The 142119-nt window shown below is 45.7% G+C and overlaps 3 protein-coding genes across 6 annotated transcripts in view; 1 reads left to right on the forward strand and 2 right to left on the reverse strand.

Moving 5' to 3' along the window:
• Window positions 1-12282: 12282 nt before the first annotated feature.
• On the forward strand, window positions 12283-107362 carry TRPC5 (transient receptor potential cation channel subfamily C member 5). Of its 3 annotated transcripts, none has more exons than XM_068205204.1 (11): window positions 12283-12537; window positions 41381-41779; window positions 56948-57469; window positions 71242-71578; window positions 74977-75116; window positions 79237-79559; window positions 85026-85221; window positions 100865-101071; window positions 101957-101998; window positions 103647-103736; window positions 105042-107362. In XM_068205204.1, exons 2-11 carry the CDS (start codon window positions 41402-41404, stop codon window positions 105774-105776), a joined length of 2970 nt encoding a protein of 989 aa, XP_068061305.1. In that variant the 5' UTR covers window positions 12283-12537; window positions 41381-41401; the 3' UTR covers window positions 105777-107362. The 3 variants fall into 3 exon arrangements, with proteins under 3 accessions (XP_068061305.1, XP_068061307.1, XP_068061306.1); XM_068205206.1 differs by lacking the exon at window positions 12283-12537 and adding an exon at window positions 14022-14045; XM_068205205.1 differs by lacking the exon at window positions 12283-12537 and adding an exon at window positions 31990-32233.
• Window positions 107363-118624: 11262 nt separating this feature from the next.
• On the reverse strand, window positions 118625-139623 carry LOC137482696 (UDP-N-acetylglucosamine transferase subunit ALG13-like). Its single transcript, XM_068205210.1, has 22 exons — window positions 139413-139623; window positions 139001-139084; window positions 138225-138275; window positions 137428-137474; window positions 136422-136494; window positions 135025-135106; window positions 134502-134682; window positions 133709-133784; window positions 132898-133006; window positions 131629-131693; window positions 130648-130748; window positions 129914-130041; window positions 128998-129232; window positions 128369-128540; window positions 126336-126465; window positions 126067-126102; window positions 125878-125933; window positions 124679-124850; window positions 123339-123461; window positions 120229-120269; window positions 119234-119417; window positions 118625-119127 (listed from the first exon to the last, which is right to left on the reverse strand). The coding sequence occupies exons 1-22, from the start codon at window positions 139551-139553 to the stop codon at window positions 118862-118864; spliced, it is 2553 nt and encodes an 850-aa protein (XP_068061311.1). The 5' UTR covers window positions 139554-139623; the 3' UTR covers window positions 118625-118861.
• Window positions 139624-140990: 1367 nt separating this feature from the next.
• The window catches only part of LOC137482701 (UDP-N-acetylglucosamine transferase subunit ALG13-like), a 2930-nt gene continuing 1801 nt past the window's right edge, over window positions 140991-142119 (reverse strand). For both annotated transcript variants that reach the window (XM_068205218.1, XM_068205219.1), the window contains one exon: window positions 140991-141463. In XM_068205218.1, coding sequence (XP_068061319.1) covers window positions 141352-141463 — 112 coding nt within the window. In that variant the 3' untranslated portion in view covers window positions 140991-141351. The remainder of the gene's footprint in view (window positions 141464-142119) is intronic.

Here is a 142119-nt window from a genome sequence, read left to right on the forward strand (position 1 = left end):
CTAGATTTCAAGTCTCATTGATAAAGACTCTAATCTCCGTCGTGTCTTTATTATATTTTTCCATTTTCTGCTGAGTAGGAAAATGGCATTGGGTACCATCTGTCAGCATGATCACAGTGCAATTTGCAGAGGTTCCAGGCCAGCGTGGTACTAGTGGCAGCTCACTCCTCTCCAGACTTGGGCTCTTATGGAACCAATATAGCCCCATTAAACAGTTCCTTCCCAAACAGAAACTCGTTTGTGCAGCATGCTAACGATAATAATGCAAATGAATCTGTCATCTTTTGTAGCTACTATCCCTAACCACCCTGTTCATGAATATATGGTAATTAAGCTATTGCTGCAAATGTAACTGTGTCAGCACTACTAAATTAAGGGCTGTACTGTAAATAAAAATGGGGTCATAAAAAGGAAAGAAGGCAGTAAAATATAATGGGTAGAAATACTAAGAGCAAAGTAGCATAGGCTTTGCACAAGCAAAGGAAATTACTTTAAAGGCTCCTACTAAAGGACCTGTTTGGATAACATGGTTTGAAATTGCAGATAGATGCTGATTCCTTAAAAAAAATAGTTCTTTTTTGTCCTAAAATGCAATTTTAAATCCCATGACACATGCAGGTTTGTAATTAAATCAATAAAGGATCATTAGTGTATTACCCCTCTACTGTGCCTCCATCCCTGAGCTCATTAATAACTGTGTAAGGTGTGACAACATGAATGGATGGACTCCTTTTGGAAAAGTTTGCCACGGGAAAGTAAGAGGTTCCTATTCCCAAAGAATAATTTGTAGTCTGGACTATGCAAAGTGGTGAGTTTTTTTACTTGGTAAACTCAGTCCCCAGTGCAACCAGTTTTAAAAGCCGAGCAGAATTATTCCCAGAATCATCTTTCCATTAAAGTGGAAAGAAAATGGATATTTGTAGCAGAAACAATTTTGTTACACAAATGTAAGTAATGAGAAACACCACTGAAATCAATATTTTGCTTAGGTTCAATGCATAAATTATATCAGAGTCTGGCTGTAGGTGAGAACTGCAGGGGCACACCAAGCTTGCTGGTGGGACCTGGACAACCACGATGCTGCTTCAGTATGAGAGACTTGAGGGTTGAAGAGATGAAAAGACAAAATCCTGAATTAAAATAGATGTCCTTGCTGAGGGGGAGAGAGAAAAGATGGGAATGATTCAGTTTGGGGAGGTGAAACAGATTCAGAGAAAGAAGGATGGACACTCATGAGGCACTTATTGCATATTCTGCATTTGCAGACTTCTCCTGAGTCCTGATTTTTGTGGCACATAAATCCCAAGAGCACAATGCTCAAAACTGCAGGACACTGCACACAAAGAAAGCCACAGCCTGTAATTAGCCTGGGAGATGCAAAGAGGATAAACAGCCCTGAAGATGGCACACAGGGAGATTTATCTGTAAAAGTGAGAGTTTTCTCCACCAAGTCAGATAGAAGAAGTTTATCTTTCTCTGAGGGATCTAATCCCTTCTGCTCCGGCACAGAAGCTGATTGCCAGCAGAGATTGGAAGATTTTCTCCAGGATGTTTATTCCCCTTGCATCCACAATGTGGTTTTCTGCCTTTTTTTTTCTCTAGCTCATCCAGAACAGAGCCCTGAAAAAGATAGGGCACAGGATTTGATGTCCCCAATATGCAAATCCTAATTGAATACAGATGAGTGTAGGCTGCATCTATTTGCAGCACAAAAAAAAAAAAAAAAAAAAAAAATTAAGTTGGGACAGGCACAGTGTAGAGCTATGTGGTGCCACAGCATTTTCAGATACTGTCTGGGAAGTTCTGGCTGAACTCTCCAATCCACATCACCTGGCAGCCATCTCCCTCAGCAGATTCCCTTCAAAAATACCTCTGCTTTGACAGTGCTGAGCATCTGAAGCCAACTGGATTTTGCAGTGACGCCCCTATTTCTAAAGCACTGGGCACAGACCATCCAGTACAGAAGGAATCCCCTTTCCTTCCTTCCTGGCATTTCAAGCAGTTTGCACCCCAAATCCCCACTCCTGTCCCGCCTCTGGTGTCTCCCCCGGGTTCACCCTGGGGCTGTGGATGGGGAATATGATGCTGGGGAAAACAAACACTCTGCAGCTCTGCAGCTCTAGCTGAGAGCAAACCCTTCTTGTTGCCCTCTCAGATGTGCCTTTGGCAGCATTTGCTTTTGCCCAGCTGGCATAGAGTGAAAGCAATGACTTTGCCACTACATTTCCACTTCTGTCTAGAGATTTCAGTGTTTTTCTTGAAATGCAGGGTGGCTTGGAGCTTCTGGGGAAAGGAAGTCTGTGAACCAAGGACTAAACATGGCAAAAATAATATGAGGCAGTGATGGAATGTAAAATAGTTCCAGTCACTTAATACAAAGTAACCATGCCCAGCTCCAGAGTAATTATAGATAGAATCACAGAATCATGGAATGGTTTGGGTTGGAAGAGACCTTAAAGCTCATCCAGTGCCACCCCTGCCATGGGCAGGGACACCTTCCACTGCCCCAGGCTTCTCCAAGCCCCATCCAGCCTGGCCTTGGACACTTCCAGGGATCCAGGGGCAGCCACAGCTTCTCTGGGAAATCTCTGCCAGTGCCTTACCACCCTCACAGTTAAAAAATTTATTTCTAATACCCAAATTTTTCTTTTAAAAATAATTAATATTTGCACACTAAAGAAAAGGCCTAGTTTGAAGACACATATCCAGGGCAAGAGAGCATAAAGGCAACACTTCAAAGGGATTTGTCCTAAAGGCTAAAATTAGAGGTGAATTGTGGGAAGCTAGGAATTAAACTCTTTTGGTCTCATACAAATACCCTCACATTCCTGAGTGCTCCTGGCTGCCAGGCCCTGTGCAGTTCCCTGGCACTGTGTGCCATTACACCCTGCTCTTCCCAGGAGATTTATTGCCAGGTCAAGGTCTTTGCTTCCTTTTCTGACAATTCCTGCGTGTACCAAACCCACGTGTGTGTCTGTGGGGGAATTGCTGGGACAGTTCTGAGCACTCCCACTGGGTGCAGGCATCCCTGGAGGGATCAGTGTGTGCCGCAGAGCTCCAGGCAGGGACCACGGGCACAGGAGCAGGTACATCGCCCTCCGTGTGTGCGCAGAGGGGCACTCCCCCAGGAGGAGCAAACGGCAGAAATGAGCAGGGGGCTATTAAGGAGTGACTGCTGCTCGAGGTCACCTGTCCCCTCCTGGCTCCTGCAGTGATGCAATCCCCTCTGACTGCCCCCCTGAACTGTTACGCTAGCTCAGTCTTGGGGACGGCCGAGGAGCAGAGCTTCAGAAGCCAGGAGAGAGAGACTCAGTTTCCATGTGTTTATTTTCAGGGGAGAAGGAGGAAAAAGAGACCGAACAATGGCGGAGTGGGTTTTTATCTGGGTTCTGGGGGGTTGGGGCCATCTGGCCTCTGGCCAATAGGTTCCCTTTAGGGTTTAAGGGTCATTCCAACATTCCTATCTGTGGGGGTCTGCTGCATGTGGCAAGCACATTTTTCTCTCTCTCAAGATTTTTATAAAGGTGCACAGAGAGAAGTGAAAGAGAAAACAATTTCTATTTCTGCTCCTTGTTTTTCTCTTGTGGAATATGTTTGGAGATTGTTTACCTAGAGCGAATGCCTGGTTGGATCACGGTGGATTGTTTGGGCCTGATGGCAGATCAGATCCACCTGTGTCTGGACTCTGGAGAACAGGGTCACGAGTTGTGAGGAGTTAGTTAGATAGGATAGTTAGAGAGAGTAGCATGTAGTTTTTAGTATCCTCTTTTATATAGTATATTAATGTATCATAGCATAATTATAATAAAGAATTCATTCAGCCTTCTGAAATAAGTCAGACACATCATTCTTCCCATTGGGTTCGCCGACATCTACAACAGCTGCAGGGTGATACCATTCCTTAAAGAACTGCAACACTGCAGGAGCCAGCACTTGTGAGATGCTGCAGCTCAGTGTCAGCCCTGCCAGGAAACACCCAGCTTGCTGTGGGCAGCCAAGCAGCCCGGGGTGTGTCTGTCTGCAGGAGGGAGGCAGAGATGTGGGTGCTCTGTTAGCAAAAGGGAAAAAGGACCTGACAAGGAAAGGGAGACAAACCCACTGGGCAACAGGGCTGGAGCAGCAGGAGCAGGGGGAAAAAAAGTACAGACACTGCTGAGAAAGTGGTGGTGACAAAATCAGTTTTCTGCTGACAGAATGGGGCTGGAGACCATCAAGAGAAGGGCAACAGAGCTGGGGAAGGGTCTGGAGAGTCAGTCCTATGAGGAGCAGCTGAGGGAGCTGGAAAGGGGCTCAGCCTGGAGAAAAGGAGGCTCAGGTGGGACCTTGTGGCTCTGCACAACTCCTGACAGGAGGGGACAGCTGGCAGGGGAGCTCAGGCTCTGCTCCCAATTAACAAGCAACAGGACCAGAGGAAACGGCCTAAAGTTGCATCAGGAGGGGTTTAGATTGGATATTATTATTGCCTTTCTCCAGGCAGAACTGACAGAAGCAGAGGACACAGTCTCAAGCTGTGCCAAGGGAAATATAGGCTGGATATTAGGAAAAAGTTTTTACAGGAAGGGAGATAAAGTTCTGGAATGGCTGCCCGGGGAGGTGGTGGAGTCACCATCCCCAGGTGTGTTTAAACGAGCCTGGATGTGGCACTGGGTGCCAGGGTTCAGTTGAGGTGTGGGGCTGGCTTGGACTCGATGATCTTTAAGGCTTCTTCCAACCTCCTCATTCTGTGAATTATGAAAAATTCCTTCATCAAAAGGATGGTCAAGCATTGGATCAGGCTGACCAGAGAAGTGCTGGAATCACCATCCCTGGAAGAGTTCATAAGGTGTGTGGATGTGGCACTAGGGGACATGGTTTAGTAGTGAACATGGTGCTGGTTTAATGATTGCACTTCTCCAACCTTGCTGATTCCATGACTCTGTGATCCATTGCAGGATGGAAAGAACATTGTCACAACAGGATTTAAACTACTTTTCCTGTTCAGTTCAGTGGGAGCAGCAGGTGTAAGTCCTGGAGCCTGATCTTCCCCTGACGTGAACGAGGCTCTGCCACTGTCATGAGCCAAGCTGTCCCTTCTGCCACCAGCAGAGCCTGGGGTGTTTGCTCAGTGGGTGTTCAGTGGAGCAAAAAAAGACAGAATCTAAAATAATGCTAATAATTCCAGAGAAACATTAAAACTACTGAAGAGGAGGTGTAGAAATCTCCTGCTCATGTCTGCACCACCAGCTGTAGCTCCAAACATCTTGTCAAGCTATATTTCATCAAGCTGCACCACTTCTTGCAAATCCAAGTGGAATGGCAGCCCTACAGGGATTACCCTCTGCCCAGTTAGCAGCAAAAAGGTTCTGAAAAGAACCCGAAAGTTGAGAAGAGGAAGATTTCCAGTTTCCTACTTTAATTTCCACGTTCAGATGACCTGAAGTCATCTAAGGCAGCGATGATAAAAAAAAGAAAGAAAAAAAAATCTATGGCATTTTCTTAAGGGATGGATTATTTTTAGCCATGGAGATTTAAAGTTCTCTCCAAGTTCCTGAACTTTCAGAACTTTTCTTCACTAAGCAGCTTGACAGCAAAGCAGGTTCTCTTTTTTCTCTTTTTCCCAAGTTTTCAACTGATCTAATTAAAATATGCAAAATCTGCCTTTCTGCACAATGAAGGAAAACACATTTTTTCCAGCAAGATAAAAGACATTTTTCCAGAGGCTTTATTTCTAAGGATAGCTGACTGCTTCCCTTTCCATTTTTAGGGCTCAGCAACTGTCCACTTTCTGGTAAAGAAATGGGAAATAAATAATTTTGTCCATTTTACTTGTTACTGTCCTTGAGATTGCTGGCACCAGACAGCTTTTGTGACACAAAATGGGTTGTCAGTGCCCCACTGGGCCTGATTTTGATTGACACCAGTGCCACCAGGCACTGCCACAGCTTGGTGTACATGGAAATCTGGTCCTTGATGGTTAATTGAGCTCAGGTGGCTTCAGAGGAATGAATTCCCAAATGGGATAGACATATATAGCCTTTGAAAATGGAACTTGGGTTGGTATGGTGTTTCAAAAATGACCTTATAATCACCTGCATTTGTGGGATTTTTGGGGGTCTTTTGCGTTGCTTTTTGAGTGAAGTTTCCCTGCTGCAGCTTTGCCCTGTTCCCCTGCTAACACCCCTCAGAAAGGAAGGCTGGAGAAGCCCCTCCTATGTTTTCTCTACACAATAACCAGAGGCTTTTGCTTTAATTTTTTTGTCTCACTCGAACAGTTTTCTGTCTGTAATCTGAACCTAATCTTGGCTGCTAAATGGACCCTCTCCTTGGGGTCAAGGCTGTTCCCTGGCAGTAAATTCAGGTCATCCCACTGGAACAGGGACAAATGGATGACACTTACAAAGACAACTGCACCCACTCAGCACATACACGTAGGGACAGCGCAGTGGAACCCCTGCAGAAGCACCCTTGAACACCAGCCCAAACCCTAAAACACAGCTGGACTGAACCTGAACAGGGAGAACATAATTTTGTGTTCTTGGACTGACACAAAACACGGGCAGGAGTTTTGAATAAATGATTTGCTGTGAATTATTTACTCAGCTCTGCTCAGAACCTCAGAGGACAGGGAGGGCAGCTCAGCATTTGCACCATAAAATATTGAGTGGATTCCAGTGCTGTTTGCAGGGGAAGAAGAGTTTGTCCCAATGCTGTGACAGATTTAGGTGGTGCCTCCCTGGCAGGGCTGCTGGTAGGCTCTGGAACTTTGAGCCAAGGAGCCTGGCATTGTCTGTGTCATGTTTTTGTGCCCCATTAAAGCTGTGGTTGCATTTCTCCTCATAGGTGGCTGCATCTCTGTCCCACACAAAGTGGTCCCTGTGCACAGGCTATAGCACGTAAACTCTTTCCTCAAGGAAAGCATGAGTGAGGTGCAGCAAATTCAGAGTGTGAGCATGTATTATTCATCTTTTAACAACATCACAGCAAAATTTAGGGGAATTTGGCAATGATTTTGATCACTAAAAGGGCAGAACATTGGTTTGATGTGTTTATAAGGCCAATGACAGGCTCTTCTTGAGCATCAAGACTTGGAGCATGAAGTGCAAGAAAGGCTCATTGTAACAGTTTTGGTGCTTACAAAGGAAAAAGAATTTAATGCTGTGATGTTGTGCCCATGCCAGAGCCGCAGGGGACAGAGCTGCCATGTGGGTGTGGTCCTGCCCATATGGATCTGGCTGTGGGAATGTCACAGTGTGACACGGGAGGCAGGATCAGTGGGACCTCTCTCCTGGCTAGCTCCTTTCAGAGGTCAGTTCCTCTCTCCTGGTCTAAGGAAAGTCCTGCATTCAGCTTCAGGTGCAGCAAGGGGAGAAGTGAACCCCAATATAACCTGGTGGGGTCAGTGGGAAAGGGATGGAGGAAAAGTTCCTTTGTCTGGCCATAGCAAGCTATCCTGGCCAGGGAAAAGGTGAAAGCTGGAATTCACTGGATTCAGTCTGTCTTTAAAGGAATTAGGAGCCTTGATCAGGAGCCTGACAGACTTGGACATCCATGAGACAAAGTGGCTGGGAAATGAGGAGGAGATGTGGGCTCAGAGCCCTGAGGTAGCTGCAGAGCTCAGCTGAGAGCTGGTCCCTGGACAAGGTGTCACCCAGTGCTGTGCTGGGAGGTGTTACATCCTGGGTTTGGCTTCAAATTATGGGGTTTTTTCTTTGTTAGTTTTCCGGTTCTCTGTACCCTCGTGCATCCCCCGGGTTTTCCCCTGGTGCGGTTTCCGTGCCCGTCTCCCCGTTCTCGCAGTCCCAGTCACCCCAAAGCCCCGTGTCTGCCCCTGCTGTGTTCCCATTGGTCGCTGTAGTACACGTCATCACCGCGATGTCTGTACCCATTGGGCGGGAGGGCTCCCCGTCCGCCCGGTCCCTCCCCTATTTCATCCCACTCCTCAGCATGATCGAGGCCATTTGCGTCCGTGCGAAGCTAGGAGCGGGCTGCAGCTTTTCCACCGCAGCTCTCGCAGCCAGTAAAGCATCCAGCTGCCACGCGGACGGATTTGGACGAATTCCCTGCCTCTTTGTTTCTTCCCTCGCGCCGACGGCGAAGCACGGCCAACAGCCCACCCCGGAGCGCGGCAGCAAAAGCGCCTGGGAACTGCGGCAAGCCCCGGCCCTGATGAAAAGCTGAGACGCCCAAGCCAGGTGCTCGAGAGCTGACTGGGGCTGAGAAAAGTAACGCGAAGCCGCGAGTGGCGCCCAACGTGGGGCCACGGCCAGCGCAAGGCTGCGGAGCAGGCAGAGAGTCACCACAGAGCACCTGGGAGCCGTGCAGAGGGAGCGCCGCCGACCAGCGAGCGCCGCTGCCGAGACGAGCGAGTGCGATCCGCGCGGAAAACCGCCGCTGCCACTGCAGGGTCGCGGTCCACAACGGAAAAGTGCTCTGTGCCGGACTGAAAATGGGAGCAAGAGTCCCCCCAAAGTAAGTCAGTGATGTCTTTGCCACCCACAGGAAAACATGCTGTGTTTTCCCACGTGGGACTGGAAGCGCAACCATTCACGGCTATGGAAAGCTAAAGAACGGACACTTCCTGGGAAAGAAGACCCTGGTAGCAGCTTTTATTTGTGAAGATTCTGGTTTGGTGACTCTGGGACACTCATGCTTCAACCTCCCAGTGACAGCACCAGGCTCTGAGGGGTGCGAGGGAACCATGAGTGGGTGGGTGGATGTGTGTGGGTGTGTGGGTGTTGGGGTTCAAGCCCAGCCAACAACAAAGTACAATGCAGACCATTCACTTGTACACATTCCACAAATGGGATGGGGTGGAAGATTGGAAAGAAGGTAAAACCAGTGGGTTGAACTAAAACCAGCTTAATAAGTGAAATAAAATACTATCATCATCATCATCATGCAACTGTAATGAAAAGGGAGGTGACAAAAGAGAGACAGGAATCAGCTCTAAGAAGGATGCACACACAATGCAGACATGGACCACTTGCTGACAGATGTCCAGCCTGTTCCCCAGCAGCGATCAGTGACCCTGGCCAGTTCCCCCAGGTCCTTTACTGGACAGGACACTGTGGTACCCCCTTGGCCAGTTCAGGTTGGCTGTCCTGGCTCCCTGTGCACCTGCCCACTGCACAGCCTTGGCTTGGGATGAGCCGTGCTCAGCCACAGCTACAACACTGGGGTGTGAGCATCATCACCATCCTCACACTGAACCAAACCCACGGCCCTGCACCACATCCTGGGGTGAGAATTCACTCCGTCCCCAGCCCAAACAGTGTGGGTGTGGGTGTGAAGGTGTGTTTGGAATGGGGGTGTGTGTGTGCATGTGTGTGAGGGGCAGATGTACCCACGTGAGGGTGTGAATGGAGGAGGGATGTGGCTGAATTCATGAGGTGTGGCTGGGCCCGCGCTTGAGTGGGGTGTGTATTGGGGGTTGTATGTGTGTGTGGGGTGTCTTGGGGTGTGTGTAGTGTGTGTTGGTTTGTGGGGTGTGTGTCTGTGAGGGGTGTGTGTCAGTGTGTGGGGTGTGTGTCAGTGTGTGCAGGGTGTGTGTCAGTGTGTGGCAAGTACATCAGTGTGTATGGTGTGTGTCAGTGTGTGGGGTATGTGTGTGTGCAGGGTGTGTGTCAGTGTGCAGGGTGTGTGTCAGTGTGCAGGGTGTGTGTCTGTGTGCAGGGTGTGTGTCTGTGTGCAGGGTGTGTGTCAGTGTGTGGGGTATGTGTCTGTGTGCAGGGTGTGTGTCAGTGTGTGGGGTATGTGTCTGTGTGCAGGGTGTGTGTCGGTGTGTGCAGGGTGTGTATCAGTGTGCAGGGTGTGTGTCTGTGCAGGGTATGTGTCTGTGTGCAGGGTGTGTGTCGGTGTGTGCAGGGTGTGTGTCTGTGTGCAGGGTGTGTATCAGTGTGCAGGGTGTGTGTCTGTGTGCAGGGTGTGTGTCAGTGTGTAGGGTGTGTGTCTGTGTGCAGGGTGTGTGTCAGTGTGCAGGGTGTGTGTCTGTGTGCAGGGTGTGTGTCTGTGAGGGGTGTGTGTCGGTGTGTGGGGTGTGTGTCTGTGTGCAGGGTGTGTGTCGGTGTGTGGGGTGTGTGTCTGTGTGCAGGGTGTGTGTCAGTGTGCAGGGTGTGTGTCTGTGTGCAGGGTGTGTGTCAGTGTGCAGGGTGTGTGTCTGTGTGCAGGGTGTGTGTCTGTGAGGGGTGTGTGTCGGTGTGTGGGGTGTGTGTCTGTGTGCAGGGTGTGTGTCGGTGTGTGGGGTGTGTGTCTGTGTGCAGGGTGTGTGTCAGTGTGCAGGGTGTGTGTCTGTGTGCAGGGTGTGTGTCAGTGTGCAGGGTGTGTGTCTGTGTGCAGGGTGTATGTCTGTGAGGGGTGTGTGTCGGTGTGTGGGGTGTGTGTCTGTGTGCAGGGTGTGTGTCAGTGTGTAGGGTGTGTGTCGGTGTGTGTAGGAGGTGTGCCAGTGTGTGGCAAGCACATCAGTGTGTATGGTGTGTGTCAGTGTGCAGGGTGTGTGTCAGTGTGCAGGGTGTGTGTCAGTGTGTAGGGTGTGTGTCTGTGTGCAGGGTGTGTGTCAGTGTGTAGGGTGTGTGTCGGGCGTGTGTCAGTATGTACAGTATGTGTCATTGTGTAGGTTGTGTGTCAGTGTGTGCGGTGTGTGTTGCTGTGTGCGGGGTGTGTGTTGGTGTGTGTCTGTGTAGGGTGTGTGTCTGTGTAGGGTGTGTGTCTGTGTAGGGTGTGTGTCTGTCGGGCTGTGTGTCTGTGTAGGGTGTGTGTCTGTCGGGCTGTGTGTCTGTCGGGCTGTGTGTCTGTGCAGGGTGTGTGTCTGTGTAGGGTGTGTGTCTGTGTAGGGTGTGTTTCTGTCGGGCTGTGTGTCTGTGCGGGCTGTGTGTCTGTCGGGCTGTGTGTCTGTGGGGCTGTGTCTGTGTAGGGTGTGTGTCTGTGCGGGCTGTGTGTCTGTCGGGCTGTGTGTCTGTCGGGCTGTGTGTCTGTGTAGGGTGTGTGTCTGTGTAGGGTGTGTGTCTGTGTAGGGTGTGTGTCTGTGCGGGCTGTGTGTCTGTCGGGCTGTGTGTCAGTGTGTAGGGTGTGTGTCTGTGCGGGCTGTGTGTCTGTCGGGCTGTGTGTCTGTCGGGCTGTGTGTCTGTGTAGGGTGTGTGTCTGTGTAGGGTGTGTGTCTGTGTAGGGTGTGTGTCTGTGCGGGCTGTGTGTCTGTCGGGCTGTGTGTCTGTGTAGGGTGTGTGTCTGTGTAGGGTGTGTGTCTGTGTAGGGTGTGTGTCTGTGCGGGCTGTGTGTCTGTGCAGGGTGTGTGTCTGTGGGGCTGTGTGTCTGTCGGGCTGTGTGTCTGTGTAGGGTGTGTGTCTGTGTAGGGTGTGTGTCTGTGCGGGCTGTGTGTCTGTCGGGCTGTGTGTCTGTGGGGCTGTGTCTGTGTAGGGTGTGTATCTGTGTAGGGTGTGTGTCTGTGCGGGCTGTGTGTCTGTCGGGCTGTGTGTCTGTGTAGGGTGTGTGTCTGTCGGGCTGTGTGTCTGTGGGGCTGTGTCTGTGTAGGGTGTGTGTCTGTGCGGGCTGTGTGTCTGTCGGGCTGTGTGTCTGTGTAGGGTGTGTGTCTGTGCGGGCTGTGTGTCTGTGCGGGGTGTGTGTCTGTGTAGGGTGTGTGTCTGTGTAGGGTGTGTGTCTGTGCGGGGTGTGTGTCTGTGTAGGGTGTGTGTCTGTCGGGCTGTGTGTCTGTGGGGCTGTGTCTGTGTAGGGTGTGTGTGCGGGCTGTGTGTCTGTGGGGCTGTGTCTGTGTAGGGTGTGTGTCTGTGTAGGGTGTGTGTCTGTGCGGGCTGTGTGTCTGTGGGGCTGTGTCTGTGTAGGGTGTGTGTCTGTCGGGCTGTGTGTCTGTGTAGGGTGTGTGTCTGTGTAGGGTGTGTGTCTGTGCGGGCTGTGTGTCTGTGTAGGGTGTGTGTCTGTGCAGGGTGTGTGTCTGTGTAGGGTGTGTGTCTGTCGGGCTGTGTGTCTGTACGGGCTGTGTGTCTGTGCGGGCTGTGTGTCTGTCGGGCTGTGTGTCTGTCGGGCTGTGTGTCTGTGGGGCTGTGTCTGTGTAGGGTGTGTGTCTGTGCGGGCTGTGTGTCTGTCGGGCTGTGTGTCTGTGGGGCTGTGTCTGTATAGGGTGTGTGTCTGTGCGGGCTGTGTGTCGCTGTGTGCGTGTGCGGGGCGGGTGTTTCCGCGCGAGGGGCGGCGTGTGCCCGTGAGCGGGTGCGGGGGGCGCGGCGTGTGCCCGGGCGCTCGGCTCGGCTCGGCTCCGCTCGGCTCGCCCGGGGCCCTGCTGCCGCCAAGGAACGGGAGCAGCACGGGGAGCTCCCGGCGGGGTTTCTGGGGAGGCGGCTCGCAGCCGTGCCCGCCGCCGCTGCCGGGGCGCGGAGCGCGATGCGGCGGCCGCCCTGCCCTGCCCGCCGGCGGCGCGGAGCCGCGGGGCCGCGGGCGGCGGCGTAGGGACCGGCCGGGCAGCGGGCGGGCGGAATGGGGGCGCCCGGCGGATCGCGGATGAGCCCCGGGCCCGCGGGAACCCCGGCGGGTACCGCCTGACGGAGCGGCGCGGAGGTGAGCGGGGACGGGGCGGCACCGGGCGGGCGGCACCGGGCACGGGGACGGCGCCGAGAGCTCCGCGGTCACTCTCGGAACTTGGAGCCCCGAGCCCTCGAGTGCCAGGCGCGGGTGGTCGGGGCCGCTGCGTGCCCGCATCCCCCGGAGCCACCGGCACCCGCCTGCCCCGGCGTGGAGCGCTGCTCCCGCTGAAGTTGCCGGCGGCGGGGCCGGGCGGGTTGCGGGACCAGGAAGGATGCGGGACCGGGAGGGATGCGGGGCCGGGAGGGATGCGGGACCGGGAGGGATGCGGGACCGGGAGGGATGCGGGACCGGGAGGGATGCGGGGCCGGGCGGGATGCGGGACCGGGAGGGATGCGGGACCGGGAGGGATGCGGGACCGGGAGGGATGCGGGACCGGGAGGGATGCGAAGCCGCGGCGGATGCGGGACTGGACGGGATGCGTGGCCGCGCTCCCCCACGGGAGTTGCCGGCAGCACCTGGGCTCGCATCCCGAAGGACGGTGCTGGATTTTGTCTGCCCTTGTCCTAAATGACAGCACGCACCGACCACCTGCATCCTCGCAGAGCGGGTTAAATGCCGGTTTAAGTTGTTATTCCTTCGGGCAGCCCTTGACCTGGCTGTGAGTCATCCGGGTGACCCACGTGCCCTCAGCATTGGAAAGGTGACACTGATAACGGAGGGGTGTTCTCTGCTCTGATGCTTGCAGAAGAAAATGCTTTTTTTATCGACCCTTCTTTGAACTATCAGGCATCTCACAGTTCATTGTATATCAAATTCTACAGGGAAAAAAAAGAGAAAAAAGAGCTGATTTTCAAGACTCTTGATAAGTTCATTTGTTTACTATGGAGCCGTGACTTCAGTGGTCTCTTTGGTATAAAAACATTCTGCTTGTGTGATATTTTTGGTGGCATTGACAACAGATTTGTTAGTCATGGTTATGAATATGGTAATGTGCGAGTCTCCCATTAAATTCTCCGTGCTCTAAGGTAACATGGTTGAACAGTCACCTACCAAGCCTCGCGTTCTCGAGCAGCATCGCTTTGAATTCCCAGTCTGTTTGATCACTTCTTCTTAACTTTTCCACTGTATTGTAAAAAATATTTGGTCCTTCTGCCGGTCAGATGTAAACCCTAAGTTTCGTGCCCGGTGCATCTCTGTGCAAGCGAGCTTATGTAATGCAGTGCCCAGTGCGGAATGCAAGAGGTGATCAAGGAGCACAGAATCTCTCGAGTATGAAAGGACCCATCGGGATCAAAGCTGGGAGGAAGGATTTTTGGGAAGAGCATTGTCTTTGTGGTCACGGTGTCTCAGTGTGTGTGCTTGTCCCCATGGGAGAGCTGAGCTGGGTTTTTCTGTTCTGAGGACATCCTGCCTGATCCTGGGCAATCTCTCAGGATTCCTCGGTGCTGATTGCCTTCTCCTTAATGATGTCGTGTGTCACTGCTTCCCAGGGCTCCGTGAAGCTGCTCAGAAGCCCTTGAGAACACTTTTCAGCCAGGCAGGTACTGTGTAAATGCAAATTACTGTATTGCTGCTTTAAAAATGCTTTTCAGAAGTTAAAACGGTATCTTTAGGCAGTTTTTTTTTGGAACTTGTAGCCAAATGCCTGTTCAGGGCGCTCCAAAACAGACTAAAGGAACTGGCATTTTGACTAATACTCCCTCCTAAAGAAATCTAGTGTTGTTTCTCGAGAAAAGGCAGAAAAGCACCCCCCATTTCGATGCTATCAGATGTGCCACTCTTTGTTCTGGCCATGAGTGTTCGCTCCCAGTTTTCTTGCATGCAACTTGGCAGTAATTATCAGCTGAAGAAATGCTTCAGCCCCAGACCCTTAGTGGATGAAGACATGAAGGTGCTTCCCCTGACCATGACACCCCTGGCCCACTGTGAGCCCACTGCTCTCTGTGGTGGGGCTTTGCTGTTCCATCTGGCTGTACTTTTATTCTCAGGTACAGCAGGGATCAATACACTGTCAGCTAGGGGCAAGACTTCCTAGGAAAGAACTATACCTCAGATACTGCTACAGAGTACATTTCTAGAATTAAAAGTAGAAAAAGGTCGAGGTGCTGGTTTTTGGTTTAGTTGTTTTCTTTTTTCTTGTAAAGCTGTGAAGAGGAACTAGATGGAAAAGGACTTGAGCTTGAGACAAACCTCTGATCAGTCTTGATATATCTTGCAAGTGCATAGAACATTAATAGAATTCCTTATTTTTATTACTGGGCTTCTGAGAGAATGATTTCTGTTTTATTGTGCATCACTTTCACTGTAGTGTATTGAAATCTCATTGGTTTTGTAATATGTTTTCTAAAAGGTGTTGTTACTTTTCATAACCCCCTTTCTGCCTTGGTAGAATCTCTGAATAGCTTCTAGGATTGCATTAAAGGTAATGCAAAGCTCAAAATTCTTTGATCAGCTTCCTTTCTGCAAAGATTTATTTCAGGCAACCTTAAAAAAATCCTTAGAATGTCAATTCTGAGGTCTTTTCATGTTGTGGATTTAATAGACAAGGTACTGTCAGCTGAGCTATGAGTCTTGCTAAGAATATGATTACGTTGTTTTTTGAGAGATGTAGTTCTTGAAAACATACCTTGGAGAAGAAAATTCACAATAGCTAACTGCAAATAATTTTTTTTCCTACAACAGATGGAAGAGCAGTCAAGGGTGGCTAAAATTAGTTTGAAACAGAATAGATTATTCCTACAAGTACAGTAGTATAATTTGTACAAAATGAGCCAAATCCTACTAATTGTTACACTGTAACTGGTGTAAATATAGAGTAATTTATTTGCCTGGATTTTCTTCTTCTTTAGGAAAAATGCAGAACACGGGGGATTGTGAGCCTGTTGGATTTTGACATGCTTGCAAAAGTCAGTTTTTCCTGAAACCCAGTGGCAGAATATGGCCCCCCACCCTCATCTTGACAACAGCATGAATATTCACTCCCTGAGACTCCAGTTCCAAATTTGCTGTAATATGATTGTGGGTAGAGGGTTGCTGAATGACTCAGATGAATGTAGCTCAGAGTAAACAAACATGTAAATCATTTCTGGCTAGAGACAGAGAAAGGAAAACATGAGAAGAGAAGAAAAAAGCCAACCTGCAGGATGAGACATTTATAAAGTCATGTTTAGCAAGGATCATCAAGTTCAGCACAGGGTGCAACCATCAAAAAAACTGGGATCTGGAGTTGCCACGGTGCTTTATCTCTGGAATTGAGAGGCACCTGTGTGGAGTGAGTGCCTAAATGCAGGTTTTGCACAGAGCAGAGTTCTGCAGTTGCTTGGGCTGACAGCCTGGTACAAAGGTGGGCAGGTTCATCTCAGCTCCTGCATCTGGCACTTTTCCGAGGGTGAGAGCTGGGAAACCAGTGTGCTGCCTGTCCCAGAGAGACAGGGTGCTGCCAGGGATGGATGATTGTCTCTACAATGTCCAGTTTGGGGGGAAAAAAAATAGCACAAGCTAGCAAATGATTCCTGAAAGTTTCTGAACAGGAAATCCTGGCGAGCAATGTGGAATTGGGTATGAATAACTGCAGAAGGGTCCAGACCCAGTGTGTGGTTCAGATTAAGAAGTACCAGAGCAGGTCAGTGGCTTTTAAACAACTGTGGGCTTCTTAGCTAGACAAGCACTAAATCAGAGCAAGGCAAAAGCTGCTCTCAGTTGATTTTCCTGCCAAGGGAGATGGCCAGTAAGCACAAATCGCTGCAACAGAGCATCTTGCCAGCCAGCTCCTCTTGGATGGCCAGGCCCAGTGCAGTTAGGACTCAAGGGAGGATGGAGCTGTCCCTGTGTGAGGGAGCTGCAGTGGCTGGAAAGCTGGGGCAGGGTTGTTATTCCTTTCAGCTCTCTGAGCGATTCCGCTTCAGTGTGTTTTCAGGGTAAGTTAGGTTAAGTTCCCTCTTGGGGAAGCAAGAAATGTGCTGGCATCCAGAGTTGAAATGAGGAGAGCTGGGGCTGGTCCCCTCCTGCTGCTGCATGAGGATCAGTTCCCTGCAGCTCTGCCTCCCTGCTGGATAACCTGCCTCATGTTCTGGCTGCTTTTATCATCATGGTAAAGAGGCAGCTGTGTTGTTGTGTGGAGTCCTTCAGCATAAAAGTTGTGCTCTTCCTGAGATTTGTTGCCTTGGAAAGCAGTGAGCAGTCCCTAGGTGAAGTGTGGCTGGAGGTATGGCATCCTTGCAGTGTTTTCTGTGAGGTGATGGCTGCCAAGGGGAGGAACTGGAGAGACAAGGAGTATTTCTCTCTGCCTATGAGTAGCAGGTAGACTTGGGTCCTCATTTTCTCCGTTTTTTATTTTCTTTAGAGCACATCAGATTTTATATGGTGTTGGTCACAGTGGCCATGATAGGAGACTTGACTTAGGCAGCAGGATGGTTTCTGCTGATGGGAATGATGGGTGTTTCTGTTAGCTCGTTAGGCACGTATTATTATTTATTCTCAGCTCAGTCTCTGGATTCAAGCCAGGAAGCTGCTTTGTCCTTATTCCCTTCTCTCCCTCTCTCTCCCTCTTCACGTGCAGTGAACATGTTCCAGTGAGAACTGAAGCAATTTCCTGGCCCCTCTCACGTGTCCTGCGTCCCTTTTTTCATCCTTAGAGAGCAATCTGATTCACTCTTTGGGAAAGACTGGCTTAAACACCTGAATAGAGTCAGATGGGTTCCCTATCATGTCTGCTAATTAAATTGTAATGCTCATTACCACAGGATACTGTGGAGGGCAAAAGCATAAGCAGGTTGAAAAACATGGGGCAAGTTCACAATGCACAGAGAGAGGACAGGAAGGATGAAGGTCTGGGTGTGACCTCCGGCTCCCTGGAATTTCCAGATGCAGGGACAGCTCAGAAAGGCACCCAGACTGCTGCCCATCACCAGAGATGGCATCCTGGGGTAGAAGGAGCATGGATTTAATCCATTCCTGTGTTCTCCCAGCTCTGACATGCACAGCTTGCTAAAACAGCAGTTCACTTTCTGCTCAGAAAAATAGAGTGGGAAGGATGGAGCCTATGGAATAGTGTTTATTGGGCATTTTGGTTCCAGAATGATAACCAGCGTAGAGATTTCAGCATGCTCTCACAGGTATTAATGGAATAACATAGGAAGCTGCAAGAATTTCATTGTGTGAAACCTTACTGACAAAAGCTGTGAGAGGATGAAGCCATTTGGGGCTCAGGGCTCTGGCTGGGACAACAAGATGAAATAATTCCTCTCTCTCATTCTCTCTTTGTGTCCTGTTCATTCTGGTTTGTGCTGCATTAGGAAATGGAGGTGCTGATCTCTTACTTAGCCTGGAGCTGCAGTTAATGGAAATCTCTGCATTATGTGTATTGGGGTATTTGAAAGTTTCCAAGTGGAAAGACCTCCAGGTTTATAAAATTGTCCTAACGCCCTAAAGTTGTTCATAATAGGAACAAGAGGAATAAGGATTGCTAGGATGGCAGTGCCTTGTCACCCACTTCTCCTGTGAGGTTGAGTCGGAGGCAGGGACGTGGTCAGTGACTGAATGGACAGGGAGCTGAGGGGGGTCCCTGAGGAGCTGCTGGGAAGGCTGATTCAAAGAGCAGCATCTGCTGCAAGAGAGGGATTTTCTAACTGAAAAGAAGAGGTTATGTGGACAAAGGAAGTAAGATGTGATCTATGGAAGAGGGCAGGAGAGCACAGAGAATGTTTGAACAAAAAGATGCAAAGTCCCTGCAGGGGCTATAGTGAAAAGCCTTTTCCCAGATCTTTCTGTCCTGTGTAATACCATCAGGGGCTCCTCATCTGGGAAGAGCAGACTGAACATCTGAAGAATCTTAAAAGTTTGCTTCTGCTGCAGTATCTTCAGCAAGAAAACAAAGATGAACTTTCCTCTCGGGAGAGTCCATGAGGGCCATTCTGGAGCTGACTGGGCCCAGTGGCTCCACAGGGGCTGCTGAAGGGACCAGGGCTGCCCAGACACAGCCCTGTGCTCCAGCAGCCTCCTGCCTCCTCGGCAGGGAGAGCAGCTGCTCTGAGGTGCTGGCTGATCCCCCATGGCCAGCGTGGATGCACAAGAGGAGAAGAGGGGCCATGTCCCTGTTCCAGACAGACCCTGCGTCCCTCCTCTGTGCCATGGATTGAAGGGGCACAAGCTGAACCCAGACCAGGGCAGGGAGATGCTCTGTAGCAGGGAAAAAGGCTCCAGGCTTCTCAAATTTAAGGTCTAAACAAGGTTTAAACTTCTGCCTTAAGGTGTGCAGCCTTGTTTAAGCCTGGAGCTCCGTGTTTCTGGGGAGTTAGGGCAAATGTTCTGACATTTGTCTGTGGGTTTCTGTGGATCTTGAGCTGATGCCAGGTTTGGAGTGGTACCCTCTCAGCTCTCCTGACCTCTTCCCCAGACACAGGATGCTGGGTGCCCAGGAGCTCAGTGCTGGGATCACCCTGGGAGCTGGGAGAGGTTTGTTGTGGTCCTGCAAAGCCGCGCCTGCGCACACCCGGAGCATCTCCGCTTCCACATTATCTCCTGCAGCTTTCCCTGCACCCTGTCTGTAACCTAATCAAACAGGCTGAGCAGCTGGTGAGTGGGAGCCTTGCCTGTCAAAGACAGGAGTATGAATATCAGCAGTCAACAAGCCATCACTTCAGCTCCTGGCACAAAATGGAATCGGGAAGGGTATGCACCCCTCCCAAAAATAAACCCATTGCTGTCCACAGGAGCCACATGAACCCCTGGCTGACTGAAATAGTTTGGGAAAAGACAGGATGAAAAGTGGCTTGGCTGAAAAGAAATGCAGGATGCTGCAGTGGATGAGAGGAAGAGAGCTGTTATAGAAGTGTTTTACATACAAGGGTTTCTGGACCATCTCCAGTCAAAAATCTGGAGATTGTAGCTGGCCATCTGCACTGGCCATGCACCTATGGAGTGGGTCAGGGAACACAAAGATGAGCAGATCTTTCTGGGTTGTCCTCTGATTTTGACAAAGATTTGAATGTACTCGTGAATGGAGCAAAACTTTAAAATAGGTGGATCGTCCTACAAAAATCTTACAGATTGCTGGTATGCCACTCCAGTCTTTAAACATAACAGTCAGCAAGCTCTCAAAGTTTTTAATTATTTATGCAAAGAGGAGCATCTAGAGAATCCAAGAGCCTGGTAGTTAAATCTCTCAGCAGAGAGCTGGGGAAAGACAAGGAAAGGCTGGGATTCAGGCCACCAACACTGGTCTTTCAGTAGGGAATAAAGATCAGATTTGTCAGAGTTATTAACTCTGCCTGGTCCCTGCTCAGGGACATTTCCAGTCCAAGGCTGAGTTAAATTCTCAGAATTTCCAGTTCTTGCCAGGCTGAAGGGAACTGTGGCTCTAATGAGCCTCTTCTCTCTCACCAGTCCTGGGGCTGGCTATGGGTTGAATTGGTGAAAACAGAAGGGCCCTTCTGTGAGCACAGGAGCAGCAGTGAGAAATTAAAAAATTCCCACTGACTTTAGCAAGATTTAGATCTGGGCATGAAGAACAGTGTTTTATTTCAGATGCTCTCACTGCCCTCTGAAGGTTTATTTTCATTCTTTCTTAGGGCACACTATGTGATAGCACCAAAATTCAGGGTGAAGTATTTGGGGTGTAATGAAAGAGTGATGTTGCTGCCATGACCTTCCCATACATTTTGGAATTAATCTTTCTCTCCTGCAAAAACCAACTAAACAAGGCTTCCTCTCCTGTGTCACTGACCTGTGCAGAGCAGGCCAGTTCAGGACTGTTCTGTGAGTTTGCTTTTTTAGCATCAGAGCATCTGATTTTGCTGCTTCTGCATACAGAGCTTCCCCTCAGTGACCAGAGGTGTGTGTGGAGCAGGAACACCTGACTTGTGCCAGTGACCTCTTCAGAAGCATCCTTCTGTCCCTCCCAGAATGAGGGCTGACTCAGCCCAGAAGTTTGGGCAGGAGTTCAGGCTCAGCCCTCTGGAAGCACGGAGTTACAGATGGGGGGTAAAAGCCATGTGGTGTTTTGTGCTGTGACAGGCTGAGGTGAAGGGAACTGAGGAGCTGCTGAGAGTCACAGAGGAGTGATTCCTGCAGTCCTACTGCAGAGCCCCTCTCAAAGTCCTTTAATCTGGTTATTCTGCTTGGCTGAAGTCCTTTAACTGCCAAACTTGGAGCACTGAGGCTGTGAGAGAATGCTGTGCCTGATCCAACATTTAAACCAGGATATAACCACAAACATCTGTCAAATCTCTGCTGTCATGTTATTCACAGCAACAACACTGTTACACAGGGGTTTTTTTGCTTGCTAATGGCCATTTCAAACCCTGATCCAGATTCTACAAATGGCTCTGGTGTTCCTGGGTGTTTGGCCAAACATGCTTTTGCCAGCTCATAGTCTCTAATTTTCCATAATGCCTGTAGGAGATTTTGGGCAGCCACAGGATGTGGTTCTGTTTGATCCAGACACTGATGCTTGAGCCTGAGAGCCTTTTCAAATGCCCTCTGGTCGTACTGGCAAGGTGAGAGCTGTTACACACATTAAGGTTGGGTTTTCCTCCCTTTCCAAGGGATCACCAGGCTTGAGTGGGAACAGCTGGGGCATGCAGAGAGAGCATCCACAGCACTGAGTCCTGCTCCAGAGCATGTTCCTGTGCTTAAATATTGAAGCATTGTGAAGAGAATGCAGGGTTGAAAAAAGAAATCAAATTAGGCTTTCAGTTCTTGTTTACCTCTGGAAAATCTGAAGTATGTTAATGGCATTATTACTGTGCCCATATTGCAGCTTAAATCGGATTTATGGATTGAGCCTGTTAGCGTGGAGTTAGGATAGATTAGCAGCATTTCCACCCATTTTACAGGCAAGGAAAGAGAAACACAGCAGCAAGATTGAGAAGTCCAAGCCAGGTTTCTTCCTTCCTTGAGGCTGTGCCACACAGAGCTGTCACTGAGTTCAGTTTATTAGCTCAGAAGCAAACGAACACTGTGCTGCTAAAAATGTGGATACATGAGGGGCACCATCCTGCTGGGTGGATTTTGTGATGGATGGATTCCCATTTTATTCATCTTTTATAATCTCAGTGCACAGAATATGCCTTCGTGAGTACTAAATGGGGAATCCAGTCATAAAGAATTGAGACTTCAGATATGAAAAGTGAAGAGTATGGGCAGTTCTTCAGTGGAAGTGAAGTCTTTTATAGGGAAGATCATTTATAAGTATCATGGTAAGTGATGCTGCTCAAAAGTACTGCTTTGTTTCCAAATTAACCAACACATAAGTAGACCTGCTCGTGCCTCATTTAAATTCTTTTTTTATCTTGGTTTGGAACCAGAGGACCAATCTAATGTTTTTAATCCAACACTCTTGTGTAATCCATGTGGATCAATTATCATTGTCAAGAGCTGCTGCTAAAGAGAATGTCCTGCACCTGAAAAATGAACTCTGGAAACAGCCTCCTCAGACTGCAGGATTTTCCTATCCCACATGGATCTCCCCAGTGCAGTGGAGATGCTGGAGACACAAGGGGTGTTTGAATACCAGGATTTTTAGTTGGAGAATCTCAGTTTTTGTAGCTGTTTGGAGCATGACTGCTGATGTGCTTGAATCCCTGTGAACTGATGGATGCTACAAAGTGATGGGTTGTTCCTGGTGGAAACCCAGTCATCTGCTGCCTTTAGACCAGCCAGGATGTAGCACTGCTGACAGTTCCTTTCATATCTGGGCAGATGAAAAGGCCTTATGGGGCAGAAAAGCACAGCTTTAGTTCAAAGGAAATATTAAAACCCAGCAGTGTGTGACTGTGGCAAGAGTGAATCCTGTTTGTGTTTGTTACAGCCCAGGAATGTTCCATGACCTGAGCATCTTCACCCTCCAGGGTAATGTCAAAACAGCCTTTGCAGAGCCCCCTCAATGTTTCCTGCTACCCCACACCCTAGTTCTGCACAGAGATGTACAAAGCACCCAGAGATGGTCCTGTTTTGGTCCATATTTGTGCTTCATTGGGTTCTAAACTTCACCTGAGGCAGCACACACCCAAGCCCAGCACAGCACTGCTGATACATGGATAGACACATACTCCTCATTGTTCTCTTTTCCTATTTTTTTGGGGTGCTGAGGAAGGCAGACAGAGCCCAAAAGTGAGAGTGACAATAGACTTAACTCAAAGCTTAGCAGGCTTTGGGGCTGAGAAGTGAAGAAGTTCAGTGGCAGCATGTGACAGACCACATTGGTGGGACATGAAATGGGCAGCAGTGCACAGAGATGCTTTGATGTGCTCCCAAAGCTTTGCAACACCTTCCCCGCTGAGCTGGAGGAGAGTTTTAGTTTGGAGAGTCTAGTCAATGGCATCACAAGTGCAAAGAAGCAGGAAGGAGTCCAGGATAGTGACTTCTCTTTTCAGTTTTAGCTGTGCAATTAGGAGTTATGTCACTGGAGTCTGCAAGACAAATGGATCTGCATAAGCAGAGTGAAATTCAGAGTGCACAAAATGCATTTGAAACAATTTGGCTCTGCTCTGGCTGAAGCAAAGTGAAGGAAGAGCATAGTAAATTAATAACTAACACTAGAAAAGAAAATAGGAAGGGAAGTTAAAAGAACGGATTGGTCTAAGTGCTCTTGTGCACCAAGATGACACATAAATATATACAGATTTAATTAGGAGAGGGTTATTTGAAATCTCAAAGCCAACTATCAGCCTCTCACTTTCTCACAATATTTTGTTACAGTCTACTATAAAAAAGGCAGTTAATTAAAACAGATTTATTCATCCGATCATGCAGGTGTTACAATGAGACAGTGTTTCCAGAACCTGGGTATTCTTGTTCAATTTAATGGAAAGTAATAATATCATGTAGGAGGTGTCTCTAACAGACAATATTCATCCCTCCTGCCTTCGGTGTGTTCAGTGCCTCTGCCCTGAGCCCAGCAGGCTGCAAACACTCCCTGAGATGTTGTCCTGCATTCCATGTGTGAGCAGGGAGCATTTCCCCGTGATTTGTTGCTTGCAGGGCTGCAGTTGCTGATGTTGCTGCTCAGGCTGTGCCGTGTGCCCTGATGCAGCTGATGCTAATCCATGAAGTGGAGTCACCTTGAGCTTGCATTTATCAGCTTCTGCAAGTGCAAACCTGCTGCTGCACTGCAACAGAGGTGTCACTGCTGCTCTGAACCAGCCAGCACAGATTTGGGAGCTGCATGGCTCCGTGCTCGGTGCTGTGGCTAACGCTGCACAAACCAGGGTGGACAGCTGGGGTTTTCCCCCAGGGAGGGGTGGGCTGTGTGTCTGTGTGTGTTTTAGTGTGTCACCTTTTCCAGGCTTTAAGAAGGACATTCTTGAGTTATGCTGAACACTTTGTGGCAGTTTCCCCCTCACTCTTGTGGCATTATGTGGTGCAGTGTTGGTGTGTGTTTGTGAGCAGAGCAGACTGTGGGATCTTTGGCACAAGTGCAGCATCCCTGGAGCTGTCGCTGCCCTTCGTTTTCTTCTGTGGAAAGTTGAAGTCCAGAAAGAAATTTGTGAAACATACAGGTAGCATTTGATTTTTCTTCCCACCTGAAATGTCAGCCAAGTGACATTTGTTGTCAGTCACAGTGTGACAGCCTGGATATCCTGCTAAGGGTTTGCAAGGGGCCTCAGGAGCTCTCCTGAAATACAGGGAATTCTTGGAGGAGTCCAGATTCTTTCACCCAGGCCCCTCACTCCTGTAGCTCCCCTGGAAGGTGATCCATGGTTTCTTGGCTAAGTCAGCAGGGGTTTGGCACTGGCAGGATGATTTGCTGAGCAGGTTTTTTGGCTTCAGAGAGCATCTCACAAGTGGAACACTGCTTCACCTGACCCAGCGCATTCAGAGTGAGTTTGAGTGCTGCTGTCATTAAAAGCACCACAGAAAACTCAAAGTACGAATAAAGGGAAACTGGCTAATAATCCTCATATTAAAAAAAAATCCCACCAAAACCAGTTTTGAGGTGCAGAATATACCCTTAGTAAAATATTTTGATTTTACTAAGGAAAATAAATCATCCTTGACTGAGCGAGGGTGGACTGCTCTGAGACACCTCAGGGATGCAATAAAATTGAGAGTACCAGGAGGAAAAATAAAGACTTGAGGTAGAGAAGCACCTGCAACTTGGAATCCCTCCAAATTTCACACTATGAATAAATGGCTCTTGGAGCCTCAAGGCTTGGCCTTGGGGATGGGACAAGGACTGCAGTGCCATCCTCCCATCATGGCAGGAGGGGGTGGGCAGGAGACAGGCAGGACTGAGGGGGCAAATACAGCAGTAACTGGTGCAGGGTGGGATGCACAGCAGTTGCCAGGGTCAGTCGGGTCAGCAGCAATCAGCACCTTTAATTATTTTAAGGTAAAGCTTGGAGCAAAAGCAGGACAGAGGGAAGAGCTGTAGTCACCATGATCTTATGGGTAGAGTCCATATGGCTTCTGGCCCTCCTTCTCTTCACCGTGGAATTCCAGGGGAAACCAGTGGGGAAAATAAGCAAAAGTTTCCATTCAAGTAACAGTTTACTAACAAACACAGAGTGCTTGGATTTGTCCATAGGTGTGCAGAATCTTTGCTTCTTTTTTTCAGGGTCAGGATTAAATTGTGAGATGCCATTTCTTGTTGGGACTCAGATGTTTATTAGTTCTTATCTATGTCACAGTCTCACCAACCCTGAGTTCTACAGCACTTCACTCTAACAAACGGAAAATGGAGCCCTGTCTCCCTCTCTACAAGGCCTTTTAAGGCTAAATTGTCCAATTAAGAAATGACACCTGAATTATTTTTACTTTTAACCCAATAACAAACCACCCATGGCCCACAATGTGGACTTTTTAATCTAATTACATAAAATCACCCAAACCCATGGAGAAGAAGATGAAGAAGAAGGACCAGCCTCTGCCCTAAAACATCAATTTTATCACTATATTCTAAACCCTTAAACTCTGTTTTCCACCATGTGATATGACACACTTCTACTCAAACTCCACCCCCACAATCCCAGTTTTGTCATTCCATTTTGGAAGCCTTCTCCATGGCCTCAGGTCAAATGCAGTGTTCTCTTGGGGGTCAGTGCCTGCCAGCACAGAAAGTCTGAAATTCTCAGGATTCCAGCACACAGGAATCCTGAGAGCCTTACTAGGCTGACATGGAAAGAGTTAATTGCAGGAGACTCTGAGTGTGTCTTCTAGGAGAAATTCCTCAGTGCACAAGGATTGAACTGAGACATTTAAGAGCTGCACCAGTTCTCTCTCCAGCTGGAGCACCCCCTCTTGCTGACAAAAGATGAGTTCCTTGCCCTGGGATCTGTGGGATGAGCAGTGGCAGCAGCATCCCTGGCTCACTGTGGGGAGAAAGAAAAAACTTGTGCTCACATAGATAGAGCCAAACAGGTGAACAGCTGACTTAGCACTACCTAAAATCAGAGCATGGCTGGTGTCTGTAGTTTTCCACGCTTGCCTGTGTGAACGCTGGGGAGAACGTGGCTGTTTGGCTCTGTTCTGCACAGCTTGGCTGCAGGGGCTGCCCAGGAGAGCAGTGTTTGTGCACCCCAGAGGTGCTGGCAGCTGGTAAAATCTATTCCTACGTGTTTCGATCAGAAATCGGGAAAGGTGGACCTGAGCTGCAGTTCTGGCAGTGTCTCAGTTTGAAAAGCCAGGTGTCTGCTAAGGAAGGCAGGAGCCACCCCTGAGATGGAAAATGTAAATCCCCTCTCTCCAAATTATTATAATTTTGAAATTAAAAGGCTTTCAGGCAAATATATGGGAGTAGGAATAACAGTTCTTTACTAGGAAAATTAAAAATACAAATGCAATAGTACAGACAAACAAACAAACAAACAAACCACTGCCAGAGTGAGAACAGGCCCTGGCAGCCTGTGGGTCAGGGGGGTGGCAGCAGTCCCATCCCATGGTGGCTCAGCCCTCCTGCAGTGCCAGCTGTGCTTCTGCTGGAGCAGGGATCCTGGACAAGGGTGGAGTTTTCCTCTGAAGCTCCAGGGCTGGTGTGGATGGGCCGGGGCTTCCTCTGGGAATGCAGTGGGGAAGAAAGCTGCTCCTCTGGCAATGCAGAGGGGAAGAAAGCTGCTCCTCTGGCAATGCAGTGGGGAAAGGCTGCTGTGGTGTCCCAAAAGTCAGATTGTATCCAGGTAGGAATGCTTGGCTCCTCCCCCTGGGTGGAGCATCTCCCCATGGGATGAGGGAATTTTCTCAGCCATGCAGGGACACTCACTGGCCATGAACAGGAGATAATTAATAATTAATGGCCCATGAACAGAAGAGATGTCCTGGAGGGAGGATTGGTTTTGGGAGAGATAAAGAAAACTGCCCAAGGAACAGCAGAGAACTGCCCCAGCTCTGACAGATGGGGCTAGAACACACACCCCCAGCCACATCTTTCAGCCTAAGACAGGGAGGAAAGAGTCAGACCTGGGCCAAAGGTAGGTGAAGAAAGCAAATAGAAAATTTGGCCTAATGCATTTAAGACAGAATTGAAAAGAGGTCATCACTGGCAGCAAGATCCAGCTAAGAAAACAGTGCAAGGGCTCCTCAGAGTGCTGGAGAGGATAGGAAAGTTGGTGCTGAATCTGGCTTCCCACTGGAGAGCTGAGCTGGCAAAGGTAATTAATGAGCAGGGAAATCTCAGAGAAATAGGCTGAAGAAGCTGAGGAAATTTAGACAGCCTGCAAGTACTGCAGCACTAAGCAAAAACCAGGTCCCTCATGGCACTTCAAAACACAGGATCCAGGGAATATAACTTCAGTGCATTGAGAAGAATTCAGCCTTAGTTCATCAGAGGAAAAAATAGTTTTGGTTTGGTTTTTTTTTCATGCATATGGAGGTAACTAGCTACTAAATACAAACCCATTGCTACAGTACAGTTACAGAAAGAAACCTGAAAAGTTAGGTTTTGAGGAAACTGTGAACCTGAACACTTTTGGTGAATCCAAATTAAGACCTGTATGTAATTAAGCTAGCAGGGATGCAGGGTAATCCTAAAGAGTCAAAGAATTAATTTTAGATTTGTGACAGAAGCAAGATCAGACTCAGTATTTTAATCAATCATGCAGCCTGTCTAGGAACAGCTCAGAATTAGAGAAAAGTCCCAATTTTCCCTTGTGATGATGCATGTAACATGTCTTCCATGGATATTATTTCTGCAGTAATTTTTGCTGTTCTTCTATGAAAGCTAGATTGTGGGTAATAAAATTTAATGGACAATGTTCAAGAATGCTAACAGCTAATTACATGAACAAGGAAATGTGTAAAACTAACCGTAGAGCTTGAAATTATGGAGCTGTACATGCTCATTATGCCAATGTCCATTGAAAGAGTAAGGGAAAAAATCCCCAGCTCTTCATTCATTATCACTGCCAGTTGCTTGTTATACAAGCCGGGTTTAGCTCTTTGTATGTGTTTTTTAATCAAACACTTTATATGCTTTTCTGTATCTGGAAAGAAAAGTGCTGACATTGAAGAGGAGAGCAGTGCAGTGAAATTTATTGAAAATAGGAAGAAGCAAAAAAAATGAATTCTAGGAACAGAAGAGGTTCCTGTCACAGCAACCAAGAGCAGGTTGTGCTTGCTTGCAGGCACCAGTGATGCCACACACCCTTGAACCAGATGAGAGGAGCAAACAAAAGTGCAGGTGTGAAAAGCTGCTTGCCCGGAAAGGCAGTGGAACAGTCCCCAGCCACTGGGATGTGACTGTGGGATGGATCAAATGCTGCTGCTGAGAGTCCCAGTGAGAGTCCTGATTACTTTTCAACCCCAGAGAAGCCCTCAGGCACCTCAGGGATGCCACCCACAGATTATTTTGCCACATGGGGTGTGCTTCCTAACAGACCCTGTTCTGGTGGAACACCGGGCTCTTCACATCGCTGGTGTGAGAAACCAAAGTCAGGGCAGAGCTGAGCACTGATCTCATTTCCTGCACATTAATTCTGCTTGTTTTGCCATGGACCTGATGATCTGTGGGGAGCTGGGCTGATGTGGTTCTGGCTGCTTTCCCCAGACCTGCTGGCAGCTATGGAGGAGTGGAGAAAGGCTCAGATGGCTGTGCAGCGGGATCTCAGCCTGACACTTCTGCCCCCAGTCAGTGTTGAGAGCTGGATACAGCTCTGGAAACAGCCCTGGGAAGGGAGGATTACGTTCTGAACACTGTGTTCACAGCAGGAGGTGGTTCAGAGTCCAGGAGTGGGGTCAGCCTGAGCAAGCAAAAGCTGGAAAAGTAACACACACCATGGAAACCATGTCTGAGTGATGTCTGACATCTGCAGTGGTCCCTCCAGCAGTTTGCAGAGTTCCTTAAATTCTCTGCCTGTTTCCTGTGTTTCAGTGAACACCTTGATCACAGCTCACTTCTTGCACAAGTTTTATTTATGTAGCTCCATTTAGGTGGGGCAAAATAGGTGGGGGTGTCTTCAGACACCACCCAGGCATGGAAGTAAAAAGGATAATAAGGATGCTAAAAAGGAAAGTAATGCAAACTGGTAACTTTCCATCTCCTCTGCTGTATAAGGATTGGAATTGTCACCAGCAGTGGTTGTGCCCCAGGATTAAACCCCTCACTGAGATAGATGGGACTGTTCAAACCCTTTGTTCCTTTCCAGGCTGTCTGCTATCTCCTGTAGCTGCCTAAACATCAGATACCTGAATTTTCAGACCCTTCAGAGCCATAGAGATTGGAAGATTCCAGATGAAGCAGCAAGAGGAAACCAAAAGAAAATGAGGATATGAAAGAACAGTGCTTGTCAGAAGAGACCAGCAGTGCATCATCACTGTACATCTGCTGCTCTAGTGCCTTGTTTGAGGGAAAACATCAGCAGGGAGGTCTCACTCTGCACTGCAGTCTTCCACAAGCGGTTCAGCTGTCAGTCAGTGGTTAAGGTGTGGAGTGGAATGAGGTTCTTTCCTGCCCTGGATATTCTCTCAAAAGTTGGAAGTGTCTCCTGCTTTGCTTTCCTTAGACAATGGGGGTGATGGTGCTTCCTATTTGTCAGGGCTCCCTAACCAGATGTGTCAGTGGGCAGGGATTTGCAGGAGGAGGGCCCTTTGAAAATAGTGTCTGTCTGGTGATATCCACTCTGTTTGCATTTCTGTCTGTAGCCACGCTTATGAATGTGCTTAAATAAAGTTCTCTAGTGTGCAGCATATTTTACAGCTGATTGTAAGCTCAGCGTGGCAGTAACAGAGGTGTCTTGCAGCAGAGAAGCTTCAGCAGGCCTTGCCTGTTAAGTAGGCAGGAAATGCATTTCTCCTCTGCCAAAAGTGCTGTTAAATTGGTGGCTGCTTTATTGGATTGAGTCAAAGGGATCCTCTGTCACTCCATGTGAACAAGGTGGATGATGTCTAGCTGGAATGATTTAATGGACTTACAAAACTGCCTCCATGGAGAACACCAGTGATGCTTCTGCACTGTGCTGGCTGAGTGATAACACCCTTTTAGCTTTATAAATAGCAGAGCAGGCAATCCCTGAAGTGTGTGGGCTTGAGTCAGTGCCCACAGTGCCACTGTCACCCTGACCTGCTACCAGGGCAGAGCACAGACACATCCCTTGCTGCAAGGATCATGCTGGGGTTTTTTCCAGCCACGAAGGGACTTGAGAGGAGGTGCAGCAGCCTGCAGAGAAGATCTGGCATCCCCAAATGCAGCTCCCAGGAAATGGTCATGGCCCCAAGCCTGACAGAGCTCAACAAGTGTTTGGACAGCGCTCTCAGGGATGCACAGGGTGGGATTTTTGGGGTGTCTGTGCAGGGCCAGGAGTTGGACTGGTTGATCCTTGTGGGTCCCTTCCAGCTCAGTATGTTCTGTGACTCTCTGTTTCTGTGATTCTTGTTCTGCCAAGTCCAAGGGCTCCAAGGCCCATTTCTCTCCTCTCTGTCCCACATCTCAAATCTGCAAATTTTGGCTTAAAGTTAGGAGATTTTTAAACCCAGAGAATTTGGGACACTTTCTGTCTGGTTTCTGCATCAATGAAGTTCATTCTGTGACTCACACTCTTTACTTCACACCCCAGAGGCTAGAAACTTTTTTTTTTTTTTCCCAGAAGAACACATTCTCATATAATTATTGAACTCCCAAAGCTGAGGGCTGAAAATAAACCCCAGCAAGTGTGGCTAGACTCCCAGGGAAGTGACAAGCATGGCATGATGACTGTAATCTAGACTAGTGGTGCAGACTGTGAGCAGTTAGGGGAGCACACAGCCCTGGGGAAGGCTGCTCTCCTGGGGTGAAACAGCTCCTTGATACGCTGCTGAGAGTGATGCTGCTCACATGGCCTGCTCCTTGCTGTGGTTTATCCTCAATCTTAATGCCACAACAGTTGCTTTCAGAGTCACTTCAGAGGCACTTTGCAGACAGTGCAGTGCTGCTCCCTTGGCAGAGATCAGTATCTTGTGAGCCATCTGTCCTGTAAGAAACAATGCTGCCTTGTCGGGGAGATGGTGAGAACGATATCCTACACGTTGTAGTCTGCGATTTAGCAGCTCCACGCAGACATTCAGGAAAGACTGGCAGCATAAAAAGCACAGCTTTTATCAGGAGTGCACAGATAGGAAGAAACCCCAGGCAGCCAGGGACGTTCTGCAGGCAGTCCTTGTTTGGGAAATGAAGCAATTAGTCAGCTTTCCTCTTTGCAGGTTCAGTGCTCACCATCCCTTTTATGTGCAGTAAATCACAATTTTGGTACGTGGCTGCCATGATCTGACCTTTGGTTTAGGTAGAAGCCAGGAAAGCATAAAGCAAGTGTGCAAAGCAATGTTCAGGGAGAGCAAAGGAGAATTTGGTGGAATTGTGGGTGCATGAATGTGGGAAATGGATCTGTAGAGAGTTCTCAGGGCCTGACAGAAGGCTCACACAGTGTGCATCTGTATGCAAACTTTGAGTGAAGAAATGCTGACTTAGAAATGCCATGGAATATGACAGGCATCGCTGAGAGAGAAATAGGGCTAGAAACCAGTTTCAAAGGATGGCTCTACAAATAAGACTGGATACTGTGGAGAAATAGAACTATGAAAGATGCATTGTAGTAGGATCCACGAGGAGTAATTTTAGATTTTTGGCTTTAAGGCATCTACAGCATGGTGTGGTAAAAAGCTGATAGGCCAAGAAACACTTACAGTGCATTGTAATTAGGAAATAGTTGGCTTCTGATTGTGATGGTGTGAATTGTAACATCTGTATTGTCTCACCCTTCACATGAGACTGAAAATGGAATAAAAGTTTTTAAAATCCTCTCAGTTGCCCCAGCTCTGGGTCAGGAAAAGGGAATTGTCTGACACATGAGGAGGGGAGCTCAGCTCCTGCCTTGCAGGGAGCGCACCTTGTCTCCTGCCTCATTCCTCTGCCAGAACTGTAACTCTCCTGCCCGGCAGAGGTACCTGAGGGATGCTCAGAGGACAGGAGGGGACAGGGCTCTGTGGCACCCCAGGAACTCCAGACACTGGTTGTGAGGATGGCTGGAAGGGAGCAGGGCAAGGAGCCTCTACAGAGCCTTGGAGGGGAGAGATCAACACCAAGAGAGAAAAAGAAAACTGGTGAAGACATCTGAGGTAATGACCACCTTGGGGATGATTCTCATTTAACTGCAAGCTCTCCCTCCCAGCAGAGGTCAGACTGAAAAGGAGAAAGTGAGGCTGTATCAGAAGAGACCTGGGAGGGAGGAAAAAGGAGAAAGGGAGGACAGGACATCTCCTCAAGAGACAAATTATTGCCTTGGACTGGTCTGTGAATCCAGCAGTTAAGACAGACCCCAGGGGCAAGGTATTTGTTAACTGTTTTCTTTTTAAGGTTTGCAAAACGTTAATATTTTAAGTAGTTTATTCTTCATTAGCGTAATTAAGAATACATAAGTCTAAACTCAGTGAAAACAGAATTAACAAATTAGCAGGTGCAGGAGTTTGGAAGCGAGGGGTTTGGAAAACAGAGCTTGTAAATGTCGGCATTAAGTAGAGCAGGGAAATCGTGCCAAGCTTTATTTATGGATTTGTGCATTTCCTTTGCCTAGGCCCACTCCTGCAGCCAAAGGAACGCAGCTCAATTTAAACATGAACCCCCTGCAGTTGCACTGTAGCTGAGCCTGAACCCCAGAGCATATAAAATAGAATTCTTCTGAAAAGAAACTGAGGAGCCTCACCTCAGATGTCTCTTGAAAGTTGAGGTGCCCCGAATCAACTGAACAGGGCAGCAAACTGTAAAATTAAATCCAGAAGAAAATGGGAGAAGATTTTAGAAAAGTATCTTGATGAAGGGAAATACGAAAAGAAAAAAGCAGTGACATTAAGGTGTACTGAAGACAAGGCCTTGGGGGGAAAAAAGCATCCTATGCCCATGTGAGAAGGTCCCCTTAGGAAGACCAAGAAATGATTTCCAAGATACTGTCCTGCAGATTTTTCAATGTGTGACAGAGTAGCCCTGTGGAATATTTAAAATAAGGTTTTTTCCCTGGTAATATAGGACATTTGTAGTTTTTATCATCACTTTCATCACTTACTGCACTCCAGATCACTCTGGCACTGGGCTTGTCTCAGCAGGCACCAAAGAACTGTTACACCTGTTAAGCTCTAGGTATAGAATATATATGTGTGTCTGTATTTATGGGGTATCCTGCCCAGTTACTACTTGTTGTCACAAGGATGAAACAAATAACTTCTGTTCTACTGCAGATTTCCAGCCCATACAACATGAGGATGAATGCTTACTGTCCTTTAAAAAGGACTTTTAGGCCTGTGGCTCAAAAGATCAGGGTGTTATTATTGATGGTAGCCAAAGAGCACAATGTAAGTATGGCAAAGATTAAGGAATAATATGATTATTCCTACAAATCTCCGACCCAAATCTCTGGCTTTATTGGAATGATCTGGAGGTTGAATGAGCAAGTTTTACACTGCAGTTGTTATTCAGGAACCTTTTAGGGCATTAATGGAAGCAAAAACCTGATTCTATGCATTCCTTCACTTAGAAGCAGTGTGTTACTCCTCTCCCAAGCTGCTTGGTGTCTGTGCAGCATTTTTGGTGTCTCTTGGATTTGCCTGCTTAGTACTGTTGAGAACAACATTTTTTCCACTTAAAATGAATGTATTTTTACTGCCTGCAGCCTTTCTGTGGGTCTTCAAAAACTGTCCAGTCTGCAGTTCTAGGCTCTTTCCTGAGCTGTCCTAATGAACTAGGATTTGGCTTTACTTCTTTATTTTATCTGCAGACTATTCTGGTTATTATCACTGTCAGGGGGAGCTCGCTCACACTTGCTTTCTATGAAGATTTCTCTTTTCTGGATGGCATTTCCACCTCCCCATGAAGCCGAGGCAGTTGTTTTGTCCAGGGACTGTGAAGGATGTGATGACCAGGGCTGTACTTGTGCAAAGCCATGACTGAGACAAACCGTGGCTGCCCTGCAATCATAATGCTCAGTCTCCAGCCTTCAAAAATCCATTCAGAGAGACCTTTTGCTTCTGGAAATGTTTCTCTTTCTCAGCTCTACAGCCATCTGGGTGGCTCAGACTGTGGGATTTGGTGGTGAGGTGTGCCTGAACTAGGCAGGATCCAACGTGGTGAGGAAACTGCATGGAAAGGGGACAGTGAGCTGCATTGTCTGCAGCTGCTGAAGGAGATGGAATCTCCCCACACCAAGCTGTGCTGTATTTAAATCAGTCACCTGCTCTTACTACTTCAGATATTTGGATTTTTCAGATATTTCTTCCTCTGTCTGGAAGCCCCTAAAAAGAATCTTATTTTCTCCTGTGAAGGTTTTAGAACAGGGAAATGTCTGGAAGCTTGTTCCCTTCCCACAAAGTGCAGGCACACAGTGACTGCCAGGCACCAGCACCCTCATGGGAGCAGGGTGAGCTCCTTGTCCACCCAGTGCTCTCTGTTTGGCACCATTTGTTCACACAGCTGTGAAAGTGGTGTGCTTGCTCTCCATGGGGCACAGATTCCTTGTCTTCCTGTCCCCAGTGTTTACAGATGCAATGAGTTTGGCTTTTAATCCCTCCCTATTTACCATGGTTTAGAATTTAACTCAGGAAAGAGAATTCACATGTTTTGCACTTTTTCATATCCAAAAGGTGCTGCAGGCGAACATAGTATTGTCTAAAAAAGCCCTTTTTTTTTGCAACTGGGAAACATTCATTTGAGAGTTGAGCACACGAATTTGCCTCTTCCTTCCAAGAATCTCCAGTCAGGTTTGAATGACAGAATTGGGAACAAACCCAAAATGGAGCCAGAGGTAGAGCACAGGAACCCTAGAGGCTCAGAGCAGGGGCTGCAGGTGATGGATGCTCCATGTGCTGCTGGGTCTGACTCTGTTTTTACACAGGTGCCAGTGAAAACAGCCCAGCAGAGCTTGTTCAGAAATGGGAACTGATAGCCACTGATAAATCCACTCATTGCCAGATGAGAAAAAGAGCCCACACTGTTGCTGTTGGTAGTTCAGGGCTTGCTGCCACTGCCTTTTCCCCTCTCTGGCCACTGTGCCATCATCTGGACTTTTCCCTCCCAGCTGAGTGCTTCACTTGCACTTCCAGCCAGTCTGAGGCAGGTCTGACAATCCTCACTGCTCTCCCTGACACGATGCTCCCAGATTATCTTGCTGATTGCAGAAATGATGAGCCAGAGTGGGAACAAGCGAAAAAAACCAAACCAAATCTCTTGTTCAATAGCTGCAGCAGGCAGAGATTACAAGCAGCAGGCACAGAAGCAGTGGACACAGAGCCTGGAGATGATAATGATGCCATGCTACATTAGTGCTGCATTAGCAGATAAGACAACAGGGCAGCGTGCTTGACAGTATTTCTCAGTTCAGTTGACATCTCTTTTTTGTGGAAAATGAATGCATAGCCCATCTCAAACAAGTAGGGGACAGAGCAGTGACGTCAGACAGACAAAATGAGCTTTCTGTTCTGCCTGCATTTGTAAAGATATGTACTATGAATATATTCCAGGGCTTATTTTTTTTAATCTTCTCACAATGGTACATTTTTATTTATTACCACCTGCGTGATGGCTGTGTGGAAAGAAGTGGGAGATTTGCAGACTGTAAATGCTTTATTATAATAGTAGCTAAAAGCAAGTTCTGCAGCCATTCCCTCACTAGGAAGTAATTCTAATCATTTTAGTAGCCCAGACTGATTTCTGTTGAGGTAATACTGAAATATTCCAAGGCTGGGTCAGTACTTCCCCCTCCTGCTGTATCCCAAAGAGGAGCTTTGCACTTGGCTCTACACCAGAGGCTTTTTCTGACATCCTTCCCAAAGTTGTGTCTTGCTTTGCAGCTCCTGCACCTCTGCTTCCTTCTCCCAGGTGCAGGGATAACTCCTCTGGCTGTGCTGCAGGGAAATCTGGTTTGCAGCTGTTTTTTATTGCAGAGCTGCTCTCCCCGTTCCCAGCCCGGCGTGGCTGAGGAGCTCAGCTCAAATTTTAGCATCGTTAACACCCCATCAATGGCCTGGCCGTGGGCCAGCGCTGGGTAAATGTCCTGCATCCCATCCCTGGGGTGGATCAAAACACACAGAACCTATCCCTGGACATGCAGGAGGCTTGAGTTAAGGGAGCCCTAAGCATTTGAGACTTCTGGTCAGGCCTGGCTCTCTGCAGCCCAAATTCTCCCTCCATTAATTACGCTCTGCCTGGCACAGGAGATGTAGAGGAGAGCATCCTACTGCAAAGGGAGCTTCTTGCTCATCTTTGGACAGAATGAGACAGGTGAATCCTCAGTGCATTTGCGAGTGGACACAGCTGAAGCTTCCAGCAAGGACCTTATGTATATATATGTACAAACACACACACACACACACACACATATATATATAGCACATACACACATATAAAAACACGTATATATATCCCCATATGCGGTTGCTCATGACTCATCAATTGATTATGCAGCGGAAGAGACTTCTACCAAAGAGTTGTTCTTTCCAAATCAAACATATATATCTTTGATAATTGTCACCCTCCCCAGGAAGTTAAGATTTGCAGTTGGGACTTGAGTCAAATTGTGGCATTTTGCGTTACTGGCCAAGAATTTTTTTTTGGCGTCTGTAAACTTTCTAATCTGAAGTTTGAGGTTGTCTTTCTGTATGAACACTTCTGGGTTAGGAGGGTCTGTGCTGTACCCCAGGGAATTGATGTGTTCTTAACCAGGCCTGGAGTGATGAGTGGAATCACTCCTAGGGAATTTTTCTCTGCGTCTTCTAAGGACACAGCTCCACTGTGAATCATGGATCTCTGCAGCCCAGCATTTTTATCACATATGCTATTAGTGCTCTTCCTTTCTCTCATGTTGGGCAGTGAAAGTGGATTACTCATCCCCAGTTTTATTAGCTGTTGCTTTCTCTTTTTTGTGTTGTACTGTGGCCCTACAAGTTTTGGACAGCACTTACTCCAGTCAGTGATACATTTTATATAACTTATGAGCTGGATATAAACTTTCTGAGATCATGGGGTTTTAGCTAAAAGGAATTTACACAGCCATAGAACAAGAAGGTCACTGCAATTTTATAATTTTAAAACACATCTGAGGTCCTACATTTATTCAGTCATGGCTCTCTTTGCATTTAAAGGCATCAGGAAAAATTTCTGCTTCTGGTGGTGAGAGACATCATGAGAGGCAGTGAGACTTAGGTTTGTAATCTGGTTCCCACTGAACTCCATGGAAAAAGCAATTTTCTGGAACAAGGGGGTATCTTTGCAGAAGGAAGGGAATTGCAGAACGTTACAAAGTCGGTTTTATTTCCTCATACTGTGCTCAGCCAGGCATTGTTAGTAAATAAGATCTAGAGCACTTAAAAGAAGGATCCAATCACAAATTCAATTGGTCCATTAACTACATGTAATATTATTTACCTAAGTGGCCCTTCTGGACTATTTCATAGCTCAGGTTTACAACCTTTTTTAAAAAGATCAATAGTACTGAGCAGGCAGTGTGTGAGCACGATGAAAGTCAGGCCATTTTCGCAGTTACGGGCCGTGATTTCCAGACCTGGAGTCCAGATTAGAATTGCAAAATGAGGAAAATGCTCTCCCGGAAACACTAAAGAGAAGAAAACAGCCTTGGCAAGAAGGATGGGGGGAGGCAGTGAAGCAAGTTGTGTTGCAAGGGATCAGTTCTTTGATGGGACTGATACAGCTGGAAAATGCAGGTGGCTTTTGCAGCACATAAACCCTTCTCAGGTCTGAGAGAGAAGGTGCAGTGGCATTTCAAGCCACACACGGAGTTTTGTTGGCGTGAGGGAACACCCAGCCGTGCTCTGAGCAGCCTGCCAGGTGGGGGGCTCTGCTGGCTGCTCTCAGGTGTGATACAGAGGCCCAGCAAGTGGGAAAGGTAACTCTTTGCTGTTGGTCTTGTGTCCAAGGTCTGTTTGATCAGTTCCTCAGGCTGTCAGATGCTCACATCAGCTGGCAGCTAAATTCAATACCCCCGAGTCTCTGCTGCCTCCGTTACAGAGGGAGCTCAGCCATCAGGAGCAATGGTGCTTTTCCACCTCTGAATCAGCTTCATCATGATGATCAAAGCAAATAAAATCCAGGAAGGTCCTGTTTTATAATGGGCTTAGTGATACATGGCTGTAAACTGGCTCTGGCTGCCTCCCCTTCAGTTCTACTCATCCCATTTCATCCAGGTCACTCTGACCCCCCTGAGACAGGGCTGTGTTGGAGTGTGTGGTGTGTGTAAAATGGGAGCAGAGGGATGCCTCAACTCCTAACAGACCCTAAAAACTTTTTGTAGTCTCATGGAACTCATGGAATTTTTAGTGGCAAAAGGCTGGAAACTTTCCTTCCCCAAACCAGCCAGCTGTTCCTACCAGCTATAGCTGCTTTACAGGGGCTAAAACTCTGATTTCTTGTGCCAGGCTGAAAAGGCTTGGAGATTTGGACTAATAATTCAGGGAGAAGGGCATATCTGCTGAAGAGAGGTGATAAAGTCCAGACTGAACGCTAAGTCCTCCTGCCTGTATCTCGAGTAGTTTGTTAGATTTATCTCGTTATGGTTCTGTTTCTCTTTACCTGTTTGTGGTGCAGGTATCACCACTGCATTAGCCAGTCACTGCATACTGTCTGAGGCATCTGCAGTCAAGCACAGGCTGGAAGAATTTTCCTTGCACCAAATAGTAACCCAAGTAGCAGAAAATGCCTCTCTGTGAAGAGAATTCATATGGAAAACACGTGTTTTCAGGCTCTCTGCACCGGTTCCAAAATTTTACTGTGACTGTGTTTCTATTTTTGCTACCTTTCAGGAATGTCACTGCTGCTTCTCTCTAGGAAGCACCTGTGCATTGCCTTCCCCTTCTCTTACCTGGATTGCATCAATATTTTTGTAATTTTGGACTGTTAAGCAGGAGACAGGACCAGTCTGGGAAACACAGGAGTGTAGGGCCTACCAGAATTGTCTGCTTCACCATGAGATGCTGCCCCTGGGAGCTCGGTGGTGCTGAGAGGTGACAGCTAGAGCAGGGGCCTTGTGCTCATTCATTCCACCCACAGGTTTGTTAATAATTTTGTTAAATAATTTTGATTGACAAAGACATGGGGTTTGGAGGGCCCGTCTGTAAATTGTGCTGGATCTCTGGCTGAGGGGCAGCTCAACAGATAAAGGTTTTGCTGAAATCTTCCATGAACTCCAGGCACACATTTTTATTATTTTCTTTTAATCCTGACTGCTATTATTTCCAAACCCAGTTAGCAGCATGTGTTTGTCAGGCTATGCAGGTGTAGGCATGAGAGGAATTCAGGAAGATCATTAATTTTGTGAGTCTTTCCTGTTTGGTTTTATTGCAGCTTCCTATATGCTTGAGGTATTAACATTATGAGCTTTCTTTGGACTGGGGTTCTACTGGGAGATGAGATCTCACTGCGGAGTTAAGATACTTGAAGCTTTCTTTTCTTTCTACAAAACTGTTGGGAAGGAAAGGGATCCAACGCTGGCATGATGTTTCATAAGGTGACATTTGTTATAACTCATTGCAAATGTTACTCACCATCTACAAAACGTCCAATTAAACTAAAGAGCAGTGAAAAATATCCAATTCCACTTTAGCAGCAGCACATGTTGCCAGAATTCCTCATGTTTTTTGGAGCCAACAGATTCCCCCAGGAGACCTTTACACGGTGACTACTGTCCTCTGGCACCAGTCCCACTGGTCGGTGTTCCCTGCTCCCATCAGCCAGACTGTCACACAAGGACAACATTTCCCTTCCCATTTGGGTTTCTCCTTACCTTCCCAAAGATCTCTTTGGTCCTTAGTTGTTACCAGACCTGTGCTGCATCCTTCTGCCTCCTGTCAGTGTTTCAGTGGGAATTAGCTGGATCCCAGAGGAATAACGTTTTCAAAAACAAAATTTGAAAATGACCTGTGATCCCTGCTGCTTTTCAAAATCAGACTAGTTGATTCTACATGCAATTTATTGAAACTTGAAGCTTCTGAGTCACTGAGATTCTTCCTCACTTCTAAAAGCTTTAGTGGCATAATGTTCCTGTAGAAAATCAGCAAATATATTTATGGTTTCTACTCAGTTTATGGGTCCTTTTGCCTCCAGTGCCTTTGAGTGTGTCTTGAGGTTGGACCACTGGATTCTGTGGTTCTGCCTGTGCAGAGAGATACGTGTGAGCACTGTGCCAGCATCTCTGGGTATGTAACAAACTTCTCTGGCACTTGGAGGAGAGCGGGATCTTGAGTGAGCACATTCCCCGAGGTGCCAAAGCGGCTGGTACAGATCCCTGGCTCCCCAGGAAGTTCTCAGATGCAGCTTTGCTGTCTGCTACAGCCACCCACTGTTCTGCAGTGTCAGCTGGGCTGGAGCTCAGATCCACCCACTCTGGAAAGGCAGAAATGCAGCCGGGCTCTGCGGCTGCCGCGGGTGGCACCTGCAGAGCCCCGGGTCTGCTCTGCAGCCACCACAGCCTCCTCCTCATCAACTTTTATCAGCACCTCCTTTTCCCCCAGCATAGGGCACTACAATGCACCAAAACTCCAGCTAATTTGCTGTAGGAAGCTGTTGAGCTTTGGGCAAGGAGATGGAATAAGTCACCCAATTAGTTATAGCTGCTGGTGGCCCCTGGTGCTGGCCTGGTGTCGTTTGTCAAAGCCAAGCATGGGTAGACAAGCCTGGTTCCTTTTTTCCTTACCTGTGAATACCCAGCCCGTGTTTCCTGTGACTCCAGTCACCTGCTGGGATCTTTGAGGCATGGGAAGGAACCTCAATTCATTCAGTTTGCTGCACTTTTTCCAAGGCAGGATTTACTTCTTGTTTTCCTAGACCACAAAACAACATCACTGCCTTTAGAGAGCAAGGGTGGGAGCTTTCTACATCAGCCTGTCTTTAGGTCCTATTTATAAATGAGAAGAGTGAGAAAAAATGTTTAAAAACATGTGAGCTTTTAAAATAAAACCGCGACCTAGTCGAAGAGTAAACACTAAGGAAGAATAAAAGACTGTTTTAAGAGACGGAAGCAGAGAAGCAACAGCAAAAATGTTCAAAATGAATCTATTACTGTAAAGAGGAGGGTGTAAATCAGCAGCTCCCATCACTGACAGTTCAGAGATGCTGAGGATCTGGCTTAGCAGTGGAAAAGGAGGAAATAAAAGGAACTTTGAGTGGGAAATAAAGCAAAGATGAGAAATCCACCTATTTGCATGTGATAATTACCCATAAACATCAAGATCATGCTTCTGACCAGAAAAAAGACATCAATGGCATAGTGTTTAAACAAGATAAAAAATTATACTGAGTTTCTGTCATTGTGAGTGGTGAGTGTCATTTACGCTTGGTGCCCTTTAAGGTGGGGTGGCTCAGGAGGCGTCAAGAACACAACATCTTAAAAAGGGACGGGGGGCTTTTCCTGTGATGGCCCTTTGGAAGTTTGTCCCCTGTGGGGCTGTGCTGTCACTGATGCGTGGTTCTCCTCCCTCACAGGTTGCCTGGTCACTATGAACCATGGCCCAGCTATACTACAAAAAGGTCAACTTCTCCCCGTACCGAGACCGGATCCCACTCCAGATCGTGCGAGCGGAGGCAGAGCTCTCGTCAGAAGAGAAAGCCTACCTCAGTGCTGTGGAGAAGGGGGACTATGCCAGCGTGAAACATGCCTTGCAGGAGGCAGAGATCTACTACAACATCAACATTAACTGTATGGATCCTCTGGGTCGCAGTGCCCTGCTAATAGCCATAGAGAATGAGAACCTGGAGATCATGGAGCTGCTGCTGAGCCACAGCGTCTACGTGGGGGATGCTCTGCTCTACGCCATACGGAAGGAGGTGGTGGGAGCTGTGGAGCTGCTGCTCAATTACAGGAAGCCCAGTGGTGAAAAACAGGTTGGTTGAGTGTTCCCCTTCAGTTTTGAGCTGTTATCCTGCATTAGGAAAATGCTGCTGCTCAAAGTCCTTGATGTTGGTGCATGGCTTTAAATGCCCAGAGCAGACCTGAGCAGCCCTGTTTGGGTGGTAATTCTCCAGCCTGAGCAAACATGTTCTGCCTGACTTAAAACACTCAGTTTTTTCTCTTTCACTCAGTGTTCTTTCCAGCCCCACAGTGTTTGTGGACACACTGATTTATAGGTTGATTTATAGATGAGCACTTTCTAAAGGAATTTGTGGCTCTCTGAAATTATATTACAATCTGTAAATATGAACTATTGCCACGCTGTTGTGCTGATATTAAGTGGAATTGCTTTTCATAAGTAAACCCTGAAAGCACACAAGCTTATTTACAACTGCAAGCAAGCAAGCAGTCTGCTGGGGTTCAGTCCTTTGCTGTAGTGCAGACAGATCATCTTGGTCTCCCTCTCCAGAGAGCTCCAGGGCAGAAATGCTGAGGCAGGACATAACTTACAGCAGTGACTTGTAGAATGATCCTTAGCTGCAAAGCCATCCCTGAGTTATGTAAGGATCTTGTAGAAAAACAACAAAGTCTGAATCCTGTTACTTCAAGTGTCACCTATTGTCACCAACTGGTTTTTTTCTGGTTTGCTTCTTTTCATTTGTAGGCACTACTGCCAATAGTAGAATAATAGAATAATTTATGTACATTGCTGACCACTGATAATTTTTGTGTATTCACTGCTTAGAAAGGAACATCCAAAACTTGGATAATCCTTATATATCAAGCCTCCTTTTGAAGGGAACACATCCCTCTGCATGTGAAAGATTAATACCAGTCAATCATGGAAGAAAATGTTTTCAATGCATAGGCCCCTTAGCACATAGTTTTTCAATAGTGATTTTATGTAGCCAAAGCAAACAATCAGGATCAACCCTGACAGAATTCAAGAGTGCTCAGCTTATTATTTAGAAATGGCAGCATTGTGCATACTTGTAGCAATGTGATTCTAATATGTGGTTTAAAAACTAGAGAGATAACGAAACTCCTCTATCTGACCTAAAAATTGAACCGTTACTACTGAGTTTTAGTCTGATAAAATATAAATAGCAAAATACAGACCATCTCTCAAGAATGAGCCATTTTTTCCTTGGTCTTCTAGAAATTTGAGCATCCTGCAGCTCATCAGGACAGAAAGCAGAACAGAAAAGTTTTTTTCAGCAGCATGAGGAATTGCCACTGATTATAGCAGGCTAATGACAAGTTTCTCCTGAAATGTCATGAAAAGCAAGTGATGGGATTCAGGTGGATTTCTGTAACATCCCTTGAATAGCAAAACTTGTGTCCACTCAAATCCCCAGCCCTGCTGGCTTAACTGGACAGAGACAGAGGTCCGTGAAATGAGGTTGATATATTACAGCTGAAATTCAGCTCCAGAGTCTCCAGTTCTCCGGTTCAGTGATCCATTTCATAGTAGGCTGTTCCATTTTTCGTTATCTCTGTGCCAGCTCTCCTTCTGTAGCTAGAATTGTATCTGCTGCTGGGTTTACAACTTGGAGGAGAGCATGTGTGGGGGAGAAAAGATGCAGTGCCAGTTTCAGCTTTATTTACAAGGTTTGTTACAAGAGCAGATTTCCTCAGTGTATTTTAAACTAGCACTGGCTTGGTGCAAGATTCTATGAACAGACTCAGATTAACTTCCCTGGCTGGGGTTCAGGTTCTTCTGGAGACTGCAGGAGGTGTTTGCTGGTAAAGGGCTGCAGGACTGGACTTGCCTTTCAGCCCTTGCATTGACTGCTCATGGAGTGATGGTGAGGAACATTTATTTTATGTGAAGTGATAGGACAAATTGGGCCAAAGTTGGTTATTTTGTCAAATCACAAAGCTATTACAGGAGGGGTTTCTAGCTCCTGATGCTAATTCCACAGCAGTATCAATATACATTCATTAATTGTCCTTGCTGGACCCTTTCTCAGAAGATCCTTTGGGAGCCCCACACCTAATTGCTTTCACAAAAAGCACCTGATAAAGCAGATTAGCACAGCTTTGTCCTCATCAGCTACTTAGATGTTCTAAAACATGTAGAAACGCTGCTTTTTTTGTTCCAGTAGTAACAAAAAAAAATCGCACCTCATAGGAAGGTTTCTTTCTGACTGTGAAATTTGTAAGATGGTATCACTGCACTTCTTATATATTAGGTTTCGTATAACCTATTAATTAAATGTACAGAGAGTTCAGTTTGCCTGCTCAAGCCTGTGTGCGGACAGCTTCTTGGCTCGTGTGTGGCAGCCTGTTTGCCGTCAGGGACTGGCTGTCTCTGCTGCACTCTGGGCAGAGGTGCAGGAGCAGCATCCTCTGATTGCTCCGTACTGAATGTTCATCCACCTCAGCATGGGCTCTGGGAGAACCTGTTGGTTCTCTTTTCCTGCTGCCTGCCTCTGAGCAGGCTATTTGCCCCTCTCCCCAAGCCTGGCGTCTCTCTGGCTGCTGGGCATGAAGAGCTGTTCCTATTTGCGTCTGTTCACGTCAGCCCGGTTAATTGTTGTCTTTGCATCTCAAAAGCAGCTGAGCAGCATCATTCAGCATAATCCATTTCATGGGTGTGTATCTTCAGCCTTATCACCGTGCCACAGTCCTGACAGCAGCTCTTACAGCTGCCTTGTTCCAGCCTCTTGCGGAGTTAGAGTGGCTGGATGTGGCCAGGAAAAGAGACACCCAAAGCACGGTAGAAAGCCGTGGCCTCTCGCAGGCTGGCCCTGCAAAGGCAGGTTCACTCAGCAGCCGCAGAGTCTCCAAGAGGAGAGCTCCAGATCCGGCTCTGAGAGCTGCCCGAGGGAAAGAGCTCTGCTTTTCCACCTGTACCATGACCTTTTCAGGGAGCAGAAGTTAAAAACCTTTGAAACACACGTAGTGACCTTTGCTGTGCTCCTTATGCAAGAGATTCGGGGTCTCGTTGATGATGTAAGGGCCGGGGGGGGGGATGGATGAAGGGGTTGGGCGGCGCAGAGGCTCGGATCCTGTTATTAAGTGAATTTTTATGAGTCATTATTCTGCAAACCTTTGCTAGACTGCTGTTTAAGCGCCATTTACTGCGAATGCCGTGACAATGGCAGGGGTAAGTCACAGCCAGTAACTATAACAACCCGCGCTGCAGCCGGGGCTCGGCGGAGGAGCAAATTGTTCTGTTTACATGGGGAGCCTGGAGAGCCACCTCGCTCCAGAGGATGCTGCAGAGCACAGCAGAGATGGCAGCGATGTGCTCGAGTAGATGTGTTTCTTTTTAGGTTTATCTCCAAGTGAGGTTTGTGGGCTATTTTAAGCTCTTAGCATTTCTCCTCAAATCCGTGCTGCCCAGTCCAGACAGCAAGGAATGGTGTGGCCAGCAGGAGCAGGGGTCATCCTTGCCCTGTACTCAGCACTGCTGAGGCCACACCTCGAGTGCCGTGTCCAGCCCTGGCCCCTCAGTTTGGGAAGGACGTTGAGATGCTCGAGGGCATCCAGAGGGGGCAACGAGGCTGGGGAGGGGCTGGGAACACAAACCCTGTGAGGAACACTGAGGGAGCTGGGGGTGTTCAGCCTGGAGAAAAGGAGACTCAGGGGTGGCCTCATCACTCTCCACAGCTCCTGAAAGGTGGCTGTGCTCAGGTGGGGTTGGGCTCTTTCTCCAGGCAGCACTGACAGAACCAGAGGACACAGTGTGAAGCTGCACCAAGGGAAATTTAGGCTGGATATCAGAAAAAAGTTTTTACAGAAAGGGAGATAAGTTCTGGAATGGCTGCCGGGGGAGGTGCTGGAGTCCCCATCCCTGGATGTGTTTAAACAAGCCTGGATGTGGCACTGGGTGCCAGTTGAGCTGTTGGGGCTGGGTTGGACTTGATGATCTTGGAGGTCTCTTCCAACCCAGTGATTCTGTGAATTCTGTGAACTTAGAGCCGTGGTTTTGGGTACTGAGCTGTGAGTCTGGTGGAGCTGGGGAGGAGGTTTCGCCAGTTACAGGTGGGATAATGCTAATGAACTTACAGCTGTTTTTAAAGATGTGGTTGGCTGTGGGAGATTTTGGGGTCAGTGAGGAAGTCATCATGGTGCAACCATGGAAAGAGCATAGAGATGTTCTGATGTGCTTCACTCCCAGCAGAGAGTAAAGCCCAGGCTTGAACGACCCATCCTCCTCTTCAGTAACAAAAGATCTTACCTAAATTTGTGATTTTTTTACAGGTTAACTTGTAATATCCAAGAGTTATATAATTTATTCCAATTACTCCTCAAAGCTTTTTATAAACCATAGCTCTCTTTGACCAGTCACACAGCTGGTCACTTAAACCATAGCATAGCTTGTTTTTTCTCAAACTCATGGCAGGCATTTGGAAATCAAGCAGCCTATTCATGAATATTAAGAGGAACAACAAAACAAACTAATATTCCTAGAACCTGGAGGGTGTGCTTTTCCTGCAGAGGATTGTAGTCAGCAAACATGCATTTTCCAGGAAATAAAAGTGAGCCTAAACTGGTGCTGTGATAGTTATTGTTTGATTTTCTGGGCAGTGCAGAGGCTGATGTTGTACTGCATAGTGGCAGAGGAGGAATATAGTTGTACTTGGCATGGCAACCCATCCTGTGTGATGAGTGTCATGTTATTTAAATAAGACAACAAACCACTGAATAACCAACTGAAAGAGCAGGGATAGGTTTGAAATAGCAAAAATTAGCACCTGCAGATGCAGTATCAACTTTGGGCCAGGCTTTTCTTTTTGGGGGTGGACATGTTAAAATGCAAAGTTGTCTGTGAATGGGACAGGTCCGTTAAATGCAGTGGCAAAACAAGGCACACAGCAAAAACAGAGATCTGGCTGGCATCCCGTGGGGTTGAAATTAACCGTGAACTTTAAATTATTGGCTTTTTTCTTAATTCAGAACTACTGTACGAGCAAGGGAACGTATATATGAAACCTGTTGAATGAATTCTCCTTCCCTATAAAATTTTCTGTCTCTCAAACTAATTGATCTTTTTGAGTTTTGCTGTTTTTTTTTTTTTTCCTAAAAGTGCTCTCAGATGTGTTTTTTTTACTATACAAACATCAATACAGTGGGTTATGTTTTCAGCCAAGCTGGAGGCTGCACCTAACCTTCGCCAGCAAGGAGCAGGAAATTTGTGTCTGAAAACTCCCATTTCCCCCCTTATTTGATTCACCCTCAATTTACCAGTAATAGCTGTATTTCCTGACACTTGGAAACCTGTTGAAATCAGTACAAATTTTCCAGATGAGGCGTTCAGGGGCCTATTTTTTCCGAGCTGCTTGTGTGAGTTGCGTGGACCTTCAGCCCCCTGAGGGTGCGTCACAGCTCTCAGATCTCGCCTGCCTCTCTGCCCTCCTGCCGGGGCTGTGCTTTGCAGCACACCAGACACGGTCTGTGCTGCCTGCTGAGCCCTCCTTCCTTCTTTAAGGAGCTGTAATCAGTCATCTGAATTAAGCACCTCCAGGGTGGCTGTTTTCTTCACAACAATCAGAGCTGACATCAGCTGTTTACATAAGGAGGGTACCAGCATCTCTCTGGTATCTGGCAAACTTAGCAATTTGCTCTCGTGGCAGATGGCTCCAAATTAAGCTGGTCCACAGATGGGGCTACAAGTGCAATTCCTCAATAATGAGAATAAAAAGAAAAAAGGATCTTATGGTTTATGGCTGCGGTTCGGTTTGTTCTGATGGTCCAAAGGCCTTCTGAATCAATGTGATCCATATGTATTCCAAAAGAAGGAGTTTGCAGGTGCAGCCTCTGGAAGAGTAGGGTGGTGAAGAGGAAACTATAGAGAATAAGAGGCAAGTTTTCAGTCTTAGTTGCTAATCATCAGATTGGTAGAAGATTGCTGTACTGGATAGTGTTAGTGAACCTAAAATTTGACCTCAAAAATCCTCTTTCAGGTGAGCTGATGAGTGAAAATCCACCTTAATCTTTGTTCAGATCCCACAGATGAGCAGTGTAGAGACAGCTTTTTTGTGAAACAGAAAATAAAGGTTGCATTAAACCATTTTATTCTTGCCCAAATCTAGTAACTTTCTTGAGACAACATGATTTAGCTTAATTTCCCTACTCACACAGGGTTTTTGTCCTGTGTGCAGAAGCTAGTGTAAAGTTTAGCCCTCACCAAGACAACCCTTGATTTTAGACTTGCTGGTACGAGCTCCTTGCCAGCCCTGTGCTACCACTGGTGGGACCATTTAAGTCAAAAGAAACAGTTCAGGTCTCAAAAATCTCACAATATAAAATCTAGATTACGCAGGCAATTGGGAAAAGGGGAGGCTTAGGAGTAGGCATCTGTATCAAGGGATTGTGTGGCAGTCCTGAACGGTGGCTGTGGAGCACTGGAACACAGAGGGGAACAGGCTGATGGGTGTGACTCAAACCAGTCATTTCCACATTAATAGGAGGGGTCCAAAGTGAAAAGGAAAGGCAGAACCTGGTTAGAAACACTCCTGAGCAAGAGGAGGTTCTGAAGAATAGAACCAGTTAAGAAGAATATGGCCACAACTTCTCAGAGTGGGAATATTTGAAAGGAACAATAAGGAAGAAGGATCATGTCTGAAAACAGAGAAGCAGCTTCAAAGCCTAATGGCTCCATTAGCACCCAAGCTTTTCATTATTTTTATTGATGCACTAATAATTCACAGTTATAGTTAACATGCCTTTGACACTGGCAGCTGCCTTCAAAATGAATTCCATCTAATTAAACTAAACAACAGAGAAATCAAAGATCACTTCAGCTAATGATTACACTTAATTGTGAATTTTTTTCCTCCCTCGTCATTGCCTTGGTCCCTAGATAATCTTAAATGTAGGTGAAGCAGAACAGAGTGAAATGTCTCCTGGACTCAGGAAGTAGCATCAAGACGAAGGCAGTGACAGATACCAGATTTCTGACAGTGGCAATAAGGCACTGGCTTCTTCTCCTGGGTCGACATAAAATCTGTTATTATTTCCTAGGATGCTGCTGGGGGACAAGCCAAGAACTGCATGACAGCGTGCACAAACATGCCATGCTTGTAATTGATCATATAGACAGGTGAGAAGTCAGGAATTATCCAAGATGCTTTCCAGAGAATTGTCTTTACTGACCTGCAGGAGTGTTCTTAGCACTTGCCTGCTCTGGTCACACTGTACAGTGAATTTTCAGTCAGGTGTGATAGCTTCTCAGGATTCAGCTAGGTGGATGAACTATTTATTATAGGGCAAAAAAAATCCTGTTTGTGCTGCTACACAAGTGAACTTCTGGGCTCTCTTTAGATCTGATGATTAAGGAGTTTAGTTTCAAAAAACCGTATTATCTACCCAGCATCCATGGATGTGCCTACTGTACCCATCTCCCTTTGCTCCTAAGCCCCCATTACAGCATCCCCTGACATCACCCAACACGTGCTTGCCTCTGGTCTGTCTGAAACCCCAAACCCAGAAGCTGGACATGGCTGTTTAGACTCCCTGATACAGATTTGTGGGAGACTCTTCCCGGTGCAATAGTTGTAACACATTTTTTCCAAGGGGAGCTTCTCTCTGTGGGAAAAGTGAATGTAACAAATTACAGGCTCCTGCAAAACAAAGCTCTGGGATCTATAAAGGTCTGTGAAGAACTGCAGGGCAGCTTAGCAGGAGTCCCTCAGCCTTACCTGGTTGTTGAATAGAGCTGTGCTGGGCTGGCAAAGTCACATTTATGGCTTGTTTATCCCTGTATGAGCAGTATTTTGCTATCCCATGGCAAAGTACAGCCTGTTGGGGCAGCAGTTTGGTGGCAGTGCTGGTGGAATATCAAAGAGGCATTGACTGGGAGCAATATTTCTTGTCTCTGAATTGCTGCAGCGAGAGAACACTGTGATCCAAGGTCTTTGCTCTGTCATTGCCTTGGGAGGATGCTGGAAAACTGCTGAGAGGCTCAGGGCCATGAGAATCGTTGGTGCTTAGTTCATGGCAGTGAGAGAGGGCTGGTGTGCTGCAGTGCCAGGCTCTGCAGCATCAGGGACACAGCATTACCTAGAGGCTTTCCACTTCCCATCACTGGCAATATCAGAGGAAGTCACTGTCTGAGTGGGAATAATGAAGATCACAACCACACAGATTATTTTTTCTTGTGCAAGCCCCTGCCACCTGTCTAGCTTGTCATTTCTTTGCTGTTGCAAACTCTGGGGTCTTTTCAGAAGCCACAGCATCTTCTTGGTTGGTAAAACAACAGTGCCAATGATGCCTTGTGCAGGCTGGCCTAGAGCAGAGGCTGGACAGAGTTAAAGTAGGGATTTATTAAAAGGATCTCCTCCATGGATCCACCTTGGGCAGCACAAGAGCCCAGCCAGGGCTGCACCCAAGATGAACCCAAATGGTCCCAAAATGCACGAGCGCTCCCGAGGGCTCTCACTGTGATCAGCTCTGCTCCATTGGCACATTGCAGTTCATTGTCCAGTTACAGCTTTAAGGTATGAAGTCCCATCCTGCTTGTTCTTCTCTCTTCATTCCACGTTGTTTGTGCTCGTGGGCCTGAGATTTGTCCAAGCATCATTTGTCCTTGGTCTTGTGTTCCTTCTCCAGCCCCAGCTGGAGAAGGAATTGTTTTGTCTCCCCACTCTGTGAAGAGAGCTCACCATCCCCTAATGTGAAGCTCAGAACTACACACTAAAGCAGCTCAGAATCTGAAAAACATAAAAGCTAAAACCTGAGGCATCACCAAAAGCACAGCTTAGTAGTCAAAATGGGGAATAAAGAACCTCCTGGTCTGTGAGCATCAGGGTGTGTTTTGTGCACCATCAGGCAGCGCTGGGCTGGCGCCAGATGCAGTAGCTCACTCCTCTCCCTGACACTGTCTCATGATCCAATCTGATTTAATTTTTTTTCTGAAGGAATGTGATTGAATATGAACGCAACCCAAGGAAAAAGTTCTCCCTCTTCAAGCCCTGTCAGCAACATATTACCTCACTTAATGAAACATCTCTCATCCACACAAGGTGATAAATTACAGGAAGAAGGGATGTTTTATGTACAAAGATGATATAAAAGGCTGTAGATAGCATGATTATTAACCTATATTAGCACATCTTGTCCTTGTTACCACTAAGAATAGAAAATACAGAGACCAAGAAAAATGAATCAAAAAGCTAGACAGCTCTCCCTCCCAGAATAAAGCCTGAAAAATATTAGAAAAATAGTAACCATATTAAAATAAAGATTGCCTTGAAGACAGAGCCTTCAAATTTCCAGATAACCATGGGCTGTCTTTATTTCAGTTGTGTTTGGGGTCAGTGGAAAGCTTATCATAAAATGAAAAAATATCTCAGATGCAGCAACATTCCAAGGTCCTTAGAGTAGTTAAGAAATTTATAGGACTGGATTAAGCAAGCTATATAATAAAATTTGTTTCAAAGCTTAAAAACAGCATTAAAAATAAAGAATAAACCCTAATAACTTTTACTCAGAACAGCTGCTTCTATCACAGAGTAACTCTTAAAATGGTAATGAAGAAGGGTGGAAAAAGCCCAAACAAGCAGCATTTTGTGTTTCCAAATGAGGGGGAAAATCCCCAACCATCAGGAATATGCCAGCTAGTCTGCCTGTCCAGTATTGAGGAGATCATTCGGTTCACTCCCATGTCAGTAATTCTGGAGTAACACCTGTGTTGGTGTCACAGTCTCAGAAAAAAGCTCCAGCAAGCAGCCAGGGAATCTCTGCATTTTGGGAAGATCCAGAATATTGCATTTTTGGTAGACCCATAACGTGCTGTGAGCCAGGTCCCCATGTCACTTGGGCCACTTCAGCAGCTTCATTATTGTCTGGATTTGTGACAGTCCTGAACTTTTGTGCCGTGTTTGTTCTACCTGGAGAAGTGTCCCCACTCAGTGAGCCCCAGACCATGCAGGTGTATGGTGGAGCCACGGTTCCCTGGAGATAACATCACAGAGAGTGTGATAAGTTAGGACTGCAACAGGCTTGTAAAAACATTCCTGCACAGAGGAGAAGCCGTGGCCAGGAGAGGCTGCAGCTCCTCGTGGCACAGCACCACTCTGAGCAGGGGTGGGCACTCCCAGCCCATCTCCATCCCTGCTGGAGTCAGTGGCTCTGAAGTGCATCGAGGCATGGGAACTGGGGGCAGAGTGAGCTCAGGTTGCACTCCAGCTCAGCACAAGAGGTTCAAACACGAGGTAACTCTTGTCAGCGTCCCTCTGTGACTCGCAGAGTCAGCTGCAGTGACGGCACTCTTCCTTCCTTCCATCATCTAGTGCCTCGTCTCATCTCCTGCACACACAGGGAGGGGAGAGGGCTCAGGAGAGAGACACACACAGAGACACACACACAGAGGGCTCTGGCTGCAGGAGCTTGCCACAGGCCATTAAAATGCATATTTGCAAAATCCTTTCCTCACAAAGGCTCCTCTCCCAGTCCCTCTTTTTTAAATCCCCAGCAGAAGTTGTTGTGTAGCATCAGCCACAAATGGTGACATCTTTTGACAGTCTTTCTGGCTGTGCTGCATTTCCTACACACATGGCTGAACACAAGCTCTGATGCAGTTCTGCCACTGTCAAGTGCACTAGGTTTCAGTTCAGCTCTGAGAACTAATCCCTTGGGCCTACCTCCATTTTTAAACACGTGGATAAGAAGCCACATTAAAACTGGAAGACTCTAGAGCGGGTCTATCCGTATTTTACTTCTGTTTACTGGTTGTAGAGAAGGATGTTTGGTTATACAGATATCACAGATCTACTTTTTCACATTCTTTCATGCACTACATTAATTAACAATTATTAGAAGTTCTATGATTCTATAGCATGCTTTTTTTAATTGAAAGGTATCTATTTTAGTGTTCATGTGCACCATCTGGTAACCTTGTATCAACATTTGGCTTGCTACAAGGCACTAAAATGTACCAATTTTCACTGTTTTGCAGTGTCAATGTGAGGAGCGGAGATTTTATTTGGCTTTACAGGCACATTTGTAAGTCACTGAGGAGATTTTAGGCCAGGAAGAGCCTTTTCTTCAGCTGGATATTCTGGGACAGCTGTGTTGGAACCAGTGGAACCCTTCAATAACAGCAGAGTTTGCCCATAAATACATCTACAACAATGTGTGCCATATGCCAAAGTTACAAAGATTGTGAATAACCAGTACAAAAGCCCTTAAACTACATGACTTTTTTAGGTGGCAGTTTCTGTTGTTCATTATATTTCATTAACCAAATTACATCATTTCAGTCAACGAATTGCTCTTGAGAGAAAAAAACTACAAATTCCCTATTAATATAAATGCTGGCATCACTCTGATACCAGACATCTCTCAAGGCATCTCTGGTTAAGATGGTGAGTTAGTGAAGCCCACGCCACTGTATCACCTAAAATAAATGCTGAAATTTGCACAGCCATGTACCACCTTCCCAGGTCCCACAAAAGGTTGCCTCCAGTGCCTAAAGGGAGCTTACAAGAAAGCTGTATTGTATTTGTAGCTTTCCAGTGAGGCTTGCACAAGTTTGTGTTGGCAATCAGAAAATCTTCTATAAAACACAGCTGAGTCAAAAAGTTATACAAGCTGAAAATAATGCGGATTAATGTATTTAGAGTTTATCATGGTTGTACTTACAACTTATTGCACTGATCCAGGGGAGATGATCGTTTATGAAATGCAGATGGCTTGAAAACAGGGCAATTCCAAATGTTACAGGTAAAAGCACTGTGAGTTATTTACAGACAAAATATTATTACCCATAAAAGGCAAAAGGTACATTTCCATTCATCTGTTAGTTTGGCTGAGGAGAAGGTTTTTGAGCTGAATTTTTTTAGTTTTCCCATTTATTGCAGCATGGTTCACTTTGCTGAGCAGTCTTGGAGCACTTGAGCTTTTATACAACTCTAAACCAGAGGAGCTGCTCCAGGGACAGATACCAAACTAGATTAAATTCAAAGTAAAACTCCTAAAAGACCTACAACAAGGCCACCAGATCTTCAGTGCCAGATTCTTTCTTTTTTTCCCCTTCTGTAGTTTAATTCCTCTTGCACTATACTCCTGACTAACAGCGGAGATTCCTGCTCTCTTTCTATCCAGAGCTCCTTTCCAGCAGTGCACTATTTTGCTGGCAAACTTACTTTTCCATTCAGAGGAGAGCTTAGCTGTACTGAACAGCGCTTTTATGTGAGCTAATCCTTCTCCTTTAGTGAATTAAGCTTGTTTCTTCACCCTCCTTTCCAAATAAAGGGGGTTTTTCACTCGCTGCAGCATCTTTCAGAGCAGCAGTGGTACAGGGGTAAGCAGGCCACCTTATGAGGATTAAATCTAGGCAGATGATAACAAGCATTCAGTCACTTGTTGGTAAGAGTAGCATTAATTTCCCAAATGAAAAGAACCAAGATGAAATGCAGACAAGGCGTTTGCTCCTGTGCAGGTGGTGGCATTAAGGTTCTGAAGCACTCGGGTTAGCAGCTGGTGTCAGGTGATGAGGTTAATGGAAAAGAATTTTGGTTTTCAGGTCATTTAATGAAAGTAACCCTGAAAGAGCTCAGCAGAGCTCTTGGGGTGGAATAAATTATTCCTCTTCTGCTTCCATCACTGCAGGTTAACCCAAGACACAGGAGAAGCTGATCTAAACACGAACTCAACTGGGCAGAGCATCACAGGAGGAACATCAGTAACATCAGTTGTAATCTCTGCTGCCCCTCCAGTGACAGAACACAGCCCTTAAGCAAAGGCTTTGCATAGCCACAGCTTTAAAATAGATAGTTTATGATGCAGGTTATCAAAAAACACTGTGTGAGAGACAACAAAAATATTTATCACAAGACAGGCAATTTTGGGACAATTCATGGCCTTTGAGTCAGGCAGACACAGAAAAGAGGCTGCAGCAGCCCTGGTCCCACTCTCCCTTTTCTGTGTTGTGCTGGTTTACTTTGCTGCTCAGAAATAACTCCAGCTCCTGTGACTGCAGACCCCGCCCTGATCTGCTCCTCAGGAGCCTCTGTGTCCATGCACCACCATTTCCTTCTTTATCCCTTAATTAAAGGTACTGTGAGCTGCCCAGGAGAACACACCTTCCCTACCACTGCTCCAGTCCTCACGAGGCAGTGCTCCCTTTTGGGGGTGAGGGCTTGTGATCCGAGCCAGAACAAGGGATGAGAGATCACTTCATTCCATCCCAAACCTTGGGAAAGCCATCCTGAGTGCCCCAGATCCGTATTTAGAAAGCCTCTGGAGCAGACAGGATTAGCACTGTCCCCACCTGTAACATCACTACCTTCTCCTCGAGTGCCCATTTCATATTCCGAGCAACATGAATTCCTCATCTGTGTAAAGCTGAAAATCCTTTTCGCAGCCCTGGGTACAATAACTTCCATAGAGAAAAACAAGATTTAACTTGACAGTAATAGAAGCGATAGAAAGGAAAAGTGTTCTTCCTTTGAGGCACAGGCTCTGAATACAGCAGCCAGTCACTGATTGAAAAAGGGCAGGGAGAAATAAATGCAGTTATAGTCAAGCATCAGGTATTAAAAAAAAAAGCTTCTAAGGAAGAGAAAAAAAGAAAACCCCACACCTTTCTCTTGACATTTAAGAAACTACCTAAACAAGCTAAGCAAAGGGAAATGAAGGGAGTGCAAGACCTTACACAGAGAGCTGCTTTCAGCCATTTGCTACTGGATATCTTAAAATACATTTATCCAACCTTGCTAAGAGACACCAAGCCCTCCACGACCCACAGCAAATCCTCAGGACTGTTTTCTCTCCCTCCTGCCTCTGGGGACCAGCCTGCTTAGCAGAGCCTCTCCACACCTGTGTGTCTGCAGGTTGCCAGGGATTTAACTCCTCATGTGCCACATCCAGGGGAGCAGATTTGTTCCTCAGAATGCCTGCAGCCACACAGTCAGCCCTGCTCCTGTAAGTGACCCTGCACCTCAGTGTGGTGAGCACCTTTGGGAGCGTGTTGCGTGCTGTGAACAGTCCCTGTCACGCTGTTACATGTAAGGATTTATTGATCAGCTTTGCCTCTTTAGTGCTCTACAGGCTCTTAACTCCCAGGAAACTGAGATTCCGAGACTGCAGGTCTCATCACCAGCCTTAGGTGTATCCTACAGAGGGATTTCTTACCTCACACTCCTCCATCACTGCTTTACTTTGGATTTAGGCAGGCTGAGGAATGTTTCCTGCCATTAGGACTCTTTGGCAGCAATTCCTTCAAGACATCTCTGATATTTGCAGAGGGAGCAGACCCACTGTTCCCCAACCCAGCCGTGCCCCCTGGAGCAGCAGGATGTGCCAGGGCAGGAATGGTGGGCACAGGGAGAACAGAGTGTTGGGTAGTGATTAACACAACAAAGAGAGCTGCCTGCCTGCAAATAGAAACACACTGGGTGCTTGCATGTAACAGCATTCCCATCTAATTTTACACTCCGCATATAGTAATAAGACACAACAGGGTGTGCATTAAGCTCATCTTTTGAGAAGTGCAGCAGTAGCTGGATAATGCACACCCTGGAGTGGCTTATTTGTAGTGGACTATGGATCATTAATTTTACATTTAATTTTTTTCAAATCCATTTTAAAAAAACTACAAGTCTGTTCTGAGGGCAGTTATGTAATGTATCCTTACACTGAAAAATATTTTGAAATAAAAACAGTAGGCAAAAGTGAAGAAGAGTTTTGCCCAAGTGCAGACCAGGGTTTGGTGTGTGCAGGACCTGCTATGAGCAGGTTCTTGGTCTGCTGATGCAGATATATAGTGCAAATAAAGGTAATTATGGAAATCTATTCAGTGTTCACTCTTTTCTAGACTTTTCTTTCTTTTTGTGTAATTACCTGGGCCTTTTTTCTTCCCTTTTTTCCCCTTCTGTTTTTTTTTTTCCCATTTGATGTAAGAGCCAATACCCATTTCAGACCAGATTCACATATAAAGCTTTTGCATGGGGACAGGACTGACTTTTACACCAGACTGGGAAGGAGTGGTCAGGAGGCAGATTTGCAGGATTTGGGGGGGAAAATGGTTCTGCCAGAATAATTCTGTGTGTGGATAAGCCTGCCTACAACAGCATTTAAAGCACAGAGGGTGTCACAAAACCCGTTTTGTTATGATGTCACCCCAAAAGTGTGAATGAGGGACTTCTAAATTCTGCTGCTCCACGTGAGATGTGACTTTTCCCCTTGTGGTTTATCCCTCCATGCAGGTTCCAACCCTGATGATGGACACCCAGTTTTCAGAGTTCACTCCAGATATCACCCCCATCATGCTGGCGGCTCACACCAACAACTACGAGATCATCAAACTGCTTGTCCAAAGACGGGTGACAATCCCACGCCCACACCAGATCAGGTGCAACTGTGTGGAATGTGTCTCCAGCTCCGAGGTGGACAGCCTGAGGCATTCCAGGTCGAGGCTGAACATCTACAAAGCCTTAGCCAGCCCTTCGTTGATTGCCTTATCGAGCGAGGATCCCATCCTGACCGCCTTCCGGCTGGGCTGGGAGCTGAAGGAGCTGAGCAAGGTGGAAAATGAGTTCAAGGCTGAGTATGAAGAGCTTTCACAGCAGTGCAAGCGTTTTGCTAAGGACCTTTTGGATCAAGCACGGAGTTCCCGGGAGCTGGAGATCATTCTCAATCATAGGGATGATCAGAGCGAAGAGCTGGATCCCCAAAAATGTCACGATTTGGCAAAGCTAAAGGTAGCAATAAAGTATCACCAGAAAGAGGTAAGAGTCGCCTAAATGGGAAGGTATTGGGTAAAATAATGAATTTCTTGAGTTGCTGCAGGTTTGTTCAGCGCTGGCTGTCAGGTGGGATTTTCTTATGTGCACAGGGATTAGTCACAAACCAGGAGGCTCAGGGCACCTTGGTGACAGCGGGAATCTGAGGACAGTTGAGGGCAACAGGACGGGGACTTGCTGCAGTGGACTGTGGCTTCTACAGCACCAATAGTTTCTGTCATAAAGCCACTTGAATCCCACCTAATTGTGCCCCTGCAAAGAACAGCCTTCAGACATTTCCAGGTCTGCTCGCTCTGAAAGCTTTTCCCAGTGGCTGCTTTTGTACATGAACCCAAAGCTAGAAGGGGTTGCCTGGCTCCTGAAGACTGGCTCCCTCATGGAGTGCTGGAAATGATGCAGCACACAATTCGCTTCCTACAGCCACCAAGGACTTCCAGGCACCCATTCAGCACTAACTCGAAAGGGCCAGAGATGTGACAGCAGCTAAAGACAGCAGGAGAGGCTGGGAGCACTCCCAGAGTCCCAGGTCTCAAAGTTACCAGCAGTCTTGTGAAAACACTCATATGGTGCAACTATTTCTTCACACCTGTGACACCTCTTGATCCTCAGTCCTCGACCCATCTCTGTTTTAGGAACTGAGAAGCAATTCCCAGAAATTCAAACTCCTGCCCAAAGTTCCAGAGAGGGAAGCCATACTTCAGCTAAAGGGCACAGAGCTTTTCAGAAGCCCTGCAAATCCACAGATTTATAAGTTGATTCAATAAAGGCCACAAACCCCAGGGGAATGCTGACAGCAGTTTCATTAGTTGGCTCTGGATTTCCTTTCTCTTTCCAAATCCAGACAGAATTTAGGTAATGATATATTGCTGTTGGCCGGCGATGTTCCAGGTTATCTGAAGGAGGAATTTAGTTGCTTGGTTGAGGAACTGAATTTCAATATGCATTACATTCTTCTGTGCCTGGAGGGTCACCTGAGTGGCAGAAGATCCTGCCACATTCCTGTTTTCACTGTCTTCCCCACATCCAACACTGACCCAGCGTGGTGTGATCCATTTCACCTCCCTGAAGGGCTGCACGTGGTTTGCACGAGGTGCAAACAGCCAAGAGGTGAAAGGTGCAGATTTCCTTTCACGTTGTGCCCCCAGTGCCAGCCCCTCGATGCAATATGCTGGAGCCAAAGCCTCAAACTTCCCGAGATTCAGCACTTGGCAACTCCCTGCTCTTACTGGGCGGCTCTAGGGGAATGTCAGCTCGCTGGTGTCATGTCAGGTTGTTTTTTGCTCTGTGACAGGGCTGGGTAACACCACAAGTGCTCTAGGGCCATGGACAAGTAGTGAAGAATTACTCTGGAGAAGGGCAACCCAGGTAATCGGGTCAATGTTCATTGAATCTAAGAAGGAGCAGGGGTTCTACTTCTGGTTTTCCACTGGCCTGGCCGGCCCAGGCTCTGCAGCCACAAGCTCCAGGTCACCCCAGCATTGCTGTGTGCAGGTCACTGCTAGTCCCACTGTGTCACTGGTGACATCCAGGTGTAAATCTGTGCCTGCTCTTGTCTTGTGCTCAGAAGCTGCAAGTCTGAAGCAGCTCACTGTGTTTGAAACGTGGTGCTGAACAGTCCTGAAGCTTTTTTTATTTTAATTTTTTAATCGTTGCCTGCTTTCTTGACAGTTTTTATCTTTTTTTTTTTTTTAGGCGTATTTGACTGAATTCCAAGCATATGGACAAATTCCATGTTTTGTGACATATTGATGATAGTTCCAGCCTAAAAATGATAGCAAATATGCTCTGTGTTGCCAGCTAAAGTCAGTGCTGTTTTCAGGTGGAATACTGGTGGGCAGGGGCAGAATGAATGAGGCTGGGAAAGCAGCTGCTGAACCCTACCATCCCACCTGGTTATTCACAAAACCCTGAAGCATCCTGCAGGGTGGCTGGGGTTTTCTTACCATAATAATTAGGCCATCCTATCGTGGTAATTAGCACACCACAAAACATCAAGCAAGATACAAACATCTTTGGCAGGTTCTGAAAAAATGAGTAGGAACCTTTGCCAGGGAGACACTGAGAAGTGTTTTTTAATCCTGACTGAAGAGTATCAGACTGAGAGGATTTTTGTGGGGACAGGAAGGAAAATAGAAGCAAGTTTGGTTTTCATGAAAGACGGTTCTGCAGAGAAAAACAGCAGACTTTTAAAAGTAGATCATCTTGTTCTGCTGAAACTTTTTATGTCTTAACATTAAATGGGATTGGATTGGATGGAGAAGCTTTTTACACCTTAACATTGACAAAGATAAAAGTCAAATCTCTGGTAGCCTAAGAGAAGAATCCAACATGGACTTTGGGTATTTTCGGGGGTGTCAATTGTTACTGCAGTTTTTAGTTCTTTATATTCAGCACAAAGAATGTGTGATTTCATATTGATTTCAGACAAATTTCCTGCAGTTTTTGTTTTTTTTTGAGTGAAATGAACCTGAAAATTTCTCCCCAAAATATGAAATGGTTCCATTTCAGCTTAATCAGGCAGATAAGGTCAACTTCAAGATTCTTCTCATAGAAGCTGTCACGGGGAGATGGGTGAAGAGATCATGGGGTTTGTCTTTACAAAGGCTAGAAAAATCTCCCATTGTGTTTTGTTGGGTTTTTTCCCGCCCAAAAAACCCTTGTAAGGTACAAGTTTTGATTACTCCCAAACATGACAGGTGCTAAATATTTTATAAACTAAGAAAGGTGTTGCTCATGAGGAAGAAGACTGTTCTTCTCTGGAGGAGGGCCAAAACAATGTAGAATAAATTTGTTACTTTTCCTCGTTGTTTTTAATAAACCCGTAAATCCTAGAAGGTAAATTACTGTTTACACAGAAGGGTAAAAAAAAATCAATTACACAGGAAAGATTAAAATGTGCCCTAAGGTAGCTTTGTAGTATATTTTATGGCAGTAAATGGTAAAAACATGCTGTGCAATGTTCTCAAGCTCCCTCTCCCTTCTCATGTGTAGAATGGTTGTGTATTCAGTTTCAACTTACTGTGATAATTTCTCTAGGAGATGGGAAGGACTTAATAGTTGTGATATCTGTTTGCATGGCAATCACAAAATCTGAGGAAAAAATGAGGACAGCACAGAACACTGTGGAACATGATGAGTTAGACCCAGCACGGACACATCAGTTCTCTCAGTCCACTGTTAAAGAAATTATTTTCCAAGGATCACAGTAATTAAGGACTAAGAGACCAGCAGGCTTTTCATAAACGCTCAGTAGTGTGTGGCATTTGTCTTCATATTATTCCTTTTCTAGTTCTTTTATTCATGACTAATTTTGGAAGGAGAAATAGTACTGAGGGCCTAATAGGAAAAGGCACAGCTCAGCTGTTGAGGATCAGTCTTCACTGTGCTCTCCTGGCAACAAATTAGCTCTGCATTTGTTAATTTGTTTGCATTTCTAAGAAAAGATAGGGAAAAGTCATCTCTTAGGATCTTGCCAGTCCTGTAAAGCACAGTTGTGTATTCAGGGTATGTGGCTGGTTTAGGAAATCAGAGCAGAGGCAGCACGCAAAGAAAATTTTGATGTCCTTTAAGTTTCTTTTCCTTTGCCAGTAATGTAAAACATCCATAGTGTAGCAGTGAGTCAGGTCTAAAAGGGCAGATTTCTGCTCATATTTAGCATTCTGCTGAGCCACAAGAACAGCAATACACATTCAGCTTATTCCAGCTTTCTTGCTCTCCATCACAGGTCATTCCCATCTCCAAAACGAAGTGAAACATCACAGTAGTGGAGGTTTTAATGTGTTTTTCTGGTGCTGGCAAGTAGCTGGGCAGGTTTAGTTTATGTGTCTGTAAGAAGTCTACACAATGCAAGGCACTCAGGAAAAACCCATTATTTTATCTATGACTCTATTGCTTAGCACTTCCACAGAATTAGATCAAAGGAGTGCACAGAGAAATTCCTTATCAAAAACCCTTAACCTCCATATCTGTTCCTCCCTGTGCTCTAATCAATGGCAGGAAAGGACAGAAGTAGAACTGTTTGCTTTTCTAATTTAAAAACAGTGCTCTTTGCCGTTTTTTTCTTCAGGATGAAGCTTCAACAGCTTCAGTAGTTTTTTAATTTTTTTTTCCAGGACATTTACATAGACAAGCACCTCCTGAGATGCAGTTCTGAAGTGAATGAATAATCATTCCTGCCATACCGCATATTTTTCTGCTGTGTCTTGACTCTTGTCAACTGTGTGGCTGCAGTCAGAAGCACAGCATCCCTCTCCAGGGAGCATGCATAAACCTGGGAAATTTCTGAGGGCACTTCACTTAGTGTATAAAAAGAGCTTATAAAAATATCAGAGATGCATGAAGAATGAAGTGCGAGGTCGTGAAAATCAAAGCTCCTCGCCTGCACCTTGTTTACCCGATTTGAAAGCCATTCAGGTATCTTGATGGATGGCCACAGATCTTTATTTGCTCGCAGGCAAAGCTCAGTTATTCTCCTGTGGGTTTGTCTGTTTTCTTGCCATACTGCCTGGAGGAGTAATGATAGAGGGCTGCATATTTGTATTGTGCTCTTTAAAGGCACAATGAAAAGTCTTGTTTGAGTCTGCACAGCTCAGAAGAGTAATAAAGAGGCTTTTACTTCCAGATTTCTAGAAGGAAATCAGGTCGTGAAGAGATCTTTATTAGGACTAGGTGAGGGAAGCAGAGCTTCTCCCTGTGGAAGCTTTTCTTGGTTTCTAGTGATCTGGAGCACTCATATTTCTTAGTGTGTTCCATGGTGAGGATGGCGTGGTCTGTCCTGTGCCACAAATCTGAACGTAAGTTTAGGGATTTTAAAAGCACTGAGTGTCCAAATGTGACCTTCCCTTTTCCAACAGCCATCCTTTCATTTGTTCATTGTTGTCTGCAGCAATTTTCCCATCTGGTGTGTGAGCAGTGGCCTGTGCTAAATGAAGCTGTTTTCTCTCAAACTCCATCCCAGCAGTACTTGACCACCTTGGAAAATCTTCTGTGAACGTGGCACTAACTGAGCTGTTATCAGCAGCCTCAGAGACAGAATTTGGGGTGGCAGGTGGGGAGGTTTGTCTATATTTGCACCCTTAAAAGAGCCATCCCTGCTGATCACTGGTGGTGCATGACTCAGAGCCCCTCCTCTACGGGCTTGTGCAGTTGCCAGATCTCTTTGTTCAGTTTGGGAAGTTGTCACAGAAATCTAACCTGTACAGCTGCATCATCGTGTTACAAAAATTAGGACAAGTGGCACTTAAATCTTAACTCCTCTCTGAACTTGGAGGAAGAAATAATATTCAGAGGGCTGATGGTTCAGTGGTTTGACACAGTGGACTGGAATGTTTATTTGAGGGAGCAGCATTATTTGGTACATCGTTCACGTAACGCCGAAATGTTCTTGCTTGATGAAGGTTAGCCACATACTGCAGCTGTCACGGAACAGAACTGCACAACGCTGTCTTTTGACAGCAAAATCATCTCTGACTAATCTTGTCATGCACCAATTTGAAAAAGCACCCCAAGACTGGTATGTAGGTCAAGGACAAGGACTTGGATTGCATTGTGGTGATGTGTAGTGGGCAGAAAATGCCAGGATCATTCTTTAAGTAATTTTTGGTGTCTTGTGCCTCCTACTTAATGATCTCCTGGACAAAGATGGGAAATATGTTGAAAGCTAAAGAGGTCATCACTGTTTTAACAGCATTCAAGAGTGATTTAGTGAGTTTGACAGTTCCCTAAACTTCATGTTTCCCACCAGTCTTCTTGCCAGCCAGAGAAGAGGCTTGGGAAGCCAAAGCCAAAGTACAGGACATGATTGATGGGCTTTCTATAGACAACAGGAACTGGAGAGGACAAGTGATGTCCTGTGTGTTGTAGCAGCCAAGTGTTCAGTGTGCTCACAACTGAAGGGCTGAAGTGTATTTACAGTCAGCCTTATGGCAGTGGAGAAGAGTAAATCATGTTATTTCATACTTTGAATGACACTCCGAAGTAATAAACTCCGGGGGAAAACTATGGGCATGGATTCTCTCATTTGGATTTAGAAGTGATCACTGTTATTTACCTGATTTCTGGGAGTTTCAGCTTCACTCCTGTGGCTTAGAGAAGCGAGTTACAAAGCTCCTTTCAGAAGAGAACTGGCATTGCACACTCCTCTCACCTCGTGTAAGTCAGGTCCATCACCATCTCGATGAGGTGACTGAGAACGGTCACCACCTCACAGGTGGCTCCAGGAGAAGTGAGATGAATACATGGGTTTATCATGGCACCCCCCAAACTGAGCTCTTGTGCAGACTGACATTTAAAAGCTGTGACTGCAGTTTTTAAACCAAACTGGCTGGCTGAGCAAACTTCCCTTAGCAAAGAGTATGTTCTGCCAGGGTGATACAACCCAGGAGCAGGGGTAGCCTTTGGGGGTTCCCAAGGAAGTGAGAAATGTTTGTAGTGTGCTACTCTGCTCCTTTGTGGATATTGGAATAAATTTACTCATTCAGGAGGAGGTAGGGCAGAAAGGAAGAGGAATCCAAAATTACACAGTTTCAGTGTAAATGTGTCTCAGGTCAGAAAGGAAGCAAAGGAAAACTAATTTTGGGACTTTTTATTTACTCTAATCGGGTAAAGTAGGTATGTGTTTAAAAATACTCGTAAATTACTTTTAAAATTTTCATGTTTGCTTTACTTATCACTTCTTTAATGTAAATGTTAGTAATTCACTAGAGGGAATGAGCCCAGCCTTTTAAAAGTCAATACCTTCCTCACTTCTGCTATAGCCCCTGAGAGCTCCCAGTATTCACTGCCAAAATCTGTAACTCCTGAAGTACTGCCTGAAAGAGCACTCAGGAAATGCTGATAGATTTGTCTCTAAACAGTTTTTAGTCTTTGTCCAGTGCTTCTGTGTCTGATATCCCCTGTTCAGCTCTTGGGGTCGAGGTGTGTGTTGGGAATTAACTCCCTGTGGGCTGTATTGCTCCCATCCAGCACTTCAGCACTCTGCCTTTGGAAACCCAGCCCAGACCTCCTGCATCTTTGTAAGAGAACTGTATCCTGGGATGTTTGCTGGGATCCATCCCTCAGGAATTTATTTATCAACTGTAGCCTGCTGTCTGCTTGGGTAAATAGTGAAAACTGTGGTTGTGTTGGGCTCTTGCTCAGTTCTGGCCCAGAGGAACCTGTTCTGCTGGGGTGGCTGCTCCAGGAGCAGCCTTCAGCACCTTGCCTTGGTTCAGAGCAGAACTCAATGCACCTAAATCCTGCTGACACAGGCCATAAATACAAACCTACAGCTAAACACACATTTAAGCACTCGGGACAGAGATGGATTCAATTTCAAGCTTAAAGACTTTATAATTGCTTCTTCCATGAGTTGGTATCCAGGATTTGCAAGCATCTGTCACTGTCCTAGGATATGTGGGACCTTTTAATTTAAATATTGAAGCCAATCCAAGTTGAAGGTGTTAAAACATGGAATTTGATGGAACAGTGGTAGGATTTTAGAATTTATTCACTCTTTCCTTTTGTCAGCATTCATCTCACTGCTGAATTTCCAATTGCTACCACTTAAGCTGAGTTCATGGCTGCTGCCACCAGAGAGATCTATTATGGATAGGAGACCTTTAGTTGAGATTCATGTGTCATCATAATTTAAAATATTTTAAGAACAGATTAAACTAAATTCCTGTCTAATTTGAGGCCATATGTTCATCTGTGGAGGATCTGGAGTTTGTTTTATTCACCAGCTGAGGGTTTGAGCAGTTTGGGTAGCACCTGGTTTCCTTGAAGGGCTGGTCCAGCTCAGCTGTGTGATCTCCTTCATGGCAGGAAAGCTGCCATTTGGATTTTCATCAGTGCTTCACTGCTGCTACTCACAGCTGTGGTTTTGATAGGATATTCATCCTGCAAAAAAACTGTTATGTCTTGGAAGTGTCTGATGAGGAATGTGGAGTTGTGTAGTCCCTTTCCTGCACATTACACAGCCCCCCCTCCAACTTCTTTGTCTCATTTCTCCTTTTTTTTTTTTTTCCTCTTGCAGAAAGTACTTAATTAACAGGATGAACAGCCATTAGGTGTTTACCCTCTGCAGCTCACACTTCAGCAGCAGAATGTAAATAACTTTGCAGTCATTAACAAGGTTGAACTTTAAAAAGAAATGTGCTACAAAAGAGGGTTTCTTATTCATCTCACTGTTTGCAACACTGCAAACTTGAGGAGGCTGGCATTTCTTCTCTGGAATATGTGGTCTCACAAGGCTCACTGGCTTTCTGCTGCAGGCATCAAATTAGGCCACACAGAGTTTCTCTCTCCTGTCTTGGGCTAATTTAGAAATGAGGCTCTTTGACTATTGCCCACTGGAATTTCCCTGAAGAGCAATCAGCCTGCTGCAACCACCACATTTCCATTCTTCCCCAGAAGATCTTGCTCTTGGTAAAAACAGAGGCAGAGGGGTTGGTGTGGCCCTGGAAATGTGTGGTGCTGCTTGAGAGGAGAACAGCAGTGGCATTTCTCCTTTTCATGGGAGACAGGGATTCACAGGGAATCTGCATTCTTCACAAACCTCTCTAAGATACGCTGCTGCATCAGACACTGCACACAGGCTGCAAAATCCAGCTCTGTTCCTGAGAAAATCTGCCTTTCCAAAGGCTAAATAGCTTTAATTGTGGAGGGCAGCACCGTGCAGTATTGCCCAGTAGCCTTGCGGGTTTGAGATGCTCTGGGCTACAGTGATGTTGGTGAGGTCTGACCTTTGCAAGGAGTGTCAGGCAGGAACCAAAGGTCATTTCATGGCTCCCATGCCGTGTTTGGCTCTCACTGGTGACCTCTGTGGGAGCTGCTGGAGCTGGCTGATAGAAGAACTCAGTGCTGCTTATTAAGACAGAGCTCTGCAGTTCCAAATTAGTGGTTATTCATCTATGAAGAGGATTCGCCCTCGCCATCCGCAGCAAGAGCACAGACAAGAACTCCAGCAAACTCCAAACAAGAGGCTGTTGGCAGCAGTCATGATAATCAGAATAAAGGCAGAGGGATGCTGTGCTCAGCCCCTGTGATGTCTATCAGGGAGCTATTTCAGTTGCTCCCTGAGGCATTCACATCTCAACCCATCTGTGTCTGATCCTAAATTACTTATGACTGTGAGAGATCAGGGATTTCCCCATAGATGAGGGGAGGGGGGCTGGAACATAATTTCTGTGTTTGACAGCATGCAGAAAACATTTAATTCCCGAGAAGTGGAATTTAGGTGACTTAAAAATATCAGTAAAGATTAGTTATTAAGGAAAAGACACTCCATCCAGCAGTTGCTTTTTTCCCCTTAAAAATATCCCCCTTGGTATAGGATTAGGTGGCAATGAGTGTGATGAACATTGAAAATGAAATTCTCTAATAGCACAATCCACCTGCAAGCCAAATGTTACACAAAGACCCTGGCAAGGCTGAGAGAAGAACAAGAGAATATAAAAGACTTTGTTCTGCAGTAATCTCTAGAGTGCTTCCCAACTAAGACTGGAGTTGCTGATCTCATTTCTTGGAAAGGAAAAGATATTTATCCCCATTTTCAAAAGCCAGAAGACTGAGCACCTTGTTCACAGGTGTCTCAGGGGTGTTGTGCTCACAAGGAGGGACTCTTGAGTTGCATTTTATCTCCCTGTGAACTCTATCTTCAACTAGGGACAGGCTCTGCTCAACAGGTAATGGACAAGGAGATTGTTTTTGGGATTAGCTCCTCCAGAAATGCATCTGCAGGTGGGGACCGCCCTGGACAGTGTTTTGTACAACCACAGGCTTTGGTGCTTCTGTGGTGATTTAACCCCAGCCAGCAGCTCAGCCCCAGGAGCCACTCGCCCACTCCTGCCAGTGGGATGAGGGAGAGAACTGGAAGAGAGAAGTGAGAAAACCCGTGGGCTGAGATAAAGACAGTTTGAAACAGGTGCAGCAAAAGCCATGTGTGCAGGCAAAGCAAAACCAGGAATTCATTCACCGTGTCCCATGGGCAGGCAGGAGCTCAGCCATCCCCAGGGCTCCATCAGGTGTCACAGTGACTTGGGGAGACAAACATCCACCCCTTCCTCCTTCTCCCCCAGCTTTATGTGCTGAGGGTGATGCCAAAAGGTCTGGGATATCCCTGGGGTCAGCTGGGATCAGCTGTCCTGGCTGTGCCCCCCAGCTCCTTGTGCCCCCCCAGCTCCTCACTGGTGAGGGTGAGGAGCAGGACAGGCCCTGGCTGTGTGCAATGCCTGCTCAGGGATAACTCAAACATCCCTGGGTCATCAGCCCTGTTTCCAGCACAAAACCAAACCCAGCTGCTGTGAGGAAAGTTAACTCTGTCCCAGCCAAGCCCTACATAGCGTCAGATGTTCAGTTCCTGCATTCGCTGAACTGAGCATAAATGCCACCTCTTGGTGACATTTCTTTTCACTGATGCAGCTGTCAGAACATTCTCCATCCTGTCTGTGGGGTGATGTCTTGTGCTGCTGTTTGTGGTAGAGACTGGAGGCTCCTGTAATGCAGCAGTCCTTGGATAAAATGCTTGTCAAGTGTTGGAGAAATAGTGTTTGATAGTCATGATCTCTTAGCAGAGCTTCTGGTGCAGTGCATCTGCCTGTGACTCTGGACCATCCACAAAACTGGGACAAAATGCAGGTTTTTTCCTGCTTTTTGTTGTGCAGAAACTTTAACTGATGCCAAATCCTGTCACACATGGTACATTCATGTGAAATGATAAAAGGCTGTGATATACACAGGCTCTATTTCAGGCTGTGGCACATGAAAGGCTTTGCAAAAATGTGAAAAAACACATTTGGGGTTACTTATGTGGAAAATTAACTTTCGCTCAGGAAAAGCCTTGGTAAAAGTAGTGTTGGAGATGTCAAGTTGCTTTTCCACTTCTCTGCTCTGCTATTTGCAAAGTAGAAATTTCCTTAACTTTATGGAGAAATTTGAAATTATGGAGGATTACAAAAGTTTCACAATATTATCAGAGTTTCAGGGTACTTCACTCCTGAAAGAATATGTTTTTGTATTTTGTGTGCATTGATTTAGCATTATGACTCCTAGACAATTTTTAATAAGTTGAGCATTCAGTGGTTTAGTCTGGTCAATGAATTTGGGGGCTTAGTTTAGTTAACAGCACCTAGAAGCAAACTCACCAAAAACCAATAAATTCTTGAGGCAGCACACCAGTGGCTTGGTTTGCTTCTTCATTATAATTCAGAATTCCAATGTTTCTGCACACTGGAAATGTTGTTTTTCAGCCAACTGCACTACTGGAGATAAAGCATCAGTGCTTAGTGATTTTAAATCTGTGATTAATAAGTTGGACTAATACAAGTTAGTAAAAGTCAACTTTGGTAAGTGCTCGGCCTTACCTTTAATAAACACAACATTTGATGGTTTATGACATTAGGGAGTCTCTTTGTGTGGTGTGCTTAAATTTCCCTTGGGCAATTTTCATTGAGGTTGGGACCAGCTTGATTGGAAAATTTAATGGCTTTTTCCATTTCCATTCCCTTTTGCCAATCTGCTCTTTAAAGCTGCTCTTTCATGATGTGTGAATTTGTCTCCATTTGAAGAACTAACATCAGATACAACTGAGAAAGCAGATTTTAGAAATGAGCTATTAGGCAGAGAAGAGGCACTTTTAAGATGCTTGCAAGTTGCACAGCAACCAGAGGAACATACAGTCATTTGATTTCTTAAATGACTTTGACTTTGACTCAAGGGAAAAACAGTTTTATTCTCCCCTCAGAGCCTTCTATCATATGTGATAAAGAGAAAATGTGTTTATAACATTTTCTCCCTCAAAAAAAATTAAAAAAAGAAGTTGTGCCTCATCTCAGAGAAGCAGCAGCATCTCTTGCCCTGTGAATCACTGCAAACACATCCAGTAACAGCTCCTGAGCGGGATCTTGAGAAAACAGAGCATTGTAACTTTCTGTTTCTTGCAGTTTTTAAACACAAAGCGCTGACCCTTCTGAAATCAGAGTTAAAACACAGCCAAACACCAACTGCTGCCTGGGGTTTTCCAGTTTCTGTGGAATTGTTTCTCTTACCTGCCCAGAGAGCTGTGGCTGCCCCTGGATCCCTGGAAGTGCCCAAGGCCAGCTTGGAGGGGCTTGGAGCAATCTGAGATAGTGGAAGGTGTCCCTGCCCACAGCAGGGGGTGGAAATAAGATGAACTTTAAGGTCCCTCCCAACCCAAACCATTCTGGGATTCTGTGACTTCATGATCATTCTCCCCATATATGGAATTTTACAATAATATTTTCTCATCACTACAAGCAACACGTCTTCGCTTTTTCTGGAGACCATCACCCCATGAGCTACGGCCCATTTTCAGCTGCTGCATGTGCTGGTTGATTCCAAATCACACACTCTTCTGATATTATTTTCCCAAGCCGTTTGGAGCAGAGTGTCTTCAGTTATGTGCCAATGCAGAAGTCATCAGAAGCTTATTGTTGTAATAACACATCAAAATCCAGCTTCATAAATACCACATAGTTCCCTTGGAGATCTTATTTTCAGTGCTAGTTTGGGTTATTCCATAGATTTGAACTACCCAGTCCAAAAATGGTCTGATTCGGATGTAAACAGCCTGTTAAGACACATAAAATATATTACCAAAATCTGAAAATACATACAGAAGTGAATTACTTCATCAGAACAAGCAACTAATTTGTCCTTTTGTTTGACCTTGGTTTAGTCATTTTGAACATGGCAATGACAGTGCTCTGCTTGTTTAGAGCACTCTGAGAACTGTGCTTAGAAGTCCTCCCAATACTGGGCAGTTTTTGTGGTGTATTTAAAAGATTTGGGTGTGGGCTAAAGATTTTTGAAGAAAAACTGAGTTGTCTTGGTCTTGCAGACATCTCTGGTTAGTTCTGGGTCTGGAAAGCCTTGAAAACCATGGGGCTGTCCAGGTAAAACCAGGAACGTGAAGTCTTCTAGCACTGAACAGGAATATCATGGCTTGGCTCGAAATCCCAAAGGTTGTTTGGGATGAGAGCAGCCTGAAGGAGTTGCACCCTGAGCATGTGTGGTGTGGTGTGGGTGAGATGCGCTAAATCACCATCACAATGCTGTTTTTTACTGAGTGAAAGTGAACTGTCAAATGCCACTTAGATTCCTTTCGGCCTCTGCTTAATCCCTTGCATTTTACAGCTGCTCTCTTGCTGAACAGCCAGGCAGGGTTCCAAATGTGCTGTCCTGCTTCCCACCAGATGTCACCTGGCCACACCTCACGCTGCTGTTGGCTGTCTCATGCCAGCCCAGCCCACACACACACATTGCAGCACTCACACACTCTGGGAGACGTTCTCCCTCTCACACACACTCTCAGAGCTTTGCACCTTTTCCCTCCTGCCTCATCCTTTAGTCACTTCTTTAAGATGCTGACAGTGACTTGTTCGAGGCGGTCGAAACCTGAAACATTCTGAAAAGGAACGTGCTCCAACACATGGGGAGAGAAACAGCTTGTAGTAATTCTCGTGGTGTTGCTTTTGCACAAGGCTGCGTGTGTGGTGAGTAGCTGATCTGCAGAAGGATGCTGCAAGTAGAACAAAATTTCTCCCAAGAGAAGAAATCTTAAATCCTACATAGAAAAGGAAGAGTGAAACTTCCCTCCTTTTTTCCCTTTATCTCCAAAATATACTTTTCCAGCCCATAGCCGGCCCCAAAAGTAATCTGAGGGTCTGCATGGGCTCTAACACATAAGTGAGGGGGAGTGCACGTGGAGTACCAGTCAGTAATAATTTAATAATTTTTCTTTGTTTCTTCCTCCCCAGTTTGTTGCTCAGCCGAACTGCCAGCAGCTACTAGCAACGCTGTGGTACGACGGCTTTCCAGGATGGAGGAGGAAACACTGGGCGGTGAAACTCCTGACCTGTGTCACCATTGGACTGCTGTTCCCCATGCTATCCGTGGCATACCTGATTGCACCCAAAAGCAGGCTGGGACTGTTCATTAAAAAGCCATTTATCAAGTTTATCTGCCACACTGGCTCCTACCTGACCTTCCTGTTCATGCTCCTGCTGGCGTCGCAGCACATCGTCAGGACCGACCTCCACATGCAGGGGCCACCTCCCACCATCGTGGAGTGGATGATCCTGCCCTGGGTTCTAGGTACATCCCACACCTGATCCTGTAAATCCCACACCCAATCCTGCCCTGGTTTCTTGGTACATCCCACACACAATCCTGCCCTGGGTTCTTGGTACATCCCACACCTGATCCTGTAAATCCCACACACAGTCCTGTCCTGGGTTCAAGGTACATCCCACACCCAGTCCTGCCCTAGGCTCTAGGTACATCCTATAAATCCCTTACCCAATCCTGCCCTGGGTTCTAGGTACATCCCACACACAATCCTGTAAATACCACAGCCGATCCTGCCCTGGGTTCTAGGTACATCCCATAAATCCCGCAGCTGATCCTGCCCTGGGTTCTAGGTAAATCCCACACACAATCCTGTAAATCCCACACACAATCCTGTAAATCCCGCAGCCGATCCCGCCCTGGGCTCTAGGTACATCCCATAAATCCCACAGCCAGGAACGCTGAGCTGCAGGGCCTGACTCGCGCCCATGGCAGCTGTGTGGGGGCTCGTCCCTGGCCCAGCATGTGAAGAGATTTGGCAGCCAGCTCCAGAAGCTGTACAGAACAGCTGGGCTCCTTCTGGAGCAGCAGCTCCTGCTGGCCCGGGGCTCTCTGCTCTTCTGTGCCTTTGGACGTGACCCGAGGGCACACGCGGCTCCCTCCTGCCTCCCCCACGCTGGCTGAGAGGAGCAGGTTGGGAATGAGCTCCTGGGTGACACACAGTGTCCCTGCTGCTGCTGGCTCTGTCCTGTGCCTGGTGCAGGGACAGGCAGTGCCCAGAGCCTGGCTCTGCTCTCCCTGCTCCCTGAGCTGCTCCTGGAGGCAGCGCAGGGACCAGCCTGGCTTATTCCTCCCAGATCAGCTGCAGGAATGCAGGAGAGGGAAGATAAGCCTCACTCTCTGCTGATAATCACTGACCACATCAGCATCAAGTGCTCTGATATCAGCAGGAGAAGGAGGAGTGTTGATTGTCTGGAAGTTACATGTGTGGCTCTTACTCCAGTCTGGCTTGGGCAGCCAGAGCTGGGGAGAGGAGGAGGTGTGTGTGTGCCGAGGGATGTTCAGGTGAGGCAGTGTGATGGGATCAGGTGGGAGAAGAAGAGAGAAGCCAGATGGGTGTATTTTTGATGAGAGAGGACTATTTACCCTTCCAAAGAGAGCTCCAGCACAGCAGCAGTGGAAACCTGTGAGCTCCATCAGGATCCTGATGCCTCCTCTGGTTCAGCTCCCATGTCCCTTGCTGTGCCACCAGCATGTGGCACCCCTGGGAGCTGGGAATGTCACCAGGCACTTTGCTCGTGGGCAGTGGTTTCCACACCTTTCTCCTGCTTTCCCACACCTTTCTGGCTCTCCTGCTTCCCCACACCTGCTGGCTCCCCTGTCCTGGTGACACCAGGACACTGCTCCTTGTTTCTGTGGTGGCTCTGGGTCAGGCTGGCTCTGTGCTGAACAAACACAGCTGTTCCTGTGCCAAACCCAAAACTGCTGATGAAAAACGAGGAAGGAAAGTAAGAGCTGCAAACATGTTCACAAATCACTTAGAATGGTGACCCAGGGCACTGTGCTCCTTGCACAGCTCCACCACCAGCCTCATTATCTGATGAAGCTGATTTATGCACTGAAATGCAGGTGTTGGTAGAAACTTCAGAGTAAGCTCAGTGGGTTAAATGTCTTTTCTGAGCTTAGGTCGTATCTTCACTTTATCTTTAAATTCATGGTTAAAATTGAGGGAAATGGTAGGCATTTCAGTAAAATTGATTTGCAGATGAAAGAAGGATAATCCATTAAAAAAACCTGGCAAAAGCACAATCCTTTCAAAAACCTTTCTTACAGCTGTCTGTTCTTAAGTTCCTTTGTTTCAGATAAATAGAGATAGATATTATATGACTGTTTATTAAATAGAGAAATTAGAACAGTTTCACCAGATTAAAGGTCATTACTTACAAAATATTTTCCACTATAGAAGGAGAGAGCGCAGGCACACACAGCATTGCTGTAGCTATAGTAACCAGCAACGATAACTCACTATAAATACAGTGCATGAGTTCTTCAACAGGCTCCTCTCCATTGATTTATTTTATTTTATGGGTTTGCGTGCATGCAAAGACGTGGAGGCAGCTGTAATAGGATTACCTGGCTGGCCCTGACATTTTGCTTGTGTGGCCATTGACCTGCTGGCTGGCAGCTGAGCAGCTCAAATTGATATTTGGGGGCGTGCAGCAGTTCATTGCATCTTTGCTGCTCACAGATTGAATGGCCAGGTCCTTAGAGTTGAGTTGCAAGCAGCACATCAGTGACCACTGCAATATCCTGTGGTTAGGCAGGGGCAGCAGTTTGTGTAATTCTATTGGTAATGCAGCTGGAGGTGTACTTTTTTGTTTTGTTTCCTCTTCACACATTTCTGGTTTTCATTCAAAGATAATGTCAGGTGGGTAATTCAAAATACCTGGGGCTCCAAAAACATTTTTCAGAAGCATTCAGGGCATGAAGGAGCTGCTATTTGCTTTTTGATGGGACTTGGGCTTTCAGAAATACTAAAACAGCTCTACAAGAAAGGACACAGAAGTTACTTATAATCAGAACTGTGTCAGATGGGTTTAGCAGTCTGGTGATGAATTTCAGAAGCTGCCCTTCATCCTTTCAGCTGCAAGGAGGTATAGTGAGCTTTAGCAAGTGCCAAAAATTATTACCAGAAGGCATTTCAGGGTTGACATGATGGGCTCTGGCCGTATCCTTGGGAACAAACAGCTCACAAACCCCACAGCCATATCTGACATGAGGTGAGTCACTGCCAGGCTGCAGTGCCCTGGTTCCTGCTGAGTCTTACCTTTCCTCACAAATAATCCCTGTGGGCTTTTTCTGCAGCAAGATGCATCAATACAGTGGCTGAGCAGAGAATGGATCTGCTTCTTCCTTCTTTGGGGTGATATTTCCAGGTCAGGGAGGAGCTGTGCTGGCATGCAGAAGCTGGTTCTGGTGCTGCTAGAGAAAGTCAGGGAAAATCAGTGCTGTCCAACAGAGCAATGAATTGCTCAGAGTGTCTGTGAGAGCAGACAATCTATTAGAAACTATACCAAATACAGCTGCTTGAAGAGTTTATTCACGTAGAACAAATTTCAGCTGAGCCAATTCACTCGTCCTGGTTATAAATAACATGTGTTTCAGGCAGTCTCCTCATGTGCATATCTGGAGCCCTGGGTAGGAAACCAAGGTCTTTTTCAGCCCTCTCCAGACTGCATTCCCCACAGACTTGTAAAATGTCTCATAATCAGCAGCATTGTACTTTGTAGAAGGCAGGAGGGATGAGGCATTTTTTTACAAGCTGTTAATTTCAAATTGTCTGGTGTTAGATCATAGGTATATACACAGGGTTTTAATGGCAAATAATGCCTTGTCATGGTAACGAACTCCCTTTCTTTCTACAGGTTTCATCTGGGGAGAAATCAAGGAAATGTGGGATGGTGGATTCAATGAGTACGTACATGACTGGTGGAATCTGATGGATTTTGCAATGAACTCCCTCTATCTTGCAACTATCTCCTTAAAAATTGTTGCCTATGTCAAGGTACAGTAACTTGGGAGAAGGAATTTGTAATGTGCTGGTGAGAGCTGTAGTACACAGGGTACAAACTGTTCAAATCAAAATCACAAAGCAAAGAAAACAGCAGCTTTTCAAGCAGTCCAGTTTTGAAAATTCTCCTGGAAAGCTGTTTTGTTTGGAGAATGAACATCCTGCTCATTCTGACTCTTTGATTAAAAGTGAAATAGGTTGTTTGGGCACTGGGGAGAAACTTCTCCACTTTCTGTGCCTTTTGTAGCTACTCACTTGCCAAAGCACTTTGTTTTCTGTGCTGGCACTGGACCTCCTTGAACAATGCATAGTGAAAACACAGCTTTTAAATAAAATGGTGAAGTGAAAACAAGAACAGGGTTACCTGAAAACTTCTAGAGCCAAGCTTTATAATGTGTAGCCCTACAGAACTGGAGGCTAGTAATCAAGTTTGTGACAGGTCTACTGAGAAGAGCAAGAGTGTTAATAGGAGGCTTCTCTCTGATAATCTGATATAAAGGGGTCAACTTACTCTTCACTATGTAACCTATGGGCAGGGAAATGACAAAGAAGCAAGCTGGGGCTTTAACACCCTGTAGGTTCTTCCCTGTCATGTTCCATTTGTGGTGAGAGCCCACATCAGAGCTCATCCTCAAAAGCACCTTCCACATTTATAAACTTCTGATGCTCCAAATTAGCATATGCACAGGGTTTGAAGTCAGGGGATGGCCTGAAGCACTTTCCTTCTGTCTCCCTTTTGCAAAGCCAAGACACAAAGGTAAAATTCCTTATGCAACAGCTCTCTTTGGCTTCAGCTGGAGCTTTGTGCTTGGCCTACTTCTTCCCTTGGTATGAATCAGCAGCAGCTTCACTGCAGTCAGTGAAGTTACTCAGGTGTAAATCAAGTAACTGGGATCTGCTGCCTGGCCACTCCTGCTCTTCCCAGTTTTGCAAGGTCTCCACTTCTGGCAGCCCAGCTCCCAATAACCAGGACAAGCACTTCCCCAGAGGAACCTTGTTTAGTCCTGCCCAGCAGGCAGAGGGGGAGAGAGGAGAAAATTGCACCAAGCCATTGACTCCAAAATGCAAACAGCCCTGCTATGGGGCCTTTGTTAAATCTTAAGGCTGCAGTCGTGGTGAGTCAGATTTTCAAAGGGAAAAGCTTTTAAGCTGGTTGCTGCTCCCTGAAGAGGCAGCTCTGTAACAGCATCAAAGCAGGAACAGATTATGTCTTTTATTCTCCCAACATTCAGAACCAGGGAGGAAATTACAGACTTGAAAGGTTGGTCTTTAAACTGCAAGCAATAAAAAAAAAAAAAACAAAAAAAAAAAAAAAAAAAAACAAAAAAAAAAAAAAAAAAAAAAACAAAAAAAAAAAAAAAAAAAAAAAAAACCAACCAAACAAACAAAAAAAGCTGGAAGTGGTAAAATCCATGGACAAAACTTAAAATGTTACCAATCTGGTTCTTCCTCACACAAATTACTATGGAGCTGTGCATCCATGGGTTTGTGCAGTCACACACTGGGATTTAAACTCACAGCCAAAGCACAGGTACAGAGGAGGTACAAACTCTGTTTGTGTTCCCTGTAAGAGCCACAGAAATGTGCAGGACAACCACAAAACCCCACGGGCCAGCACACAAAGGAGGGCTGGCAGGAATAGATGTGTTTGAGCCCAGATCAAACCATCTTGGGTTAAACCTGGCCCATCTCAGGTCAGCTCCTGATGAGGACCAGTGTCAGACAGTTGTGAGAGGTGCAGAAAATCTTCTGAAACGTGGTCACTGAAGTTCCCTCTGCCCTGTGTCGCTCAGGGCTTGCAGTGTGCTTTGCAGTGTGAGGGTTTATAACGTTGATAATGGCTTCAAAACATTTTGCAACATGATTTGTTATTTATAGAACAGCCCTGAGCTGGAAGAGGCTGGGATATATGCCAATATACCATATTCTAACACTTCTTAGAACTTCAAAGGATTACATGGACATTTAACTTCCTGCCAAATATCAGAAAAAATAAATTGCATACTGACACTAAATGCTTTCCATCCTTGTTTTTACGTGAAGACTTTTTTTTTTTCCTTGATTTGACTGGTTCCAAGACCTGGCTCTAATATTGTCTGATACCAGTGGAATCTTCAGGCTAATTATAGGGTAGAAATACTTTCTTAATCAGTTTTCATTGGCTGCATTGAATTATCGTGTAATGAGGAAGGGTAAATGTGGCAGCATGGTGTAATTTATTTGTACTATTCTGTGTACATCTCTGCTGTGTTTCATCTTTTGAACAGACCCTAAACCAAACTACTCCAGCCTTCCCAGATCACCAGCTTCATTAGATAACTCTGAAATCTGCTGGTTTCTGTTACCTGTGGTGCCAGGCTGCTCTGAAGATTCTATTTGCCAAGTGAGGAGATACCATCAGTTCATGAAGGACCAAAATATGACCTTAATGACCTAAATATTGCTTCAAAAAGAGCTGTGGGACACAGAAGAGTATCCCACACCTCTTTTTAAAGCAATGTTTTAAAAATATTAAATACCTTTAAAATTATGAATACCTTAAAAAAAGTTATTTTCCCCATACCTTTATGTGCAATCTGTGCTAAACCTTAGCACAGAGCCCTGGGCTGCTGTGTCCAGCCAGCCTGCAGAAGAGAGTTGGGAATAACTGTGCAAATCTGCTGTCCAGGCTTCCCAATCCCACCCACTCACCCTTGCTGGATATCCACAAAAAGTTCACCCCTCTGCCTGTTTGTAGGCTTTTTAAGACCAATCTTCAAATCAAGTTAACAGGCTCAAGCCATGATGTTCATGTAATAAAGAACAGTTTGGAAATGTCAGAAGCAATCCGAGGTCATGCTGAAATGCCTTTGTATCAAGTCTCATCTCCTTCATACAGAGGGATAGTTTGAAATATCAACCTGCTTTTTGCTGAGCCCTTGAAAAAATCAGGAGCTTGTGTTTTGGACCTTCAGATTTAAATAGAAAGTCTCTGCAATCTTGTCTGTCAAAGTGATATTGGTACCATTTCCTTTTCAAAGGTACCAGAATTATTTTAGGAGCCCTAAACACGCTGGTTATGGTTTTAGCTGTGTTATTCTGAGTGCAGTTCTGCCTTTTTATGCATGCTAAATGAGCGGAGTCAAATGTTAAAAGGACAATTATTCCTTGATGTTAAATGCCTTTGACTCCATTCTCTGTGCCACTGTTGTTAAGCCAGAGCAGTTACATTTTCCATTTCACAGAACCAGAGCAGTTACATTTTACAGAACCAGCTCTTTTGTGTTACCTACTCTCATCTGGCCGCACTTTGCTCAGAAAATGCTTCTGCTTTTACAGCTACATTACAAACCCAGTTAATGTTGTAATTGATGCACTCAACTGTACCCAGTGTTTCAGCTGTAATTAAGACCTCTGCTTTAGCAACTCTCCTAAAATTGCCATGACAAATGAACTAATAAGAAAATTAATATGAAAAAAGCCTTTTGGTTCTGGGCTGCTGGCTCTTGTTTTGAGATTACATGGGAAGGAAAGCATTCAATAGTTCACTGCTTTTCTTCTTCCCTTCCTTCTCCCTCCCTCCCATTGTTCCTGGAATGTGCAGAGTTTATAATGTGCAGTCATATTTAGGAGGAAGAAGAACAAAAGTAATTGGTTATTTACATCTGGAACCTGCTAAAATCTGAACCCCTTTAAATGTTGAAGGAGAAGGAGGTTGTGTATGAACTCATGGACATAAAGAACCCACAGACTGTGAACTCAAAAGTAAAACAAAATTTTAAGAATCCTAATTTTTCAGTTTAGGCTAAGAACAGGCAACATACCCAAAGCCTCTGAAGAAAACCTGGTCCCACATCTCTCACCATCAGGGGGTCATAATGCAGCAGGCAGAATTCATAAAAAAGTGTCATTGAACCTTCATCTCTGCCCTAATTAAGTCAGCTTCAGTCCCGAATCCCAACTGTGAGTCTGACAGCAGCTGAGGTGTAAGGGGTTACAAACCCTCTTAGTGCCACAGCACCTGGTTAGGATTTACCTGGGCAGGGTTGGATCAGTGGGAGTGACCTTTGCAGTTACCTCAGAGTCATTGCAACACAACTCATTTTATACCCTTGTTCTTCTTCCTTCCTGCCAGTACAACGGCTCCCGCCCGAGGGAGGAGTGGGAGATGTGGCACCCGACCCTGATTGCAGAAGCCCTCTTTGCAATATCCAACATCCTGAGTTCCCTGCGGCTCATCTCCCTGTTTACAGCCAACTCACACCTGGGACCCCTGCAGATTTCTCTGGGACGCATGCTGCTAGACATCCTCAAATTCCTTTTTATCTACTGCCTGGTGCTTCTGGCTTTTGCCAATGGACTGAACCAGCTTTATTTTTATTATGAGACCAGTGCCTCGGAGGAACCCAACAACTGCAAGGGGATCCGATGTGAGAAACAGAACAATGCCTTCTCCACGTAAGACATCCTCTCCTTTCTGCTTCTGAGGCTGCTTCCCCTGTCCCCTGTCTCCCCTGCCTTTGCTGCTGCCTGTCACTGCACTGGCAGAGCCTTTATTTATTTATTTGCAAGTGCCAGGTGAGGTGGTTGGCTCTGCAGGAAAGGTGGGAGTTAAGTGGGGCAGACATTGTGCTGAGCTCTGCTGTCACAAAGACTCACTTAGGTCTGGGAGAACTTTTAGTTCTGGACCAAGGAGTTTCCCTACATGATCCTGCAACTTAAATCTTATTATGACTATGCACAATTTCAGTAGATTTGAGAAAGGAAGTGTCCTTTTGCCACAGTAATTGTTTTGCCTAATTACTGAAGAAAGGAGTAGAACATGAATAAAATGAAGAAAATAAGGGATAAACCTGTTAAAAACAGGGATTAATAAATAATGTGGCACAGCAATAACAACAATCTCACCTAGACCATTTTTATGGATACATGATGTTGCAGGCTTCTCGGATTTCCTGGCAGACTAAAATCCCAGCAGAACCTTTTTTTTTGCTGGGAATGCTGGTACTTTACTGAGATGCTGGCATGGAAATTGCTGTGAGGACAGCTGGCAGAGCTGAAAGAGAGAGCACATGCTGAAAAATGACATGAATTGTCTTGCTGATGTATTTGTTTTAATTACTAATAGTAGAAATAATTATAATAATCAGCCCCCACCCGATTGTTCTTGCTGCTTGCACAGTACTTAACTCACAATGGCAGGAGAAATAAATAAAGCACGGTCTAGAAAAAGGCCCACACCCTGCAAACAAGCAAAACAAAACTGTTGTCCACCACTTGATGCTAAATTAAATAAAACTTGTCATGATGCCAAATAATTCTCCTCCCTCTGTCAGCTGAAGGTTTGGGGTTAAGACAGGATTTGGGACGTATTTGTACTGTTATCAAAAACAGATGATGGCTGAGGCCACATGACTTGGCTGGAAGAGGAGAGGTTTCAGCATTGTCCTGTGGGCTCTCTCCTGAAAGAAATTTGGAATTTTCGTGGGATAGAGCCCATCCTTCAAGAGCAGCATGACCTTGTAGACCAGGCATGTGCCATTTCCCACTGCAGAGCAGGAACACCACAGGCTTGATTAATTTTCTCATGAAACCCATCTCTGTCTGAGGGAAGTGGATGGACCTGCACCGTGCTAATGAGAAACAGAAATAAAGATTTCAGACTTTTTTCCTGTTTCAGTTGCCTCACATGCCCCAGAAATGTGTCGTGCTGCCCTGGCAAAGGAATTTATTCCTTGATCTGTGTCCATTTTGATGCAGCAGCCAGAGGGAGGAAAGTTTGGCAAGGACAGTGTGTGTTAAGGGGTAAATTCTACCTCAGGAAGAGTCAAGCTTACAAAATCCAGTACCAAACCCTGCCTTTCTCTGGAGCTGTGGTGAACAGATGTGTTCAGTTCTGCATTCTGGTGCCACCACTGCACACTGGTTTTTTTACAGATTTCATTGTGTCAGGTAAGTGGAGAAGCAACAGCAGGATTTGACAGATGAAAAAGAACATTGGGCCAGCAGGAAAAAAAAAAAACAAAACCAAAACAAAGCAAGCAAGCAAGCAACAATCCTGAAGTCTGTAAGAAGGTGTAATGTCATGGGAGCAAAAAATTTATACAAGAGACACTTAGCAAAAAGTGTGTAGATCAGCTTGAATACAAACCACAATTTCTGCCACCCTAACATTCATTTAAACCCCCTGCCAAGGGAATGTAGCACAGAAAGGAAATTGAGGGGGCTCAGCCTTTGTGGCAGAGGTTTGTGTAAAACAAAATCACAGTGGGAGGGGATCCATTAGGAGTGAGGTCTCCTGGCAGGGGACAGAACACTCTGCAGGTACTTTTTGTTTGAGGCTCGCTTAAGAAATTTATTTAACGTGTTCTTAAAAGTTTAAATGGTCTTTATTAACACCCCCAGCACAAGCTGACATTTGGCTGGGGAGCAGATGCACAGCATGGGCTGGGGGCTGGGAAGGAACAGCTGCAGATCCAAATATTGGATTGGGGGGAAGCAAAGGAGGCTGGAGCCAGTCCAGCCAGAGCTGGGGACCCTGAATTTGCTCATGGCTCATTCCTCATGAAGGAATAAATCTGCAAAGCTTTGAACCAGTGCACTTTGGTTCCCACCAGCATTCCTGGGCTCACACAGTGAGTTCTAATTCTGCAAGGAGAGCAAATAGGACGCCCCTCGTGTGTGTGCAGCTGGTGTCAAGTGTGACACCTATTTACTGGCACATTATTTCCTATTACCCTCAAAGGGTGGGTTTAACATTTTCTTGGCGAGGAAATTTTCTGCATTGCACACACAGATCATGGAGAAGTAATATTCCTTTGTGACAGCAACGAGGGGAAGTAATGAATAATTTAAGGTTTTCTGCTTTGGCCTTGCCATCCCTCAGAAAGCAGAGTGCCTGCTGCTTAGGCAGATGATTGGAAAATATGTTTATAGCTGTGATGCTGGCAACTGAAGGAGGGAGAGGAGAGTGAGGAAGAGGAGGTAGGGGTGGAGGAAGTCACATCTCCCTGCCTGCTGTGTCCTTCTCTCTGGAGGGTCACGCTGCCGTTCCCCTGGGCACAGGTTCCTGTGGCAGAGGGGGCACATGCTGTCTCTAAAGCCACCATGGAGAGGATGGAGCTTTAAGAATTCTTCTGTTTGATTAGGATTCAAAATACACTCAGCAGGACATGAGAGTCTCTCAATCACAATTTCCAAAACTCTGTTTTTTATAGCTGCTCTTCCAAAGTAGTGTGAGCCCCCCCTGAAACATGGACTGTGAAAAGAGGCTGTGGACCTGTCCTGTCATTAAACACTGAGGACACAGCACCTGAGCCTCACTGCTCTGCAGAGCTGCAGGAACCACTTGGTGTCTTTGTCAAGGGCACTCCATGCCCACATGTGAATGTTTGCTTTAGCCTGGGCCCAGATTACACACCTGGGTAATACTGTGTGTGCAGAACAATGCACTGATCACTTCTAGAACTGATTTCAGTTCAATGATTAGAACCTCTGTCTCGCTTGTACCTACAGCCCAAGTAGTATTTCTACTGTTAATAGTAAAAGAATGATAAATACTTTAAAAGTCAGCTAGCACTCCACCACTTCTAGTAAAGAAATGCTTGGCATTCTTTGGTTAATACCTCAGTTATTTAATAAGCCTAACAACCAGTCTGAGCTTTGGGAGAAAGCTTTTTTGCTTTAAAGCATCTTTATGGCTTTGGCTGGTGAAAAACATAAGCTACATCCACAAAGTATAAACTAAATCCTCATATAAGGCATGAGGATACATGTGAACAAATGCCTGGAGAAGATGGGAGAACAGATTCCTGGTATGTCAAGTAAAGCATCTGAATTATTCATATTGATTTGTCTAGTCATTGCATTTGAAAACATCTGCTGACCTCAGGCCAAAATGGAAACTCTTAAACAGGCATATAAATGTCATTTTTGGATGAAATAAATGCCATATTTTGGAAAGCCAAAACAAAGATGCCCAAATAGAGCAATTATTTAGATTGCTGATTACGCATCTGACGTGGCTGTGAAAGGTCACTCGTCTGTGGCTGAAGCAGAGAGAGACCTGGGATGATCTCATCAGCTCAGTGGGGTCAGGTCTAGTTCATCTATGGAAGGAAGCCTTCAAAAGAAGAGAAACTCTTGAGCTGAATTAATGGGATGACTCTGTTTCATCTGAGTCATTACTGAGCAGTGGTTCCAGGGTTTTGCCAGGGACTCTGCCCGTGGTGGGTGGGAGCTGCTGCTCCAACCACTCAGAGCCACCAGCACTTTGGGCAGGTGTATTCCAAACAGAGCAGTGTTTTTGGGCAGGTGTATTCCAAACACAGCAGTGTTTTTGGGCAGGTGTATTCCAAACAGAGCAGTGTTTTTGGGCAGGTGCATTCCAAACACAGCAGTGTTTTTGGGCAGGTGCATTCCAAACACAGCAGTGTTTTTGGGCAGGTGTATTCCAAACTGAACAGTGTTTTTGGGCAGGTGTATTCCAAACACAGCAGTGTTTTTGGGCAGGTGCACTGCAAACACAGCAGTGTTTTTGGGCAGGTGTATTCCAAACTGAGCAGTGTTTTTGGGCAGGTGTATTCCAAACTGAGCAGTGTTTTTGGGCAGGTGTATTCCAAACACAGCAGTGTTTTTGGGCAGGTGCATTCCAAACACAGCAGTGTTTTTGGGCAGGTGTATTCCAAACTGAGCAGTGTTTTGGGCAGGTGTATTCCAAACTGAGCAGTGTTTTTGGGCAGGTGTATTCCAAACACAGCAGTGTTTTTGGGCAGGTGCATTCCAAACACAGCAGTGTTTTTGGGCAGGTGTATTCCAAACTGAGCAGTGTTTTGGGCAGGTGTATTTCAAACTGAGCAGTGTTTTTGGGCAGGTGTATTCCAAACACAGCAATGTTTTTGGGCAGGTGTATTCCAAACACAGCAGTGTTTTTGGGCAGGTGTATTCCAAACACAGCAATGTTTTTGGGCAGGTGTATTCCAAACAGAGCAGTGTTTTGGGCAGGTGTATTCCAAACTGAGCAGTGTTTTTGGGCAGGTGCATTCCAAACTGAGCAGTGTTTTTGGGCAGGTGCATTCCAAACAGAGCAGTGTTTTTGGGCAGGTGCACTGCAAACAGAGCAGTGTTTTTGGGCAGGTGTATTCCAAACTGAGCAGTATTTTGGGTAGGTGTATTCCAAACTGAACAGTGTTTTTGGGCAGGTGTATTCCAAACACAGCAATGTTTTTGGGCAGGTGTATTCCAAACTGAACAGTGTTTTTGGGCAGGTGCATTCCAAACACAGCAGTGTTTTTGGGCAGGTGTATTCCAAACAGAGCAGTGGTTTTGGGCAGGTGTACTGCAAACAGAGCAGTGTTTTGGGCAGGTGTATTCCAAACAGAGTACTGCAAATTAGAGCAAAAGGTGCAAGTGCTGTGATTTCTGCCATCTCCCACCTCGTGGTGCCTTGTTGTTGTGCACTGTTAACTGCTGCAGTCATGCTGTACTTGGGGATGGGTTCCCTGAGCATTTATCCTGCAGACATGTTAATGATGCAGGCACTGATTAAACAGGAGAGTTTATAGATAGCAGCAGCATCGCAGCATGGCAATTTTAATTAAATGGAATATATTGTGGCTGTTCCTTGCAAGAGTGCAGAGTGGGAAAGGGAGCCTTGGTTTCCTTGGGGAAGTTGAGCTCGCTGCATCTCACAAGGATGTGGACTGGGCTCTTGGAGAGACAGCAAATGCTGTTGATGGGACAGCTCTCACATGCATTGGCTGGTGGGTCACTGTGGCTGAGCACAGACTGTCCCCAGGGAGGGATAAAAGGCTGTGCTGAGTGGCTGCTCCTGATGTCTCCCAGTATCTGTGTGTTCCCTACCTGAAGATCATTTTCCACCCCCCAGCATCAGGTAGCCAGCTAAAAATCTGTCTTTCTTTGCAGACTTTTCGAGACCCTCCAGTCACTCTTCTGGTCCGTGTTCGGGCTGCTGAATCTCTACGTCACCAACGTGAAAGCCCGACACGAGTTCACAGAATTTGTTGGGGCCACGATGTTTGGGACCTACAACGTCATCTCCCTCGTTGTGCTGCTGAACATGCTCATAGCCATGATGAACAACTCCTACCAGCTCATTGCTGTGAGTTACCCCTTCTCTTTCTGCTGGTATTCCTCCCCGTGTGCCTCATTTGTCTGACTTGCAGCAAGTGGGTCCCTTCTGGGATGCTGAGACTGCTGTCCCCAGTTTCTGCCAGCAGGTAGCTGGGATTTCTGCTCACCAGCCTGAATCATGCCTGTGGAGGAGGTTTTGCTCTGTTTGTAACGCTTCCTAGCTGGAAAAGGCTCATGGGCTGTGATCTGCCCCTGTCTCCTCCTGTGGAGAACCTTGCTGACCACCTTGGGTGTATAAAGGGAAACCTTCCCACTGCTTCCTGATGTTTGGTTATAACTTGGGGGGTGGGTGTTGTGCTATATTTTTTTATCCTATTTCTGTTTTCCTATGTGAAACTGTGTGTGTCAGGAGTCCAGTCCTGCAATTTCTTTTTCCACAGTCTTCCCACTTGAAATTAGATCATGTCCATCTGTGATACCAGAGTCTCCTGGCTGTATAACCATCTGAGATTCCTGAGTAATCCCAGTGCAGGATGGATCTGAGCTGAGGCAGCTCGGGGCTGTAGAGCCCTTATCAAACTGAACTTTCATTTGAATGTTCAAAACTGTTTTCTCCACTGTAATCTCATTCTGTGTACCCAAAAGCCAATCTGTACCTTGATGATTAAATTTGTCAACAGACCGAAAGCTAAAGCAGCGTGGCTCTGCATTTTAAGGCTCTTTAGGTCAGGAACAGTAGGGAAGGAAGCAAAATCTTGTGTGCACAGGACCTCAGATAAACCAGTGGGCACTTACTCTCCATTCTGACCACTAACATGATAGTTTTGGAGACAGTGAGGCGATGAACTGCTGCATCATCCGGGAACAAAACAGGAGTGGGGGGAGCTGTTTGTGTCCCTGGCTGGTCACTCGGTACAGATAGAGTAGAGGCTTCCTCCTCTGCTCTGGGTGTCTCTTGTTTTATTCTAGAAGATAAACCAGAGCAAAAACAGAACCAGAAGCAGTTCTCCTACTCCTTCCATTTCCAAATTCCTGGACAAGTCTCTGGGGAAATGTGTGGGTGAGCTCCTTTCCTGGCTAAAGCACAGAGAGGAGTATTGAGTTGTTTCCTTGAACAGGTTCCACAATTGTTGTTGATTATCTGCTGATTCAAGTGGCTCCTAAATTCACTTGGTCAAACTGAGCACAGACCCCTCAAATTGCTGATTCTTTTGGACATCTGATCTTTATCATGGTAAAAAGTATGAGAAAAACTGGACTAGTGACCTTCCAGATGAGCAGAAAAGCAGTTTATCACAAAGGCATTTATCAGTCTGTTTCAATGCTTCAAGTTCTTTCTCTTTGTTCACTGCTACTCCTCACATTCCACGGAGACTGCAATGAGGGACAGAAAACAAAGATTCTCTCCTTGGCCATTTTTTCCAATTCCCTTTCCTTTATTGTCATCGAACAGGCTTGTCACTAAGACAAAGCCCAAGCCTAAGACTGGCACAAGAATAGCAGTATTTGCTATTCACTGGGCCACAAACCACTCATCATTCTTTCCCTGAATAATTCGAGTGATGCAATGACACATTACACACAATCCCACATGAATTAGAGGGACCCATCATAACAATTAACTGAAGAGAAGGGTCCAGAGAGGGCTGTTGTGTTAATGGTTTTGTGTCTGGAGCAGCTGGCAGCGGGGACTGGCCCCATCAGAAAGTCTGCCCTTGGCAGAGCCGGAGCTAGAGGATGAACTCTCCAGATACCCGAGGCAAAGCACGGAGTTCAGCGAGCAGCATGAGCCCCTGCTCGGGAAGATGACACTGGGAATGCTACAGGAGACTTTGTTGTCACTTTAACTGTCTGGCTGCAGTTCATACCGAGAGCAGAGACATTTCATGCAGCTTGGCTCTGCAAGCTGCATTTCTGCATGCTCTCTCTCAGGGATAAATTTCCTTCATGTGCCTTCTCAGGGCAAACATCAATTAATCTCTCCCCTGAAGAAAACAAGTCGTTAATAAACGTTGAGCTTTACAAATGTGGGGCATTAATTAACCTGCTGTAATCAGGTTCACCCCTGCTGAATCACAGCAGGCTGGGTGCGAGACTGGGCATTTCTTCCTCCTGGTATTTATATTAAATTGGATACACATGGAATGACAGCATGCCAGGGGGAAAGGAGGGGAAAGGAGTCCTTGGGGTGGGGTGGAGGTCTTCTTCTACATCAGGAGGAAATCCTGTGCCACAAGCATCACTGCAGAGCAATAAAACACACGTGGGGGATGAGATGAGAGTGCATCTCTGCCTGCTGACTCCCCTGCAGTGGAGCGCTGAGGACATCTTCATTAATCCCGTTTGTTAATGAGCCCCAGGCACTGCTGCAATGCAAACAGGCTTTCTCCCCTCCTCTCCTGCTGGGACAAATACACTTAATGCATTTGTAGCAGTTATTCTACAGGTCAGCTTTTCTCCTATACTCACACGTGAGTTTCTGCTGTGAGGTCTGAGAAAGGAGAATCTGGGCTGCTCCTCCTTGGCTCTTCATTTTGTCCCCCCAGTCTGGGGATTAGGGCTTGGTGCTGAATTAGGCACTGCAGGCACACAGCATGAAAGCACCAGTGTCTGTGGAAGGCAGAGCAAGGCAAGCAAAGAGTAAAACCTCCGCTTCAAGTGGTTCTTGACTCAGAGAAGGAAGAACTTTTGTGCCATGATTTTGTTGTTTTTTTCCTCAGCTGTTTCAGACTTCAATAAATACACACTTCCAGGAGTGCCCTGAAGCAGTTTCAATATCGATTACTTTCAGACAGCCCATTTTTCTCCTTTGCCAAACCATAGTTTGGCTGTGGCAGACACCATCTTTCACCAAGAAAGCAAACAAAATCCAAATGCAATCCCCCAAATTTCCATACCTTCCGTGCTGTTTCAATATGGGAAGATCAGAATGTTTTATACAAGCAGCACAGGATGCAATGGCATGTTATGCATTGCCAGCTCCCTCAATACCTTCCAGACGTGACAGAAATACCATCAGGGGATGGGAAGAGGAATTTGTCACAATCACAAGGGGAAGGACAAGGGAATGATGTGAGAGTAGCCAGGTGGCTGCATCATTTTTAAGTGGCAGAAAGTAACTGAGTGGGTGATGAGGACACTGTGTGATGGGCTGTTTCTCATCAAGTCATACAATCCTCCTGCCAGATGCTAATTTTTTCAAAATAAGTGGGATAGTTGGTGTTCCTGAGGGTGCAGGTGCATTTTGGCCCTGGGGGTGCCCTCGGGTGCAGGTACAGGTTGCAGAGAAATAATGTGTATTTTCTGAAAGCCTGTTCCTTGTGGCCACACCCTGGATATTCTGGGGAATCAGGCAAGGATTAGTCACTGGAACTGCACCAAGAGTTCTGACTCTGCAGCAGCAGGAGCAATATCAGTGGAAGAGCAGCAACCAGGGGCTGTGCAGGATGGAAACCACGGGCTGTGAGCTGGTGGGCAGAGCTGCAGGTGAGTTAGGGTGATAAATGGTGCACAACAGCTCCGCACCCACCGGCACATTAAAGAGAGATGGGAGCCCTCACAGCTTTCAGATGTTCTAGGAAAAAAGTACAAAGATGCTTAATACCTCGGGGATTACTTACACCAAAGTGAGCCTGAGAAACATTCCCTCTGACTCCCATGTGTGAAGGTGTTGCAGCCTGGGGTGTGTAATGCAGGGTCCATGTGTGATGTTGGAGTAATGACTTCAGCAGCGAGTGTAAAAGTTACAAAATTGTTCTGGATATTGTATTTTGTATCCTCCTGGTGGTTGGTAAGCCTGTTATTTCGAGCTAGCTCATCTCAGACAGCTGTTCCTGCAAAAGGCTGCAGTCTTTAAAAAAAAATAGTTTTAAGTGTGTCTCTCAGAGTAGTGTAGTGGAACTTAGCTGCCCGTGTTTGGGTTGCAGGAATCAGGGCACTGAGCACCAACCTCAGGGTGCAGTGTTAGATGATGAAATCAAATGGAGAGTATTAACATGAGTAGTTAAGGACAAGAATGGAGAAAAGAAATATTTTGCAAAGCAAAAGCTGTACACTAAACAGAAATGGCATGTGCAGCTAAAATATAAATAAAACTTTGACTATAAATATAGGGATATTAGATATGGAATATTCTCAGTTTTTGGAGGCTAGAGAGCTTAAAAATTAAGGCACAGAGAAACATAAAGATTTTTTGGCCCCCTATAACATTGTTTACAAGATAACTCTGGATTTCCCCCAGGTGGCAGTTTCAAACTTTCCTTATCTGCAAAGCACACGGATTCCTCCACTTTTCTGCACCAGCTGAACTCCCTCAGCACCGTGGCAGTAATTGCTACCCAGTTTAATTCACAACACCAGCAGAAATTTTCTTCCCCACTGTGATTTGTGACCCTTAGCACTGTCAGAAAATGTTCCTCTGCTCGATGACCTGCACAGTTATTACCTGGTGGTTTTGCTAAGGAGGAATTTTATGAATCAATAAAGTTAGTTTGAAATACAACAGCTGCCCACTCCCTGCATTTGGCAGATGTTGGGGTGGTGGGTGTTCCCCTGTAGAGGTAAGGCTGGCTCCTAAATCTGGACTCCTTTAAAGCATCAGGAAATGTTCATCTCACCAGGCCCATTTCAGTACCATTAATTTGAATTTCTTAGAAATTAAGCAGTCGGTTTTAAACTCTGTAATACAGCAGGAAATGAAATTACGCTCTTGTTGTGTTGCCAGTACAAGCTGGGATCAATATTTCTTGAAGCTTTTTATGGTGCAGAGAAACAAGGAGGTTCTGGAAAGAGGATGAAATGGCTCTTCCTTGGTTTGCCAGCTGAGTGAAACACCCCTCTTTGTCCCTCAGTTTTGTGGCCCTCAGAGTCTCCTGCTGACCAGCACACACATCTGCTGGTCACTGCCCACATGCAGAAGCTGTTTGAGGTTCAGGTGACACGCTCACACCTTTGCTTTATTCTACAGCACAACTGTAATTACCCAGATCTCAATTACTGCACTCCTCAAACTCATCTGTGGATCAGTGATAATTAATTGAAATGGGAAATTCTCCTGCACTTAGTGCCTTCAGTGACACTTGGACAGGCAGACAGGGCAAGGGGGAATGGCCTTGAGCTAAAGGAGGATGGATTTAGATCAGACATAAGGAAGGAATCCTTCCCTGTGAGGGTGGGCAGGCCCTGGCACAGGGTGCCCAGAGCAGCTCTGGCTGCCCCTGGATCCCTGGAAGTGCCCAAGGCCAGGCTGGATGGGGCTAGGAGCAGCCTGGGACAGTGGAAGGTGTCCCTATGGCAGAGGGTTGGAATAGAGTGAGCTTTAAGGTCCCTCCCAACCCAAACCATTCCATGATTCCATGGTTTCTCTTCCATTTCCCATGGAGTGCAATCCATGTGAAGAGATGCTGGACCCCCATTCCCTGTTCCCTCCTGAGGAGCTGTAGCCCACCTCTAGAGTGGTGGGATTGATTCCCAAGGCTGAGTGCTCTCCCTGGACCTTGGGACTGGATGTGGGGGGACTCCCAGCAGATTTTTATTGGAAAGTGAAGTCTGCAGCAGTGGTGTGTTGGGATGCTCCCATACAGCCTGTGTGTGAAATTAGCCCTGGAGTCTCGCTCCAGACTGGCAGGCAGCTTAATTGCCTTTTGTTATCAAGCTAAAGGATTCATTTGAAGGCGTAGAACTGTTTGTCTTTTTGCTGGCTTTGGCCTAATTACACGTAACCCATGGACTTGAATCACATTGTTAATATTCATCTGGTGTTAGCAGAGCCTCTGAATAGAGGCACTCGATGTGCTCCAGCTTCACATGCTGCATCTTCTGTTCTTTGACCAGACAAAGCTCATTCTCCATCCCAGGATCCAACCCTGCCTCTCCTGTGACTACTGTCAGCAGAATCAGGACGTTCAGCCTTTCTGTTGCTTTTGATCTTTGAAACCACAGGAGTTTGTGTGTCCCTGGGAAACCACCATGGCCAAACCATTTTGGGGCTTATTCAGGGCAGAAAAGTTACACTTAAGTAAAAAAAAGAGAAGAGCTTGTAATCTGTAGATGAGCCCTGGCTGATTTAAAATATTCCAGAGAGTTTGCTGGCATTTATTTTTGGAATTTTCAGGGCTAGGCTGTGGGGTTTTTTGGTGTGGTTAACACCCCAGTGCCCTGCCTGACAGGTCAATAACTCTCTGCCCATCACGTGTGAGCAGCACAGCAAGTTTGCTCTTGCTACATGATAGAAGTTGAAGTATCCAGATGGAACCACATAGGTTGCAGCCCCTGCATTATCCCATCTTTTATTTAGGCCTGACAAGCTCAATTAGCATTATCTTGTGCTTCTGCATCGAGGGGACTCTTGTTAGAAAGGCAGGAGAAAAGAGGAAAAGTGAAAGATAAAGGAAGAATATTACTGAGGAAAAAGCAGTGAAATACTAAAAGGGATTTATCTGGGAAGAGCTTTCCCCTGGTACTGAACAATGGAAACAGCTATATTGCTAAGAATTCCCTGAAATAAGACGTTTTAGATGCCAGTGCTTCACAGATTTCCTTTTGCAACACGCTGCAATCTTGCAAATAAATTGATGCTGATCATATAGATGGAAGAGGATACACACAACCACTCCTGATTAAGTGGGGATATGATTAATAACCTGTTTCTGTTTGCTGGTCCTGTTCCCTGTAGCCACTCAGCTACAACCCCTGCTTTTTGGGGGAGAAAACAGAGCCTTCTCTCCTGAGTCAGTGCTATCTGCACAGCTCAAGGTTCACTTACAGACTTGAGCAATCTCATACATTTATAATCTGTCCCTTCCCTTCGGCTCAAGGATATATTTAAATGGTGAGGACATGGGATTTTTTAATTTTTGAGCAATTACTCAATTTTTGGCAGCTAAGCTCAGGCACTGCATTTAAGTGGCTGTGCAAGCAGGCTGCCTTCCAGAGGTGTTGGGCACCTGCTGCTCCCTCTGGTGCTGTGACCTTTACAGGCTCAGTAAAACACATAATCCAGCCCCACTCCTCTGCTGAGGAAAGGCAGTTTATGGGCAGTCATAAAAGAGCAGAACACTGAAGCATTTGGTGCCTGAATACTTGCACAGAGTCGTGTTCCTGCGAGGAGCAGGGAGTGGGACACGAGGAGCAGCAGCCTTGCCTTTGGTGCTGAGGAGACAGGGGAATTCTGAGGAGATTTGGGGCGGTGAAGCCTGGCACCTCCAGAACCCCCTGCAAGCCCCACAGGCTGCTCCTGCCCAGTTTCAGGGTGTTCTGCTCCAGTCCTCAGCAGGACACCGTGACTCACAGGCTGGTTTTTGGGCTCTGCCCGTGCTTTGTCCTTCTCCTTTGAAGTACACCTGCAGCAACCCAGCTGGAGAAGGCAAGGTCAGACCAAGTGCTTTGCACATGGAGTGCAAAGTGGTGAATTCTGCAGTGCTCCTTCCTTCCAGGGCAAGTTTGTGGCAGAGAATCATCCTGGCTGTGTCCAGCAGAGAATCCAAGGGTCCCACCCACCTGCCGTAGGTGGCCTGGACTGACAGATTGAGCACCCTAAAGCCAGAAGAGAGAACTGAGTTTGATTCTTAAGCTTTAGGAGTGGTTGCTCAGAGAGGACCAGGCACTTTCTTGAGCCCAGCAGTATCTCCAAGTGTAATGCAGGTGTGATACCTTTAGCAATGAGGACTTTTTGGACTCTTAGAATGGCTTGGATTGGAAGGGACCTTTGAAGATCAAATCCCGCCTGACTGGCTGTGCAGAAAAAAAATCAAAGACAATATTCTGGAAATAGGGCAAGTAGAAATGAGGCTAAGTTTGTTTATTTTTTGCCTTAGCACTAACAGAGTCATCAGCACTCAAACACTTTGGGTTATCCATACCTGCTTAGCCCTCCAGTTCTCCAGGACATGTGAGAGTTTCTTGGTTTTGACCTGGCTGCAGGTAAACATTACCAGCACAGATGCCCCTTATCTCTCTGACCTTCAGCATGAAAAGAGGCTCTTATCAGGCAGTGATGGAGGAGAGAGAATGGATAGAAGGAAGAACAAAGCCTTGGTGATATCTTCCTGCTGAGGCTTTCAGAGAGCTGTTTCTCTGCATGACCTTCCCACTGCTCCAATTTATTTGATTATTAAAATAAAAACTGAACTTAACTGGAATATGACTGCAGAAACAAAAAGGTGTCAGTTCCCATAATTTAACTGCAATAAAACCAGCACAATCCCCAGTTCTCTGTGTTTTCTCCAATATAATATTCCCTGGCCTTCTCATTAGCTATCGTTGCTTCCATCCAAGATGCTGCTGGGAGATGAAAAGTATTTGATATATATCTATATATGTATATATAACCTAAATACATTGTGGAATGCAGCGCATTGCAAGCCATAATAAAAATTTTAATTATGAATATCTTCTGCACATGGAAGTTAGAAATAGCAGAGATGCTAAAGCATGCATTTTGCAAGTACAAACAAACTGATTCCCTGGGGCTGGGGGAAGCAGCCAAGGTTCTGGGCAGGGATGGCCAGTGCCACAGCTCCTGTGACAGGTCTGCTGGGCTGTCACCCAGGAGGGAATGTCCCTCTCTGCCCAACCTGGCGTGTTCAGAAGCCACTTGTGGTTTTCTTTTCCATTGCAACCAACCCAATTTCCATAATTCCTGAGCCTCTTTGGCTGTGCTGCAAAGATGGAGTCCTTTATCCAACTTCTAACAAAATGCAGGTCCTGTGCTGTGTCTTGTTGACATTGCACTGGCCATTCCCAAGTGGGGGGCCTTGGACACTGCAAAATGAAGGAAATTTTTCCTAACTTCCTCCATTACAGTGTGTTCTTTCATGGGCTCTGCCATGTGGGATCTTTCCCAGCTTGCGGGTTCGTAAGGCTCACAGTCCCAGTGATGGCTTATCTGCTATATAAAACTTTGGATTTGAGGTTTTTTCTCCCTTGTGCTCTGTTTGCTTTCCTCACCTAAGAGCCTTGCTGCCTTTTGCCAGACAAGGCTAGCTCTTGCCTGAAGTCAAGTTACCTGCATCCTGGTCCAAGAATTCACTTTCCTTGTTTCCCAGTGCTAGTGTTTATTTATTTATATTTCCTCACGACCTGCCTATGCTCCTTTTCTGTGCTGGAGCCAAAATCCCCCTGTGTCCCCCTTGGAGCTGCATCCTGGGGAGCTGCTCTCCCTTTGCACCCACCTGCCCTGCCTGCTGCTGCAGGGGGTGCTCCAGGTGTGTTTTCCCTGATTTTCCTCTGCCAAGGGCTGGCTGTCCCAGGGCACTGCCACAGCTCCTGCCCTGCAGCTGCTGCCCAGTGCTTGCCTTGTGCTCCTCAGTACTTTCATCTCTTCTCTGGCTGTCTCATCCCCTAACTGCTCTAATTGCTTTTCCTAATGCTAGATTGTCCTCCTTCAGTAATTCTTTTTGTATTATTTTTGAGATTGATCCTATTAAGTTCTTACCCCTCAGTATGTCATCCCCAGCTTTGAAAGCAAAGTCATTTGTTGCCAGCTGCAGCTGAATTACCTATGCATTAATTGACTTTGTAGCTTCCTGATTTTCTCACAGACTTTTTCTTTCTGTGACATCCTTTCTTTTGAAAAATGTTAAGCACCATTTACGTCAAATAGCCTGCTTGGAATTTTGCTGCTTGCTTCTCTGAGCTTGTCACCGAACCCCCGAGCTCTGCTGATGTTATTTCCAGTTTGCCTGACACATATTACAAAATTAACAATTTTGAAACAGCACAAGAATTGCCTCTGTGGAGATCTGTAAAGATTAAATTTCTCCTGACCCTCTTTCTGCAGTGCTTTCTGTTCAGGACACACAAGGGCATCTTTCTTGTGCTAGCCTGCTTGAAAGCCAGCCCTGATATATTTTCTGTGCAGTTTCCTGCTCTGGGTTTAGCACAGAGCAATAAAGAGGCACGTGGAGAGAGAAATATATTGAATAGAGTCTAATGACTTCTCTTAGGCTTTGCAGCACTGCTAATTACACAGCAAAAAAGGCACCTTTGAAGTGCCTGTGCCTCTCGGGCAACCAGCCTCCCTTGCTCAGTAGCCTGCAAGGTAAATGTTACATCTCCTTCCTTCCTAGAGGAAAGTACAGCTTGGGCACATCCTAATCCTGTGGGGCTGCTGGTGGCTCTTCCTGGGGTGGGACAGCAGCAGAGGGCTGCTCCTGCTGCAGAAATCACTCCAGCTCCTGCCAGCACTCCTGGCACAACTAGAAAGCTTCCCATCCCTCCTTCAGAGGCACTCAGCCCCAGCCAGGCAGCCTGGTCCCCAGGGCATTGTCAGAGCCATCTGACAGGCAGCAGCCTGATTTCCAGCTTAGCCCCCTGCCTGTTGTGTAATAAAACACAAGAAAGGCGCACGCAGCCCTTTTCGTGCCAGCCAGAGTGATGCTGGAGATCTCTATAGGTTGTTCCTTCCAGGTGGGTGTGGGGAGGATTTGCATCCCAGGAACTCCCAGAGGAAGGAGCAGGAGCCCTTGGGCACCTCTGCGTGGCACAGAGGAGCTGGAGCAACTCATCATCCTGGGACTGTTTGACAGTGGAAAGGTTTGAGGATCTCAGCATGTCTGGTAGCTGAGCATCACCATCCCCCTAGCCTTAGATTTCATAGAATCATGGAATGATCTGTGTTGGAAGGGACCTTCAAGACCATCTTATTCTACCCCCTGCCATGGGCAATGACACCTCCCACTGTGCCAGGCTGCTCCAAGCCCTGTCCAGCCTGGTCTTGGGCGCTTCCAGGGATCCAGGGGCAGCCACAGCCTCCCTGCGCACCCTGTGCCAGGGCCTGCCCACCCTTACCATAAAGGAATTTATCCTAATATCTAACCCTGCCCCTGGGAGCTGAGGGTTGGAACCACAGCTCTGCACCAGCCTGATCCAGAGCAAATCATCCTGCAAAATCCACAGGATGGCCAGAATCCATCTCAGCCCTGAGCCAACCAAAACTCAGGGCTATCCCAGGGCTTCCAGGGGTGTTAAGAACTTAAGAGCCAGAAGGTGGGACTCCTGTGCCTTGATTTGCCACAGGCTTTCCATGGGATGTGCTTCAGCTCCTGTGCGCTAAGAGAAATTCACAGTGGTTCCCTGCAGCAGCTTCCCAGGCACGAGGGAGCTGGAATAACTCATGGAGAGGTTAAGGAACCTGGAGCCTGTGGCAGAGGTATCCACCTCGTGCAGAAAGCTGACAGCATCTTCCCGGACAGCTGGGTCTGAGCTGCCTGGGTCAGGACTCACTGCTGTCATTGGCAAAGTATGATCCAACCTGTATGGCCCAACCAGGAGAGGTGATGGAAATCTTTATAGAAGACATCTCAGAATCTGTAAACAACACATTTTCTACACAGAGATAAGGACGGAGATTAATGTCTGAATTAGCCTGGATAATTAGTGTAGCAGGTAATCATTTAAAATCTGGCACATCTGTGAATACATCTCTTTGACTGAATTAGAAAATATTTGCAACTGCTACAGTGAAATGGCTTCAGCCATCCCACAGGGAAATCTTTGTGGGAGATTAATTCTCACTTCAAATGGCAGAGATTTGCAAGAGGATTATGTGGCCAGGATGACACATTCACATTGTGATAGGAAGTGAGACAGGCTTTTTTTCCTCACAGCAGAGCCAGTGCTGGTTTCTTTGAGTTCATGTATTCTTTGAGCTTGAGGGCTCGGCCCTCTTAAGTGTAGAGTGTTTGATAGCTGAAACGCTGAGCAGTGCTTGAAAGAAAATGGTGACAAGAACAAGGGCGAGAGAGACAGAAGCTCTCAAAGAGAGGACAGTGAAATCCCAACTTAGATTAAAATTCCTAAAGCAACAAGGTCACGCTGGCAAAGCTAGTGAATGTGGGGTTTTAGCTTATTATAAATGTTACCAAAGAGTTGTCATCTAAGAACACTGCATGAGACAGCACAGGTCTGGGAGGATCCTGTACTCACTGCTCAGACTCAGACAGCTCCCAGAAATGTGTCTCTTGCCCAGGGGCCAGCAGACACTGGGGAAACACCCCAAACCTGGAGCACACCTGGCAGGGTCACATTCCCAGCCAGTGCAAGGACTGAGGTCCTGGCTGTAAGTCCCAGGTGTTCTAGCTTTGAACTGGGTACAGAACAGATACTGAAGTGGCTTTTTGGTGCTCAGCACAGGGAGGAGAGTGTGGGGAGCTGTAGCTTTGTGTGAGGATTTTATTGCTTACAGCACTAAGGAGAGCTCTAACCAAGAAAATGGTGGTTTTCCTGGCACACAAAGACATTGTCAGTAAAATTGAAGTGTCTCTTTGCAGTGTGTTTCCAACACAAAACTGCTGCCAGGAGCTCTCATCTGATTTGCTCAGGTTCACAAAACATCAAGGTGAATAATTGAGACAGGCTGCGTTTGCAAACTCTGGGGAATTTGCAGCAGCAGAACAGAGAAGGGGAGAAAAGACACTTTGAGCTTTGCACAGAGGGTCTGGTCTGTCTTTTCAGAGAGGTTATAGTGCACTTGTTGACTGAGACAGCACAAGAAGAAATACAGGTGGGGTGAAGCCAGCATCCCCCAGCCTCACCCACAGACACACTCAGACCAGCAGGGATTTGTTCAGACCAGCCTCAAAACTTCCTAAGGGAAAAGCCTTGCTGAGCTTCACGGCTCTCAGCCCTAGGAAGGCCCATGTAGTCACAGAATCCAGAATGGTTTGGGTTGAGATCACCTTTTCCAACCCTCTGCCATGGACAGGGTCACCTTCCATGAGGCCAGGCTGCTCCAACCCCTGCCCAGGCTGGCCTGGGACACTTCCAGGGATGAAGTGTCCCATCCAGCTATTTTAAAAATGAAAGAGCAAAAAGTAAAAAAAACCCTCAGCTTTGTGCAGAAAAGCTTTTTAAGGCTTTTCCCTCCTTTCCCAGAAACAAATTTGCAATCCCCAAGGCAGAGATTTGCCTTACCTTCCTCTTCAAAGAGCATCCAACATCCACTGCCAAACTGCATCTGCCCAGGACGGGCTCTTTCATGATGTGCTGTAGGAAACTGCTGCCAGGTCCCCACTCCTGATCCCACACTGACACTGGGCTTTTGAGGGGCTTTTGTAGAGGGGAGGGGTGGATTTATCACAGAGTATCACAGAATGTGCCGGGGTGGAAGGCAGCACATTCACACCTACTCCTGTGTTGACAGAGAACTTAAAAGATACGTCTCTATCCAAAATAAGTGTTTGCACTGTCCTTCAGTTCCTGCCTTGCCCGGAGCTCCCCAGCTGCCCCAGGCAGTGCTGCCAGGTTTGTAGTTCCTGCTCATCCCCAGCAGGGCTGTATAATTCAACCCTGGGCTCCTGCAGCTCTTCCCCTACAAAATGCTGTAGATGCTCAGAGCAGCAACGTGCAGCTGCCACTGGGCTTTTCCTGGTAAAGAGCAGGGGAGGTTTAGCTTGGATATCAGGAAAAATTCCTTTTCCTAAAGAATTGTCCAGCACTGGCACAGGCTGCCCAGAGCAGTGGTGCGGTCCCCATCCCTGGAGGGATTTAAAAGGGGTGTGGATGTGGCACTTGGGGCCAGGGGTTAGTGGAAGCCTTGGGGAATGGTTGGAGGTGATGATCTTCGAGGGCTTTTCCATGATAAATGGTCCTGTATCCAAGTGAAGCACAGAAAGTGCAGTTCAGTCCCTTCTCACCCCGTCCCTGGTCCCTCTGGGCTCACCTGGCCTGCAGTGCCCGTCGTTCCTCTTGTTGCAGCTCAAGCTGCCCAGACCTGGAAAGGCTCAGGTGGAAAGATGGGCATGAGAGAGCTTTCAGGTGTGGGCAGGGAGCAGCCAGCCCTGCTTCTGGAAGGGACTGAGGCAGCTCTGCCTGGAAATGAGAGCAGGTGACATGCAGGAGTTGTCCTGTGGGCTGGCAGGCAGTGACAAATGAACTAAAAATGAGCAGGAGATGTTATTTTTCCTTTTACTTTTTTTCTTTTTTTTTTTTTTTTAATGGTGGCAGTTATTCAAACTGCTTTTTTTTTTTTTTTTACTACCCAGGAGTTCACTTCCAGCAGCATCAACTCGTGATACTTCACAGCAATGCTGCAGTTCACCTGTTGATGGGGTGTGATGGTGCTTGAGGAAAAAAGGGCATGACAGGCTGCACCTCTGAGCTTCCCTATGGCTTGCAAAGAGTCCCTGTGGTAAACTGGCAGGGGACAATGATGTTCTGGGCTGGTTCAGACCATCTGCAGAGATTAATGTGCTCCCGGGCCACCAAGACAGTTGTTCTAAATCCAGGGCTGCACATAATTTGAATACATTACCAAAATGGAGTTCAGCTGCACCTCACTGTCAAAATGTGAGCATATTTTACCCGTGTCAGTGCGCTGGAGCATGGCCAGAGAGCCAGTGTAGTAATTTTTTGGGCATGATGTTCAGCAATATTTTATTAAACTCCCTGTCCTACACTTCAGTGCTGCCTGCCAGAGCTGCAGCCCAGCACCCCTCGCTCAATAAGCTGCTTGTTCCAGCCTCGCCAAAATCTCCTCAGAAAATTAAAGTCCTGCATTGTCCTTTTCTCCCACCTTGTGCTGTTCTTAGCCTGAATCACCGTGGCTTTGGTTTAATCTCGTGTCAGACACCGTCCACGCAAATGCCGAGCGGCTGAAATGTCACAACCATCAGCTTAGCACTGCTCTGCAGTGGTAACAACACCCAGCTACACCATTTCAGCTCAGTCTACTGGTGTCAGCTGTGTTCAGCACAAATTATTTCCCCCCTGTTTTCTGCCTAATGCCAGAATTTCTGCAGAATGTACAAAACAGTGGCATTTTTTTCAACTTTAAAACTAGCACAATGCAGCACAAGATCTGGTTTGGGTCTCTGCAGCATCTCTGGCTGTAGGGAGCTGCCTCTGCCCTGGTGTTGGAGGGAATATGTACTGTGTTACTGGGTTGGCTCCACCATTATTAAAAATTGACTAAATTTTGCTCCCCAAACCCTTCAGGTATTCTGAAGTCTGTAGGGTCAGTCTCTTCCGTGACTCAGCATTCCTCTCCTGGGGACTGTATGGACCCTGTGTCTATCTGTGCAGCTGTAAAATGATGGTGTTAACTTTCCACCTCCACTTTGTTGGGATGAAAAACACTAGGGCCCAGCAAGCCATCATGGTGATAATATAAATGCAAAAAAACCCACCAATCTCAGAGTAAAATGTCTCCTGGCTTCTGTAAGGATAATGCAGAGGCAAGATGTAAAATACGGCACACATAAAATGTGTCATTTCCTTATAAGAGCAGAATTAATGGAGGCTATAAAAAACAAATCAAAAACCACTGTGGAAGACCTTTTTCCCAGGGAAGAATATGAGAATTCATTGGATTCAGACATGAGGAACAGTGGTTTGTGATAATAAAAGTGCTAGCAAAGAGCAAAATAAGAAATGTGTTTTCTTGCTTCTTGCATTGCTGAACTAATAAGCACAACCTCTTAAGGAAAAGCTGGCCTCTAGCACATGGAATTCTCCTTGCTAGGTATTGCTCTCCTCTGGTTTCTCAGTGGTTGGTATTTTTTCACTCCAGTTACATTGCACACCAATTTTTTACACCCATCCCCAGCAAGGGAGATGTAAGGAAAGACACTGCTCTGCCTGCAGCTGGAGAAATCCCTCACACCTCCCCTCCTCAGCCTGGCTCCAGGAACACCTGCCTGCAGCTGCTGATAGTCTCTGCACTTCTCTCACAGGACCACGCGGACATCGAGTGGAAGTTTGCGCGGACAAAGCTCTGGATGAGTTACTTCGATGAAGGCGCCACTCTGCCCCCTCCTTTTAACATCGTCCCCAGTCCCAAGTCGGTCTGGTACCTTTGCAAGTGGATCCACAACCAGCTGTGCCCAGGAGATGACTCTGACAACGAACAGAAGAGGCACGAAAACCTCAAAACATTCACAGTAAGGAGCTCACGGGTTTGTGCTTGGTTTCTGAAGGGTGTTGGGGATATTCAGGGTCGTGAGGGATCAGCACAAGATTGCTGGATCATAACTTGTTGTCTGGGTTTGAAAAGACAGGTGTCTGCTAAGGAAGGCAGGAGCCTCCTGTGAGATGGAAAATGTAAAGCCCCTCCCTCCAAATTATTGTGATTTTGATCAAAGCAAAGATCTTTTGTCAAGCAAAGATGGAAATAGGAATAACAGTTATTTACTAGGAAAACGAAAATACAAATGCAACAGTACAAACAAACAAAACAAAACAAAAAAAAAAACCACAGACAGAGTCAGAGCAGGCCCTGGCAGCCTGTGGGTCAGGGTGGTGGCAGCAGTCCCATCCCATGGTGGCTCAGCCCTCCTGCAGTGCCAGCTGTGCTTCTGCTGGAGCAGGGATCCTGCACAAGGGTGGAGTTTTCCTCTGAAGCTCCAGGGCTGCTGGAGATGGGCCTGGGCTTCCTCTGGGAATGCAGAGGGGAAGAAAGCTGCTCCTCTGGGAATGCAGTGGGCAAAGGCTGCTGTGGTGTTCCAAGGTCAGATTGTATCCAGGTAGGAATGCTTGGCTCCTCCCCCTGGGTGGAGCATCTCCCCATGGATGATGGAATTTTCTCAGCCATGCAGGGACACTCACTGGCCATGAACAGGAGATAATTACAGAAGAGATGTCCTGGAGGGAGGATTGGTTTTGGGAGAGATAAAGAAAACTGCCTAAGGAACAGCAGAGAACTGCCCCAGCTCTGACAGATGGGGATAGAATATGCACCCAGCTAAACCTGAGACACTTGCTCAGAGCCATGGAAGCTCTAAAGACAGGACCAGACAGGTGACACCCCTGTGCCTTTCTCTTTCCAGGAACGTCACGCGGACAACCTGATTCAGAATCAACATTACCAGGTAAACTTTTGGGCACATAAAGTTTGCTGTTTCTTTCTCCTCCTCATTTTCCAATACTTAATTATTGCTTGCTTCCAGAATATATTTTGATAAGTGTAGGTCCTCTAAGAGGATTTAGCTTATCATGGATTAAAGCATTTCCTCGTTGGAGGTGGATGGTTCAGTAAATCTGTCCTTGTGTTTCAGCCCCTCTGGAATAGTGAAAAACTTGCAGGTATCAGTGTGGTTGCTGAAGTCAAGGTCACATCCCCATTGCCATCAGGCTGTTAGGACATCCTGATTAAAACTATTTCTGCAGCATTTTTAAACTCCTGAATTGTTCCTCTCTTGCTCTTTTTTGTAAAGCATCCCTAACTCAGACTATGGTTGGGATATTCTTTTGTTTGGGACAGCTCAGGAAGGAGGAATGATTCCTTTATTGAATCTTGCTGGTTTGCTTATTCTCAGCCTGCCTCTGATCAAGTACTCATTAAACTCAACCTACAAAAGGATGAAACTTCATTAAAAACACCGGCTTCAGCCCTTGAATTCAGTGGGATGTATTATGCCCGCACGCTGGAAGGAAAAAAATTCTCCAAAATGTTAGGTGGTACGTTAGGCTCCACTGCCAAAAGCCATTAGTAATTTGTCTTACTTAAGACATCTCCTGCTTTCAGAAGAGCACTTTTATCAGAAGTTGGTGGTTAACATAATTAGTCACCTTTGACAGCTGCCATATGGTGCTTTCTGACTTCACAGCACAGCTTACGGCTGCCACATTGGGATCTCTTAAAAACCTCCCAGCAAAGCCTCGCTGCAGACACCATCTTCAGTTTGGTGTTGCTCAGACTTGTTTGTGACGTGGGGGAGATGCAGGGCAGGTTTGGAGTAGTCTCTTCCCTGCACACAACAGGCACAAACAACCTGGGTGTGTTTTGGCTGGCACAGATAAATGTGCAAGCTCAAAGCACCAGTTTGTTTCCATGAAGCTATCAGGGAGGGACACGAGTAGAGCAAAGTGGAGCTCATCCAACCAAAAACATGGAGTGTAGCAGAGAGGTGACACAGAGGAGTGAGAGTCCCTGGAGAAGTCACTGAAAGTGTGATTTGGGCCTTCCAGTACTGCCCACAGATGGTACAGCTGTCCTTAAAGGAGTTTCTGCCCTTAGGGAATGCTCAGGCAGCTGCAGATGTGGTTTGAGGTGAATATCCCTTGACCCATGGGGTCCTGGCTGTTCTTCACATTATTTATTGCTAACATGGCCTCCTTGGCTTCAAATACTTGATAAACCACCTTCAAATGCCAAATTTAGCCCATCACGATACGCAGTGTGTGCACAGGAGATTGGTAATTGTAAAACCTTTCAGCAGCTGAGATTAAAGAGCACATCTAAGAGCTGCTTTTTCTCCGTGACTTGCACATGTACAAACCCCAGTACAAAACAAGTGCTTTGCCTTTAGTTAAAAACTGAGCATCCATAAGATGGAAGCTGTATCACCCCTTCCCAAGGTTTTCTCTGCTTAAAAGGAAGCATTTTGTTTCTAGTGGTGAGTGGTTTTTAGCCAGCAGTCAGGACAGCTGCTGTTGGCAAAAACTCAGGGAAACACAGCAAGAACAGAGTTTGGGCTGAGCTAGCAATTGAATCACTTGGATTGTTTCCTATTCCAGGAAGTGATAAGAAATCTTGTGAAAAGATACGTTGCTGCAATGATAAGAACTTCCAAAACCAACGAAGGTTTAACTGAAGAAAACTTCAAGGTAATTTATTATTCCTCAATAATAATTTGTTTTATTAATTCAAACAGCCACTTGCAGAGTTTGCACTAACTTGTTGATTTGTGATGTGTGGAAATAGGATTGTGACTGGAGCTGGGAATATATCTGGTGGGCCTGTGGGGTTTTGTGGGCAGAGTCAGTTATTACTGTCTTCCTGTTGGAGTCCAGAGCATCCTTTTGGCTGCCCCAGCTGCCTTGAGACCCTGGCAGGGGGCTCAGTGACCTTGGCAACAAGTCAAAAACACCTGTGGCTTTGATTTTAGCCCATGGGAGAGGCTGCCAACTTTATATGAGGAATTAAAAGCCAAAAGGGTTCGAGTAGTGTAATAAGGGAATTGACATAGGGTGAAAAAGTAGAATTTTGGGGTTTTTTTAGAAAGTAATTCAGGGGTACAAGATGGAGGAATCTGGGCGTGCCCTAGCCTTTTCTTCCTTCTTCTTGTCCTCCATGTCTCGGTGTGATGGTGACACTTTTCTATTGGTCTAGGATAGGGACACACTGTCCAACATAGATTTTAGGTATTGGTACGGGAACTGTAAACGTGGTACACGTAATTTTGAGTATATAAAGTGGGAGATGCCCAGAGCTCAGCAGAGACTGCCATGGCTTCTGTACTAGCCGGACCTTGGCAGGTCAGAGAGAAACTATTATAGATAAGAAAAAATAAACAACCTTGAAAACTCAGCTTCAGGCATTCCAGACCTTTTCTTTGGCTGCCGGGCTAGGGAAAAAGGACTTTCACACTGTTGGGGTCTTGCCGACATGACCCCAACATCTTCCTATATGACCACTTCCCATATTTTAATATACAATGTGCTATGCAGACAAAAGCATTGGGAAAGAGTAGGAATGAAATATGTGACTTGAGTCAACATCGTATTCCCAATCTTAATGCAGACAGAGCCAAAGAACTGGGTGAGGGTTGATGGATACTAAGAACACTCACCAACAAATGTAAAGTTGAGCCTATCAGCTAGACAGGATTCCTGCCATATTTCAGCAGTTTTCCCTCTTCTGTAACTCTTTTATCTGACTTTTTGGGGTTTGCAGGGGGTGGGCAGAGGGGGTTGATCAACAGGACCAGTCCCCGGCCTTTGGAGACAAAAGCCTTGTCCCCAGTTCACAGCACTACCGACACATTTTTATGTGACACTGGATGTGGATGTGATGTTCTTGTGTGATTTGGTACCAGCCACTGGCACAACTGAGCTCTCCCGAGGGAATGTGGTCATTCCTTCATGTCAGATAAGGCTGCTGGGAGTAACTCCTGTCTCCTCTTGCCCCAGGAATTAAAACAGGACATCTCGAGTTTTCGCTATGAAGTTCTTGACCTCTTAGGCAACAGGAAGCCCCAGAGGAGAAGTTACTCTACCAGCAGCACAGAGGTGTCCCAAAAGGAGGAAACAAATGAGGACGGTGCTGGAGAAAAGCCCAGAGCCAAGAGCGTGTCTTTCAATGTAGCCAACAAGAAAAAGGACTTCAACGTATCTGCTCTGATTAAAACCATGTCTGGGATCAACATGGTGGAGGAGAAGCCAAAAAGCAACGGGATCAGCAAGCGCTCCTTCGTGCGAAATGGGAACAGAGTTCAGAGACTCTCCAGCTCCAAGAAGGAGTCCTTCAAGAGGCTGGGCCTGCTCTTCTCCAAGATGAACGGCCACGTGCCCGAGCCCAGCTCAGAACCCATGTACACCATTTCAGATGGGATCATTCAGCCACACTACATGTGGAAAGACATTAAATATTCTCCCATGGACAGAGAGAGAGAAGAGAATTGTTCCAAAAGTGAAATTAACCTCAATGAGGTGGCCTACAGTGGGAACACGAGACTTACAGGACAGAGCAAGGAGTGCCCTGTGGTTTGTACCAGTTCCCTTCACTGTGCTTCCAGTATTTGTTCCTCTAACTCCAAACTTATAGACTCGTCAGAGGATGTGTTTGATTCATGGGGAGAGGCCTGTGACTTGTTTATAAACCAGTGGAAAGACGGGCAGGAGGATCATGTTACCACTCGGCTCTGAGCAAAGCTCTCTTAACTCTCACTGGAAAACTCAGCCAAGTATTGGTAATTGTTTGCTCTCATCTGGTTCAGCATCACTGTTTCCTTTCTGTCCACAGGTGAAAAAAAAAGTGTAAACCTACTTATATTATAGCCTATTTTATAGCCATCTGCACCTTTTTAAATTTACTTTTTTTACACTCACTAATACTAAACTAATGGTTTCACCATTTATAAGGTTGCCATAAACCACAGGAATCCCTTTGGGGGCAGTCTTAGTCTCCAAACCCCACAGACTTCAGGCATGCAGGTGGCTGAGGAAAGGATTTCTCCAGTGCTCCCATCATCATCCCACCCCAGCTGGGTTTCAGTGCTGCTGTCCAGCACCATTGGCTCTGCATCCTGCTCAGTGTTCCTCATCAACACAAATAGCTGTTCAGCAGGAGGCTGAGAATCACACTGAAAGTACTTTTTAAAAGGGGTTCGACCTATAACCGTTTTTTTTGTTTGTTTACTTTAAGCAATATGACTTCTGATTCTTTTGGTTGTGCTTGTTTTTTCAGGTCACTCTATTAATATTGTAAATTATTACTGAATATGAGACCCCTTTGATCATCCACCTGGAACATGTTTTTGTTGCTAACATATTTGCTTATTTACCTAATTTCCCTTTTGGGGAGCAGAAGGACCTTCCAATTACGCTGACAGTGGGAGCCAGCACCTGGCCTTGCCTCCAACTCCTGTGTAGATGAACTGAAAAGAAAACAACCCAAAACAACCCTGGCTGCTTGAAATACAAACCTCAGAGTAGTTTCTAATAGGCTGAACCAAAACCCAGCCCTTATTTTGCAATTCCTAATTTTACTTCCAGTGTTGCATTCACTGTTTGCTGCCTCTCTGATGGGTGTCAGGGGGAAATCCATCTCCCGAGGGAGGGCATCTTCCCTGGGCCCCTGAGCTGCAGGTCTGAAAAGCAGCCTAAGCAAGAGCAGCCCCAGCTGCAGCAGAAGTGGAACAGCTCTGCAGGTCCTTCTCTGAGGTGCAACAAAAAGGAGTGTGGCAGGAGGTGGTATCTTTTATTATCTTTTATTTGCCCAGCTGTGGGAGTGTCTGGACAGGGCTTAGCACTGTCACTGCTGCTGTCCCAAGGAGCATCAGAGGGGGGATAAGCCCTGTCAAGGGCAAAGTGGTTGAATTCTTAACGGGGATTTTTAGGGGGTTTTATTTTAATTGTTTTAACAATGGGATACTTGAACTTTCTTCTGCAGTGTTGTTTAGAAACACAGATGATTGGCACTCAGCACCACCTCAGAGCTGTTCTTGGTCAGCTGCTTCCTTGGAGGGAGCAGGTCCTGCCCAGGAGCTCGGGAATGGCTTTGTTCCTGCCCTCATTCCTGCCCTCCTGCAGGGCTCTGCTCCCAGGAGGGTTATGGAGCTCCACATTTCCCCAGGGTGGCTGCCAGCAGTCACCTCACCTGGGAACTGGGTTGTGAATTGCCTCTGGAGAAACATCATGCTGGAAAATCTACACCTGCCACTGGAGCGGGTCAGACTCCAGCAGCGAGGGGCACGAGCAGCTCTGCTGGCAGCACGGAGGGTCAGCAGCAGAGGGATGGGAGATGCTGCAACACCTGCAGCTGGATACTCTGCCTGAGTTTTAAACCTGGCTCCCTCTTCTTGTGGGGGAAAACTCGCCTGTGGGGTTTTTCCTTTGGGCACTCGTGCGGCTTCAGCCAGCAAATGGAGCACAGAGAGAAATGGGAGTGCTGCAGCTGCTCCTGGGGCAGAGCTGAGGTGCCAGCACCCTGAACCCGTGGGAGTGCTCAGTGCAGACCTCTGTGGCTCCAGGGCAGCCCTGGTGTTGAGACGAATCAGCAGCAAGGAGCAGAGACTCCAAACCATTTCTGTATTCCTTGCTTATAATGACAGCAGTCTTGTTATCAGCAGGCAGTGTAAAACCCCAAATATTTAAGCGTCTGGATGTGTTCGTTAAGGCAGAGTGAAAGGCATTTTTGTATCAACAGATTTCGGGCTTTCACACTAATTGCAGGGTTAGAGTTGTCTTTGAAAACTGCATTTCCTCTTCCCTCATGGAAGGCTGAGCAAACTGACATTGGTGGTACACAAGGAGACTTGCAAAACCCAAGGGGGGAGCAGCTTGCTGATCATTCCATGAGGAAATCAGGCACCCCTGGCTGGAGGAGCAAATCCATCGACAGGGGAGAGCCACAGGCAGAACCCATCAAGGCAAGGCTCACAATAAAAGCCCCACAGGTCAAGAAACCAAACTGAGCATATTTCTGCAAAGATAAACATTAACAGGAGCTGCTGCAGGGGGGTGAATTCGAGTCCTTTGATGCCTCACCTAACCCACACTGCAGTCTGTGAACTCTGCTTGACGTGGGGCCAGCGAATCTTTGTGGCATTTCCCGGGTAAGGAGGAAGAATGAAAACAATTCAAGTACAGTTATGCAGATTACATCAACTGGGCTTGAAATTGGGCCAGAAACTGGGTTTCTATCCTTGGACAGCAGAAAGGCTTTGAAGTGTTCAGTGAGAACAAGCACACTGCCGCTGGTGACGCTCACATGGTGTCACTCGAATGCATTACCGGGCACAAACAGTACAAAGAGACGGAATTAACTCAGCAGTGCTGCCCCCAAAAATGCAAAAATCCCTTCCCTGCAGACTGTGTGAATCACGTTCCCCTGCTGGTCCCGAAAGGGCAGGGCTGGGAGCTGCCCCATGGCAGTGGACAAGAGATCTGCAAGCCCCCAGTGCTGGGCTGAAGGGGGAGATGCTGGGGCTCCCCTGGGCTTTGTTTCATGGCTGAGATCCTTCCTTGCTCCCAGCTACGAGTGAGTCTGAGCTGACTCTGGAATTCAACACAAATGTTTGATTTGGCTGTGATTAATACACGTGTCCAGGAATTCGAAAAACTCAAAATTGGTCCCCCCAAAAGGCAGAATTCTCTGTGATTGCATCTATGCATCCCTGTTGATAGCAATAGACTTTGGAGCAGCTGGTGAATTATTATTATTATGCTAAAACAGGAGCTTCAGGGGAGTGAAATTGAAGTACCTTCCGAAAAATACATTTGATAAAAAAAACCAACCCAGGTTTTGCTAAATTCACTTGCAGCACAGTATGTGGGACTGCACCAATATTTTTCTGCTTTCAATTGCTCAAAAATGAAAGCGTGTTTTGGTGAAAGTTCTTCTTTCCTTCAGAGAACTCAGTGAATGACCCCTGTGCTGTCTCTGCAAGGGCCAGGGTAGGAGCTGATGGAACACTTGACTTTCCCCTGTGAGAAGTTAAACTTTTCCTTGGCTCAGCTGGTTCACACCTGGCCTATGTTCTGTGGGCTTCAAGAAGGACCCTTGTATATATGCAAGGAGTTTGGAGTTAGGAATAAGAAATTTTTCAATCATTTGCCCTTTCTTAGGTTTCTTGCTCTTGAAGTTGCATTTTTTTCTCGCCTCCCATCACAGTGTCATTTTCACCTGGCTTTTTAAAGCAGCACACCTGCAAATGGTCATGGAATTATGGAATGGTTTGGGTTGGAAGGGACCTTAAAGTTCTTGTTCCAGCCCCCCTGCCATGGGCAGGGACACCTTCCACGAGGCCAGGTTGCTCCAAGCCCTGTCCTTGGACACTTCCAGGGATGGGGCATCATCACCAATTAAAAAGTTAACAAATAACACCCAGGGTTAAGAATTTAATAGAGCTGGGAGGTGTTTGTACTCAGGTCAGAGATTACCTAAATTGCTTCAGAAACAAGAAATTAACTGAATTATCTGTGCAGGTTATTTGGATAACTGCATTTGTACATGGCTCACTTGCTGGTAAATATGTAAATAGTCCCGTGTTTGTACCTGTGTCCCCTCAGAGGAAGCACGGGCAGGTTCAGAGCCAGGAGGGAGCTCAGCTCCACTCCTTGCTCTGCCTCTGCCTCCCTGGTGACCTTGGGCAAGTCACTCAGCCTCTCGAATGCCTCAGTTTCCCCATCTGTAAAATAGGGATAATAATACTTACCTACCTCGCAGGGGGGGTTAGTTCATTATTTATAAGCACTTTCCAATTTAAAGGCGCTATATACAGTACGTAGTTAATATTGGTAGCAGTAGTATGTACTTTTATTTTCTTACAACGAATTCAGGTTAGGATTTAACTGTTATGTCTGTTACGATAATTTTCCATGTAGGAAACTCGCATGGTTTCCCCATGAAGGGAATTTAGGGGACTTCTGCAGTAGACAGCGAGCAGGAGCAGCATACCCTGGAAGCCTAAATTCTGATACCTTTGCTTTTGTGATTTATGCCTCACCCGAAATGTCACCTTCCTGTATTTGTGTTCCACCCCTTTCCCCACAGCCCATGTAACATGATTTTTAGCAGAAACAACCACTGTAAATATTAAGAGTATTTAAATAAATATATTAATGTATGAATATAAACCCTTACCTTTGACAGAGGTTAAAATTGGTTGGTACAACAGGATTCTAAGCACGGAGGGGCTCCACAGGCAGCTCAGCACTGCTGCACACCCAGGGTAGGGCTATAGGAAAATTTCACATCATCACCTCTGTGATAATCACTTTTCACCCCGACACTGGCAAGGACAGCTCACCTGGCTGTCACGGGAGGGCAGAGGGAGGCTGTGACTGGAGCAGGGTGGCCCTGCTGCCTGTTCTGCCCCAGGAGAGGGGATGGCAGCTCTGGACACCCAGCCAGGCAGCAGAGAGTGGCCAGCACTGTGGCTGCTGGAGGAGCCTGGACAGCTGGACACTGTCCCCTGCATCCCTGGAGGGGCTCCTCACCCAGATTTCTCTGTACAATGTGTTTTTTTAGTGTTCACTCTAGATAAACGTCTTTGTTTGAGCAAGAGGAGCTCTAAGAGGGGACTGGCAGGGCAAAGGCTCTCTGAGCACTCCGAGTTCCCTGCCAGGGACAGGAGCACGTGCAGGTCCCTGCTCTGGGGACATGGATGTTATTGGCAGGGGTATCTGGACAGTGAGCAACAGTGTCAGCAAGGATCTGAATCACCTCTGGGGTTTCTAGCAACTGCAAACCACCCAAGCACTCACTGCTCTCACACCACGACGTGTTTGTCCCGCTTCGCTTCCCAGCTTCACTTTGGTGTTGCTAATTTCCTTTCCAAAGGACCAAAATCCCAAAGAAAAGCGTATTTCAGTGAACCAGGAGGAGGTTCTGTGCTGATTGAACCCCTGGCTGAGCTCTCCTTTAACCAGTCAGCTCCTCCTGCAGTGTCCAGCCCTGTCCCACAGCCAGAGAAAGCTCTGTGCAGCCTCCGAGGTGGATTCCCAAAGGATCAGGACCCCCCTTCCCACCTCTGCTGCAATTCCACGCACAGAATGGCAAAACACCATCAAAACCATCCCAGCCACCAGGGCTGCCTAGAGTTAGCGAGAGTTGTGTTTTAACGGAGAACTCCTGGAGGTGTTTTTGGGGCGGGAGCACTGCAGGGACCTGCTCCTCTCAAGAGGCAATTCCAGGTCCTCTGGCACTGCAGCCCAGGCTGAGGGAGGGGCCAGGGCTGGTCACACCTGCCCAGGTGTGCTGGGAGCATCAGGCACCCTAATTCATGTCGTGGTAAAATTAATTGGAATCAGTGGGACTGTGGTGGATAATGAAGCCACTCTCTGGAGAAGCATCTAAAATGAACTGTCCCCCAACAGAATCTGCAGTTTTCAGTGAATGTGTGATTTGAAACAGCTATAAAGTGTTTAAAAAATTATAAAGTGTATAAAAAATTCCTCACTGGATTTTTTTGGAGGAGATAGAGAATACTCTGGGCTAGCCACATCAGCTTATTTCCTAAACATACATAATTTGATTAAATTTCATTTTCACACTTCTTCCTCCATTTCAGGCCCTTTTTACAAAAGAGTAATTTCTATAATATTCATGTAACTGCCTCCACCCAGACCAACAACTCCTCTGGAGGCAATTCACGACCAAGAACCATTGTTTTAAAAAGAAAACATGTTTCATCTAAAAAAGTACACTTAAAAAGCAAAAGTGTTTGATCCTCATCTTCCAAACCTTTGATAGTATTTTGTGCTTCAGGGAAACACTTTGACCTGCTCTGTTTTGTTTTTTTTTTTTTTTAAGGTGTGCAAAGCAAAATGAAACCCCCAAGCAGAACAGCAACAGCGCTCAAACCACCCATAATTTTAGATCTAGTTCCTTCCATACAGAATCCTGCTTTGGGTTGGAAGAGACCATGGAGATCCAATCCAGCCCTCTGCCAAGGGGGGTCTCCTGACAGCGCCTTCTCCACCAAAACCCACCCACTAGGGACACCAGTGCAGCCTGTCCCCAGCCCCGCTCAGCACAGCCCGTTTTGGGCGTTGTTTGGGGGATTTTTTTTCTTTCCCCATCCCACTGGAAGCATTCCCACATCAGCAGCACCCCCGAGGCAGCAGAGATGCTGTGCCCAGGGCTCAGAGTGGCCCGTGCAGGAGCTGACAGAACACTGTGATACCTTTAGCCAGCAGAGCGAGAGGCCTTTTGACTATAAATAGTTGCTTTTCAGCAAGGGGGCACTTTTGGGTCTTAGCTATTTTTCTGGCTATTGTACAGTTACTTAAAAACTACTGAAGGTGTTTATAGGGCAGGTCTGGGACCTACAGGGCTAAGGATTTTGAGAAGCAAAAGACAGTAGCAGATGCTTGAGTATTCTATTTTCTATTTGGGAGCCCTGGAGACCTGGGCTGACTCTGAAGTTTTTTTAGCAATCAAGTTTTATTGTCAAACTAAATCTTCATTAATAAAAAAAGCAACCACAGAAACAGCCTTCACACCCAAGCACATTTTAAAATGCCATTTTATTTCATGGAATAAAAAAAAAAAAAAAAAAAAAAAAAAAAGTGAGGCTTTTTCCCATCCTCCCACCCCCTTCTTCTTTATTTTAGTTTTGCCCAAAAACTCAAAGGCCTTTTCCAGGCAAAAGAGCTTTTACATGTTGTAAGAATTTTGTGTATGCAAAGACAGAACGGGGACCTCAGAATCTGCCAGTTGAGTGGTAATAGCCACCCCTGGAGAAAAGGGCAAGAGCAAAAAGCAAAAACAGATGCTTAGTTTTATGTACTTTTCTACTTGCATCTCTTCCACCTGTAGTGCAGACTCCATGTCAGACCCTCATATAACCTGTACAAAATGAAACAATGTACATAACAAATAAAATTATTTATTTTATGTGTATTTTTAGCTTAACTGTAAACTGAAAAAAACAAATAAAAAGCATTTAATTTTTTTCCCAAAAATGTAAGCCTATTGAAAAATCAAGGTGTTTCTACCTTTTCAGATGTAACATTTCCAGCTGCCTATTGATAATAAACATTTATGAACAGCAACAGATCTGCTATTTTAGAGTTTTTTTAAAAAACAAGTTCAGCACAGACTTCTGAAGGGCTTCCAGTGGTCAGAGGAGCACTTAAGGGCTCTGATTCTATGGAGACTTTATTGGTATTTCAATAAAAAAAGACATCTCACAGTCCTGCTTACCTCCAGTGAAGCTGGCCACCCAAATTTGAGCAAGAGCTGAACACCTGGCTGGGAAAAAAAAACCAAACAACAAAACAACCCCAAAATATTCATTATATCTTGGCTACAACAGAAAATAGCAACCCCCTAGAAGTGTTGGTAAATAAAATTCACCACATGAATACAATTACTCCTGCACAGAAAAGTCTAAGTAAGTGTAATTTCATTTTAATTTACTCCCCAAAGATATCCTCAGACCAGCACAACTGCATTGACCACACAATTAGCAATACAGCTAATAGTGTAAGGGAGTCATTAAGCAACAACTTATAACTGTATTAACATAATTTGCTTATGGAAAGCTGTCCTCCAGCAAATCTCATTAAAGTCCTGGAGATACATTTCAGAAGGTTTCCATCTCCAACCAGAGGCTTTTGGTCAAGCTTCCAGTAAAACAAGACTTTCCACAAGTTAAACCACAGCAATATCCCTTCCCTTGGAATGCAGAAGATTCCTGCACAAGGGAGGCAATGTGGACACACAAATTTACACTGACCATGGCAAAAGATGTACAAAATCCAGGACCACAGGGATCCACGGTTGCAGAAATTTAAATATTCACATAAAAACAGAAGGCAAGACTTTTTTTTTTGTAGACAAGGAGTGTTTGAAGTTGGATGTGCACATTCCCACTCAAATCAGAAAGCTAAAAGTTGAAAGTTAAGGCACTGTGAAACTCCAGTTGTGGTCCTTATTCCAGAAACAGGGACTGAACTTCACCTGGCTGGGATTTCCACCCCCTCCTTGTCCCTGCAAAGCCAGGGAGTGACTCAGTACAATCCTCTTACTTGCACTTCCTGAAAAGTTATACAAATCACACATTCACATAATCACCACAAGCATCAAAATAAACATCTTTTGCTTTCAACTACGACATATTAAAAAAGTACTGGCTTAAACAGAGTTAGAAACTACATGTCTACAATTGATTGGAAAATGAAAATGGGGAGGGTAGGGAACAGAAAAAAATACATAAAGGAAAGGATAGAGAGAGTTGGATGGTCCATCAATTTTATCATTAGGGGATATTCCACTTTCTCTTAAAAGTCCATTTGCCCTAACCCAACAAAGTTTAGCCCTCATCACAGCTGTGAGCACAGCCTGACCCTCATCTTGGGTCACAAGCACCCCAAAGCTTGTGGCAAAATGCTCAGCTGCTCCAGGGAAGGCAAGATTCAGCATCTGTAATAAAAGTACTGCCATAAGCAGAGCCTAAGAGAGAAAAACACCCTGTCAGGGCTCAGGCACCTGTTCTGGGGCTGCAGATCACCCCACTGGAGGGAGGACTGGGCTGCAGTCAGTGCCTGGAACGTGCTCTGAGCCTGTGGCTGAGCTGTTTCCTATGTGCTGCAGCCCAGCTGACTGTGAAATCTGGTAAGCAGCAGTGACTAGGAACTTCTAGATACAGGCCTGCCCTGCAAAATTTAATTTCTGATCTTATTTCAAAGCTATAAAGTCCTGGTTCAATGGTTTTATCTTCCTCCCTTATGAAAAAAGCAGTTACTTGGAATTCTGGGTCTGGATTTATATGTTGACTATCTCCCATATATAATGCAGACTTTGATGGTGTTATTTTATAAAAGAAAAGGTATCCCAGCAGCACTGCTGAGAGAAATGGAACCTAAGTGAAATAAAAGCAAAAAAAAAAAAAACAAAAAAAAAACCAAAAAAAAAACAAACCAACAACAACTGAACTAGAAAAACAAGCTTTCTGTCGGAACTGGTTTGGTTATGTGAGCAAGGGGAAAACAGGAGCCTTAGCAGGGGACAGCCCAGTGGCCAGTGCTGCTGGAGGCAGAAGCAGCACGCTCTCTCTGTGCAGTATTCACCATGTCTTCAGTCACAGGTGGATTGGGCAGTCCCATCAGAGAGATGCAGTGGCTGGCAGTGCAGGACTGGTGCTGCCCTTCTGACCTGGGGCACAGGCTGGGCATGGCCCTGGGGTGACACAGGTGACACCTCTGCAAGCACCAGTGTGGGCCTGACCGTGCAGAGATAACAGAGATAACAGAGATAACAGAGATAACAGAGATAAGAGTCACTCTGGAGCCTGGCAGCACACAGCACACACAGCTGGAGCCTGCTCCTGCGGGCAGCACAGTGTGCAGCCCTTCACAGACAAACACTGAGTCACCCAAAGCACCAAACCCGGGGCTGGTCGCTGCTTTGTCCATCCTGCAGGTTCAGACAAATCACAGAACAGTTCAGGATGGAAGAGATTTCAAAGACTGAGCCCAGCCTGTGAGTGATCCCCACTTTGTCACCCAGCCCTGAGCACCACATCCAGGTGTTCCCTGGACACCTCCAGGGATGGGGACTCTTCACCTCCCTGGGCAGTGCCTTCCAATGTTCCACAGGGAACCTTTTCCATGAGAAATCCTCCCTGGTGTGTAGCCTGAGCCTCCCCTGGCACAGCTCGAGCCCTGTCCTCTGTCAGTAAGGAGAGGCTTGGCTCTGGGGCTCACATGGAGGGACAGCACTCCATGGTGCTGCCAGTTCACAGAGCCTGCACAGCCTCCAGGTGTTAATTTAATCTGAGCCTCTGCCTTTCATCTATAAAAACATGGTGAAGGAAAGGAAGTGGCAAGCATGACTAGTGAAAATTTGGCTGAACTCTTCTGTTCTCCCTTTTCAAGGCTGAAAAGCCATCTACACTAAAATAAACAACAAAAAATCACCCCTACATTCCAGGATCAGGTCTCTGCTTTAAAAAATTACTATTAGGCAACATGATTCAAGAAGTCCAATAAAAAACAAACAATTTAAAAACATTGATCTGCAGAAAAAATTAATTCCAGATAGAAATCAATACTCATTGATTTTTTCATTCTTCTAACTAAAGATAAAATATGGTTATGGCTTCAAACTATATCCCAATATCCCCATTCACAGCAATTTTCCTGGGCATAAAAAAACCCAGAGCATTGGTCTGGCACCAAACTGTAACAGCAATCATTAAACTAAAATAATCACAATAAAACATGTGCCAAAGAGGCCTGGAAAAGCACCAGGCTGACACTGGGTTCCTCACCAAAGAAAAGACCCCGAGCCCACATCCTGGAACATGCATAAACCCCAACAAAAAAAATCCTAAACCTCTGAAACCAAGCCCCAGCCCTCAGTGTAATTTTGATGTGAATTACCCTACAGCCACTGAAAAGGCTGATTAGCCCCAAACCCAGGGATGTTGTTAATCCAGGGAGGCTGCAGCCAGAGCTGGCAAAGGCCAGCTGAGGAAAGGGCTGAAGCACAAAGCAGGTCAGCTGGGGTTTAGGCAGAGCTGTGGCTTTTTTGGCAGCAGTTTCAGAAAAGTGCTGCAGAGCTGTTGTACTGCAACACAATTGTGGGAAACAGGATTGAAATTAAAGACTCCAGCAATCACTTAAATTTCTGTGCCATTCTGAGCTCTTTTGCTGTTAATAAAGAGGTGGCATTTCCTATCCATGGACAGCATTTATCAGCTCCAGGACACACTGCTACCTGCTCCCCACAGCCTCTGCTCGCTAGTTCAAAAAGCTGATTTTGAGGCTTAAAAGCCCTGGAAAAAATACAGAAAACAAGTCACAGAGGTACCTCTGTATACCAAATCCATAAATAAGTTAAGTGGCCACATATGACATATTATAATCAATTAAAGTAATTTTCATGTATATCAAAATGGCCAGAATGGCCAAAATAGCCATGGCTAATGGTGAATAATCCAGCTCCTAGATGGGTAAGCAAAACCAAAAAACCCAGGAGAATTCTAGCAGAATTATCAGCTTTTCCAATTGGAAAAAAAAATTGGCTTCCAGGGACAGACTAATACCAGAAGACAAAACACCAACACTGTGCTGTGATTACCATGTGTGTAGAAAACAGCAAGGCTGTCTCAGTGAGAGAGGAAGAAAGGAGGCAGATTCACAGCTAAAGCCTGAAAGGGGAAGATATTCCTTTCCCTTTAGTGCTTGACAGAAACTGCTTGGGATATGACAGATGGAAATACACTCCATGACTCCAGCGTGGAGACTGTACTTAGGTAAGTGCCACTTTAAATTCCTTAAAATAAATCACAGGCTTCACTAGTTCCTTTAAGAGGTTAGGCTAGTGAATGCTATTTCAGAGAACAAGAAAAAAATCTCTCATGGTATTTTCTCCAAAAAACATCTATGCAAGTCAAGTGCTCCTCCAGAGGCAGAAGCACAAAGGCCACCCATTATTTCATAAACAATTTTGTGTAAATGTTTTGTTTTAAAAACAGCACAGCAGCTCAAAATCAAATTAGCTATTCAAGGGTCATTTTCATCTCACTTTGACTTATTACCAGGCTGCTCCATCTTGAAAAGCCATTATTAAATTGCCAAATTAAATGTACAGCAATTAGAAATTGCAGTAGACAAACTAAAAGCTGAGCTTGCAGCCCTCTCCCTACAGAGTTGCATTATCAACACCAACAGTGCTGCATGAATTTCAGACAAAAATGTAACAAGTCACTTTTTCCTACTATGGTTTTGCTTCCAGGGTTACTAAAAAGGGATACCAAAGGAAATACAATTTTTCCCTCTCGCAGTTCTGCACTTAATCCCCTTTTCACCACCACCTAGTTATACAGAAAGGAAAAATATTGTTTAAAAAATCACCAAACAGTAGAATGGGCCAAAAGAGCTGATTTAAATTGTGTAGAATGCTATTTGAGGGCAGAGCACGTTGTGCCTGAGTTTAAAGAGGAAGAGGGGCAGTTACCAGGAATTATTCTGCTTCCATTTCTATGCTGAAAGCTTTTGCAGCATTCTCACAGATGGCTAGAACAGCCTTGTCCCACACAAGTGCACTTCTTCAGTCCAGGTTGTGGGATAGCTAATTGTCAGGAACATTACCTGCCAGTAATAAATGACCACTCATTGTCAGGTGTTCAATGCTTTTATTTTGTGTTGTCAGTGCAACGTTACCACCATGGCCACCACCGTATGTGCAACAGCTTTCACAAGACAAATCTTACAAATGTACAACAATATACAACAGATCAAAACATTATTCTTGCACTTCCCACAGCCATGAAACCCATGCACCATGAAGTCAGACAGAAGAAATACAACTATTACAAATATGTGACCACTAAAAGCAAAGCAGCTTTCTTTTGCAAAATCTGAGAAACTCAAACATTATTATCCCCCTCTAATGACCCTGTGCCCAGTGTTTACCTGAGTTGTGATGGCAGTGGTTCAGTGCTTCAGCAAGAACCAGGTGCTTAAGTGTTCAGTGCAAGCCCTCAGAGATAAAACATGCTGTGACTAAAGGCATGTTCTGTTTCACATACTTCCTCTACTCACATCCAAGCTGCTCCCTGCACTACAGTACTTTTCTCCTATGTGTTCCTAATCAACTAAAGCAACATCTTGTCATCTATCAGTAGCATTAACCTAAAGAGAAACATGAAATTTGAACACAGTTTGAGCAACTGACTCAACTCTCTAAGAGAGGACAACGTTTACAAAACAGTATTAACAAGAGCTGGCAAACAAGAAATGAGAAGCCAAGAAGGAGCCTCCAGCTCCCAGATTTACATTCCCTGAGGTGCATCAGGAGGTGCAGGGTTAGGGGAGGCCATGTAGCCCACCTGGGGCGGTGCTCCTGAGCTCCCAGCCTTAGCCACAGGTGGGGAATTTCCATGGGGAGGATTTACTGGATGCCAGGTCCCAATGTAGCGGTAGGCAGGAACCACAGAGTCAAAGCCAGGCAGAGGCTGCTGGCTGAAGGGGTCTGACACCACTGGGTAATACACCGGCCCATAGGACAGGGGTGGAGGCTCTGTGTTTTGGAAGTTACCTTAAAGAAACAGAACAAAAAAGCACATTCACACACTTCAGCCACATTGATGGACTTTTTATGCAGGCTTTCATGAGCATGAACACAGCATTGCTCAAATACAAACCATTTGCTGATGCCTCCAAGGGAACCTGGTGCATCTCAGCTTGCCCAGCATCAGGGAAGAGCTGAGGCACTGACTGATCCAGGACAGGAGCTGGCTCAGCATATGCTGGATAAACTTCCACTGGAGATGGAGGCAGCACTGGCTGCATGTACGTCATGGAAGGCCAGCAGCTCTGATGGCAATACTTGCAGGGAAGGAAAAACATGGTCACAGCCACACACTCTCCAGCCCTCCTCCAAACCACTGCTAGTTTCAGATCAAAGTTAGGAAAAAGTGAATTTTTTTTCCTCCCTAACCCCATCAAACCAACACAGCCTACCAGGAAAGATACCTGCAGCAACAGCCACACCGCTGTTGTGTCAAAAGTCTTTACAGAGAAAGAAGATTCCCACTTAACTTTGTGATATTCAGAGATTTTTCCCACTTCTTCCATTGAAGGAGCTCACATGGCTCTTTCTACCTCCCTGAGCAGCAGCACTGACACTGCACTTAACTACTGCTACAGAGAATGCTTCAGCAGAGCAGATTTCCAGAACACAGAGAAATGGTGCTAACCAGTCTGAGCTCAGCTGCACAAGTCCTAGGAGACTCCATCCACACATCTTTAAGTGGTCTTTGATGTCTTATCTAAGTACACAAATTCTCTTAAGAATGGCTCAGGTTCTTCCCTTCTCTTCATGGAAAGGATATTTATCCACCATCAAAATAAAAAAAAAAACAAACCCAAAACCATAAAAAAACTAAAAATAAAACTAAAAACCCACCACTACAACCCACAGTAAAACAATTAATATGGTGTACTTCACATTTTGAGGTAGAACTTCACTTTCTGAGCCAGACTTCATTCTCCACCAAGAAAGTCCATCCATATTAATAGTCCAGTGCACAGAATGCACACTTAGGACACGTGAAAGGTTTGAATACATCAATACATTTGTCAGGAAACCCAGCAGTTTTTAGAGGCAATTTGCTATACTCATTTTAAAAGCACTTACTTGCAATCCCATATTAAAATAATACCGCAAGACCTTTGCATCTGAAATTAAAGGATAGGACATTAAAGACCAGAGGAATATAAACCAAGAAGCAAAAGCAACTTACATTAAGAACATTTGATTTGAAGTTATTCTTACTTAATGAATAACAGTATTTCAGCACTACCTTTTCTTTAAAATTTCAAGGGTAAAGAATGTATCTTGAATATAAATAGTTGTTAAACTAGTTTTATGTTTTAAACTAAATCCAGTTAGATGTTTGTGCAACAGCAGAGCATTTGTCTGGCCAATTCATTATTTAATTCAATGACTACATAGCTTTAGTTTTGGTTTATTCATCTTGATTACTCAAGTGATAACTCAGCTTTTTTACAAAATAATCAAAAAAGTTGTCTAAACAACTAGGACTTAACACAGAGCTTCTCACCAAATTTTGGGGCCCCCTAACTGTTATACTAAGCTCAGTGGAGGCAGGAATAAGGAATATATTCGTATCTCACAAGGGTACTCAGTTCCCTGCTTTCTTGAAAAGTCTTTTACTTCTGTCTTTCCTGTACTGAATAACTTGCCCCCAGCCAAGTAAGTGAATATACTGAGAAACAGTCCCAGGTGTGTGAAGGGACTTTGAAACCTCTCTCCAAAAGCAACAGGGTTTTGAACTTGGAAACACATTTCCAACTGTCCAAAAGCTGTGAAGCAGCTTTAAACCTTTAAAGATGACCCACTGAAAGGGAAAAAAAAAAAAAAGGACAGTGTGCATTTAATCCCATGATGCAGCTCTGGAACCATGCATGAGAAAAATTGATTTCTTAGATTTCAATACAGATTTGCTTTGAAGGAAGAGCAAGTGACCTATTCCACAGCACAGACTTTGAGCTCCCAGCTGTACTAAAGCCAAGGGAAAGCAGGGAGACAACTCAAAAGGAATTGTCTTGGGATTCAACTCAGCAACACCTCCAGAGCTACCATATTCCATCTTCACAAACACCCACCCTGCCCTAGACCAGGCTCCACAGCACTTCCCTGTCCACCCATCTCCCACGCTTCCCCAGCCCTGCTCTCTGTGGCACTTTGTGTTGTGTTTTGCTGCAGGAAGGCAAAAGCATCAGCAAAGCAAACTACAACACAATTTTAAAATGCACATGGATTTATTCCTCTGTTGCTGCTGCCAATTCTCAATTCTTTGACTGCTCAGCCCATCCATCAGGGCAACAATCCATGCAGCTGTTTTAGGAAATGCACACAGATCCTTCCTTACTTAGTCCTGGAAGTATTGGTGGTCTGGCTGTAACCCTGACCATGGTCAGTGAAACAGTAATAATAACTCAAAGGCTTACACAAGTGCAAACCTTTTAGTATCTAGCTGAAATTCCATCTACATCTGGAAAAAGTTGGGCATTTTTTTAAAAACACAATTTTGTTCCTTCAATTGTTTATGCAAATCTATGCAAAGCAAGCATAAGAGCTGAATGAAACAGCTGCTTCCATAGCAGCAATACCAGTACAAAGGAACTGCTGGGAGGCTGAAGTGACAAACTGACACTGGAAACACTGACATCTGTGGAATGATGGAAAAGAAGACAGTACAGCAGGAGACCAATTTTTGTACAGATTGCTCTTTTAGATGTCTGAAAATCAAGTCCATCTTCAATAAAACTTGTTGCTTATGAAGCAACAGCTAAACCAAAAAAAAATTACCCATTCTGATATGAAAATATAAAGACCACATTGATGCCTGATAAAAATCTCATCTTGTGATAGAGTTTTTACAGTGCTGTTGGGAAGCTCTGGCCAGTACTGAACACTGTTTCTGGAACACAACAGTTTCAAGCAGGCTTTTATCAACAGCTCCTTCAAATACAAGGCATCAGGCAAGGGCAGGACACCTGAGACTAATAAACACACTTGACAAGTCCTAAATGCCATGAAAACAAGATACAAGATGCTATGAAAACTGGAATAAATGCAGATACAAGTAATGCTAGAGCAGGATTTCCTCCCAGGTCCAGGACTTCAGCCTGTTGACAAGTTCTGCTCCTCATCTATACCAGGCCTAGGGTCTTTAGCAAAGCACACAGAACTCCAGATCAAGAACACCCACATTCTTCACCCTGCCCTATTCCAAACCTGCTGTGTTTCTTAACGTAAAGGCCATACAGGTTATACTCCAGCAGTGTAACATAAATGCTACATGCACTATTGTTAACTAGCAACCTTTAAAATTCCTACAGCCTGTGCCAAGAAGGACAGGACTAATATGATGTGGACTGACTCAGCTGAAGAGCTCCAGGCAAGGTCTGGAGAGGTTATTAATCCACATCCACTCCAGATTCTTGTCAGCACACTTCACACCCCATTCTCCCAAGTGGGGAAAGCCTCAGTTAAGGGCATTCAACTAAAGCTGGAAAGCAGGAACTCTGACGTGTGCATGGGATCAGTGATGGTACCACAGCAGGGAAGGGAACCAGAACGGCCAAGATTAACAAATCTTGGATTTGAGGGCACAGGAGAGCCAGCAGAGGAACTGCAGAGCACAGCAGCAGCAGCGTGAAAGCAGCAGGCTTGGACTTTGCACTCACTGCTCAACGTGGACCTTAGACACTGTCCCAGCTGATGGCAGTGTGTGACAAAGCTACACACCCAAGGAACAAGCTGACCCCACACTTCAGCCCTGGTTTGTAACACCACAGAATTACAGCTTGGAACCATACAGGAAATCTACCAAAATACCCCACTGAACCGTACAACAGCACAACTTATAAACACACAGTTCTTATTTTAATCAGTTATCAGAAAAGTGATTACTCTGCTACAAACAAGTATGATACAGGCCAAGCACCCTCCCCCTGGGCTTTAATTTATTTAAGGTGCTGTCTAGAGCTGCAATAATCACATATTGGAGTCGGATACAAACTTTTGTTCAAAACTGGGAATGAAAATGTTTTAGCATAAGTATCTATAATATTATTTCTCATTCCCTGCAAGTGGCAGAGAGCCATTTCTTCTCACTATGTAATCTCACTTGGTGCTCTGTTAAGCTTCCAAGGAGAGCACAAGTCAGAAGTGTGCTGGAGAGCAGCAGGAGTAAAAATACAAAACACCATCATTACCTCGAGGCAAATCACTGCCGCTGGGATCACAAGAGTAAGCTGGAAGAACAGCACTGGCTTCTCCCACCTCACTCACTGGGGGAAGAGGAGCTGAATAAATTGGGAATGGCACTGAAGAAACTGCTACAATTGGAAGGAAACAAATGTCACCCAAAAAAGTCAACTGTGCCATGGTATGTCAAACGAGTAAGGTGTTAAGTTACACAATTTGGCATGCACTTTGACACCTTGGTGCCCCTAAATACAGGCTCTAACAAAATTCTTTTCAGCAGTCACTTTGAAAGAAGAAATCACTTGTACAGAAGAAATTTTAAAACTACATGGGAAGGTTTCAATCTCTCAAGCCTTAACTGCACTTCTATCTGCAAGCTGTATATCCCAGTTAAAGGAAAAAAAAAGTATTCTTCAGTAACTTCTTCATATTAGAAGGCAGGCCAGACTTCTAGGACAGTTATGTAAGAGAACAAAAGGGAACAGACTAATCACTTAAAGTCCTCAGAAGCGTGACAGTAAGCCCACAAAAGCAAAGGAAGGTTTGAGACACATCAGGACAAAAATCTTCTGGACATTCAACTGTTAAATATCCTTTTAGGTGGCCCACACCTCTAACACAGCAGCAGGTTGGCACCAGTGAGCAGACAGCTTTGAGAACCGTGCTGACTAAACTCTCATGCAGAGTAGAAAAAAAAAAAAAGAGATGAGAAAAGTGAGACAACTGAGCAGAATGGAAGGTGGAGATTTTTTAGATGCTAAATGAGAAGTTATAGAAGGCAGGAGAAATGCTCTCTGCAAGAAGGAAAACAGAATTTTTTCCTAGCTGCCATTTTCCAAGAGCAAAGCAGGTACAGCATCTAAGGTGGAGAGTGCACCCTGTGACTGCCCACAGACCTGATCTCCTTGCACAGAGGAAACTAAGGGTCACAAAAATAAACTGGAACACCCCAGCCAGTGACTCTCCTGGAAGTGATAGTGTTCTAGAGGCTTGCTACCTCAAGTCAAGAGGAAAATTAGCTGTAGGAAAGGGAGGTGAAGGGAGCCGCACTGAACTTCTGCCTTCTGAAAAGAATTTTCTAGCAAACACTTGGCATTAACAGTTGAAGGTGGCAAGGGGGGAACCCAAAGCAGAGACCTCCAATTCCCATAAAAATTCAGGGGCAACAGCCTCTTCAAAGCAAAGAAGCCAGCAGCCAAGTTACAACTATGCAATTTTAAACCAAAGCAAGTGACGCTTTTTTTTTTTAAGCCTTTTAACACTTGTTTTGGATGGGGGGAGAAAGGGAGCGGAAAATGTAACTGAAAACTTGGAAATCCAATCCACAGCTGCAGTCTGTACACTCTACCTGGCCTCCCCACAGAAAAGGGAGATGCTATGACAGGCTGCACTGCTGTTTGTGGGGGAGCTGCTGTTATGACACTGGCTGGAGTGGAGGCAGCAGAATTTGAAGAGAGACCTGTAGCTGGAGCAGTATAAACATCTGTGGAGGTGGAAACTGTTGCAGAGTTCACCAACACCTGGAAAAGAGTCAAGAGTCTACCTCTGCAATTGGCTTTGACAAAGACTATGAAAAATACCACATACTTCAAAAATTCTCACTTCACACAAATCCATCTTGTAAATCCTAGCTGTAAAGGCACTAAGTACCCAAACTCTGTAGAAATTGGCTTGAAAATTCCAGTTTAGAGTTGCAGACACCTGCAAGGCATTTTCCGTTTTACTTGTATTTGCAGGGAATTGCATTCTCTGCTGCCAGAGGCTGTGAGGGGTCCACAGAAACTGTCAGAGTCCAGGCAGCATGGTTATCTCTCTACAGGGCCACCACAATGAAGCATGAGATACAGTTCAGAGTACCAGACACTACCTTCTGGGGATAGCTGTAGGAAGCCACTTCATCTTGAGGTGACACCGAGACCGGCCCTTCTTCCTGAAGAGATTCCAAAGCAAAGCATGGTCCATTTCAGTGGCAAAGAAGCCACAAGGCACACACACCACACCCTTATTTTTTGTTTTTACATTTATGGACTGTATACCCAGAGTGTCTTTTGTAGCTCAGTTAAACACAGTTTTATTGTGGCATGCTCAGGACAGCTTTCACACCCACTGCGGAGCAGCAGGTCACTAAAGATTTCCTTTCAAATAAAAAATTAAAAATTCCAAGGTAAGTTCTACCACAGATGAGATTTCTCCAGTCCAACAGAGGGGGACTAAGATTAACTGGAATATAACATGAAGAGTGGCCTGATAAAAGCAAGTGCTGTCTGGAGCAGAGAAGGAAAAGTGAACAGTACTCAAATACACACTCTCCCTTTGCAGAGGGAAAGATGGAAAATCATTACTGTATCCAGCTCAATTCAGGCTGTACTTGCAGATTCAGATTAAAACCTCACCATTCAGGCAGGAAAAGGATACTGAATATATAAAGGAATGCTGATTTCATTTCTTTTATTAAGTCTCTAGCCTACTATGCATCTAAGGACAGTTTCCATGAATGCCACACACCTCAAAGATCTCAAATCTGAACAGTCTGTGAGTAAAACTTACCAAGTTTGCTGCAGGTTCTGCTGAACTAAACACTGTTGCAGTTTCACAGCTGGGATCTGGAGGACATAGGCAAAATTAATTGAAAAGAGTTGCATTAAATCTAATCCTTCAGAAACATATAAAAGCTCATAATTCAGTGTATTACATTCACCAAATGTTCTATCAGTAAAGACCTAAACTTTTACTTACCTGAAGGCACATATATATATTCCTCATGAAATTTCCCTACAAGGGAAAGAGAACAGAAGTTTTGATTCAGGGGGAAAAAAAGGGGGAAGGCAAAAAAGCTTAAAGCTGGAGTTATTGCAATTAAATTTCAGTGCATCCATTAATAACCTGCTTTCAGTGTTGTCTCACTTTGTGTCCTTTAGGACATGTAAGGAACCTACTTTTGACAGTGAAAAGCACATTGACAATCTCTTAAATGTATTTTGCCTATGAATCCTTTAAGAACTCACCATTTTCACCTGCTTCTTCCTCCTCCTCTAAGGTACCCAGGGTCTGCTTGTTAGATGGAACAGAGTTTGGACTTCTTGCTACCCAAAATGCTCCTGGACCACGGACAATGGGAGCAGGGCTACTGTTGCTCTGAAAAGCAAAGTCAGAGATATACATTTAAAACTAATTGAAAACCTTTCCATGCTCTAGAGACAGGCACACAAAAACAGGCTGGCAGACCCAGCTGGCTGTAACCAAAGCTTACTAGAAGCATCATCTGTGTGTCCATTCCAATGCAATAAACATGCCTTTCCTTTTCCTGCTGTTCTGCCTTGCACACTTAAGGCAATTCAGAAGCTTCACCATTGTCCTATGCCACGCAGTCAAGCTGCTCCCTCCCAGCACTCAGCCAGCTTTATCCCAAAGCTCTAACAAAGCTGCAAAGGAGGGAGGAGATCCCAGACAAGGCTGCTACCCCCAGCATGCATTAGTGCTCATTCTAGAGCTTTCCCCCCACACCAGCAGCAGATCAGTTCATCCAAACACTGATCATCATGGAGAAAGATCATCTTCAGGCACAACCAGTGGAACCAGAAGGTGGCTGCTGGCACAGACAGCAGTGTCTGCACTAGGCTGACCCACACGTGCAGCCCTGGCTGTTTCAGAGAGCAGCACACCCCCAGGTTGCCCAAGCACTCCATGTTTTTACATGCCCTTTGCTGCTGCACTGAAATCAATCTTTAGCTGCACCCCAATTTAAAAGATTAGTTCTCTGAAGGAGGAATATAGGCTTGAGATGCTCAAGTAAAAGAAGTTGATTCATTCTTGTGATGGCTAAGGTGACACTCAAAAACTCTCCTCAGAAGACACTGGTGACTATGAGATCGATAAAGTGCTCAGAGAAGCTTGAAAGATTTCCAAGGTTGAAGCAGAGGTGGTCAGTCAGAAGATTCTCCCACCAGGCCTCTAGCAGCATAGCAGAGACCTCTATGAGATGCATCTTTCCCCAGGAAATGTCACATTCCTTTACCAAACAAGACAGGGAAGAGACAGAAAAAGCTTTGGCATTGACAATAACAAAGTCACTGAATGAACATGAAAACCTATTCATTAGGAGCTGCAGGCAAGTCTAGCAAGGGGGAGAAAAAGCCACTGAGCTGTATTGATTTCATGTTGGAAAAAAGAAATTGCAGGATAATGTGTCCTTATTCCTTGGTACTCTTGGAGGAAAAATCAGAGCAAAGATCTAGTACATCAGAGCCAAGAAAAAATGACTGGTGCTGAAACAGCCCTAAGCATATTTTTGCTCCCTCATTTAAATACAAGTCTAACAATAGTTCAGTTCACTGCTTCAACACAGCAAAAAAATTCAAACATACCAGGTTGTTTTTGGGGTTTTTTTTTTAATCTGTTTTCCTATTCAGATACCTATGTATAAATTGGTATTTTTTTAGCACTCCCAGCTTTGGACTAGGTTTAGACTACAGGAAAGGAAAAAAAAGGCATTTTAAAGTTTAAGAATACACTTTGCCACTTTATCTACAACTCAACAAAACGACTGCTTTAAGTCTAGGTTTGCAATTTTTTCCTGTTTCTGTAGCAGAAGAAACTGTGTCAGGAACAACATGTTAATCCAAAACATCACAACTACAAATTCATAGGAAAAAAAGCCAAGCTATCACTATCCAGTTGCTGAATCTTGCTACCCAAAGCTTTCTCCCACAACATCTAGAGCTAGACAGAGTACAGGAGGAAAAGATTTTGTTCTCAAACTGCAATAGAAAGGAGAAACATGATTATATTTATGAAAATATGCTTAAAAGAAAACAAGTGTTGCTACTGAGGATACAAAGAAGGGAGTATCTAGGAAAACTGAGGTTTCAAGCAGGTTTTACAGGAACTAGACTAATTTCAGTCTTCCACTGTCAAAAATGCATTCACTCCTAAACCTTAACTCCAAGAATACCTAAATAGACAGTAGGTTTTTTTGGTTAAGAATCACTGTGCATTTAGTTTCCCCCTCCTCCTCTCTCTCAGAGAGGCTTCAGCTTACCCTTTGTTCATAACTCAGAGGCAGAGCAGGAAAAGCAGTGTCATCTCCTTCAATTTCACAGAGACTTACAGTTTCTTCTGGCCCCTGGGGCTCCTCTGCAGCCCCTGCCACGAAGCCGTACTGGCACTCCTTGTTCACACACGGCAGCGGGCGTCGGCTGCGGCTGTACGAGCTCGGGGAACAAGAGAGGAGGTGAGCAATCACCACCACCTGCAATTCCACCTGCACTGGCTGCTCGGTTTTAGCTCAGTTCTTTCTGCAGAGCCACCAAGGAACCTGCTTTTTCACACTCTGCTGCAAACAAGCAATTAATGCCCTAGCATCCTACCCAATGCCTGCTAGAGCAATTTTTGGTGGAAGAGGTTTGCTGTCACTCACCAGGACAAGTTGCCATAACTCTGACAGCCTCTCTTCCCTGGGCTGGGGTACAATGCTATCTGAGGCCAAGCATGTTGTGCCTGTCTATAAATCAGGCAGATCCCCTGAGTTTAAAGGGGGAAAACTGCAACTACCACCAGAAGTGCCTCTCAGCTGTAGGTTTACCTAAGAGGTGAAACTCTCTCTTAGCCAGTCTACAGCAAGAGTGAACAGGAAACAAGTGGCCAACTCATGTTTTCAAAGCTTCCTACCTCAGCATCCCGGAGTCATGGTGCTGTCTGGGAGGATTCTGCTGGTGATAGGGTTTGTAGGGTGCCATGCCTGCACCTCCCTGGGAGCAGTGGACGGGAGGGAAGCGTCCTGAGGGAGCACTGTGCTGCAGCCGGGGTGGCAGCACTGGCTGTCCCCTGCTGTAAGCCACAGCCATGAACACTTCCTTCCCACGGACTTTCTTGAGCATCCTCTTCCGTGTTTTCATATCCATTTCTGCAGTTTCCATTGAGGACAGAAAAGAGATTTACACCTTAAACCTGAGCTATGGTCTCAAATGATAAAGAGAAGAATTAATATCTGAACCCATAGAGAAGAAAGCTAATGGCCTATTCCAGAAAAAGTGCATTGTAAATATGGAAAGTACACACCCTTCTTTAAAAGAATCAAGCAGGAATTCTATGTGATACAAGCATCTGACATGGGAGTACTTTCCCAGCTTCAGCTGCTCCAACCAGCATTCAGTGTTAAAACCTCTCTATGCAGGCTGCATTTATTCATAAAATAAAAAAAAACTCACATCTTCTCCTCCAAATTAAATCGAACCCATATTTAAGTGGGTCTCTGGTCCATCCATGCATCTCTGCTAATGCCAGGTCAGAGAAGCTCTGGTTCACTGACACGTATTTTAGATGGCTCTCAAGTGGAAAATCTGTTCTGGGCAATTTTGAGCAATACCAAATTTCCTCTGTATTTCAGTAGATTTGCTCTCTTGTAAAGTCAAATTCATCCCTGCCTGAAAGATAGCTTTCCATCGAACCCCTGCAGTGGCCAAGTTTTACATCTCAGGGTGAATTGAGTCCATTCCAATATCCAAAACCTGCTACAGTTACAACTCTCATGAGCAACTCCCCTACTTCGCCAGGGAAGAAATGCTTCTGGAAGCCTTGTACAAACCTATTCCTGAGAAGTGTCCACCTGTTACTTTCTGATAAGCTCCTCCTCTTCTGTTGTGAGCTATATTCCAAGTAAGGACAGGAGCCACTTGTGACACTGGCTTTAAGTTTGCCAAAGGAACTGTGTGCCTGCAGGAAGGACACTCGTGTTAGCAGTGCCCCAGGGATACGCTCTGCACAACAACATAAGCTGAAGCGACACCAAGACAGAGGAAATAGCTTGTGAAAATAAAAAAATCTGTTTCTCTGGCACCAAGCACACATTATTGCTACATGTTTAGTAAGAAAATACAAGCTAGGCTTTAGTTTAAATACTATTTACTTCCCAGGTCAAGTCTCTCTCCCCTGCCTGCATTTTTTGTGCCTCCAGAAGTACACCTAAAAGCAGGGGACAACACAGAATTTTTGCAGGATGCTGTCAATCCCAGCTTTGGAGGAGGGAGAATGATTGAACAGTAAGGGGGAGAAAGTGATTAGATTCACCAGAAGTGCCAATTATTTTGTTGCTTGGGTACAACATAAAAATTCCAGAGAAACCCAACAGCAGAAGGCAATTTGCTCTCTGTGAATTAAGCCCAAACTATAAAGATCACTTTTATATTCCAGCGAAGGAAGAGCAGCAAGATTTCACACAAAGTATTACAACAATGATTTTGGTCATTAGAAATCCAAGAAAAAAACTAAAGCCCTCAACCAGAAAGAGTTTAAACTTGAAGTCATCACCAGCCTGCTTACTTTTCTGCCAGCTCCTCAACAAACACAGTCAATGTGTTGCTGTCCTGTCCAACTTCCTGGATGTGAGCATTGTAATACCTCTCTCCTGGTTCCAGACGCACCTGGAGAGAGAACAAGGGAAGCTCTGAAAAAACTTAAACTGCATCAGAACGGTGATCTACAAACCACTAATAGCAAAGGCTGCTCCAGCCAGTCACATGTTAGTGAGCTCAAATACTTCTTCAAAATGGCAGCCAAAATAAAGAGCGCTGTACTAACTTCAGACAGGATAAAAAGAAATAAAATCAGTCTTGTGAGCAACTGAGAGGCAAGGTACCAGCACCCTAACTTATTTTTATCCCCTGTGCCCAGCAGGTAAGTGCCAAGGAAGACTGCTGCTTAAGAACTTGAGGAGAACAGAAGATAAAGGAGGAAAAAGAAAGCACTGCTCAGTGAAAAACAAGTCACTGAGTGAATCATTAGTACTACCTTAAAGATTGATTAAAAAAAATATACAATCACTACAGATGACATCAGAACACAAAGAAAATTGACCTTACTTTCAGCATCTCCTGTCCAGATTATTCTACTCCTCCCTTTTTAGCTCTTCCCTTTTTATTTTATAAAAATATTTTGCTACTTCACTGTTGAGAAAGGTAAGACTATCCAGAGTTGTTGCTTAGCCCAAGTGAAAAATCCAAAGACAACTACATCAAAAGCATCCCCTGTGCATTTTGAGCTCTGCCTGGAACTTCCACACTCAGGGAACATGGATGACTTGTTTACATTGAATCCCCAAACTGCTCTTCTGTCAGAATACCAAGTTCAAAGGCAGATTTCAGAAATCTACCTTACAAATTACATTTAAAAGAACATCTACAAGGAAGAGAATGAGAAAAGCATTAGAAAATTCTATGAAGTCAAATGACTTCATGGTTTATCATAGTCCATTTAAAGTAGTTTTAACAGTTTATCATAACTGAGTCTCCTTTGAGTACTAACCTGACACTTATCTCCTAAATAGTACTGTCTCCCAGCAAACACCATGTAGTCAGTTTTTTGAAGCTCTAAAAAGAAATGAATAAATGAATAAATGGGGGAAAAAAGCCTTTAAGCTACTGTTCTTTCTTCACATATCCTACAAGTACTTCATGATAGCAGCCAACTACAATTTATAGGCCAACTGAGTTGAATACTTCCTGTGCAATACCTGAATATTCCCCATAGTAGCAGTGGAGTAACTCTAGGTGTTCTTACAATAGACCATAACCAGGCTAAGTCACATGAGACCAGCAACAGCCAGATAATGCAGCAAGCAGCACTGCTACAACACTGCAGCTTCTGTGGTGGCACAGAACTAATCCTGCATTTAATACAAATCCTGGAATTAAGAATGTTGGACATCTCTTATCTTGCCAGAGTTCCAGTGGCACTTGGCAAACATGAAATGTCACCCAGGAAAAGCTAACATTGCCTAAAGTATCCTTGCTGTTAGATTTCAGCTTTTTTTACCTCTGTTCCTTGCCTGGCTTCTCTGCACGTCAGTATTCTACACAGATAATTGGTTACCACATTCTGTTCCAAGAATTTTAATGATTCTCATTACTGATTACACCATGGTGAAATGCTGGAGTTCTTCAGCATGCAAAGCACTTTGGGTCAGACATCAAGTATCACTTAAAAACTTATCCTTCTTGGTAACTTCTTGCTTTACAGATCCGCCACAGTGAATGCCAAAAAGCAGCCAACCTTTCCCAAGCCACAAGAACCATGAAATCTCTGCAGAATGTTCAAGCCCAGGAGGGCTGGGAGGCAGGAGAAAAACTTATCTGACAGATCTCAATGCTAAATTTGAGATCTTCATTTTTATACAATTCTGAGGCCAAAATCGTGCTCTATAAAGAAGTCTTTGCACACATGCTCCAACAAAAAACTCTCACACATTTGACTGCTTTCCAATACAACAGAACGGCAACAGAGTTCTGTGCTCTGCTTTGAATCCTCCTATTTCCTGTGTAGAGTCAACGAGTAGCAGAGGTCAGATTTTTAGCAACCTTGTACCATTATACAGTATCAGAAGCTGGGTATTTTGTACTTTGAATGCCAGACAGGAAACCAAGAACATGTCCTACCTACAGCTATCTGCTGGGGTCACCTGTGTCCTTCACATTTCAGCTGTGAAGAAACAGGTGACAGGACTCAAGATTGATAAATTTAATGATAACCCTACTACAGGAAGAGTTTTTTGGCTTTTCCCTTCCCAAAAGATACCTTTTCTACTGTCCAGCCAAACATCAAACTCCACATTTCGATAGATGGTAGAGTCCAGTGCCTTTAGCACTTTATAAGGAACAGGCATCTTTGGAGGATTTTCTGGAGGCTAAAAACAGAATTGGAATGAAGCATTAACAAGTGCATTTCATGTGTTCAGCACAGTCTCTATTTTGCCAGCATCTGTGTACCATTTAAAAAAGTACAGATGCTATTTTCCAAAATTTTCACTTCCACTGTATTTCCCTAAACACTAAAACTCAAGAGTATGAAAAGAGATCCAGGCACTCAGGTGCTGAGCAGACTGACTCCGGAAAGCAGAACAGGCTCAAGAGTAACACTTGGCATAGCTCTGTACTCAAAATGAATCAAAGGAAGCCAACCACACCAATGATGCCACAGCTTCAAAAGTAAGCAAGAATTTCAGTTATTGCATCTGAAAACTCTGTACAGTTTCTAGAAGTATTCTGAAGCAATTTATGCTATGGTCAAGACAAAAGTGAACTAATTTAAGCCACATCCTGGGAAAAACAAATTGGGAAACATCTGCTAAGCTCCATCTTTTGGAGGAAATAAAAATCAGCTAGAGAAGGACTAGAGATTTTCATTAAGTAAAATAGCCATTTCCAGCTTAAGAGAAACTCAAGGGCAGAACCAAAAGACAAGTAGATGGAAGAAATAAGCTACCCACTAACCAAAAATACATTTTTAGAAAGTGGTAAAGAGGATTTAGCCCTAACAAGGGTAACATCATACAACAGAAAAAAATCCCCAAAACAAACCATAAGGATTATTCCCTGAACTGCCAAACCTTTTGTTCTTCAATGCCTTGTTTGAACCTGGTTTCCTGTGGATTGTCAGTACTGTTGCCTTCCCAGTCGCCCAGTCTAAAAAATTGAAAATAAGATTACAAAAGCTACAACACACAATCGCTAACCAGGATTAATATCACCAACTTTCAGACAACCTGAAAAAGCACCATGGTGCCATCAAGTGGCACATTTTGCCTTAAACACCAGCAAGGTGCAATGAAGTGGAGGACCAGCCTTTTCCAAGCTTTAAGAACTTGACCTTTGCTTGTTCCAATACCCACCCCTAATGAGGGCTACTGCTTGCATTAGGAAAGGATGAAGGTGATCCCACTGACTGAATTCTTGCAGTGTCAGGGACAAAAAGACACTCTGTGCCAAATACCATCAAACCAATGCTGTCTGCAAGCATTCAGAGGCAGCTCTCAAGTCTTTCAGAGCTATGGAGGCTTAGAAGAGTATTAAGTCTCTCACTTAAAAATAATAAGAAAGCTCTAATGAATAAGGAGCAATTTTACTTGCAAATAAGCTGTCATTTTACAGAGTAACACACAACTAATAACACAGCCTGCAGCACAGGACAGTCAATTATGTGGCACCTCCCAGCTCCAAGGAAAGCACACTCTCTTCCACGATGCACTTCAGCTTTGTGTTTGCGTCATAACATAGGAATCAGTTAATATTCCATAAAAATTCAGAGTAACTTGGAAAAGTTGTCCTATGCAAGGTTTTTAAGGTTTTGATTTTTTTTTTTTTTTGTTTCTCTCTTATCAGATCCCCTGCCCAGCATACTACCTCTTTTCTGATGGATTTCTGGGCACTTTTTCATGGAGACAACCAAAGTTTGCATCCTCACTTCCTACAGGAGCACTGTTTCTGTTCTTCTTGGATCCACTTCGAAACACCTCAACTGCAGACCTTAATTCTTCCTCATCCATGCCAAACACATCTTTGTAGAGGATCTCATATAATACAGCTGAACAAACCAACACAAAGCTCAGTAATATGAGATCCATAAGAACTCCTGCAGTTTTCAAGGCAAGCAGATCCTCAGATATTATCTACTGTTACAAGGCAGTAGTAACATCAAATGCAGTTAAGGACAGGATCATAAAGTAACTCAGTTGGGAATAAGGGACCTCTGGAAGTCATTTGGTCCAAAACCCACTTAACAGGTTAAAAAATTAGTCTATGCATAAAAATATACCAGAAGTGAACTTCCATCTCTCTTCTCCCCACCCCTGAAAATTGAAACAAACCTGCCTCTAAACATGAAAACACATAATTCTCTTCCACAGAAAAATGATTTCAAGTTTACCCTGGCAAATGGCAGCATTTTCCTGAAATTGTTTTGTATACACAGAGTCATAATGGCCGTTACCGGAACAACACAGTAAAATCTGGGGAAATTAAAAAAAAAAGTTTTAAAGCTGGAATGATGTAATCCCAACAATTACAATGAAGTCAGTAAATTCTGATATCCTTTTATTCTACGGTTGACACCAATTCACCAAGAAAACAGTAAATATTCTCAAGATAAGCATGAAAAAGCTGTAGCATCAGCTCAAAAGTGAAATTTAGGTAAAGACTCTAAGTAACTTTGTATCATACAAAGAAAAAAAACCATCTGTACATCCTGCTGTATTGAACATGAAATAGGAGTTGTTTTCCAAGACCACCATTTGCTCAGGAGGTAAAATAAATACAACCCATTGAACGCAGCACCCCGAGACACACTATCCCAAGTGTCAAAGGCACATTTCATCCTTCTCTGCCTGCAAGGCTAGAAGAGCATTTACTTCTCTAGCTCTTAAAACCTTGCTTTTAAGAAGCAGAAGAGATGCTTTCTGCAACACATGCATTGACACATCATGTAAACAAGTGCCACCAAACTTCTTGGCACGCAACCACAGCCAACTGCAACAGGCAGAAGCCCTGAAGCAGCTGTCAGCGGGGATGCTTCCCAGAAAACCAGCTCCCAGAAGGAGCCCAGATGCCAGGACTCTTAATTCTGGGTGCTCTGTGGAATCTGCCAACACAAGCTCTCCTCTTGTGGTGAGGATGAGCAACACCAGAAGGAGCTGCTGCCCGAACTCACAGTGTAATGCCAGAGAGCTGCCAACACTTAATGAGAGTTCTGGTGGGAAAGCCTTGAGCATTTAGAACATGCTGTTTGATTTTTAAACTCAACTCATTTTGGAATTAAATTAAGCTACAGAGGAAACAGTGTAGATGAAGAAAGAAGCAGATGCAATGAAGACAGCAATGCTCATCAACAGATCATTAACAGCTGTAGCAGCACAGGTTCAGAGCAGACTGGCCACCTTGGCAAATCTATCAGCCCACACTGAAATCCACACTGCAGCAGCTTCACCAGCATCATACCTGAAGTAGCCACATTAATTGTGCACCCACATCTACACAGCTCCAGAAAGCACCAGAGGGGTCAGATGCAAGTTAATAGACTGTATTTGTCCTTTATGCTCCTTCCTTTTGCCCCCAGCAGTAGCTCTGATGTAGCTAAGCTGTTCCAGTAACTCCCATTCTGAACTGGGACCAGTTTGTAGGTCACAAAAACCAGCTTGTTACAGTTATCTCTTCCCACTAACTTCCCCTTTCAGGGAAAAATTTCACAACTCATCCAGCTTCAGGAAAAGTAAGGAAACAGACTGGCAGGGGAACAGAAGGAAATTGCCCTCACTTCTACTGACTGACCTTGTCCTCAAAGCCATTGTCTGTAGCACGTGTGGGTGACTTCCCGGGGTACCGGTACACCATGAAGTCTCGCCTAGGTAAGCGGAGGGAAAACAAGACTTGCAAGAGCACACTTTCACTAGAACCATGTTATGAAGAAGTTTCCAGGGAGCAGTTTAGAGCTGTTGGTTTACAGAAAAATCATGCATTTAGCTCCCTGATAAATGAATGCTACCATAAAGCAATAGCCAGATGAGCAAACCTATCTTGAGGGGAAAACAACAATTGTCTGTAAAAGACCATGATGTTTACTCACAGATTAAGCCAAGTACTTATACTTACAGAAGGGTGCTCAGACACTGAGACTATTCAGTCTAAGTGATTTAGGCACCCTGCAAAAGGACTAAAACCTCAGTGCAGGGAGCTAGTAATTCCTGCCAAAGTTCAGTTGTTCCTTTAGTACCGGGACACAGTGAGCCTTCAAAAGGAGGCTTCTATTTCCTACCACTTGAGAGCCAGACTGCTTTTTACAGGTGGCAGCATTTAATTAGCTTAATTCAGCAAGACAGCAGCACCTGCACAGTTCTGTGTTACCTCTGAAATAAACAGCAGTGTTTACACACCAGGTAGGGCAGGTACTCCTCACTCCTGGAGCTTTCAAGAACACCAACATGAGTTTTAGTCATGCTTGTAACTACCACACAGTGTTTCCACTGCACACAGCTCCTTGTTTTCCCCCCTTTTCCAGTCTTCAGCCACTAGAAGCAAACACTTGACATTCAAGTTTAATATCAGCAAAAAGATAACAAATAAGCATCTCTGAAAACTGAGCCTGCCCTTAATCCCTGTTAGAACAGGGGTTGTGATGGCACCATTTACATGTCAGTTAAGTTAATTGGTTTTTAGGAAAGCATTTCTCATCCTGTTTCACACATTCACCTCTCGGTGGCAAACACACAGAAGTTCTGGCACCAGAACCCTCCCACCAAGTGCATAACGAAGTAAACCTTAAGAAAGGAGTACTTACTTGTACATCATTGATAAAGCACTTATTTCCAGCTGGCCAGCACTTTCCTACGCAATATTATGAGAGTATGTGAGAGAGCTGAAGCATCTAAACATCAACAACTATATGCTACATTTCTGTTGTGTTAAAATTCTGTACTATTAAAATACCTGTTCAAAACCATCAGTTTGTTAAAGCAATAATGCACTGAAAGCTGAGATATAAGGATGTGGGGGAGAGTGAGGTAAAAGGAGTCTGCTACATGGGGTGGCCACAATTACCAAAATTAGTAAGACTGAATTGCTGCCAGAGTTGCTCCAACACAGTACTTTAGATACATTATTTTTAAACCCACATTTGTTTCAGAAACAGCTGCATTCACCGAGGTTACTGGTTAAAGACTAAAGAAAAAGAAGTTTGAACAGTAAAGGAAGAAGCAGAGGATTGTAAAGCCTGACAGACATTTCATTTAAGGTACACGCCACATGTTTTGCTTTTTTTCTTCTTAAAGAACTACAGTTATGAATAAGCTTTTACTGTCCAGCCTGCAGAGATTGTTCCTTTGAACCCATGTCAATTCCCTACCAAAACTGGTACTGTTTATATATGTACAGTTTGTTCACATTTATCAGTACAACCGTTGTTATGCAATTTATTTCCCATTATTTGGGTCTTTCTAAAAAAAAAAAAAACTACAAACTCAACCACATTTTAAATAAGGACCTAAACACCTTCCTGTTCTCAAATAACCATATTTTAAATAACTACCTAAACACCTTCAAATTTAAATCTCTTAATAAGTCTTAGATCAGGCTTACCTTTGGATCTCCTAGTCGTTCTAGATATTTCTCAAATGAGCCTTCCACATACTTTTAACAAAACAAAGAAGAAAAAAGATATAAAGACTTAGGCAGTTAGAAAGCAAAATTAAAATTAAACCTAAACACTACTTAACAGCTACCAGCTGTTGATTTGGAGGGAGCAAAACATGTAGGACATAAGAATGATTTGGGGTATCAATATGATAATACCCAGAGATCCTAAAAAAATATTAAAGATATGAGTCTAAATAACATTCAAGTTCCTCCTAGATTAGATGAAGCACTTAAATGTGATGACAGGGAAAACAAACAAAGAAAAACCCCAGAACACATCACTACCCTACCAACCCACACTGCACACACTCAAATTGCCACAGACTAAACCAACCAAAAACCACACCTCAAAGCTCCGTGACTTTATGTAATTATTCCAGCATTTCCCAGCATCTTTTGATATTGATTTCCTGCTCCAGAAAACGACACATTTCCCACCTACTAAATCCTGCAGTGGTCACCCCACAGAGAATATACTACACAAATAACTTGCCTCACTCACTACTAAGGCTTTAGTAACTTGTTTTCAGGAACTTCAGAACAAAAGTCAAATAAAACTTAGGCAACTGCAACACAACATAAGGAAGCAGTCACCCTGCCATTTCTCCTGTCTTTCAAGCATGACAAACCATCGTGTTCTCCGTGCTAAACCACCCCCCCTCCCACAGCATTTCCCAACTACACGCACCCAGCTTTTATACAGAACACGCGGTACTTACGGATTCAAACCTCGACTGGTGCTGCCTCATAAACGAGACGCAACCTTTCCTAACTTCTGCGTGATGAATTTGAGATGAAAACAGCTGGGAAAATAACGGTAATAAAGGAGAAAACATCAAGAGTTTAACTTACGCTTCGCGCTAGGCACGAATTCTCCGGACTAACGCCACCACAAGAGGAGGCAGCGCAGAGGCTGGGGACACCTGGGGACACCTGAAGCTGAGGGGAGCCCAAGCGCCGGGAGCCGGTCGCATCCATCCCCACACACATTCCCACACATCCCCACGAATCCCCGCTGCCGCCACCTCGCTCTGGGCACCCGGCCGGGTCTCCAGGAGCCCTCTGGGGGCACCCCCGGCCCGCCCCAGGCCTGAGGCGCCCCGGCCGCCCCCCGCCCGGCCGGCTGCGCACCTGCTCCGACACGGCTCGGAAGAGGCAGGAGGCGTCCTTAGCCGTCATCTTGCGGTACAGCCCCAGGCTGCCCAGGTACTCGTCCATGGCCACCTCGCTGAAGGACTTCTGCCCGAAGTACTTCTTGGAGCCTTTGTGCATCTTCCCGGCCGGGGCGGCTGAGGCGGGCGCGGAGACGCGGGCGAGGCGCGAGGCGGCGGGCGCGCGGCCGCCGCTAATGAGGCGCCGCTAATGAGGCACTGCGCCCACCTGCGGCACCGCCCGGCCCCGGCCCCGGCCCCGGCCCCGGCCCCGGCACCGCCCGGCCCCGGCCCCGGCACCGCCCGGCCCCGGCCCCGGCCCCGGCCCCGGCCCCGGCCCCCCGGAGCCCGCCGGGGCCGTGCCCGCTGGGGCCACGTTAGGTTGTTTTAGGCCAGTTTTTAGGGTGCCCGGCGCCCGGCGTGGGTGCGCATCCCAAGCCGCGGGAAGCGGCTCCTCCCGCACCTGCTCTTGGCTAAGCTCGCTCCTTCAACTTCATCGCTCGACTGCAGAGAACCAGCGCGAACATCAGTCCGGTGGTTATCCAGCGTTCCCCCTGCGCTCCCGGGCTGCAGGCGGGTTGCCAGCAGTGGGTTTGAAGTTACTCCATAGAAATCGTTAAGGGAGTGAAAAATCTTAGTTGCTCCTAATCAAGTATTTGGAGCAAACTTTGGGGGATTGGCAAAACTGAGCCTTGCACAACTGTGCGGCCTGATTTATTCCACCTGTAGCCCTTTGTGCTCCATTTGAAGCTTCTGTGTACATTTTACTTCCTCATGAAAATTGTACTTAGACATCAAGTGGGCCAATTCAGGAGTTTCATTTTCTTGTTTTAAACAAAAGCAACACAACCCCCCCAACCGAATAATGTCCTTGTAGGAAAGGCAATTAGCAACAATTATGCACTTCTAAAGTTCTAGAGCATTAGAAGCTTAAGAACATGCATGAACATTTTAAAGTTTAAGACCCCTTTGGTATTCAAAATATTTACTTGAAGAAATCGATGTAACACATCATTGTCAAATTCAATACTCTAAATGGGGAGCTCTGATCAGTATCAAAGAATCCCAGAATGGCTTGGGTTTGCAGGGACCCCAAAGTTCATCCTGTTTCAACCCCCCTGCCATGGGCAGAGACACCTTCTAATATGCAAGGCTGCTCCAAGCCCCATCCAACCTGGCCTTGGACGGTTGCAGGGGCAGCCACAGCTTCTCTGGGAACCTGTGCCAGGGCCTCAGCACTCACACAGGGGAGAATTTGTTCCTTACCTATAATCTAAATACGAAACACTGGCTGTGCAGAAGTCCAAACTGATGGGTTATGATGGGGTAACACCATGCAAAAGGAGGATTGTGTCCTATGTTTTACCTTTGTGGGTAAATCACCCAAACAAAGGGCAGCAGTTTGGCAGCATGTTTGCAGCTTGTAACTTTTTTCACCCTGATTCACCACATGCCTTTTTCCCTTTTGAGGCTTAAATCTCTCACTTTGAAGTCCTCTTTTCAGTGCTTCTGTAAACACATTAAACAAGAGCTGAAGGCATCTGCACAACATCACAGAAACGTCAACAAAGACAATTTATTTCCACCTCTACTTGGCAAAAAAAGGTCAAGAGACCACAATGCATTTGCCATGCCTGTAAAGAAGTAGTTTAGCTTGTCCTCATCACTGGAATCACCATCTCAGTGCAGCTTTTATGATATAAATCTGTGTGTCCATGCAACTAGACAGTTCATACTCCCTCCTTATTGGCATTGTACTCTTTTGTGCATAAAGCTGAATGAATTTGGCACTAAATTGGAAGCCACTTGATATCAGTTAATAGTAAATGATATTTTCTTTGTGTGTTTGGCCCAGTTGGCAGACCTTAAGTGTAGGAGATAAGACATTTTATTCCAACTTTTTAATTTCTCTGTTCTGTTTATTGTAACCCCAAAACTTGATCCAAGAATGAAGCAAACTTTTCTGGCTGTCCAGGAGGAAAAGGTTTCAAAGCTGACAAGTCCATCGACTGCAGTGTCTCCACAAGAGTGCTGTAAAAACAGACCAAGAGCAAAAATTAAAGAAGAAAGAGCTATCCCATAGGAGATTTTTATACAGCTTTCTTTCTACGCATCCATAGGGAATTCTTTAGCATGGAAATATTAAATAAGGATATGTATGGAAAGGAAGAGAATGCACAGAGCAGCAGGCCCCGGGCAGCACTGGCTCGTAGGGAGCATTGCTGAGAACACACTTCCATCAGTTTTCAGAGACAAACTCAACTTTTAAACTTTTTAATCTTCTATGGCTGCAATGCTGCAAGACCGAACAAGATCTCAGGCTCTGCTTCATAAACCATAGGAGGAAATCCATCTTATTTGAACACATGGCAGAGTTCTCCCCTGATCACAGAGCCAGAAAGAACAGCTACATCAATCTGTTACTTGCTATTATCAGGCTGCAAATAAGGCTCAAATGCTTGGCACTGCCCAACACAAAGAAATAAAAATTCCAAAGCTGACAGGAGCACCAAGATGAGTTTAAGAAAAGTGCTCAATTTCAATCAATGCCAGGCCTGGTCTGTTCAGAAAGCTCTTCTGAAACATATGAAACTCTGCTTGCAGGGCAAAGGAACAAGATGTAGACTAAGTAGTGGGAGTTACATTTCTTCTGCCTTCAGTTTAAAAGTCATCTTTTATTTTTAGAG

Source organism: Anomalospiza imberbis, chromosome 14, assembly GCF_031753505.1.
Source record: "Anomalospiza imberbis isolate Cuckoo-Finch-1a 21T00152 chromosome 14, ASM3175350v1, whole genome shotgun sequence".
NCBI lineage: Eukaryota > Metazoa > Chordata > Aves > Passeriformes > Viduidae > Anomalospiza > Anomalospiza imberbis.

Bases quoted from the DNA above. Each gene is read 5' to 3' on its own strand.
- LOC137482696 (XM_068205210.1), bottom strand. From the start codon at position 139,553: ATGCACAAAGGCTCCAAGAAGTACTTCGGGCAGAAGTCCTTCAGCGAG. The intron at 133,785-134,501 runs GTAGTATGCTGG...TCAATTTTTTAG, and splicing joins AGAAATCCATCAGAAAAGAG to ACTGGGCGACTGGGAAGGCA. The intron at 120,270-123,338 runs GTAATGATGGTG...CTTTAATTTCAG, and splicing joins CGGCAGTGATTTGCCTCGAG to ATGCAAAGGTCTTGCGGTAT.
- TRPC5 (XM_068205204.1), top strand. From the start codon at position 41,402: ATGGCCCAGCTATACTACAAAAAGGTCAACTTCTCCCCGTACCGAGAC. The intron at 79,560-85,025 runs GTAAGACATCCT...CTTTCTTTGCAG, and splicing joins CAGAACAATGCCTTCTCCAC to ACTTTTCGAGACCCTCCAGT. The intron at 103,737-105,041 runs GTAATTTATTAT...CTCTTGCCCCAG, and splicing joins TAACTGAAGAAAACTTCAAG to GAATTAAAACAGGACATCTC.